Source organism: Calypte anna, chromosome 1 (genome assembly GCF_003957555.1).
Source record: "Calypte anna isolate BGI_N300 chromosome 1, bCalAnn1_v1.p, whole genome shotgun sequence".
NCBI classification, from domain to species: domain Eukaryota; kingdom Metazoa; phylum Chordata; class Aves; order Apodiformes; family Trochilidae; genus Calypte; species Calypte anna.
The window spans coordinates 53424986-53566755 of record NC_044244.1 but is presented as its reverse complement, the minus strand read 5'-3'; the positions used below and the strand labels follow the sequence as shown (position 1 = coordinate 53566755).

The window sequence follows — 141770 nt, the reverse complement described above, 5'->3', positions numbered from 1 at the left end:
CCTGCAGCAATAGGTCACTTTCTGCCTGTCCCCAAGGTGCTGTAGGTGCTGTAATAGCCCTTTCCATCCAGGCAACACCCAGAGCTGAGGGGCTGTATTCCACTTTTAGCACCTAACAGCCAGAAACATGTGCCCAAATTGAACAGAGTTCAGAAGAGAGCAGTAAAACATGATGAAAAGGGCAGAGGAGTTACAAGGGGGAAATGAAGGAGAATATGTTTAGCTGGGCTCAGCAGTGACTGTGAAGAGATAACTGAAGAAAGTTGGAAGGATCTAATCAAGAAAGAGGGGTATGGAGAGGGGGTGTGCAGAGGAAGGTTTGTGGGGAGGGGAAGTAGGAGCAGGTTGAGAATGACCCAGATTGAGAATCTCTACTTGAGAGAGATGTCTATCTGCGAAGCCAGGGAAGGCAACCACTGGTCCTGCCTCACACACAGATGTGCTGCTGTAACCCTCATCAGGCTACAATGCTTTCCTGCCCAAACCACCTCTAAACAAAGATGCCATCTCCCAGCAGGGGTAGAGGGTCATTCCTCCTCTGAACTGACACTATGGGCAATTCCAGGGAAGCTTCTGACTCTGCCAGAACTAGAATTCACTCTACATGTTGAAGGCAGAAACAATGCATCCCTCTTCTGACTTTGTTGATACTGGCAACTTTCCAGTTATCATCCCACTGCAGAAATGGATTTCTAGACTAGAGAGTTCTAGACTCTGAGGAAAGTTGCCCAGAACATGTTTCAGGAGGCACCTGGGGCATGTCAGCTAGCCCCAGTGCAATGTACCACAGCTCATGTGGTGTGTCTACAAACATATGAGAAAACAGTTTGCCCAGGGGTAAGAACAACGACACAAAAGCTAGTCTGTGGATTGGGTTGTTCAACTGCTGCATATTCAACTGTTTTATGTGCCAGAGGACATGGAGATGTATTGCATTTTTTCCCAGTCCTCTCTACTGCCGCTCCTACTTACTGGCAATGAGCACCTATTCAAACTGAGGATACCGCTTGTTTGTTGGCAAGAGCAAGCAGGCAAATGTGTGCTGGATACCACTTCCCACAGGTGCTTCCCCATAAGCTGAGTCCCAAAGGGGTGTGGAAGGCATTTCTGTGACATCTCGACCCTCCTCTGCTTGACAATGCTCCCAGATTTCAGACCGTCTTAACAGCAAACAAAAACATAACAGCAGGAGAGGGCTGTGGTACTTCATACATGTTTTCCAGTCACATCACAGCTCTCAATGAAACAGCAGTTGTATTTGTGACTTTGCCATTGAATTATATATATCCCCTCTCCTTTTGAAAACACTCTTTTGAGTATTTGAGAACACTGAGCTGAAACACAGTATTATGGATACTGGGACCAACACATAGTAGATAGAGAGCTCTGGTTATCCCTCACCCATAGCAGGCACCCAGCACCCTAATCCACTTTCTGCCACTGCAGAAATCCACCTGGGGATGCAGGAGGACCTTTTCAAAGAACTCTTCTATTTCACACACAGACATCTCTAGACTGCTGTAGCTGGTATTGCTACGAGCCCAAGCATTGTGGCACCATTCACTCCAAGAGAAGTAGAGAAGATCGGTCAGCAGTCCTTCAACATACCAAGACCAAGTGCTGCTCAGGGTCTGGGAAATCTGAAATCTGAAGCAAATCTGATTCTCAGTCCATTTCTGGATATGTTGCCTATTTTAGCATACCCTGTGTTGATAATAGCAGGCAGTTAAAAAATTTTGCTGAACTTCCTACTCTTTCTCCCACAAGCAGGAGAAAATCATTCCTGAACTTCCATTTGGAGGCATGGATTTGGCAGAGCATCTCCTCCTCCCAGGCTGAGCTCCAGCCAGAGCCCCTGGAGAGCCAAGGACAGGCACTGTTGGCTTCCTGGCCCTGTGGAGCTCAGCACAAGCAAATCCCCGCACCAGGAGAGAAGAATGCAGCTACTCAGAAGATCCCGAAAACAGCAGGACTTTGCCTATCATCCAGAGGACAAAGCTCAGCACGAGGCAACAAGGTTTTAAAATCATAAAAAGGCCATCTGCCTGCCAGTGTAATCAGTAAGCCTAAGCAGCCCTCCCTCACCCCAGGCCCTTCATCTCTCTCCCAGTTCTAAGCAAAGGTTTGTCTTAAAACCCAAGCCCCTGCTCCATGGATCCTTAGCCTCTGCACTTTGAAATGATGTCCAAAATCCCTAGGTGGACACTGCAGAGGAGCTGAAGCCAGATGTCAAAATACTGCCATCCCATGAGTGCACCTCCCTCTGTTTTGCCTCACCTCTCCAGGTAGTGCTGGATCTGGATTATCTTGGCATGGTAAACCAGCCCCATAACCAGGTCAACTCACAGGAGACACTAAAAACCACTTGCAGCTCCAAAAACCCATCCCACACAGCTCCCTACCACCTGTCAGTACTGAGCAACCAGAATTAACATTTTAATCTGATCTGGGACTCAGAGCACTGCAGGGAGAGGGAGCCCTCAGATGGTGTCTCCCAGGGGCAGGAGATGTGAGAGGACTGGGCTGCACTGCTGTGGTTCTGTGGTTCTGTCTGGAGCAGTGAGCAGGGGAGAGATGGGCTGCAGAGCACCACAGGGAGCAGATTCTTCCCTGTTGCTTGATGGGGATCTCGCAGTACCCAAAGCAAAGACAGTGAGGTGACCCACAGCCTCCACCCTTCAATGTCTGCACCAAGTTCCTGGTGCCCAGGTATGAGGAAACTCAGCAGCATCTGAGTCCCAGGGCAACCAAGTGGCAAGTAAGCCTTTGGCAAGCTCCCCTCCTCCACCACCCCAGGATCTCCCTGGGGAAGAGCTGAGCCACGTTGCCAGAAAGGTTGTGTTTCTCTTCCCATACTGCACCTACTCATTGGGAACAAAACAAAGAAACAATAAAGGTCAAAATAGAGAAAAGAGGGATCCCATAGCACCAGCCAGATGGGAGGGGGAGAGCTGCTCCCTAAAGCCTGACAGAAGTGAGGAAATTCGCTCTTCCAATTTTAGCAGAAGAGGAGCAGCTGTCTCCCCACCTGTTCCTCTTAAGAATAACTCCTGGATTTCAGTGTCTGAAGCTGTCAGCCTGCTATCAGTTTAAAATGTATTCTCATCTCCTCAGCACAGAACACCCAACACTGGAAGTCAGCACTGAGTAAAGGGAGTCATTTTAGCTACATCATACATTCATACTTGGAAGGAAAGCAGCCCCCTTTGAAAACTCACATTTCATTGGAAGTCAGGCTTTGTTAAGAAGGGAAATTAAGCAGATGCCGACTCATGGAGACTGCTGCACTAAGAGGGGTCAGATAAGTTTTATCACCTGTGAAACCAGCACACCAGATTCTTTTTGCATTAATTTTTTCATGATTATTCCAGCATTTGCCAATTACTGGTAAAAAAGCATCATGTGTTCAAACAAACTCACATCTTCCAAGCCCTTCTTTGCATCTTATTAAATCTGGCAGTGACGTCATCATGCTAAATTTGTGCCTTCCTGTTTATTTCCACAGCTCCAGATTGCAAGGAGCTGTAGACTGTATGCTCCTTATAAATAATGATAGCACTTTGCATTTATATAACCTTCCATCTGTGGATCAAAGAACTACAACAAAACAAGGTTTGATGTTCACATGTTATTACCAGGGGGAGAAAAGAAAAGGAGCATGAAAGGCCCCCTTTTACAAGCTAGCTTTGTTGGCTAAGGAGCAGCTCCTCTTGAGTCCCAGATTCTATAAGCCCAGGATGTTTTTCAAACCCCTAAGGCCCCACCTAATATGAGGCAAAGGTACCCAGGACCCTCTTGACTCCAGACTTACTGAAAGGCCAACACATTGCTGAGTATCTGGGTTATCCTATCTGGAGAAGATGAGGGAGAGTCTACATGACATCTGTGGGCACAGAATGGGTCATCTCCAGCACATCAGGAGCAAAGTAACTGTGCTAGCCAGGATGCTGGCCTCAGTGTATTTGCTGCCTCTCAGAGGGGCTTGGTGAAGTGGATAACTGCTCAGTTTTGGTCCACCCAGGGTGTGAAGCCAGAGATATTTTTTTGTGAGGGAAAGGAACAAAGCAGACAAGGCAAAGGCTCATTAAATGGCTTGACTCCAGGAAGACTTTCAGTAGGTGTAAGCAGTGTATGAGGCTCTATAGAATTAGGTGCTTGGAAATAGGAATGAGGACAGTCGGACAAACAGACACAGAAAAAACACTCAAAAGCAGGCCTGAAGTGACCACTCAACCAAGTCTGTGGTCTGTATAGCATTTCTGGCTGTCACTTCAGTCTCTGCATACACAAAATCATTTCTGAGTCAGCAATCTCACCCCCTATTCCAGTCCTTTTCATCACTGCCTCATTGCTTCCTCCCTCCAGTACACACAATTTAAAGTCATGCTGTCAGGGTACACCACCTCGAGTGCCTGGAAACTGCTCAAGGTGCTATTTTTTTTGTGACAGTTTAATGCTTACATGTCCTAATGCACAAGGGAGGGCCAGGGTGGGAGAGAAGGGGCGTTGAGATGTCCTGAGAAAGAGCAGCAGCAACTTTTAAATCTCTGCACAGAATTTCAAGGAGAAAAGAGCAAGCCAGCTGGCAGAAGAAACTGCTTTTGGTCCAAGTACTTGCTTTCAAGCAGATTCTTTTAGGTCTCCTTTAAAGAAATCTTGCCTTGTTCTCTCTCCCTGCACTTTTAGACATTGCTTTTCCCTTTGAAAACCTTCACCACAGTGATTCTAAGCAGCTCTTCCTTTATCTACTGGTTGGAGATACCCACCAAATAAATACTTTGAATCCCCTGATGAGCTCTTACCCATCCAAGAACAAACATGGCTTTAGCCATCATGCAAAGGATTCTGGATTCTGTATTGTTTCCTCCTCCTGCTCTTCTTACTGCCTGGCCCCTGAGCAGCCCCACTCTCACACACATGCACAGTGAGGCACAAACTTTGTCTTTGTGGAATGGAGTCACCTCATAAGAGTCAGAGTTTAAATAATGACTGAGGGAAATGCAGAGATCAAGGGCCTGCAGGCAGCATGGAAGCTCAATGCAAAATCCTGAAACAAGAAGAACAGCTCTTCTGAGCAATGGCTGTTCTAAGTTAAGAATACATTTTAAATTAACTCTCCCAGAATATGTAAAACCACCAGGTATGTTACATAAGTTCCAGCATATTGATCCATATTGTCCCCATATCACCCAGTATCCCACACTCCATAGCTGGGATGCAAAATCCTATACACTCCTAAGCCAGCCAACTCTATTCAGGGGTTTCAAAGGATATGCCTAGTTACTAATTTCCCAGAAAACTTTGATCCAGACATTTGATATGTGTTATGAATTTTTTTTAATCAAATATCCTTGCTGTTCAATAAAAACATTAATTAATCCTCTTTTACCCAACTAACTCAAAATGCATTTGTGATTGTGTTCTAGTATTCTCCACTTGATAAACACCTGTCCTTTTGTGATCTTTTCTGAAAGTATTGAATTATTATTCCTTTAAAACTGAGGAAATTCACTTTCTGTTACCAAGGTCCAGCACTAGACACAAATGCAGGGATCTCTCATCTCTCTCTGCAGCTCTGTATCACTTCAGCCTTTCGATATCTTTCACATCTGCCATATCCCAAAGCACCCTGATGCCAAGCACATTGACCTCAGCAGGCCAGCAAAGGTCTGAGGACACCAAGTCAGCACAGGGCAATCTTCTCTCTCTCCTCTCCTCAGAGGCTTGAAAAGGCTTCAATTCCTCCCAGGAAGGATGGAAAAAATGGAGTAACAGAGAATACACATCTAGCCCACGTGACAGACCTTAGAATAGTTTGACATCACAAACCCTTCTTATTACCCATTACTTTTGTTATTGATTTTTTCTTACAAACCAAAACCTTGGCTGGGGAAATGCAGGTATTAGGTACCATAATAAATAAAACAAGAAGTATCCTAAAGGCTGTAGCTACATCATTCTTCAAGAACAGTCATGGGGCTGGCCAGAAGCCACCCACTCAGGAGGACCTCATAAGTAACACTGGATGGCTATGCAGGATGCCTTTCCTTCCCCTTCTGTGCACCATCATCAGTCCGAGGACAAACTTCCTGCTCAGGAAATGTTAAGTGGAAAGTCCAAACCCAAGGCTGCAGCAGGGCCAGGATGCAATGCCAATGGTGATGAAGGCTGGGCACCTCTGTCCCACTCTGGACCAGCCAAGCCCACCAATGGAGCAAGGCAGCAGCACATCACACCCCAGGCAGCCCAGACCCTGATCCCACAGGCCTTGCCAGATACACCACAGAGAAGGCAACAAAACAGTTATGAAGAACAACAAATAAAAGCCAAACATACTGAAAGAGGGAGGGAGCAGAGGTGGCAAGCATCTCCCTGAGGACAATGTGATTCTGTAAGTCTCAACAAAACCAATCAAGCACCACGGATTTTAATCTTTGCTGTAATTAACTTTATCCAAATGAGCAGCAGGCTGACTGGCTTTGTTTGGGAGTCTTCTGGCAATTTAATGTGTCTTTAAAACGACTTGGCACTCCTAGAGGGAGAGGAGGGGGAGAAGATTGATGCAGTGCCAAGCATTTACTCCCACTAATGAAAAGGGATTGCTAAGGCTGTTTGATCATATATTGTACCCAATTCACTAGGTGCTACTCAAATGGGAGCACTGGTGTAACCTCAGTGTTTCACAAAACTGCCAGCAAAATAACCTCCTTCCCTACACGTGCGTAGCAGGCAGCACAAAGTAAACAGCACAGGTAGCTGAAATAACATCTGCAGCATGTGAAAAAAAAGGTAATGTGGTATGAAATCAGTCTCACTCAGGATGAGGCAGTGGAAATGACACTCCCTGAGTTTCTGGGCAGGCTTTGGCTCTGAGGTTTGCACGATGCCTTGTTGAGTCACACGTGTTGACCCACAGAGTCCTGTGCAAGGAATCATAGAATCATAGAATAATTTGGGTTGGAAAGGACTTCTAAAGGTGCAAACTTTACCTCGTGCAACCCCCCTGCAGTAAGCAGGGGGTTAGGGTTGAAGGGTGGGCAGTAGTTAGTAAGTTCCTAGGGTGTTAAGGAAGGGCTCTCTGTTCATTTAGACTTTTTTTCTTGAGAAGGGGATGTGTTGTATCCCTTGCTAAATGACTTGCTGTGAGTGCCTTGGCCATCTCAGAGGCCACATTAGAGCTTGGGGTGGAGGTGAGAGATCTGGAACAGGGTATGGATTGGTGGCTAGAAGATACTTTACAGCAACATTTGGTCGCAGTCAGATGGCTTAAATGTTACATACTGTCCTACAATCAGTGCTTCATGTTTGATGGCTCTGACTACAATCTCAGTCCATGATCAAGCCCACAGAATAATCTCATAGAGGTGTTCAGAGGTATCTAACTCTCCCCCGTGAGTAGCACAGAAACTTTGATGAAATTTAGACCAACTAAATGTGATCAGTTTTCTAAAGTTATTTGTAAAAACTCCTTTCTTTATTTACATATTTCCTTACTGCCATAGGAGACTTCTAGGGTTCCTGAGAAAAAAGTCATCATGAATACCTGGAGGCAGCCACCTCTCTTTATGCTCTGCAGGTGGCCAGCAGGACAAGGTTAGGTTTGCCCTTCTATCTGCTGTTTAGGTGCTACCACCACGATGTCATGGCCCATCTCAGAAGGGACATGAGGTGTCAACACCTCATTCCCAGCATTATGACCATGCACCAGCTGCCTACGCTCTTCTTGCTGTTTCTGTTGAACCTAGAATTAACTCCTCTAATGCTGGTCTTCAGGCCAGTCCTTGTGGCATTTGAGCCCAGGCAAGCTCAGACAAACACACTGTTAGTGCATGACCTGAGTATGGCAAGCCATGCCCTCAGGAAGAAGTGCTGTGTTGGAAACATATGCTGCTTTTCTTTCAGGGCTGGAATAAGACTTTCCACAAACATGGTGCCTTTCATACAATGGTCCAAACAGAAGGGGACAGGGTTACCAGGAGAGTGAAGGGGCCACTGGATAAGGTGCTACCTATGGTAGCAAATCAGGGTTTGGGAATACCCCTATGCCAAGCACCATGGAGCAGCCTACAGGTGTTTAACACTTTGTCAGCATCCAGCACAGGACAGTCGTGTGTGCAAGTTGCCTCTGGGGAATAGTCTGTGAAACAATCCAGTCCTAAAAACATACCAGTAATCCCAGAGACAAATATGAGCTGGTTCAAGTCAATAGTGTGCCTGACAAGTTTCTAATAGGATAGCAAATAATATTTTCATACCCAGGAGTGTTCCTGAGCACTGTATGGATTGCTATGATATATGTAGCCTCTCTGTCCCACCCTGCTAAAATCATATTTCCTCACAAATATCTTTACCAATAATTCCAGCTTCTGCCAAAGCTTAGGCAAAAAACAAGCCATTTCACCACATGAAGGAGGACTGCTAGATCTGCAAGGATTAACATTTTAAAAAGACATTAATGGAGTGTGGCTGAGATTAAATAATGCATGATCAAATACACAACAAAAGCCAGAAGTGAGGAGGACAAAAAAGTTACCATCATATTAAACTGTCCAGGTAGTAGGCATTGAAATATAACTCATGATAGGGCTGTATGGGGTGTGCTACATTTCCCTTTCAATGCAAACTGTCCCATAGCACAGGTGATGCTGAGCACCAGGAGGGAAGGAGAAATCTCAGTCCCCTGGAGGTCAGTAGCAAACTTCTGTGCTTTGCATTGGGTGTCCCTGCATGCCCCATTTGTCTCCTTCCTTCCAGCCAGCTGCCTATAAAATGACTCTCAGCACCTGCACTGGGTAGCTTCACCCACTGGGAGAGAGTTTTTAGGATGCTTGAATTGCTTAGCCCTTATAATCTTCGAAGCTAGTAAGATTCAGAGGGCTTCAGGTTTAAAAGGAGAATATACCTTAGGATGGACCAACATACCACTCACTCTCCCCAAATCCACATTCCTCATTCCTTCAGGGACACATATGCTCATCTGCACAGAGAGGTTCATGGTGGAAAATCAGGTCTCTTTATTGCTCAATAACATCTTATTTAGCAGCAAGCTCTTCTGAGTTCAGGGGCTTTATCCCAGGGTAAATCACTAATTAAAAGCAACATGAATATAGGGAAATCTAGCCCCGTTGCTCCACTCTATTTTACAGTTTATTAACTTAGCTTTGTTTTGTACTCAAATCTAAGGATTAACTTTTTGTTTGTCTGCTTTGGGGCTTTTTTGTTTAAAATGTGAGCATTTATTGAGAAATCATTGACTGAACATTGCCTTGTGCTTCTTTTGAGATTCTGATAACAAGATGAATGCCTGGACTTCTTTGAAATGGACAGATCAATATTACAATATGAAAGTGAGAAAATGATTTAGAGGTTAGAGGTGGCATGGTTGGTTCTGATCTCACACAGGACATAAATCAGGTATTATATCACTGGAATCAATGCCACTGCCCTGGGGTAAATCTATTAACACAATCCTGAATCAAACCAAATAATTTTCAGGGTGGTGGAAAGTGAGGAATGATGGTTAAATGGGACAAAATAGAAAATGAAATAATATATAGGTCTATTATAGCCTGTTGAAAGAAAAAGTCCAGCTTCCACTTGCTTAAGATGGAGATGCTCCGGATTTCTGCTGGGGGGAGGAGAGAGAGTCATGGAATGGATTTGTGCATTTATTCCTGAAATGAGCTGGAGTGCAACACCACCATAAGTGCATGCAATATAACCAAAGATCCACGGGGTAAAAAATGTGTTCCACTTCAGCAGAAAACTTCTGATTCATCCCAGTGGCAGAAGGAGCAGTTTTCAAAGAGCATCTAGCCTAAAGAAGTACTTTCAATGCAGCCTAACTTTGGCCTCAGGATATAATTCATACATGGCAGACTGTCTTGGGCAGCAACTTCTATGAGCTCTAAATATCTCTTTCCATAAAATTTTTAATTGTTCCTTCCAGAAAGAAATGATTGACACCCCCAACGTTAACCAGAACCGCAGTTGCTCCCAGCTTGAGCTTGTCCACCTTGGCACAAGTATCTTACTCCATGATTTATTTCCAAGGCAGTTATCCAGTCCATCCTACTTACAACAGGACTATTTTTTTATGTCCCTTGCAGCACATTTTTATCTAGCATCACTGCCCTCCATTGCTTATTATCTTTTTACCCTCTACCATGCAACATGCACTTCAGTGCTGCAGCATCTGGAAGCTGCCTGTAAAGACAATCCCCTTCCTTCCACAGACAAGCAACAGCCCTGCCACGATTAAACTGTTCATTTAAGAGCGATTCAGTTTACATGTGTTGTGGTTTTTTTTATTTTACTAAAGGAAACACATGAGTGAGTGATTAAAGCAGACACTTGGGTCACTGCAATTCACTGAGATTGCTGTTTGCTTTGATGAGATTCCAGTCTGCAGCAAATTTCCTCCCTATGATTAACCTGGTGTGGAATACACAATGTTTGCTTCACCAGAATAAGACTGGCGAGAGTGCAGGCAGCATATTTATGCACTGATGTACTCGATTATTTATTGCAGTATCATCTCAGTGGGATAGCATGGGTTAACAGAGGGTTGCAGTTAATCCACAAGCGAGCCGCTATCATGTCTGTCATTAGGCATTACAGGATGATCCTAAGTGAGGAAACATTGCTGGTCTTAACTGAATTTATTTCCCCTCTTCACCCCACAAAGAGCTTGTGGCCATTTTTAACCCTATTTGATAGCCACAAACTCTCACTAGGGAAAAAATACAGGCAGCCACAGTGATAGTATGTGTCTACCTACTCTATTTCTTTCCCTCAGTCAGGTCTTTCTATCAGCTGTCAAAATTTCTTAACCATGAAGACCTTTTTTGGGGGAGGGGGACCCAGGGAGACAGCCCAAGTAAGAGACAGGACATAGCCCTCTTCTTTGTGTACCTGCACCTAAAGATCTAGGAGGCATCTTTTCTCCATATAAATATTATTTCCCCATTCTTTCAGAGCAACAAAAGAAAGTCACCTCCTGACAAGACTTTAGTATGAACTGTTGTGCTTGCACTACAACATTAAGGATGTGCTCAGATCATCTTAAATGCAGCAAGTTCATTACTTGCCTGAACCACAGACTACTTCTCCAGCTGTGCCTACAGTACATCAAGAGGACCACCTCCAGGTCACTGTTGCATGCAGATTAAGTGCTCACACACAGCCTGCAAGCACAGCCTCACACATAGCTGGAGGATGCCTGACATCAAACATTCTCCCTGGCACACTGTGCAGGTTAATGGGGAGCCACACAAGGATGCCAGCAGAGTGCCTGGAGGCACATGTGTGGTGGCTGAGCAGGCAGGAGACCAGAGCTGCACAGCATAGGAGCAGAGCACCCAGTCTGTGCATGGGAAGGGCTGAGCACAGATCTCTGCAGCTGGGCTGGATGGCAGCAAGCACAGACTTACCCTTACCTGGCCTGTCAGGACAGTGGTGTGAGCTCAGGGACTGCTACAGGGCCAAGTGGCTTCAGCTGTCCTCTCCATGGCACCCAGATGAGTCCCAGTTAAACAGTTCAAGTGAACAACATGGCCAGCAGCTCCCACAGAGTGGCTTATGGAAGGCAGAAGGTGTCATTGCAATAGTGGTTGGAACTAGATGATCTTTAAGGTCTTTTCCAACCCAAACCATTCTATGATTATATGAAAGGCTATAAAAAAGGTGTTTAAAGTGTCTTGAAATGTGCCCAGTGCACGCCTCCTCCTGAAAAAGTCCTACCACAGGGTTTGTGCTGGTGCCTGGGCTGTTCACCAGTCCATGAGAAGCAAGAGCAGAAATGCCCTTATTAATAGCATCCCCTCAGCCCACTGTGCCAGGGACAATGTCTGACATGCCTGGCAGGGCAGGGGCAGAGACACAGCTGAGCAATAATGTGGCAGTACTGTCCAGCCCTGTAAGCTGCAGAAACAGCCATCAGAGCAGCACTAGCAGCCTGTTCTAGAAGAGAGGGACACTTTCCCAGTTACAGCACCGTGGTCCAGCAGGGCTTAAAAACTGGCAGAAAGAGGCCTTGCTCTTTCAGTTGCCTCCTGGCCAGCTGGACCTTGCTTTAAGGCTGTCTGATGACCTCCACCTAAGAGAAGTACACAGAGCAAGGCCACCATGAGTCATGGTGACTGTCCCTGCTGGGCAGTCCTCTTACAACAGCATCAGGGCCCCAGGATGGACCCAGAGGAGAAGAGTGGGGGCAGAGGCAGCCCCTACATAAAAGGAAGAGGACAACCATCCAGTTGGCATCTGTGTCAGCTTCACAGGATCCATTCAGCCCTCCTGAGAGACCATGAATAAAACCAAAAGATGCTTAAATGTCCCTTTGCCAGCTAGAAGCCAGTACTTTAGAAACTGAAGCCTGAAGAACAAGAGGGGAGAAGGGGCCCAGAGAAGCTGGTTAAGCAGATTACTAGCCAGCACCAGACTTCTGGAGAAGTGCAACACCTCTCTCTTTATCCTTTTCTCCATCATACTTTCAGAAGAGCTATGGAGGACTCTGAGCATGACCCAGCCTTTTAAACTCTCCTGGTTACCAGTCAGATTTGTTCAGGATTGATGTATTCCCCAGGGATGCATACACTTCACCTGATGAAGCAGCTCAGTGATCCCTTGCCCAGAGCAAGATATTTTATTATTTATGCATATAATCTGTTTCAAAAAGCCAGGTTAAGAGCCTGCCTGAACTCACAGGGCACAAGCTGCAGCTGCTCCCCCTGGCAGCCTCAGACAGCTTCCTCTCTGCTGTCACCTTTGATGCAGAGGCATCACTTGCTGAGGGGCACCCTTGTGTCCCTTATGACCACACCACCTCCTAATAAGCAACAGGAGCAACTCCAGTGCCCCAGGAATGTGGGAGATTTGCATTTGGCTAGCAGGTCACAAAAAAGCCAACTCAGATATAGATGTTTAAATGAAAATTTAAAAAAACAAACAAACAGACTCCCTGGGATAACAACAGCTTTGCCAGCACTAATCCACTGCAGAACAGGCATGCTAAAATGCTGAGTGTTTTATAGAGTTTGGTCCTAGGTAAAGGGAGAGAAATTTTGATTCATCCAAGCACCTCCACCTTTTTCTACATCTCCCAGGAGCACTGCCACCGTGTCTTCATTAGCATAGCAGGAAACCTAAACCAGCCTAAGGCACGTGGGGACACTCAAGCCCTGAACAGGGCTTGGTCTGCTCCTAGCTGTTTTATGGCTCCTCTCTGAGCTTCTCACACTTTCTACAGAGGTGTTGCTGTGATGCAGCTGGACCTCTTCCAGTTTTGGACCTGATCCACTGGGCAATGTCTGCTGCTACCTGCACCAGCCATACCTGGAGTGTCCCAGGAAACCCAGGCTGGCTATGCTCACCACAGCTGTCTTCACACCCTTTTGGGCCCCCTGTCCAGAGATTGTCTGCTGCTTCCCCTGTTTGCTACTTATCACCTGTTTCTCAGTGAAATCTTAGACTGGGTTTTGCATGAGCAAATTTTGGGGTCAATTCCTCATCGCTTTGTCACTTCTACTCCTGTTTGATCACCCTCAGCATTCTCTTTGTCTTCCATCACGGATCTTTTCCTCTAAAAACATTCCTGTCATAGACCAAATTATTCTTGTTGCCCTTCTACAGAAACCTGTGTCCTTTTTTCACCTTTCTGGCTAACATCATGTACCATGTGCCTGATTTCCTTCTGTACCTTTTGCTCACCACAAGACTGCTGCAAACAGAGTTCCATAGGTTACCAAAAGCTCTGCCAAGTGGAATCCACACCACCCCTTAGCATCCCAGAAACCCTGGGAGCACTGAATATTTGGAGCATGGCAGAGCAGCTTTCTGGCTCTCCAGATGTTGAACAGGAGCCAGGTATTCCCTTCCTCATGTCCTGTGCTGAGCAGAGGCCTCATGAGGCTGTTTTATGTGCAAGGAGCCCCTGGGTTTGCTGTCCTGGTGAAATGAGCTTTCAGTCCATCCCTGTATTTCAAATGCAGGGCACCTGAGAGCAAATACTCTGCAACAGCAATTTGCTCCATGTGTTCTGTGCCAACAGAGCAATTCTCATGTCCTGTGTGGAGCTTCAAAAGAGCTTTATCCCTGGAAAACAAGGCAGGAGCGATAAGGGAGGAAGGTATTCCCTCTGGAAAGCAGTTCCATATAAATAACCCCTCAGAATCCAGTGTTGGCTGCTCGGAGGCCAAGGACTGCAGGAGCCACAAGGCCAGGTCCTATGGAGTTGCATAGCCCATGGCAGATCCTGGATGAAGAGCAGTTAGCTCTCTGATGCATAGAGATGTGAACAGAGAGCCAAGAAGGCTGCATGTTGGGATGGATCTGTGCTTTCCTTGGTATTACTCAGGAAGCCCCTATCCTCAGGGGACAATATCAGGGGAAGGAGTACCATTTGCTGTCTGCATTTAGGTGTGGCTCCTTCAGAAAGCAATGGGAGAGCCAGGCTGTACTGGGCCAAGACTGGTGTTTATATGTTTCAGGCACAAGGGAAAAGGTCAGCATTGAAAAGACCCTCTCAAAAAATAGACCATCACAGGGGTTTGGTTCTGCTCATCTTCTGAACTAATTTGCTCTCAAATTCCAGCCTTCAGAAAACTGTAGTGTATTCTCCAGACATCTTGGATATATGGAAGAGGGGAAAAAGAGACCATAAAGCTGTCAAACGTTCTCACTCTTAGATCTATTGTTTAATTTACTTGGCTTTTTTTTCCTATCTTTGTAATTACAATATTGTGCAAAGTGTAAGATAACATTCAATCACTGTAAAATAAGATTTAATTATGTCATGATGAGATTCATTAGTTAATATTTGTATAGCACACTGAACATCTAAAATGGTTAGCAAGTACTAAGTATTAAAATCTTGCTATTTCAGAAAACAAGGGAATTCACTTTGGGGGAGCAGAAAAAGCACACTAAACACATGCATTTGAGGTGGGTCTTCAGATGGAATAAATCAGTGCTAGCACCTCTCTGGGCCACATTGGCACCTTTAGCTGGAGCCTTGATCTTCTTTTGAGCCATAGTTAGACCCAAGGACCCTCAGTGATAAGGCTCTGATGAATCCATCACAGTGGAAGGGCAGTTTTCCTATCATAAGGGTCTGTTGTATTATTTATTATGTTGAGTGCTGGGATCTTTAACCTCTGTACCTTCCACCCTTCAGGATTTCCATGGCTTCAAAGATACCATGTGCCTCTATTGGCTCAAACTCTAGCCCATTGCAGACCACTGATGCTGATGCACCAGCCACTTTCTTACCAGGCATTCTAAGACATACAGAGGGAGAAATACACAAGATTCTTTTCTCTGCCATCATGAACTGGACCATCACAACAGCAGGACCAACATCTTGCATTGTGCAAGGGAAGCAGTAAGTCTGGTATCTGACTCTTTTCCTTCAACAGTCCATCTATAGAGAAGCACAGAAGATAGTGTGAAGAGACAGGCGTTTCTTTAGTTTTCCCTCCAGCAACATCCCTTTGTCTCCTAAGTGTGGCCCCTGGGAAGTAATGAATGTTCATTACTTATGAACAATAAGCCATATTGTTCATCAAGGACTGTGCTAAGAAAATTTAAGGAGCATGGGGCAATAAATTTTGGGGGACATGCTAATTTGTAATCATGGCTGCCTCTTCATACATACACTGAAAGGGCTGAGTGAAGGTTGCACAGAAAAAGGACTAATCCAAAATGCTACATGGCTGTGTCACTATTCACTCTCTAGCTGAAAGCCAACCTGTCACCTCTCTGTTGTATGAAATAGCACACTTCATCTGCTCTGAGAAGCAGCCTGGAGGCTGCAATCTCTGAAAACTGGCTGCCCTGACCTCCTGGCTTAGCTTTAGTGCCTGGGAGGTTGGGACATTGAAGTGACATGGCCAGCCAGTCCCCCAAAAGGCTCTGTTTGAGAGAGCTACCTGAAAGAAAGCAACCCTTAAGGCAATAAACACGGTGGGGTTGTCCCTGTTTGCCACTGGGGAACCTGGTAAGCTCCTGTTTGCATAAATCCTCCTAAGGTCTATATGGTTGAGTCTGCATAGTCTGTCTCCTTAACTCACAGTTCCTCCTTACAGCTACAAGAAGAGTTCTATAAAAAGGCATTTGCTTATTTTCATCATCCCCATCTCCTTTCAGGCATGCAGTAAGGTGTTCTTGCGAGAAAGCCAATGTTTAACTGAGCGCCCACTCCTCCTCCTTAGCTGGGTCACACAGAAGGATTAAGAGAGCTATAGCACTGCAGTATCCAGACCTGTGTACACTGAGATGTGACACCTTCTCCAAATTAATCCACCACCCTTTTGAGATTTCTGTTTGCCCTCTTTTAGGTCCAAGCTCCTCACACTTGGGTGGACAGAAAAGGCAGTGAAGAGGAGCAGTGGGTACAGGGCAGCAACAGAAACGCAGCAGCCCTGAGAACCCTGCGATGTAAGGCAGCCAATGAGCAGAAGCACCCAATATTTATTGTTGCTGGAGAGCTTTAATTAAGTGTGAATTGTCTGGAGAGCATATACAGAAGTAAAGCAGCAGCTTCCCACGCAGGAACACCTCCCACCACTGAAACCTGCTCTCTCTGCCCTCCTCCTTCACGGTTTAAGACAAGCGAGAAGCCTCAGCCATCCCCAGAGCCATCCTGGAAGAAGAAATTTTAACAAGATGCAAACTTAGCAGCACTCAATGGTGTCTGACAGGGAATCAGTCAAGCTGCCCCATTGCCTGCCCTTGTCTGTGCCTGTGACAAGCCCCCATCACTCACAGGAGATGGGCAGGCTGTGGTTGGGGTGCTCAGCCTCTCTGTGGGATCAACCTTCCTCACACCACTGGGTGCCATCCCCTGGGTCACCCCCTTTATCTCCATGAGGCCACTGTATCAGGGCAGGCACCGCTTTACTCCAGCTCTTCTGATTGCTAGATCAGCCGTTCCCCAGCCCAAAACTGTCTGATCATCTGATAAAAGCTCATTTTCCCCAGAATTTTCAACATGGAGCAAAACAAGTTACAAGGAGGACCAGGACAGTGTGGCAGACAGGATTGCACCCGCTGGTCTCTGAAGCCAAGAGGGTTGGATTGGTTGTTTTTTATATTTTTAAGGTTCTTGAAGGAATAGCTGTATTTTTCAGAACTGCTGAGCTCAGCAGGAACTCTGTGATTGCCAGCGTTTCCTGGAATAGGCTTCCTTGTTATGGAGCTGCCTCAATGAGGTATTTACCCACATCAATTTAAGATGCAGTCTCTCTATTTATTTTAGTCAGCAGCAAGCCGTAGAACAGTGGACCAGCAAAATGACAGAGTGCCTTCTTCAGTGGTGCCTTCCCCAACCAGACCGAGTCTGAGTCCGAACAGCACAGATATTTCTGAAGAGAGAGAAACTCAGGGACTTCTTCCTCTCTTAGTGTCATCTCCTGAGCTTGCTCAGCCAACAGTTCCACCTAGTGGCCTGCTCCACACACGCTGGGATGATGGGCACCGGGGTATCAGAATTTTCTGCAGAGGAAAAAAGATAATCTTATGGAATAATCAGATTATTTCTCGTTCTTAAGGGGGTCTGGACTGTGGTGGGTTCCCCTCCGAAGTGAAGGGGTGATTATCATGTGCAGCTGCATACGACTTTCATGCACATTAGAAAAGTAATCAGTAGTAAATTACTTTTGAGAGAACACTTGGTTGCATGTAAATGATTACTTTGGGTAGTCATTTGGAATAGATGAGTTTTGCAAAGTAAGTTTAAACAATCCTAGTGGGGGATTCTGCTCTCCTCAGGGCAATAAAGTGCAGTGGTGAGCAGCGGGTGCAGGGGAGGGCATGCACAGACATCCATCTGAGCACTGCTTCTGCCCTGTTCCTGGACCAGATGTTTTCTGGGATAAATTGCTTAAGCTCTTTGCCTTGCTTTCCCTACCTGAACCATGCAGATAACATTCTGGGGGTAGCTCATGGATTAGCTACCATGTCAGTTGTTTGGATTATTATTTATACCAGCATGGAGTTCCCTTAAGGAAAATGTTTGTGCTTGCTCTTTGATGCTTCACCTGGATCTTGGCATTACAGGACTTGCAGAGGGAAGTGAGGGAGAAGGCTGTCATCAGATACTCTCTCTCAGGACATACCTGAGCAGGTCTGAGACCATAGTTTAGAAACATTGTTTTTTTACTTTTAGACTTAGGGCTTTATTTTTACGACAGCATTGGGACACTGTCTTAGAGAGGTGGTGACAGCCAGCATCACCTGAAAAATGGGTAGAAAAATCCAGTTAATGCAGTTAAATCTGTTTCTCAGACCCAGGTTTAATCAGCATCGATGCTCCCTACACTACTGTATGTATTTCAACAGCAGCTAAATTCCCCCATGTGATGCCAATCCCCTGGACCACTGCCTACTCTGCAGAGTAAGAAACAAGAGAATTAAAGCTTCAAAAGGGAGTACAAGCCAGAGAAATACATCTTGTTCTGCACCATAGTCAGGTGGTGAGGGAGAAGAGGGAACAGTGGACACTCATGGCACAGTCAAGGACAGAAGGGAGGCTCCTGAAGTCTCAATCAAAAAGCTTATTTGTTAAGTTACTCTTTCTCCTTCAAACATGTTGCTGACAGATAAAGCCTCCAGGCAGCTACAAGACAAAGCTTTACTATTTTTCTTTCTTTCAGGGCTAGAACAGCTCTGCCTAATACATTTTTAAATACTATATTCATCTAGGAAGGCTATTAATAATTAAGAGGAGAAAACAATATTATTGTGGAAATTAAGGCAGGTCTTCAGGTCTATGAGAATACGGTATTTTCTGATAACTTGCTGGCATCCCTTCCAGCTCCTGGACAAACAACACAGAGAGCAAGAGACATTAATAGTCCAGAGGGACCACCCTATTCAGTTCAGGTCGATACACAGGGCTGATGCTCTGTAATTAAAGACAAGCTGTCAAAGGGTTTTCCACAGTTTTTCACTTTTTCTTTCCTGTTTGCATTATAGCAGTGAAAAATCATCCTCCCTCCTTGATCTGTCAACACCAGGTAACTCAGGAGGCACCAGCTGATCAGAAGCCACTCTTGCTCTCCCAAAGTGGAGCAACAAACATGTCAGGACCTTGCACACCTCAACATGCAGGGCTACACTGCCAGATGTGGTGGTAGAACTGCATATCATGATGAATTTCATGTTTTCAACACACTGTAAGTGTTAAATGACCTATGCTTGACTTAAGAAATGGAGGACTGGCCCTTGTCTGTGCATTTTACAAGAAACACTTGTACTTTTAGGGTCACACACAGTCATGCTGTAGCATATGAAGATACTGCAGCATATGAAACTATTACTTTAACAGGCATTAACCCTGACCTAAAGAAGTCCCTGCCGTAAAATTGCTGTGGGCAAGATGAGCTCTGTCCTTCTGCCAATGTCTGTGCTGCAGGCACCACTGCCTAGCAGACAGATTTTGGCTATTTTGGACACCAATAGCTGTGTAGCCTTGGCAACATGCGAGTTTCCTGAGGCCTGCCTGGCGTGTACGAAGAGTAGATTTCACTTTCTTCAGTGCCAAAGAAGCCCTTGGACATGCTGAAATGTGCTAGTGACAAAGGTCATTCCTGTTTTGATGTTCCTAAGTGGAGGTTAACTATAGGGAATGGAGCAATGCCATAAAAGAAAATGCCTGGCTTCCCTGAATTTGCTAAAATCAGATAATCTTTCAACTGAGCAGTACTCATGTCAGCTGAGAAGGAAGAATTTGCTCCCTTTCCCAGTGAAAAAACAAGGATGAGTTAGCAACCCACTGCCTGCAGGGATTGTGGGTGCCAACAAATCCTTTTTTTTTTCTTCTTTCACACATCCAATTCCCTCACCTTTAAAGCAGTGCTGGGATGAGCAGTATATCTGCAGTACTTCTGTGGCAGAGCAACCACCAGAAATGGAATTACCGCTCATCAGCTGAGCTGCAGTAATCGATTGAGCTCAGGTGTTCCTGGCTCAGTCTAGAAAGGAAATAAAATTTCTTGTATCAGGTGACCTACATAAAACCACTAAGCTACATGAACTCACTTGCCTGTGACCCTGTAGTCTGCATGGATAAAGGATTTCAGCCTCTTCATACCAGCTCTGCATCTAAAGAAACTTTTCCTGGAGTCTGCTCTGTGTTGGGAGCTACAAATGAGTTTGGCAAGTTTTTGGTTGAGCTTTAAATGTATCTCCTTCCACTATAAAGTGCTGGTAAGGACAGGCGGGTCACTTCTTAGGACTTTGCTCCCTTACAGTACCTACGCTAAATATGAGCGCCCTCAGCTCAGTCTGGGATGTAAGTCACTACGTGGCTCCATTTTCAGCACAGGCTTATTTTCCTATGGGCAAGCAAGAGTTAATGCTATAATGTCACCTTCCCTGAGGTGCACTGCATCATTATCCCAATGTTCTCCACTGTATGCTAGGGTGGGTCCTTTATGGTCTATGAGTGGCTTCAGTGCTCCTCTCAGCGTCGCTCCATTTATTTGCTATCAGGAAGACAGAAAAAAATTGTGTGTCAGTGCCTACCTATTCTTTGGGATTCATCCCAGAGAAGGAAATCAATGACTCAGTCTCTTCCTGGAGCACCTACATTAAGACACAGGGAGTGTAATATGACTTTCTCTGTGTCTCTGTGTGGATGCGGATGCTTCAGCATTGCCGTTCATCTTCACTCTCCAAATCAACAATTATCTGGAGTCCCCCAGGAGGGAAATGTGCTCCTCTCGTAAGCTTGGAGTAATGACTTGGAAGCAGTGGTGTGTAACAGTATCCCCAGTGCTAAGCTTTGCGTGATAACCACATACACTAATAAAATAACCCTGAGTTGGTTCCAGTCCTTAATGTTCCCTTATTACTATTCTGTGGTGCCTGTGCTGGAAAGAGAAACATCCCTTGCCTGCAAACTAATATCCAAATGCAAACCATAGTTACCATCCTCCATGGGCCTTCATAAGTTTGAGTGAGTTTGCTGTGTCTCGTCCATCTCATTGACCTGACCGAACAACCACTGCCCACTCCTGTGATGTCTCTGTCCTTTGTCAATAGTTCATGAGGAAAACTTCTACACTGACATATCTCCTTCCTAATTTCTTGGTCTGTAACTTTTTTTTACCCTTTCTCACAGCCTAGCTCAGTCCATCTTTGGAAGCAAAGACCAGTAACCCTTGAGGATCTGTCTCCAAACACCAGATCTCTTTTCTCAGAAGGCCAAAGAAAAAGTTGAAGGAGGTGAGCACAAAAGGTTCATGAAGAAGCTTGCAATAAAAATTTCTTGGTTTTGGTATGAGAGGGCACAGCACACTCAAAGATGTAGATCAAAAGAAGATGCTGAAATAAGCTATTAAACCATGGGTTACCTCTAACCTGGCTCTTCATGTTCTGTGCATATGTGCTGACTCTTGTCTGTGCTTACATGAATGGGGAGAGCAGAAGATTGCATATTTGCTCCGTGATGTTATTGATATTATTGATTATGAACTCCTTCCTGTACCTAAGTCTGCTTGTATCCTTACAGAAGTTATAGCTATTCATGCCAATTTTTAGTTATATATCAAAATTACTGTCTCTCACCCAGGGGAGCTTGACATAGGTTAAAATCACAGCCTACACATCTGAGAGTAGCTTCAGAGCACGAAAGCCACAGGACTCCTCTTGTGCCCCAACACGCTGTGGATTCTTATGCCTTCAAGCATATGCATTTGTCTCAATCAGCCCCTGCCTGGACATGATAACAGCAGCAGAAGCCCAGACAAATACAAGAGTTAAGAAGCAAACAGAAGCAGAGCAAAGATCATGACGAATGTGGAGGAAAAGAAAAGTGTGTGTATGTGTTTAAAAATAAGACAAAGTATTATTTGGTTGCCAGGCAGGTGATAGCACTGCCAGACACACCATCACCTCTTGGGTCTCAGCAGCCTTGTGCTCCAGCAGCCATCCTCCACAATGGGAAAACCCTTAGCTTCTGCCATCCCCAGCTATGATGTGCTCCCAAGGGACATGGCTCTGCCAGAGACCACAGCTCTGGTCCCAGAAGAACACTCTGTGGAAGCCAGGACATGGTACGGAGCAAAATAAAGTCATCACGTAGTGGTGCTGGGAGGAAATAGGGACCTGTGTTTATGGAAGCAGGACAAGTGGCCAAAGCTCAGCTTTCCCAACTGTGTGACAATATCAGGGATGGCAGGTGACAGGGAGCAAGAGAAGTCAGCCTTGACTTGCTCTATGATGCTTTGGCTACAGATTTCTGTACTATGAAGGTTAATTTTCCATAACTCATGGAGCAGCAGGGAATTTCCACAAGACTGGCAGAAAGCTTGTGTTGAGCTAATACTTTAGAAGGGTAAAGGAAACGACCCAGGTAATGATAGGCCTGTCAGGCTGATATTGGTCCCAGGCAAAATAATGGAGCAACTAATAAGGGGAATATAATTCATGCCCATCAGCAGGGGTTTATGGAAAACAGACCCTGTCAAATGAACTTAATATCCTTCTTTGCCTTGATGGCAAGCTTAGTTGATGAAGTCAATGTTAAATGCTAAGATATTCCAAAGCATTCAACTTGGTACCACACACCAGCTGGATCTAAATGCTATAACGGAGTATGTCATAAATGGACTAAAGTGACTGATGATTCTGAAAATATGAGTGCACACAGAAAGCTGTCATCCCACAGTTGTCTTAGGGGCTGGGTACCACGAGGCTAGGTGGGTGGCATGATGGTATTATACACTCAAACCTGTGATCTACTAAAACTGACTGCTAAAATCTGTCATAGTAAGATTGGAAGGATGGAAAAGTTTAAAGCAAGGTCCCTGATACAAACAGGTTTGTTATTTCTTGGTGAACTCAGCAGAAACAAGTATGGCAGAACTATATGTAATTCATTTCAGTCATATGTGAAGTAAACATAACTAGAAATAGAAAACCTAGGTGGTACCTTCAGGACAGAAAACATCTTCAGAAATTAGTTATGCACCCCAATTAGTCAAGAATAAACACCCAGTGTGACACTGTCACCAAAACATCTGATAAAACACCTGGTGGGGACCACCTCTAAGGGTAGTAAGGAGGTAATTTCATCTTTCCTTTGGAACTAGTGCAAGCACACAAGAAACTTCTTGCTCAGCTCAAGAAACTGATGAGTTGGAGATGCTCCAGAGAAGATCTGGGACAATCCATCCAGGATTTGCAAACCTGCTTCTGAGGCATGACTCCATGAGCCATGATGGCTGCAGAGGTGATCTGACCACCATCTTTTGGCATCCAGAAGAAAGGAAGGCATAAGTAGCGAAAGTGCCAGTGACTTCAGTGGAGCATCAGCTTGCTGAGTGATATCTTCATCTGAAGATGGCCTTCAGTGCATAACTGGGCTTCCAGTATATATCTCCAGTGTCTGTTGGAGAGGAACATTTACATGTCTCCTATGTCAGAACATTGCAACAACAACTAAGATAATAGTTGAAAAGTGCTGCATCAACTGCCAACTCACTATATAGTTATATATTTTATTATTGCAACCACTCAGCCCTGAGCAAAGTTTGTTGCAAAGCTGTAAAGCTTTTTTTTCCCCCAAATAGCTTCTTTTGACTCAGAGACAGACACCAGGAAGGGCTCAAGATAGCTGGAGACCCTCACAAAACCTTCCTGCTGGGAATACTAATGTGCACCATGCACTGCGTAAGTGCATGCAGTTTGCTACGGTTCAAAACATACCAAGCTGAGCTAGCACAGATGGCTGTGCAATATTAGTTGATTGCTATAGTAATAAATGGCTCCATAATGTGGACATGTAAATAAATAAATTTATAATATAGTGTGTGCATATATATATCAACTATATATAATATATAATATAAATAAAGTCCCTGGCATCTGCATTGATGGTAGGCAGCATGTGGAAAAGTTCTGTGGAGAGCTCCCAGCCCCTGCGGAATGCAGGATGCCACCCTGCGTCTTAGCTGACCAACTATTCCTTTTGTATTTCAATTAGCAAAGAGCTCATCAAATCCTCTGAGGGGAAAAAAAATTACAAATAAAGCTGACCTCTAAGCCCACTCTGAGGGCTGGATTTTCTTATTTGCTTAAAATTTCCCAGGTCCAGAAATAGAAAGTGTGGGTGACTAATAGACTTAGGATCTCTGAGGTGAAATGATGCTAGTGTCTGAAGAATATGCATTAGCTGGCATCAGCACAGCCAGAAAAAGGAGAAATCCACTTAGAGCTGCTTCTCCAGTAAGATAAGCCCCAGGTTCACAGAGTGAGATGCCTCCTCCCTGCTGCAGCACTGAATTAAGTTTGTCATTTGTTATTGTGTCTTGCCAGCGTGCAAAATAGCAGCCCTGGGCTGTAATCTCCACTCATCTGAGTCTGCACAGTAATTGCTGGCAGCCATGGAAACCAAACTTCCCAGAGTAATTTATGAACTTGACCCTCCTTGCTTCCTTATTGCTGTATTCAGCCAAACCTTTGATGGGGGTAAGTGAAGAAAGAGGAAATTGTAAACTGCATTTGCAAACTAACGTTTGGCGGCAGAGCACAGAGAACTGGCCAAAAGCCCATCGTGTGAGTAAGAACTTTTCCAACGGCATCACCCGGCTTTGCAGCAGGCTTTGAAGAAGATGGAGCAGTGCCATCAGCTGTGATAAGCCCCACTTAATGGCTAACAGGCCTTTATCTGCACCGCATGGGGTATGAGGATGGCTTCCTTGCCTCCACATCCCACCATGAGCTTCCCAGGGACCTTGGGCTCTGCCACCTGACTTGCCTTCTGCCTGAGATCCCCCAGTTATAAGCTGGAGGTAATCTATTTCACAGCATCATGATGAAGGTGAAGTCATGCGGGCGTCTGAGCAGCTCCAAGATTTTGTCCATATAAAGCCAAAGAACCCATGTTACTATTTCTCCTCACGAGTACAATAAAAATTCTAAAATATTTCCAACCCAACTGAGGGTGGCAGACAATGTCTGGTTGACATCACTTGTAGAACTCAGTCACTCTGCTGACTCCTAAGAAGAGATCCAGGAAAAGCAGTGTCCAAAGAAACCCTTCCACTGTGCCTGCTCTTGATTTTTGGGTATATCCTGGAGCTGTTTCTAGCAGTGAGACTGGGTGTTTTGTCCCCATCTTGCCACAGTCCACTATGAGAAGTACAGGAGCAATGCAGAGCTTTGCAGGCAGTGGAAGCAGCACAGGTAACTTCCAAGCTTGCTCACTGCCAGCTCAGGCAGATATGCTCCCAAAATCTTGATACTGGACACTCCAAATTCGGTGCTGCTCCAAATCTCCATTGCTCTGCTGTGGACACTGAGCAACCACTCTGGCTTGGACTGAGACTGAAACCTGATCCACATCAACCACCAAATACTCACCACATGAATAACCAGCTAAGGCTGGGTGACACCTCTGTCACGATGGCTAATTCCACAACTTCAAGGCCATCCAAAACCACGACCTTTTTATAATCACTATGAAAAACCTACTGCACTACCACAAAGAAAAAATCAGTTGTGGGGCGTTTTGAAAGTCATTTGTTTTTTTCTAGCTTAATTATTCAAGCATCCTACTGTCTCACACTTGAGGGACAGCAACAACAGAAGACTGGCAGGATTTTAACCACTACTGAAAAACCCATCATTAACCACTGAGAATGTCAGATTACACCACCTGACAAATAGCTCATCTAATGTATGTCATTCCTACAATGCCCTTGTATTTTTTTCCATATCAATACTATTGGATCTAAAGCCCAGACCAAAAGGATGACTATTTCTTCTTAACATGCTGTGCCAGGTTATTATATCCTGTCAAGATGTGTTAAGCCAGGTTGAGTTATGCTAAAAAGTGACACATCTATAACAGGTCAGGCATTCAAAGATGGTCCTTTCTCACAAGGTGAATTAAGGAGCATACCACCACATTCAATTCTTTTCCTTGGGAAAGATGGAAGCTAATTAAGATATGCTAAGCTTGGTGAATTTTTCTCCAAGACAGACCTTCATAATTATTTGGACCTTATGTAAAAGGAAAAGAATATGCATTGGTATCATTATTTACCTAAGAGCTGTGTGCTAGCCATAATGTTTGGCCCTAGTGATTAAATTCTCTGGTGCTCAGATTTTTTTTGCGCCAAGTAGTTCAGCTTGAGCCTAATGAAAACTCTGACACCTCAGGGAAGGATTAGGTCTCTTTCTTCCTCTTTAAGTACTGCCTGATGCAACCCAAAACTCCTACTCATAGGAAAGAACAGCAAGTCACTCTCTTTTCTTTCCCCAGATTGATGTAGCCATTTCATCTACCTTTCCCCACAACCTCCTTATTTACATTTCCCATATCTCTCCACCATTAAAAGGAATCCAAGGGGACTGAAGGAGCTTTTGCTCTTCTGTGTTGTACATCACAGACTGGCAATGTTCCAAGAGGGGAATTCAAGTGGCAGCATTTGTTGTGCCCAATTATGTCAGCTCAGATCTGGCCTATTAAAACAGGTTGACCTTTCCTATCTGTGTTTTCCTCTGTAAAACTTGCTAGCAGCTGGTTACTAACCTTAGTCATGAGAAATGATGTATGAGTCCATCCAGGACAAGTAGCCTGGGATCACATAAATAAAAAGTACACCACAAAAACCTAATAAAGTTCAACATGGCCAAGTACAAAGTTCTGTACCTGGGCCAGAGCAACCCCAAGCACAAATACAGGCTAGGGGGAGAACAGATAGAAAGCAGCCCTGAGGAAAAGGACCTGGAGGTGGCAATAGATGAGAAATTTTAGTGGTCTTTCCACCACCCCACAACTCCCTTCCCCCCGAATGCTAGCCATGGCAGAATCCTTGCGCACTTGATTTAGCACAATATTTGCTAGCTTTACTGCAGCTCCAGAGGGTTAGATATTTTACAGCCAGTCTTCATGTTGTCAGCTGCTCTGCCTGTAAGCAGTGCCTGGGATTTGATTTTTAAAAGCTGTTTCTGGGGGTGCACAGTGCTCTGGTGGCAATGCCTCCATGTGGGTTTGCACATGTGCTGCTTCTGAACCCCATCTGTTCTCCTCAGTGTAGCGTGGCTGGGCTGGGCTCCACTGCTGTTCACCCTAAAGGACCAAGAGAAATGAGGGAAGATGCAGTGACTCATCTGGACCTGTTCTTCAGCAGAGGTAGGAAAGATGCAAGTGGGAAACTCCTAAGGATACTTTCTCCAAAATTCAGCTGCGCATAGGAAAATGGGCAGGCAGAACACAGACAGCTACATCTTGTAGGACTAATAGAATGATGCTAGCCAAAGACAGAATTGTAAGAAATAGGGCCAGAGGGGATCAAACAACATATTGTCCACCCCATTGCCACCATCTACTGTTGGTCTACTCAGCTCTTCAATGCCTCCCATGATGGAGACACCACTGCCTTCCCAGGCAATCATAGAATCATAGAATGTCCTAGGTGTGCAGGGACCCTAGAGATTATGTACTCCAACCTCCCTGCCATGGGCAGGGATGGCTCTTATCTAGACAAGGCTGCTCATCAAGCCTGGCCTTGAATATTTCCGGGGAGGGGGCACCCACAAGTTCTCTGGACAATCTGTTCCAGAGTCTCATAACCCTCATACAAAAAAACTTTTTTCCTAATATCTAGTCTAAACCTAGTCTAGACTTATTTTCTTTCAGTTTAAATCCATTTCCCCTTGTCCTATCACTGGCCACTCTTACAAAAGTCTCCATCCAGCCTTCCTGTTGGTTTCTTTAAGATATTAGAAAGCACCTATAAGTTTCTCCTGGTCTTTTCTTCTTTAGGCTGAAAAATCCCAGCTCAGCCTCTCCTCATAGCAGCAGCAATCTACTCCACTGTTTTATCTTTTGCCTTTGCTTTTAGGATGTTTTGTCCTAATGTCAAACCTGAATGTCTCTTTCTACAAAGTAAGGCCATTATTTCTTTCCTTCAATACAGCAGACAGGGAAAAAAAATAGTGTATTCCTACTCTCCTTCCTGTGGCCTTCTTTGTGTTTTGAGATCACTGTAATTTCTGTTTTCAGTCACCTCTTCTCTAGGTTAAGCCCAGTTCTTTTGCTCATTCCTAACCCATTATGTTTTACACCTTCTCTGCTCTCTATCTCACTGTCACCATTTTGCTCAGCTCTCTCCTGAAGTGTGGCAATACCATGTCCAAAAGAGGACAGGTGGTTGTCCATATACAGTCTCCAGGACCACTTTTCCCATTAGTCATTTCAAATCCTGCCTTCTAGATGCATGTAGAGTTCCTTCCAAATTGTCTTCATCTCTAGATTTTATAATTCCCTAGCCAGTCCACCAGGCTAGTAATGAAAACATGGTATTATAGGAGACCCTGAGTACCCACTCAATAAATCTTTACAGTCTGACAGCAAATCATTAAAAACTTATCTAAAGATCTGTTTATCCCTTTTCAGATAGATTATTTTTCACTTTGCATAGCCAGATGGCTACAGTAGTTGGACATCCTGCTGTTACCACAGTCTGTACAGTTGAGGCAGCAGCAACAAGCAGCGTGAGAGTGACCTTTCCCAAGGGGATTACACCAGGCGAACCCTTGGAAGAGGTGGATTTTTCCATTGCAGGAGCTCTTAGAATGGGAACACCACTAGAGGTGGCTAAGCTCCATTTCTGGTAATGGCAATAAAGGAAAGACCAGATTCCATGGTGTATTAAGAAGGGTAAGCTTTCTGGAGACATTAAGTTACTAACATCCATGAACGCAGACCTGAAAGAAAGGTGCTGGATTGATGGATGTACTTGTCATATTTATGGTTTGTAGCAGAGTGATGAATGTGCTTTGTGGTTTATAATGTGATGCTCATTTAACTTTCTTTTTTAAGATCAGATTGATTTATAGAAGCAAGCATCACTATTGCGTTTCAATGGGGCGACAGGGATAATATTGTATCACAGAGGTTTGTCAATTAGTCTTGTGTGACAAAGCCAGCCTCCAAACAGGGGTCCCTGATTGAGAAGATTTAATCCTGGTAAAAATGGATTCTTTTTAAACACATCTCTGGTCCTGATTTGAATTCTTACCCAGCATTTTGTTTAAACCCTGATTTACAAGGCTAAAGCTTCAGCTGCCTTGGTGCATCAACCCACAAAGGTGTACCCCAGCACACAGTGCACCTCTGGCTCTTCCCGACTGGTGTAAAAGATGTCAAGTATTGCAACCCAGTTGTAAACAGCACACCCAAGCACTGTCCCTGCCCTACTTTTACAAAGATGGTTAATGGTTAGGAGTACATTTAGTTTTATTACCCATGGAAAAGAACTTTAACTGCACCAGAAAGGGAGGGATGCTAAATCTTTAATCAAGTAAGTCAGTGCAGGCATACAGTACTAATGAGAGCTTTGATTTGCCACGCTTAGCACACAGCAACATCCATGGTTTCAACCTGTGTGGAGCCATAGACTTTATTCTGAATGTTTTTAGCATGTCTCTTCCTCCATCTTCCCTCTTTTTTTAAAGCTAATCAAGTATTTCCTTCACACAAGTAATTAGTAATTGGATGGCACTTCAAAACCACCATGCACATATGTGGTTTAAGATTTCTCATCCCAGAAGGGAAAACACCAGGCAAAATAATCCTACATGTAATGCAAACTAACATTATGCTACTTCTGATAGGATCTTGCATATTAATTTAGTTCCAAAAAAGTGAAAAGTGAAAGTATGTTCAGACAGAGAAACCAAGATGGCAGTTTCAGTCAGCCAACACACCGAGATATTCTTCATTTGCTTTCCCAGACTCTTTGGAATAGGTTTACTGCTGCAGCTTTTACAACAGCTTCCCCTTGGGAGACCATTACACACTCAATCTGGTCCCTGGGACAGAGGCATTTTAAGCATCTGGACTGCATGGGAGACAAAAATTTGGGTACAGAGCTGCTTGGTGCTGGACAGGCACCCAGGGGTCAGGCTGCAGGAACATGAAATGGGACAGTTTTTTTCACAATGGGAGGGAGCAGACATCACTGGAGATGCTGTCAGGTATAAGGTCAGAGAAGTAGAGACACCCCTGGTAGAGAGGTCCTAGGGGAAGAGTTGGTACAGAGTTGGTGGCACAAATATGGTGCTCAGGTTTGGGAAGAAACCTCATCTGTTGGCTCAAACAAAACCAAACCCTCATGATTTGGGATGCTTTTGAAGGCTGGTAAGAACACCCTGAAGCAGACCCAGAAAAATGCCTCCCTATCAGTGGAAAACGCTAACAATAAACCATCTGTGAAGTGGCAGTCAGGATCTGTCACAAGAAAAGCCACAGCCAGCCTATATATTGCTCTGATGTGGGTCTCCTGCTGGCTAGTTCTCACTGCTATTTTTAGGCTGAGGCACTTTATGTCTTCAACTTTCCCCTTTTTCTTTTCCTTTTTTTTTTTTTTCCTCATCAAATGGCCGTGAACTCTCTTGCAGTCAGCAGAGATTTGTATCCTTCAGCAGTAATAGATCCATCAAGGATAGACTGAGGTAACTGAATGCAGAAATGCATATTTGAGATGCTGTTCATTTTAATAAACTACACTGCATGAATGGAATACATATTGAATTTAACACACACTGGCATGAAATAATTCTCACTAAGTGGTGTCTGGAGTCAGTTTCCAATCTCATTTCCCCTTTGCAGATTTTGTTATGAATAGATTTTATAAAGATCAGCAAATTAATTTTTTTAGCATGTAGCAGGTTTTCCCTCTGATGAAGGGGACAAGACCAATTATGTATCCACCTGTACACTTAAGGGACTGCAATTGTTGGCCCCAATAAGCTGAATCTCATCTGAATTCACCTCATCAGAGAAAAAAATGGATTTTTCAGAGGTCCAGAAGGCTTTTGCAAAGCTAAGTCTTGTGTCAAGGTTAATTAGGAGATAACTTTGGAAAAGCACCAAGGTAGCTGGCCCAACAAGAAAGACAGAGCTGTCAGGTTGGCCCTCACCCAGCCCTGATGATGCCCTGTGAGGCTGGATGCAGGCCTGCAGCCAGGGAAGCTCTTTCCTGTGCCTTGGGATGATGTGGTGGGAGGGATGGCTTTGCTAAGGTGAAGGGCAGATCTACACATTGGCCCCCTCACTGCTTCTACCCTTTCTCCCCATTGCACCTTTCAAAACAGGGGTCCAGCAGGAGTGTAAGAACTCCACACAGACACTGTTTCTTTCTCCAGATCTTATTAGTATTATCATTATCCAAGCCATGAAGTGTGCAGTTAGAAAGCCAAGAGGAGCATCATGGTTACCTAGCCTGTGTGTGATGGACAGTGGGAGCAGAGGTGGTGTTCATCCTATTCATCAGCCTTCAGAGAGGACAGGAGAGATGCACCAAGGGATTTGTTACAGAGCACAAAGTAGCTTGCACCTTATGCCACATGGCCATCATCCAGAACACTGCCATCTGAATCCCTTGCAGCAGGAGAGGTCTATTTGCGTAAAACCTCTTTCCTGGTTGCTGGCTTCATGGTGAAATCTGTCAGCCTTTTCCTCCATGACAATGTGCTGCATCCAGCCTCGCTTCTTAGCAGCGAGAGCTGTTGCCACCTGATAGGTGGTCAGGCTCAGTCTAGTTATTTGCTGGGAAAACAAAACCGGACACCACCTCACCCAGCTTTAGGGAGAGCCCCCAAGATAGGGCAACATGAGGAGCACTCCATCATCCCCTGAAGATGTACCTCTAGGTCCAGCCTGCTGCAGGGATGCCATAGGAGTCAAATTGGTAAAATAACCAAGGTGGAAGCCCAACGCACAAGAATGCTATAACCCCCTCATCATATTTTCAGAAAAGAGGAAAAACGTTCCTTGACAGTTCCAACTCATCCCCATGGAGAGGGCCAAGCACAATGCAGACACCTCCAGTTGACTCTGCCCGTGGGCTTAACTCACAGGTCATGGGACTTGGAGCACATTTAACCTTTCAGTTTAGGCACAGCTGTGAGAGGTCTGAGCAGACTTGAGTGGGAAAAGCTCTGTCTGCTGCTCCAAAGTCTTGTGGCTCCAGAGCAATCACAGCTGTAGTGAGCAGTAGAGTGCAAGCTCAAGACATGTTATCAGATAGCTGATGTACAGGCTGTTTATCGTCCACTTGATGCCAGTCTCTGTCAGCATCAGTATTTCAATTTCTCTTGCAAAAAACAAAGGTTAAGTGAGTCCAATTACTCTAGTAAGGTAATATCAATAATGCTACTAATTACAGCAATTGCATTATGGATCATTAGTTAGCGATTATGACTTTGTCAAGTGCTTGGCAATTTTGTGCAAGAATCACTCATGATGTGTCATGGAAAAGAAATGTCTTCTTGGTTTTGCTAATAAACGATGTTAAAAGTCTGAGTAAAGACTGCCAGAAGCTTCTCAGAAAAAAAAAGATATCTGACTAATATTTGCAATTTTACAGCACCACAGACCAAGAAGTTGGTAGCAATAGAGGGCTGCAGGGCTCCTACCATACACAAATGAAAACTCTTTCTTTTGAGTCCTAAAGAAAACAAGATCCTGTCAGAGTAAAATGGCCCAAATTTGTGTGGCATTGACATGTTTTTCTATCAAGAGGTATTATTATTACAGCCTCCCTGGATAGTCTTGGAATGCCTTATTTTATTTGAATAAATGATTAAATTAATTTAATTTAAAACATCATACAGCCCGGAAACAGTTTTTTCTAACTCAAGATTAATTATGGGGTTTAAGTAAATAGATGGTAATGACAAAGACTGTTTTTTTTTTCTTTAAATTAAATTGGAGGTCACTGAAAGCTTGTTCTGTCCTGTAAATTGTCCTCTGTCCTTAAATCTATTGTCAGAGAAGTGGTGACCAAAGACTCTACATCCCAAAAGAAAAGCCATGGGGACCCTCCCTGTGACCACTTTATTGGTCACAAACAAGTGAGCTCCAGGTGTCTAGATTGCATTGAGGAACTTTTTTGTTGATTTAACAGATTTTCCATGGCTTTTCTTAAGACCCTCTCCACCTGATCATAATCCATATTTTCAACCCCTTACTTAGGTGAGTACAAAAGTCATTCCAACACAACTTTTGTGAAAAATAAAAGGAAAATTGAATTCAAAGCCAGAAAAAAAGACTATTAGATCCACTAATCTCTCACACATGATAGACCATAAATTTTGCCCTCCACTTCTTGCACCAATACGTAGTAGGATTAAAATGCCTCTTCTAGAATAAAAGTCCTTGTCTGGAAGATGATGAGCTTCCTCAGCTCATCATCCCATTAATAACTTCAAGGGCTCTTTAGCAATTTGAAGGATCATGTGAAGGTCTGTAAACCTTACGAAGTTAGAGCAAACAGCTGGAAACTAAATTTATTCACAGACAGCCTTAGGGAACTGAAATATAACTGGAAGATGTAGGCATCTTGTCTACACAAGTCTTGACCTCTATACTATAGTGGCCTTCACTGGCCTTCTGTACCTGCTGTAGGAGTCAAATTAGTAAAATAACCAAGGTGGAAGCCCAATGCACAAGAATGCTATAACCTCTTCATCATATTTTCAGAAAAGAGGAAAAACCTTCCTTGACAGTTCCAGCCATACCAGCGAGACTCATGGCTGAATATTTTCCAAGCTGCATGGCTGAGCAAGTGGTAAAAAAAAGCAAGTAAATCTGAGGGACCTCAAAGAGCACAAGGTGGTAAATCTGAGATTAACACGACTGTAGAAAAGTGGAACACAGAAAATACAACCTCCCAGACCAATTTCTGTCACTTTCTGTCAAAACAAATCTTAATAGACACCAACACTGTTTTGGCCATAAAGCTGTAATACAAGCAATGATATATTTGCACTGCTTCTGTCAGGGTTAGAGCAAGCCAAAGCAGCAGGAGGGAAATCCAGCTCCTCACACATGTATATACCACAACAAAAATGGAGAAAACAAGAGCTTGACTTCATTTACTGCCCTGAAACCCCTCAGAATTAGGAAGATGGTTCAGACAGAGATGAAAGCAATGTTTGATTCATAGTTATGTGATATTCAACAGCCAAAGCAGATGCTCAGTAAGATTTTAAATGACTTATTGAAGGAAACCTTAAGTAAGAGACAATATACACAAACACATTAAACAGGACATGGCTTATCCTATTCCCCCTTTAATTTACAAGTAAATAACCAAAGAGAAAAAAAATCCTTAAAACCATTGTAATAATGCAGCTTCTATCCACATCATAGGAATACCATTGGAAAAAGACAGATAATTAACCCACATTTTCATTTGACAAGATCAGATTAATTGTGACAGTATGCAGCTTTGGGTCACAAGAGTAATATCTGCACTGTTTGTTTTCTCAGGTCAGCATTGATTTACCCTCATGTAAACCCAGGGGTCATTTAAGTGGTAATTTCAGCTTCCTGCAACTCAGAAGCAGTAAATAGATTCTCTCATACATTTGAGACATTTTTACTAGGCACTTTCATGGTTAGACAACTCTTGATTATACTCCGTGTCTGAAATAATTATGATAACAAAATGTCACAAGAAAAGCATGCCTTCCAACAGGTTTCCAGCAAACCCACCACTTGTTTCTCTTTTACCTCCCTGATGCACTCATCAACATCCATCTTCTTCTTCCTTCTTAGGGCTCCAGGCAGAGAAGTGTCAGGGTAGGGAGAAAGGAGTGAGAGACACACAGCGCGGACATTTGTGACATCCCTGATGACTGAGGCAACCAGCTCTTGCAATACATTGCTACGTGTTGAGTATCTTCGTGGCAATGGGAAGTGTGTTGTACCAAAGCATTGTGAGTTCATTCCTTTTTCCCCATGGAACCATTTGGTCTGTTCTGAAGACCCTGTGTGTCCAGTACATTGCTCTGGATGAAAAGATATTGCTTAATTGTGCTTCAAGTGGGCCAAGAAGCCCAGTCCAGATTTGAAGTCACTGTCATCCCCTGACTTCAAGGGTACAGCAGGGACCACAGCCTAGTCCTATGTTCAATGAGCCCAAGTTCATGATGGTTAGCTAAAGACCACTGTTACCCTGCCAGTGGTTTTGTGGTTCATGGAACCTGGTTGCTGCCAGTCCCGCTGCCAGTCCCACTGCCAGGGAACACAGAAGGATTCATCTACATGGTCCATGAGAGCTCAACAAGGAGACATCAGCAACAATTCCCATCCAAGTAATAGGGAGATGGTTTACAGGTGGGCTTGGTAGTGATGAGGTTGGACTCAATGATCTTAAGACTCTTCTCCAACCTAAATGATTCTATGATTCTGCAATATAGCCTGATGCACAAGAAGCAGACCCTTGTTAGCTGGGCTGCACCTCTTCCATGACCTAACACCCTGGAGACACTTTGTGCTACACAGATGTAGGGAGGTCAAATAAACTATGGCTCTTGAGAGAAAAAACCAGACTCTTCATTCCCTGGCACACTGTATCCACACTCCATTACCACCATCATGGCACAGGAAAAGAGAGTCAGATCACTGCACGAGTGTAGGATGCCCTTCCATCATCCACTTCCTCTAGTCCAAAAATTATGCCTTTCACAAGAAAAGTCAAAATGTGCCTCATGTAGCTGAGGAAGGGCTTTGAAGATTCACAGTGCTGCCACTCAGTCCTCAGCACTGAAACTATGCACCACGCTGCTAATGGAGAAGCTGCATCTGACTGATGCCTGCTTTCTCAGTGCATCCATTCCTGAGCAAAGCATCCCTTGCTCATACTGTGCTAGGACTAGTTCCCTGGCTGAATAAAAACACTACAGGCTGCAGAGCCATCATTTTGGCACTGCTTGCCAGCACTAAATTCAATTTTGAAAAGGAGAAAATAAAAAGGAAGAACATATCTGTTGGTTCTTGGCATTTATCAGTGAAAATTACTTCAATTCACTGGCACAAATGAACATAATTTAAATGTGATGGCCAGCAGGCTGACCACCTCAAACTCAATAGCAGTAGTCTTTGTGCCAATTTATGAACTATTTGGATTCTTCTCAGAGGTTTTTCATATGTATAATTACATTTGCATATAGGACCCCCCATAATATGCCAAGCCAACAACTGAAGACTGCAGTCCTTTGTTTTTAAACTAAACAGATTCAACCCAGGGAACAGATGCTGCCCTTTCAGGGAGTCTCAGCATGTTCATCAGAGATACAGCTACCGTAGATTGTTGTATAGTTACTGACCAGCACTTGTAGCAGTGCCAGCGTAGTCTGAGCAAAGATGTTTATCCCCATACCTGTATTTTACCACCTCCGACCTTTAATCAGGAGCTACCAGGCTGTAACTCTTGAGCCAAGATTTCCAAGCAATTCAAGTACAGCTCAAATGTAGGATCTATTCCACAACAAAGCATGGCAGTGCAGGAGCTGCAGGTAATCCATATCCCCAGCTGTGATGGGAAGTGGATCAAATCACCATAGCTCCATCCTCATGTCTGAATTGGATGGGTCCCCTCTCACTGTGGAGAAATGGGATTCCTGGCCAGGCTTTGTCAAACCCTGCCTATTATCTTATCCTACCATTTCTCTCCGACTTGGATCTAGGAACTACATGTTGTCTGCTGACTCTTGACCAGAGAAAGACGTTGACATGATTTTGTAGGGCCAAGAAAACTGGACACATCTATCTCACAGGTGGTATTAAGTGGTCAGAAGTATTGCTAAAGAGGAAATGTGAATGGCATTTGGTCACCTCCAGTCTCCTCTGAATCTGAGCCTGGAAATCCAGTCTATCTTGAAGTGAACTTTTGGGATTTTTTGTTTGGTAGAATGAGAAAATTGCCTTGTTAAAATGTCCATACATTGAGGGCTAACTGCACAGAAGCATCTCCTCTATCTGTAATTCAGGTACAGAACAGAGGGCATAACTGCAATCCACAGCAGAGAACACTGAGTATTCTGTCAGAAACAAAACTGGCAAGTTTTAAACTCTCCTAATCATTAAATGCCTGAAAACACATTAAGATTTTAGCCCTCGCTATCATTATTCAGAATTATTTGATAAACATCTTGTGCAAACATGTTAAACTGCATGTGGATCCACAAGTCATGTGGTGTGACCTTCATTCAGAAGTTCAACATTTGCAGACTGCCACACCACTCTTATCAGCCTCGATTTCTTCAGACTGAAAAAGGGGAACCGTTCCTAGGATGAAGGATCAAAGGAGATGACAAGCGTAAAAGATCACAGGACATTTTGCTTTTCTATGAAATTAATTGTGCCCTCAGACTGTGAAGTCAGGGTTCAAATTTAGAAATATTTTCATCCCTTCCTGACTCAGGAATCAAGAAAGTCGTACACCTGATCAATAGGCCATTTGGAAAACTTTGCCTCCCATTTTCTCCTCATAGTCTCAAGAAGTAATTGCACTCACATACATGAGGGCAAACCTCTTTTCAGTCAAATGTCTTTCTCCCTGCCTTTCACACCTATTAATTGTTTAGCATTGAGGTCTGGATAGAGCTATTAAATAGCCTGAAGTGTCATGCAGTCTTCTTTACAAGACAGCTCCCACAGCTGCACCCACTCTCCTCCTCTCTATTTGCCAGTTTTAATTTTGCTCTCTTTCTCCTAGAGCCAGAAAAAGTGGAAAGAGAAAGGAACCGCCTGTGACAGACACTAGTGATGTTGCTCAATAAAAGGTGCTCCTATACCACAGAGATGGATGAGATGAACCTAGAGAAAACCAAATCTGACTCACGGCATCAGTGCTGGATCTCTCGCCTGGGGTATTGGCATTATAATGCTAAAGGTCCTATCTCTAACACAATAATATTTCATATACCTGCCAAGCATGCTGATTTGAATATATTCACCTCCCGCTTTCTGTCACCAACTATCATGGTTCATCACAGTCACTGTTACATTATTAATAATCCTTCCTCTCTATGCATGTGTATGTGTGTAGCTCAGATAGAAAAGAGCTCCATCTGAACAACAGGAATCTCAGTGGAGGGCACCATATGGGGATTGGTGAAAAAATCACAAGTCTGCCCTGCAGATTATGTTAGGCTGACAAACAGTCCACCTCTAGTTAAAGCATCTTCTCCAGCTGGCCATGCACAAAACAGGTGAAGGGTGAGGTGACAGGGAAGAAAATAAGGGTCTACCCATTCAAATGACACTTAATCAGGAAGCTATTCTGGTAAAATTAGTATGTGAAGAGCATGCAGCTGAATGAGGATTTTACCCAAAAACTCTGCAGGAAATTAGATGGATAACAGCTTTGACTGGCCAAAGTGGTCATTGGAAGGACATCATGCAACATTTAAGAAACTGATGGCATTGTCAATAGGATGGTATTGTGCCATGATTTCTGGCTGGTGAGGTTAGAAAGTTGTGTCCAGAGGGAGAACAGAGGAATAAAGAACCCCAGCTTTAAGCCAGCCACATTTTCCATCACCATTTTCCTCTGAAGAAAGAAATGCAAAAAAAAAAAAACAACCCTAAAAACCACCAAAGTGAAAGCGCAGACCACATTCTACTGTGTATGAGGTATCTATGGTACACTAGAAGGCTGTAATTTTATCTTTAGGGCCCAGCTGTCAAAATGGCAAGTTCTTCACCCTTGGCAAAATCACCCTGGGACTCACATCACAGCAGATTTGCTGCTTTACCTGTCTTTTGTTCACTATTTTCTCAAGCAGATGGAGTTTCATGGTCAATGAATAATGAAACCACTTCTTTCCGAAGAACAAAACATCATGGTTGCTACCCTGCTTAAAAAAAGACAAGGCCAAGATAAATGTGAGAGCTGAGTCCATGCTTCAGCCCTGAGCCCAGATCCCAGTTACTCTTGAGAGCACTGGATAGCCATGTGTTGGACTTGACATGTATTGATTTCTTCGACAGATTGTTCATCTTGTCGGTCTGACAGCAATGTTGGATTCTCATGAACACTTTGCAAGCCAGCTTGTCCATCATTAACATCTCTCATGACCAATGCCTTGCTGTATTCCCACACTGTGCCTACCCTTCCACCTGAAAGGACTCCTTGGCTGCAGAAATGATGCTCCATTGCCTCTGCATCTATCCTCCACTCCAGCAGCACACTGCAGCACGAGGCTGGTGGTGGTGGTGGAACTAAGCACTGGTGTCCCTAGTGTTGTTGCAACACCCTGTCCCAGCTCCATCAGAGGAAAGGCGAGAGAAGAGTCACTGGATAAATAATAGTGCCCAATCTAACTGTGGAATCTGAGACTGAAGTTCTGCCTAGTAGAGTTGTATCAGGTCAAAGACAGACTGTCCATTGCCATTCCCTTCACCCCTCTGCTGGAGGTGACAAAACTGAGGCACAGGGTGCACCAATTCATGGCTTGGGGCTGACATGAAGGTGCATTTTTAAGATGTCACTCTGGAATAAGAGAAACTGAGTTGAGGCTCATGCTCCCTTCAAATGCCTCTACAGTGAGACAGAAGAGTGGTGCACTGGGATGGACATGTTTTAAACTCACTCACTGACAAGCTCTGACAAGGAGATGTCCAGCCTGTCTTATCAGCAGGATTTTTGAGGTTTTGCCCCACAGCATGTGATTCAATATCTGCCCTTCTTGCCCTGCCTCAGGTTGTAAAGAGTTATGAAATTGATCCGGCCTCTTTAAAATCCACCCACAGCCTTTACCTCCATGACATCAGGGAGAGGGACAATACATTCCATCAATAGACTACGTGCAGCATTTTTAAAAGAAAAATATTTCTTTTTATCAGCTTTAGAGCTGCTGCCCTTTAATTTCAGTGAGTGACCCCTTGTTCTCATGTTGCAGGACAGAGGGGCTTTCAGAAAAAAAAAAAAAAAAAAGAAAAGGAAGGAAGGAGCAATCAATTTCACTTTCCATCTTTAATCATTGTGAATGTCTCAGACAAGTCTCATTTCTGGCTAAAGAGTCTCTGTGATCTTTCATCATCTATAAATTCAATGACACTTTTATCTTCATTGACCTTCTCTGGTCCTTTCAATATCTCCTATATTTTTCTTCATCTGACAAACAACCATTTCTGACCTGCCATCAGCACTACCCCTCCTGTTCTCCCCTGGAACGGAGGTTTCTGCCTTATTCATCCAGTCCCTGGCTGTTGCTTCCTTTCTGCCCAATGAAAAGTAGATATGGAAGTCTCTGTTTTCAAAGCAAAGTCCTTTGTTTTAGGCAGATTATCTGTACAAGAACAAGAAAATTTTCAAAGTGAGTTATCCCCTCTACTACTAACATTCATGCAGAGCTGGAATGTGATATTGCTGTTGACAAGCCTAGAGAGAACAACAGGAGCAGTTTTCATTGCTGTGGCATCAACTTGTTTTTGAAGCTGCACAGAGTTTAGCTCTTTTGAACTCATTTGCCCTTAAAGAAAGCTTCAGTTTATGGGTTGGATGTATCTGTTTCTAGCAGAGATTGTGAGCACATTGCTCTGCGTGTTCAAATGCCTCATTGTCCCTCTCTATAAAACAATCAATGATGCTGTTGACTTGCTTTAAAATGGTTGCTAATGAAGAGCTCTAGGAAAGAGCTGGCTGATGTCTTACTGTCTCTCCCTCAGCTTTGGACTGAGGGGCATATGGAAGAGCCACATTTCCAGAATTTCTCCCCATCCTCATGGGACACGAAACCAAGGACATACTTTCCCCCCCGTAGTACCCACTGATGTCCTAGAGCATTTATGCCAAAGTGTTGCCCAAGGCAGTGGTCTGCCTGAGAAGAACACGTGAACCTTTATGAGTCCGGCCTTCTCTCTCTTCTCCCCAGGCTTCATTCAGTAACAAAACATTTCATGTTGAAGACACCAGAAGTGTCAGCCCTGGCTGTGGAGATGGCACCAACCGAAACATATTGGTGTCATTCGGATACCACAGCTGCTTTTCTAGGTTGTCTGCAAACTTGCTCAGTGCTGCAACACCAGACTCGCTCTTTCTTTTAAAATTTGCTGCAGATTCCTGGCACCAAGACATTTATTTTTGTTTTTTCCATGGCACTTGAGATGCTGGAAAGCAGCTATAGGCTTCTGAGAATCCATTCCTTTCACCTCCTTGCTGAGGGCTTCGTGCCTGCCACAATACTACCGCAGTAATGTGCAAACTACCCCAGCTTAACAAGTTTTTGCTGCCAGACCTCTGCAAGACAGGTCTCTGATAGTGCAGGGATAGAATAAGAAATTTTCCTTGCCGTGCTTGACACCTGGAAAAGTAACTGCAAGTGATGATTATGAGGTCCTGTGCTGGAAAAAGCCAGGAACAGTGATCTCCAGGAAATCTAGTGCCATAGTCTTCATTCTGCTAAGCACTGACCTTGAGGAGGAAAAAATCTGCTATTGAGCAACATTATGATGGAGTACATGAAACATGGGCACCTCTGGTGATATTTTCCTGTCTTTGTTTTACTATTTATATCTGTAATCATCCTGGAGAGAGAAATTAATTACAACCTGTCTCCCTGTCCAGAGATACTGTTCATATTACAACCCCCTGAAAGCGCAACTCAAGCAGTTTCTGATTATCAGTGAAAGCTTCAAACTGGAATACAAGCTTTTTAATTAATCTCTCCTTCTTTTCAAGTGATGATTTCATGATGTCTATTAAAAAAAAAAAAAAAAAAAAAAAAAAAAAGTAGATCAGGAGGAAGGCAGCAACAAGAAATTAGGAGCAGAAAACTATTTTCTCCCATTTAAAAGAAAATTGCAGGGGAGAAGCTGGAGGTAAATGCTGGTGGGAGGTCTTAGGCATCATGTGTGGCATTTCTCCTTCTCTAGAACAACGATGAAACTTGGGCAATAAAAATTAAGCATCCTATTTTTGAGGTCCTTCACTTTCCTGAGGTTCTCCGAGTGTTTTAGTCAGTCTTCCACTTGCTGAAAAATCAGACATTTTGATGCAGGTTTTTTTAAGGAAACAGGAATTCACACAACTATGTTCTTTGTGCAGAGATGTTGATGCAAGTACATGTCCATTCAGTTGCCTCTTTCCTTTCTTCACTTCCCTGAGCCCACTGTACAATTTTAGCTGAATTTCACTGGTGTGGCAGGCATAAGTGAAAGATTTTCACAAAAAAAACCAAGGAGTTTGTCTAGGTATAGGACAGAGTCCCCAATTCAACCAACTGCAAGACAAAAATATATTTAAAACAGGCCTCATTAGTTCCACTCTTTATAGACTATTCACTTCTTTCTTCCTGTGCCCCTTGCAGACTCAGAACAGGTTTTCACCATCTCTTGAGTCCATCAGCACTGGCTCCTCTCCAACTTTTCTGTTCTTCCTCATCTGGGGAAGGGATGAATTACCACTTCTGCCCCTCACCACATCCACTTGCTTCTCTGGCTGCTTAGAAAGAGCAGAGGCTCTGTTTTCCCTGCTTCTCTTGTAATTATATAAAGAAGGAAATTATCCTCTGCTCCCACTTTCCTCTAAAATGGCCTTAAGGGTTGCTTATTTTCTTAACTTTCAGATAATAATTTCCTTTGTAACTGCTACCCCACAGATGACTTCCTTCTTAGTAGGTTACTACTAATCTATTAATCCACTGTTATTAAAAAGGACAGAACTTGTCAAAGCCCAAAGACAGAGATGGAGATCACCAAAAGTCACTTAAAGACTGAACAGCCAGCATGGGAGCAAGGAAGCATCACCATCAAAGCTCAAATTGAGCCATCTGGAGATGCTGGCAAAGGCAGCAGTCCATGAAACCCACCTGACCACCAAGGTTGTAGATGGGAGGCAACAGCAAGGGCAATGACTCCCTGTGTCAGAGCAGTGCCAATAGCCAGGGGAACTTGCTTAAGGATGCTAGGGTGGCTAAGTAGCTTAGTTTAAGGTTTATCACTGCCTCTTGCTGTGGGCAAGGGTTCACCACCTGACTGCTTGCTTTGGGGAGGATGGAGGGACTCTAAAGGAGTTCCTCTACAAAGCTCTTGCTCAGCACTGAGATAAGCAGCATGTATCTGAAGGCAGTGTTTACTTCTGAGTTAATTCCTCTCCCTTACGGGTTATGGAGGAATAAGAGAAGTTTATTCTCAGAAGAAAGTGACTATTCTCTCCCCGTGGTAATACACTTGGGAACTCTAAAGGAGGCTGGGTGCACCTGGCTCATCTCTAAGTCAGTGAGAACTGTGCAGCTACAACTAAGGGAAATTCATCCTCCAGGTTTGGAAGGAAGGGCTGAGATCAGTGTTAATTAAAGCAAGAAGGGTAATTGTTTCCATTAAGATATTGCAGATAGGACCCCACGAGATCACGGCTTTATGGCAAGGTGAACTAAGAAATAAACATGCACATTGGAAAGACCACTTGGGAAAAGCAGAGATTGCTCACTATCACCATTTCCTAGCAGACTGTCTATGGAATAGATTGAGAGATCCACAGGCATGTCAGAAGAAAACAACTGCGTTAGTATTATAAGCTATCTCCTTAATATGTGGCCAACGCATTAGATCTGCACTTGTTACTTTGCTTTCCCATGGAAACTAGGCTAGTAAAGCCATCAAGTTTCAGTCCCCCTACATTCATACAAAGTGACTTCTGAACAGGCTGATTGTTACATCAGCCAGGCTGGACGAAAAAGGTCAGAGACTGTTATGACCAAGTTATAGTGAACAAAAGCTGTCTAAGTGGTGGAGAGAGACTCTAGTATAACCCAGCTGAAAAACAGCTTTCAGGAGTGAGCTCAGACCTCAGAGATTTGGAGATCCAGAAGGAAGAGACAACTGACCACGCACAGAAGAAGACCTTGAGGTGGAACTCACATCCCCCCCAAAGTAAAACCCCCAAGGACATCTCACTTTCCTTCTGCCCAGACCCTTCCACTTCCTCACTCTCTTTTGAGCACAGAGCCAAAACCTCAAGTCTGGTCAGACCGTGCTTCCTTGCTGAAACAGGGGAAAAACTGTTTACATATAAGAAGAGCAAAAGGAGGAGAAGAGTAAGAGTAAGAGGCAGCTACTCAGGAAAACCAGATAAGACAGGGAAGGCCCAGCTGGCAGCTCCTGAAAGGAAGGAGCATTGCATTTGACCACAGTGGAACTGTACTCTGCTTTTCTCACCAACATTTCTAGCAGATGAGTTCAATACCCCGTGTCTCACATCATTTGGCTCCCATCTCATTTGTTACCAAGGGATTTTGATTCATGAAAGCACAAGCAGACAAGCACCCTTTGGTGTCTGATGGTGTTTTTCACCCAGCTCCAGGCGACTGAGGCTTGGACAGACCTTTGAGAACAGACATCAAAAGAAGGAGGACATACCATAGAATCTTAGCTGACCAACTGATCTGTGAGCTGCCTCACCTTGAAACGTAGTTTACAGCTCTGCAGCCATTCCTTACAAGACTAATTGTATTAACCTAAAATAACACCAGAAAGGCAAAGCTGGCTTCTATAAAAAGCAAATACAGTGGTGAATGCTCCAGCAGCAGTGTTCCTGGGTGAGACAACGAAGGCTGCCCAAACATAATGGAATGAAATCATTTATCCTCTTTGAGCTGAAATGGAAGAACAATCCATCTTTCTCTTCTGATCCCACCCTGAGCTGGCAAATAGCAGGAAGAAAATATCTTCTTTTAAGCAGTGTGATCTGAAAAGGACCAGAGCAATGCAGTCAACATGGAGCCACAAAGTGAATTTTTCAGAGCTAGCTTTTCAGAACAGAATGGTACTTGAAGGCAAAGCTCATGGAGTTCCACAGACCTAACAGTGCAGTTATGTGAGTGCCATGGGTGATGTCTGTAACCTGCAGTGTCTCTGACTGGTGTGGTCTGTGCCATGCTCATTACGTTGCACTGTTAATTAACTCTTAATTTCTAGGCCTCTGATGGGTGGTCAAACAAAATCAAGTCCAGCTTTATATATGATTACTATCAAAATCCTTTCATGAGCTATTTTTCTATACATTAAGTAAGTTAGGCTGAGGTGGACACAAATCAGACTTATGATCAAAGCTTTTGGAGCACAGAACTTTCTTTAATTATGTTTCCTAGCAAACTCTTTCACATCAATAATACACGGCTAAACTGAGGCCCTCAAGGAGCAGCAATTAGGCTTGAAATTATAGACAAGTATTTTTTTTCTTTTTGGTATGTATTGTACACTAAGTCTTTGCCTTGCCATGCATGTTGTTCCTTCACGTTTCAATGCTCACAGCTTCAGTGTCACCCCTCACACCCTGTCTAGTCTTGTGGGTTTTTTTCCCCACAGCCAACTTGGCATCCTGCTTCATAAGGCACTGTAGCTGAGACCTGTCATTTCTTAGTATGCACAATGGATCTCCTTTCCTTTATGCAAAGTTGTTACACATGCCAGTGTTGTCTGGTTGACTGTGTGAATTTGGAAAGACTGTCACTGGAGCTGAAGTACACAGAATCTCAGAAAATTTAACTGTGCTCTCTTATGCCATTTGGACATTTTAACTGATGCACAAGGTGACAGACCCTTAAAGTTATAAATCATCCGAAACCACTGAAATGGGTGGTACTTAAGCATCTAAAAACCAACAAGGACCAGAAACATTATCTTTTTGCTCTCTTATAAAGCCTTTTGTATGCTTAGTCATGATGTTATGGTTCAAATCGATGATCTTAAATGTGCTTTCCAACCAAAACAATTTGATGATACTATGTAGGCTACCAAAGCCAGAAGTACACTCTGACCTATTATAAATCAATGCCCTGCTGGTTTGCAGAATCCAAGACCTGTACCAATGAAATCAATAGTTTGTTTTTCTTAATCTGAGCTCTCAGTTAGAATAAGGAGTCTACCCAGACCCCTGCCTACATCTTTTGTAAAGCTTTGAAATATTAAATCAAAAATCCTTCTAAAATCAACGCTTCCCTTGCCTCCTATTGTCTCCCTTTGGAAGAAGCAGGAACGTCACTCAGCACAGTCCCACAGCAGGAAGAGTTTGTGGCTAACAGCTGGAGCAGCCTCCAGTAGCAGCACATTAAGGAACTCAGGGCCTGAAGCAGAGAGAATTAGTTTGGCTGCTAAACATGGTCTGACTTTGTTTTATCAACAACTATTTTTACTGAGCTCACAGCTGAAGCAGCACGGGCATCAACAGAGTATTCAGCCGCTGGTTTGATCCCAAGGCAGTGACACAGGCAAAACTGGTGATGAATCTATGTTGAGGTTTAACCTGGCAGGCAGCTAACCACCACGTGGCTGTTTGCTCACTCCTTTCCCCTCAGTTGGTGAGGGGGGAGAATTGGAAAAATAAGGTAAAACTCGTGGGCTGAGATACGAACAGTTTAATAGGACAGAAAAGGAAGGGGAAAGTAATAATAATGATAAAAGAATATACAAAATGATGCACCATGCAATTGCTCACCACCCACTGACTGATGCTCAGAATGCCCCCGAGCAGCCACCACCACCCCCTGGCCAACCCCTACCAGTTTTATTTTCGGCATGACATCATATGGTGTGGAAGATCAACTTGGTCACTTCGGGTCAGCTGTCCCAGCTGTGTCTCCTACCAGATTCTTGTGCACCCCCAGCTTACTTCCTGGCAAGGCAGTACAAAAAGCTGAAAAGTCCTTGACTTAGTGTAAGCACTGCTCAGCAACAACTAAAATATCAGTGTGTTATTAATATTGTTCCCATCCTAAATCCAAAATACAGCATTGTACCAGCTACTAGAAAGAAAAATAACTCTATGTCAGCTGAAGCCAGGGCAACCTCAGACATAAGAGCCTGCAAATATATGCTTGGGACTGGCGTTTCCTACCATCCCCATTGGGAACCTTCATGTGGGACTTATAGGGATGGCCTATGTATGCCAGGTGAATTACCATGAAGCAGGAGAAGGTGCAGAGGCTGTTGGTTGGGCTGAGGGCCTCAGCAATTTACACAGCCGTGGGAGGTTAGGATATGATGCCAACCTGCAGCTGCTCAGAGGAAAGCTTATTAGAGGCCTTTAAGTGCCAGGAAACATGGACAAAGATGAGGTGAGAAGTGTGGGTTGTCACAGGAGTCCTGCCAAAGCAACAGACCACACGAATGCAACCTCACCTGTTAACCCTGGCAACACTGGGGATACCACAGAGACAGTGGGATCAAAGTGATGCAAAATGTGATAGGGGCTTCTCTTTGCTGATTGCATTGTCATGAGACGGGAGATTTTTCAGGACCAGCACTTTGTGGAGCCAGAAAGCTGTCATACAGGTATCATGTAAACTTCTCATGCTTCTCTCCACCCAGAGTCACCACCATAATGCGGCAGACCTTGCTGTTTCTGCATTAAACTTCTTCTTCCATGGCTTGGTCCGTGCAGCTCAGTTCTGGACTACCCGATTCCCTGTTTTATTGAAACCTATTGGTATCTGCACAACAGTGACAGTAGCCCTAATTTTGCTCTGCTCACAGGTATTTTTATCCTGAGCAGAAATTGCCACAAACTATTGCCAGTCATTTCCTCCTTTTCCTCTCCCTTGCAAACAAGTTATGTTGCAATAGAAAAGGTTCCACCTCAATTTGAAGATCCCTTTCTTGTCATAAAGGGAATAACTGTGGTCACAAGGCAGCTCCCAAGGCCCCAGTTCAGCCGTCCATCTCTGATCAGCAAAGCATTTAAGCATATGTTTACCTGCAGGCTGATTATTGTATCACTTAGCCTTTCCAGAGCCATGCTTTTTGGCCTCTGGTTTATGGACCCCTAGAGGCTCATGAACTATTTCTAAGGGGGCTTGAAAGGTACTTAAGAAGAGGAAGCTTCTTGCCAAGAGGATTGTTTGCTATGGAGAAAGTCCAGACTTGTGCTAAGGGAATGGAGAGACCGAAGACTCCTGCCTGAGAGCAGAACCGGGCTTGATTTTTTTTAGTGCTGCAATATTATGCAAAGGTCTGAGATCCCAACAGCCCTAGGTGTGTCTTTGTGGTATCTTATAAACCAGTGCTAACCTTTTCTGGAGCCAATCTGACAGACCACAGTCAGGTCCAGACTGAACACAGAGCACGAGGTGGTTGGTGGTGAGCACAAGGCTGAATCCAAGCTCAGACACCATGCTGAGGGATGGGCAATAGCACAAGCCTCCAGTTTGGGGCTTGTGTCAGCTGGATCACAACAGAAGCATTATGCACTGATATATGCCTGCAAAATACCATCAAGACACCTACTTTCACAGAAAGCTGTGGACAGCCTGGAATTTCTCATCTCTTACACCATCCAGAGAGAAAGGACACAAGATGCTCATTTTGCTGGGACAAAGCTGTATCAGGTTTTTTCTCACAATGCTGATTATGAAAAGCTACCTTATATCAGCCTTGAGGCTATTGTGCCTGCTTTTGCCCTCTCTTTCTCCCCTCAGGCAACACCAGCAAAACAAAGAAGCCTGGGAGCTGTGAGCTAACTTGGGCCCATCCAATCATACTAAGTAGATGTCCCATGTCTGCCCTTTATCGATCCATCTACAAATGTTCATAAGAATGTAGGTAATTTGTGCTTAGATTTACTAAAAATATGTCTAACTCACCTTGTGTTTTAACTGGCTATTCAAATTACTTTCAGAAATCTATTATGTGCATTATCATTTTTATTTTCAGCACAAATGGGATTTTTTTTTCCCAGCCAGTCAAGCTGCTGTCTACTTTTATAGAATAAATTGCTATAAATTAAGTTAGCAGCAGTATAAACAGAGGTAATAGATCCCTGTCTCTGTAGTGGCAGCTGACAGCATTATGGAAATGTAGAATGTCTATTTCTGAGTTTATTCTGATGCTGATGAGTTTGCATTGATGTTCGTCTCTTTCATTTCTCATTTTATCACTTCTAATGCAGTGATTTCTCCCCTGAAAGCTTCTCCTTCCTGAGGTTTGATTTAGTCAAGTAAATCCTAAATGCTAGTTAAAAATGAGCTGTAGGAAAATGCTTCGTGGCATAGTGGGTAGCACTTACCCTTTGTTTGAATACCAAAACTTTGTCTTGAAATAATAAAACTTGAATGTATTCAGTCCAATAAAAGTGCAACCCATTTTCCCTTTGAAATATGCCCATAATAAAAGAGAACATGTACTTTAAATCCATTTCAAGCTTCCAGTTCCTGCTAGAGCACAGCATGGAGAAAGTTAAGAGAATGGGGAAAGGAAAGTTTGAAGCCCTAAGTGCTTGAGAGTCTGGGTGTGCAAATACATAAAATGTTCTTCAGTTCTTTTCCACTCACTATCTTTCCACAACTCTGGCCATGTAAAGAAGGCTTTAAAAATAGCACAAGTTTGGGGGACTCCTTCCACCACCAAATTGTAATAGGGACATCTGTGGAACTAAGAATTAAACTGTAAATCTTATGGGTTCACAGATGCACCAAGCCCTGGTATAAGTAAAACAAAGTATTTCAGTAGTTTTATAGGTTACTTGAGAGAGAACCTGGGAGGTAACCTCTCTATCCAGGAACATGTTTGATGACCCTGAGTTTGGAAGCCTCCACCTGCATTTGCTGAGCACAGCAGCATTTTTTGATTTTGTGAGAGTTTGGTAAAAGTGGCTTTGAAATAAATGACAAGACCCTTGTCCTTTCCAGTAGGTTTTGACAGAGTTGCCTTGATATATTCCCAAACACAAAACTGAATTGAAAAGAGCTCTTTTCTGATGAATAAATGTGTAGGTTGTTTTAGGGTGGTTTGGTTTGTTTTTCTGTTAAAAGAAGCAACCAAAAGAAATTTGATTGAGAGAGATTTGATTGAGAGATCACTACGGAGAGGGTGATCAGGCATTGGAATGGGCTGCCCAGGGAAGTAGTGGATTCTCCATCCCTGGAGATATTTCAAAAGAGACTGGATGTGGCACTCAGTGCCATAGTCTAGCAACCGCAACGGTGGTAAAAGGGTTGGACTCGATGATCTCTGAGGTCCCTTCCAACCCAGCCAATTCTATGATTCTATGATTCTATGATTCTATGAAGTACCTTTCCCTCTCCCCCCTGCTCTAGGGCTCAGCTTGTCATTGCAGCAGGAGGAGCTACTGGACCCATAGAGACTGGATCCAGAATAACAGAGGAAACTTCCTTCTGTTTTTGGCACTGACATCTGAATGGTTCCTGGAGATTGCTCAAGTTCAGGGAGGTTTCTTGAGGAAGCAAGCAAAGCAAGACCGACATCACCAGCCTGGCTGCTTTCCTGCCTGCACACCCATCCATCAGGCTGCTACAGAGCTTCAGTGTCTGATGGTTGTAGCTGGGAAACTGCTTGGGAGTCATGTCCTTAAAAAAGGGGAAATTTGTGGACTATTCCAGACTAAAATTATTCTGAATTTTGTAATCCTTTGAGGTATTTATCTTTCCTCGGCATTTTGCTTTTAGCACCTTATTGAGCAAAACTGAGTGTGGTGGAACATTAACAAGATTCCTGTAGGTCAGTTTCATCCCTGAGCCACAGAGCCAACCTCTGCTGGTTCCTGCTCTTAGTCAAACTCAAACATCACGTTGGCAACATATAACATACTATAACAACACTGCCATTACTGTGTGCACATGCCAGTGTCTGCAAGCTGCAAACTGGGGCTATTCTGGAGAAAAACAAGGAATATGGAGAAAAAATAGAGAATCACATCTTAAAACCCAGCCTTGGTGGAGACAGCAAACAGAGAATATACATCTCTTGCTGAGGAAGAGGTAAGTACTTTCTTAGTAGGTATGGCTGGCTTTGCATACACTGGGAACTGTAGCTACAAGGAGCACTCCAGAGCATGCAGCCATCAGCAGGGGCGATAAGCAAGAGGAGACCAGAAATGACTCTGCTGCCATCTGGTGATTTTTGTAGCTATTCGAGGTTAAGGAAAAATGCTGGAAGTAATGACAGCACTAGCTTAGCAGCACAGGATAATACATACATAAACTTGATTTTGCTGTGGTAAACTCGATTTTGCTGTGGTAAAGAGGAATACAGTGGAAAGTTTGGTGCTGGATGTCTTCAGAACATAATGAAAACATAATGTTCTGTAGAGCCATATTCAGCCCAAAATACGTCACTGAGACATTACTGCTGGCAATGACTGGAGCAGCAACATTTAAGAAATGTTGCAGTTGACATTTATGTGATCATTTGTTTCCCAGGAGCCTTTCTTGACAAGTTCTCAGAATCCAAATTTGACTTCTGTTCTGGAACATGGAGGGGTTCTGCTTTCCAGAATGGCAGTGTTTAAATAAAAATACATTTGCAACTACAATAATTATGCTAGTGTTAAATTAGAAATTGCCACCCTTGTTTAGAGCTGTGCACTTTGACTCCCAGAAATATGAAAGCAGAGATTTCCAGTGCCTTGTTTTGTAATATGGGAGAAAGCTTCCTTTTACCAGCCTTTTTCCTCTTCACTAAGATCTTTTTTCTTGTTTCATAAAAACCAGCAATTGGTGGTCACGTCTTTTCCTGCACTGTACTTTATATGGTGTACATTTCCCACCGCTTCTTTTCTTCACCTCTACTAAAACTGATGTTTCTTTACATGTGGATTTTTCCATGCACAGACCCATCCTGGTGGTCTGATCTATATGTCCTCTCCTTTTTCCAGGGTGATCTAAATTGAACTGATAACTCCTGCTGAAGGCACGGCATCAACTTGTATAATGGCATTGCAATAATCAACACCCCATACTGGGTGCATTTTGCTTCTCTTTAACCACTAACTTTGTCCATCCACAGAAAGTATTCATTTGCTGAATGTGCTGAAAATATGCAAACACACTTAATAGAAAAGGGAGAATGTCTGTTGCTTTTCTATTTGTTTGATCTTAGATGCTGTCCTCATCCTCCCACCTATCAAAGCTTATAATTTACCAGTGCTATTTCCAGGACAAATGTATCTAAAGAGTCCTAAATTTCAGCTTGGTAATAGGATTGCTAAATTCAAATATAGAATGATCCAAATAAATATATAGAGGTCTTTAGCCCAGCCTCACTCATTTTACCAGAACATTGCTTTTGGGGGTGTTTTGAGCTGAGCTAATTTGCAAATTTCTTGGTAATAATCATCTTTTCTTCAGGTTCCTTCAACTGGAAACTAATGCATTTCAAGGAGGAAAATGTGAAGAAAACAGGAACAACTGAAATAGACTCAGTGGGGGAGGTTTTCAGATTTGCTTTTTATTTGGTCATTTATTTCTTCAGAAAAAGCGAGCAGCTCAACTAAATAAAAAAGAAAACTTCTTGCTTATGAAATCTAGCAGACAATACAATGGTCTTTCAAGTGATGTGGTAAAAGCTTCCATTACCTGAAACATTTAACAGTGAATTGAATTTAGGACCATAAAGCACCCCATTCTTTCTGTGCTCCAAGTGCAGCACCAATGCACAATAGCCTTACCAGGCTGGTACTGTTAAAAGAGAAATGAGTTATGACTGGGATGTACACTGATACAATCTCTCTACTTCTCTCTACATAAGCACACAAAGTGTTGCATCCTTCATAGAAATGAACAACAGCTCTTTTTTCTTGTTTGGGACTCCCCCAGCCTGAAATCTTAAGTAAAAAACATCAAATTCTTCCCCAGGTCACTCAGCAAAATAAAAGGGGGTCACGTAGACCTATGTACCTCATTTTGGACCAGCACTTCTTGGGAAAACAATCTATCTTCTCTAGTGTAAAACTCATCAGTACACAGCTAGTGCACATGGTGAAGATTTGAGGATCATCGTTTGAGGGCAAAACTGCTTCTCAGATTGTCAGAACTTTAGCACTCCCAGACAATGTTGAAAACCCTTTCATCTGGGCAGCAATTAAAAAAGAAAGAAAAAAAAAGAATTCAAAATATGGTTGCATGGTTGCAGTGAGCTATGAGCTGAAGGAGCTGCCACTGATTCATCTCAGAGCACCTCAACTTCTGTACGTTTCTGGTGCTGGCTGCACAGAAGTCATATTTTTACTTAGACTTCAAACCGATAGTGACCTCATACACAAAAAAAAAAAATAAGCTCAGCTTTATGACTACTTTGTTTGGTGCAAAGTATAATTAAAATGCATTTTATAGAAGCCTTACACTCCTGCATTTCCCCCAGCATTTTCCCTGCAGTCCATACAGATTTCCCAGTTAGATAGTTCTCTTGTACCATGCCATCTGTCCATGGTTTTAGGTTCTCCTGTAAGCCAGAAAAGTGAGTTTGAGTTAACATTTATTTCATCTTGTGGCACAGTGAGAGATGAGGCTTGTTCAAACAAGTTTGTTAACAAACAGTAATGCAACTAAACAAAAAAAAGTCACTGTATCCCAGATAGGCTATACTTACCCAAGGCAAAGGATGAGTTGCTTTAAGATAGCTTGGGAAAGGTGGGTTGATGGCTCTTTGGATGGCCCCATGTAATACAGTTTTTCTTGAGTGATGATTCCTAGAAAGTCACAGCACTCCAAGGTCTATCCACCATGATGTGTGCCCCTGCATACATAAGCCAAATGACCAGGATAAATATACTCTCTAAATAACTGTTACAACCATCTCCCATGTTCCTACTTCTTTAATTTCATTTTGTATGCCATTTGCATATGCTATAAATCTTGTGATCTGTCAAACACAATACAGCAAACATTTAATTTTAAATTAAGAGAGTTAAAGCTGGCACCCACAAAAATATAAACTCAGTACCCTCTCAGACAGATGTGTGTCTAAAAGGCAGCCACTCAAGGAGAGTAGTAAAAGGATTACCTGCAATTTAGCACCAAAGGGAACAAAACTGCATGTTCAGCACCCAGTGGCACCTTGACGATAAGGAGAAAAAGTGGTGTAGGGAGGAAAACAGAGAGGAAAGAGAGTGCAGCCCTGCAGTAGATAGAGCATGTTGGAGAAATGAAGCAAAAGGAAGATGAATTCCAGGCCTCAGATGATCAGCACTCCAAAGCCTCCAGCAGGGTGTCAGTGGCCTGTACTACAAGGCAATGTCACAGAGTGCTACCTACCTTAGACAGCAATCCCTCCTTCACCTTACATCCTCTGCAGTCACAGAGTAAACTTAGGAGCTGAGCAGACTGTCCCAGTCCCCAGAAGGCTAGGAATAAGCCTTTAAGTATATGTTCTCTTTTTGCCATATCCTCCTGTGACTGCAGGAGAAATTGCAATGCAGACTGATTCTCACTGTGTTTTTAACATCTTATCTAAAAGTTGTATCCAAATGTTTTAAGAAAGTACTCAGCCCTTCTTCAGTCTCCTCAGCACAGGAGGAAGAAGGAGGCCACCAGCTAAGAGGAACTAGGAAAGCATGCTTCTTTTAGCCTAGCAAAATGAGAGCTGACAGGAGAGATGTCGGCTTTCTATAAATACATCAGAGCAAAAACAGCAGCAAGAGACAACAGTTGTTATTAGCTAAAAGAAAATGTTGCCACAGGAACAAATGGATGCAACCTAACCATGAGTACATTTAGGCCAGGAATCAGGGAAAGGTTTCTAATCATCAAAGGATGTTCTGAAACAGCCTCCCGGTGAGCTTTGTGGGGAGATGAGACTTGACTGCCTTTAAGATAAAGATTGATTGTTTTTCAATTAAGATTGCATGACAGTGGGCCCACAATAGCAGGGGAGAGAAGTTGATGACCCAGATCATCTTGCCTAGTCCCCTGACTCTGAAAGCATTGCAAATTACCTGCTGTATAAATAGGTGCAACATACAAAGTGTCCTGCAACATCATCAGTTTCCCCCAACACACACCACTCTGCAATGCATACGAGCCAGTTTTTGTTATTCCTCACCCAGTCCCAAAACCAGTAAAAGATATTTTATTGCCCTTGCCATGCCTCCAAACGTGGGGATTCTGGAGCCCTTTCCACATGTCACCTCTTGCTCATATTTTTTCAGCAGCTCCATAGATCATGGCACACCACAGCTGTGAGGTTGGCATTAGTCTGCCTGTCATCCCAAGAGTTTTGCAGGCAGCACTGTCCTGGTGCAAGCATCTGCAAACTCCACTGCCACTTTGCAGCTGTTCAGGGAACAGTGAAAACTTCTGCTCTTCCCAAAAGCTCTGATCTCCATCCACAACATCTGTAACCAGAGGCAGAAGCAATACACAGGCTTGGTCTGCAGAAACAGCCATTAACTCACATGATTTGAAGTTTTAGCAATACCATAATTTCTGCTACCCATTGCAGAGCAGATGCTGAAGCTGCAGCTCTGTCAGAAACAGAAAACTGCAGAACAAAGCAGCCCAGCGTTACTGCCTTTTATGTACAGGTGAAGGATCATGCTATTCTGACTAGAAAGAAAGGAGAAGGTCAGCCTGTCCTATACAGAAGAAGGTTGTAATGGACAGAGTCAAGGTGTGAGAGGAGGAAATGAAATAAATCACCAGATACAGGGTAAAAGAGGAAAATGTCAAACAAGAATACAGGTAGTGCTGAATGCCTGATGTTTTATGGGACCAGGGCTGTGAGGGTGTATGGTCATCAGAGACCAGGGAGCAAGGCATGGAGGGAGAGCTGCTCACTGAAAGCACTGCCATAGGACTTGTACAGCTCTGTAAAACTCATATTAAACCACTTCTACCTGTGCCTCCCCCTGGAAGGTGCTGAGGTGGAGACCAAAAACAGTGAAAAGAGGCAAATGCAAGGCTGACTGGTTCTCTGCATTTAGCCTTTCCTCTCTAGACATATGTCCCTGGTTCTGTCCCTTTCCCTTTGCCTAACCACACCCAGGAGCACACACTTTCTCTCCAGATCCCTCTCATCCTGCTCTTAACACACAATATTGTTTCCTCACCAGGTGTTCAAGGGTATTGCCCTCCACCTCACCTTACTTCTCTCAGCATGTGCATATAGAGGGTGCATGGGGAGGTGCAGGGGGAGAAGTTGTGTCCCCACGCCCTGACTGATGCTGCTGCTCTGGGAAGCAAGCACGCAGGCTGTTCTACAGACCTTTCAAATGAATTCACACACCCCCTTGTGGCTTTGTTAATGACTATGTTCCCAGATGAAGAGGCAAGAAATGAATGCATCCTGCAGGAAAATGAAGACAAATGGGAAGTAATTTAAGTAAATCCCCAGCACCGAGACAATGCATGTAACAAATCTTTTGAAGCTTTGCTTCTCTAAGGAAGCAAGTCCTTGTGTTCAAACAGGACTTGACAGCCTTGTTTATAAATAAGACTAAAGAAATCATATGGCTGAGGTAATTGGCATGCAAAGTGCACTACCTCTGAATTTATACCCATAAGACTTTTAAAATTTATTTATTTTTCATAGGACCTATCCAAATGTAACAAGCCACACTTCCTTTTTAAGGGCAGTTTGGTAGCTAGTAAGGCACAAGTGTTGCAGTGTGCACAGTAGCACTGCCAGTGAAAAACAAATAAGGATTTTCATGGAGAGAGGTGCTAAACTAGGTCCCATTACAGCTATTGCCAAATCATCTTGGAAAGGTCCCTTCCAACCCAACCTATTCTATGATTCTATTATAATCTAGGAAAGAATTATGGGAAAATGGAGCAGGAGTGAAGAGAGATTTATGAGCTGCAAACTATGACAAGAAGAATTGCTAATTGTTCATACAGCCCTGAGTGCTGTATTTAATTCTACATATAACTTAGTATTTATTCCCTTTATCCTCATTGCACTTGAGAGCCCACTGAGCTAAGTCCTGAAAAACAATGAAACAAACAGAGGGCTACTAGATCTAGAAATCTGCACCTTGGTGCAGGCAGGGGAAAATAGGCAGACAAGGATAGAAACCAGATACAATCTGGGGAAAGGGAGACCATATTGGATCGTGTCATAGGCAGTAATCTTGAGCACACAACTAATCCTGCATTAAGCATAAGAAAGTCTACACAAGTGCTAAAATGTTCTGCACGGGCAAGAGCATTTCATACAATATGTATCTTGCTGCCAAAAAGACACCTGAGGGAACATACCATGTACCCTTTTGCAATTTCTCTCTTTGCATGTTGGCAAGAGAGTGCAGGATGCTCTCAACAAAAGGAATAAGCAATATTCTCACAGTAGTCAAAGGCTGACTGACTGAAGCTGCACTTCAAGTCTTAAAAACTACAGGGCCAGTATGATTTTCTGATTCCCTCACTACAACCTCCTGTATTCAAGAGTACAAAGAAACAATTACGTCAGGCATTAAGGATTTGAAGGGGTTGTGAATCTCTTTAAGTTTGCTATCAGCATCCTTACATTTTCTCCACTTGACCTGCATAATTTAGGTGTACTCTCTAAATGGATCCCTGCATTTTCTAGAAAAGGGAAAGGCTAAGCTGTTCAAAATCACCCAGTAAATGCCAGGTTTTTGTGCTGGCTGGTTCCCTTTATTAGCTCTGAACAATGGAAAGGATTGAAATTCATTTTTCTGAGCATTTCTGCACTGATGAAAAGTGCAGTAGGAGGGACTGCATGTTGTTGTTGTTACTATAACAATTATTATGATGATGATGATTGGTCTGTGGGAGGAAAGGAGCACGGATAGATCTCACCAGGGGAAGTCTGAATGATTGGCGCTTCAGTGGCTTTATGTGCAAGCATCCTGCTATATGCTCATTTTCACAAATTCACTGGTAAATTCATTCTGTCTCCTCCCACACGCAGTCACTGACACAACCTAATACCTATGAACCATCCAGCACTAAAAACATTAAACTGCAGGGGAGCTAGACTCTTTTCTCATTCTAGGGTGCAGAATATGAAACATTCCATCCCTATACATTTACTAGCTACTGTTATCATCTAATAGCAGGTTAATTTAGTTAGACTTTCAGTTTTCAAAGAAATCTGTATCCCTGTGCCTTTAGGCTGCATCCAGTCTCTCCCTGCCATACTAATGGCTCGTTCTGACTTGTTCCCATTCTGCCTCCACCTGACCCATAGGTCAAGTGCTCCCAAGAGTTAACTGATATTTCTGTAACATAAGCAAAAAAGCTGAAAACTGTAAAATCCTAGTGATAGGAATCATGTTTTGTTATACTGTGTACTGCCAAATGGGGTACAGATACACCACCAGGACCCCTAGAAACATCCTCAGTAATCAGGGGTAAGGGTCAGGTCTTGGCAAGTTCAACTCTGGCAAGGTCTTGGTCATAAATCTGCAGAGGCACCTATCCACCTTGGTAACTCCTCCCTGGGTTAAGAATATGGGGAGCAAAGAGTGATTTTAGAGAGTTTTGCCAGCCACAAGCATACATATGTATATGCATGAGAATATCTGAAGAGGCATTGTGCTCAGCCTAAAGGCCTGGTAGGTTTTAGTCTTATACCTCTTGTAGAGCTGCTGCATTTGCAGACATTGCTCTTTGTATAGGCTGTACCTCTCACCTTGGATCAAACTACACTTTCACAGAGTGTAGCAGGCATAGGCCTCTATCTCTTCTAATTCCTCTAGGCCCCACTGTACCACAAATAATTATGTACCTCCTAGGACACAAAAGGACCATTAGAACCAGAAGGAGGATCTGTAAGGTCTGGGGAACGAGCATGTCTGGCATGGGTCAAATTTAACCCGAGGCATAGCTGGGAACTGTGATCTGCAAACATGCAACTGTGAATATCCTCTGACACAGAGTCGTATTAGTGTTTGCCAGCATCTAAATAAAAAGACTCCTGCATCACTGGAGATGATGGGATTTAAGGCAAGAGTTCCATGAGACTGTTGACCTCCCAAGCTGTCAAGAGTGAAGTAAGGCTAAACCAGCAGGAAAAAGACTTGTCCTTTCTGACCAGGCCATTCCCTGAGGAATGTCCTGGATCCTTTGTGGTAACAAATGTGCCCTTTAGAAGATGCTGGGGATAATTTGCCGTTCTCTTGCCTGCCACCTTTGGACTGTTGATTAGAAGGGTGTGATGGCTGAGCAAAGCCTGCTCAGGCAGTCTGCTCTTCAGACATCCTTATCTCAGCTTTGCCTGATCCATCCACTCAATTCCTCTGGGGATCAGACAGGTTTACAGGAGACATACCCATTAATATGCATCCATGAACAACCCCATGAAAGCAGTGACTCTGTAATTGCTTGTAATTCATAGAATCATAGAATTGGCTGGGTTGGAAGGGACCTCAGAGATCATCGAGTCCAACCCTTGTAATCTTATGGAAGATTATCTCTCTTTTTTAGGTGAGGTTGGCCATGACAGGATTATTCTTAAGGCACAGCATTTGCTGTGTTTGGGAGACTCAGGTTGTGAGGATCCACAGCTTGTGATTAATAACAGGAATTCACCCCATCCCATTGACCCAACGTGCATCCCTAAGCATCCAACAACCAACCAAGACAGCTCAGAGACCTCTCTCTTGAAGCAAGGATGAGAGAGGGGGAGTAGAGGAAGCTGTGCAGAAGATGGGAGGAAGGCAGGCGCATCCCCCACAGGAGGTGCCCGGGGCAGAGCAGCGGCCAAGCGCAGGCACCCAGCCTGAGGTCTGCTCCTGGCACCCACACCAGGCTCAGCCCCTCAGGGGGCACCCGCGGAGCCTCGCTGGGGTGCCTGGGGACACTGTGAGTGGCCAGCACCCTGTGCTCTCACCACTCCCCTGCGGCCACCTCTGAGGCCCCAGTGATTGCCCCATAGCGGAGCGGGGCGGAAGAGAATCATAGAATCATAGAATCATAGGGGTTGGAAGGGACCTCGAAAGATCATCTAATCCACCACCCCCTGCCAGAGCAGGGCCACCTAAAGTACCTCGCATAGGAACGTGTCCAGGCGGGTTTTGAATGTCTCCAGTGAAGGAGACTCCACGACCCCCCTGGGTAGCCTGTTCCAGGGCTCTGTCACCCTTACAGTAAACAAATTTTTCCGGATATTCAACTTGAACCTCCTGTGCTCCAATTTACACCCATTACCCCTTGTCCTATCACTGGTCACCACTGAGAAAAGCCTAACTCCATCTCCCTGACACTCACCCCTTACATATTTGAAAACATTGATGAGGTCACCCCTCAGTCTCCTTTTCTCCAAACTAAAGAGACCCAGCTCCCTCAGCCTTTCCTCATAAGGGAGATGTTCCACCCCCTTAATCATCTTAGTAGCTCTGCGCTGGACTCTTTCAAGCACTTCCCTGTCCTTCTTGAACTGAGGGGCCCAGAACTGGACACAATACTCCAGGTGCGGCCTCACCAATGCAGAATAGAGGGGGAGGAGAACCTCTCTTGACCTACTAACCACACCCTTTCTAATGCACCCCAGGATGCCATTGGCCTTCTTGGCCACAAGGGCACATTGCTGGCTCATGGTCATCCTCTTGTCTACCAGGACCCCCAGGTCTCTTTCACCTACACTGCTCTCCAGCAGGTCAGCCCCCAACCTATACTGGGACATTGTGTTGTTCTTCCCCAAATGCAAAACTCTACACTTCCCCTTGTTGAACTTCATCATGTTTCTCTCTGCCCAACTCTCCAGCCTGTCTAAGTCTCTCTGAATGGCAGCACAGCCTTCTGGTGTGTCAGCCACTCCTCCCAGCTTAGTGTCATCAGCAAACTCTGGCCAGGCGGCGGGACGGGCCCCCGCGGACGGTGCGCCGAACCCGCAGCGAGGAACGCTCAACGCTTTCGGCTGCCGCCCCAAGGCCGTGCCCGGTGCGGGGCTGCAGGAGCCCCGGGCCCCGCTCCGGGACACAGGGGACGGCGCTGCCCGCCCGCGCCATCGATGCGCTCGGCAATCCCGCACGCCGCCTTCTCCCCCGCCCCTCCCCCGGGTGCCGCGTTAGATGCGCTCGGCGCTCGTCTGGCCGGCCCTGGCCCCGGCGCCAGGCGGGTGTCCCTTGTCTGCCTCGCCAAGATGGCGGCCGCGGGCGGCGCGGCGGGAAGCGGCGGCGCGGAGTGAGGCGGCCGCGGTACCTCCCCACCCTGCGGCTTCAGCTCGGCACCGGCCGGCCGGCCGGCCGGCAGTCCCCGGCACCGCTGGGCAGCCCCGCCACCGAGGCACGCTCGGGCCTTCTGTAAGGGCGGAGCCGTGGAGCGAGGCCGGAGCCCGCTGGGGTGAGAGGCCGCACGGGCAGGAGCGGAGCGACCGATCCCGCTTCGCACGGCGGTGGCGGGAGGGGCGCGGGCGGCGGAGGCGGTGGCGGGGACGCGTCCTGAGGGCGTTGGTGCGCATGCGCGGGACTGGGCCGCGGCCCCGTGTCAGCGGAGGGGTCGGGTCCGGGGTTCGGTCCTCGTCGCTGTCGGGATTCCCCGGGGGTCCCGCCCGGCACGGTCCGTGCCGGTGGTTGTGCAGCTCCCGTGCGGGAGCGAGGTGCGGAGGGCCGAGTGGAGCCGGAGGCTGGAGGACAGCAATGCGCGGCCTTGTTCCCGTGTGTTCAGGAAGGGGAGAGGGGTGAAGGGAGAGCCGCTGCACCGGAGCTGTGCGGTTCCTGCTGAAACCGAGGAGCCTGAAACAGGGGCACCTGGTTAGGAGTTATAGAAGAAGATGAGTTTGTGATAGGTTTTGTGTTTGGAGGGTTAGAGGTCTCGGTTGTGATCCCCTTTGGGCAGTAGCTGCCAACCTTTATAGCTGCCCATCCTTAAAGATTTTAAAACAGTAAAATGTGCCTGTGTGACTATAAACAAGTATTTAGCCTCTCCAAGCCATCTGTTCGTTAATGACAGTCTTCAGCTTTGTTTTACTAAAGAATACCCAGATCAGGACCTTGCCCTCTTGAGCATGGTACTTCAGTGTCATGTGTGTTCCCACTGAAGCCCATATGACAGCTGAAATGTTGGCAAGATGTGGTTCCAGATGGTGAGCCCACAGGTGGCAAGGTGCTCTTTTTCCTTGCAGTGTGTTTCTGTAGTGTGTCCCTTATGCAGTGCTCCTATACATAAATGTGTTACACGTAAATTCAGCATACAAATCGCTGTGCTTGCTACCAACAATGTGTAGTAGTTGTCAGAATGCTAACTTAAGAAACAGTTTGTGGCGGATCGTTTCCCAAAACCTGGAGAAATAACTTGTATTCCTATTAATTTAAATAGAAACGTCTCCTGTGTACCTGCAAGCTTGAGTTAGTTGGGACTTTGTTTAGTAACAAAGGAAGGTTATGTTATACGTTCTCAGCTTCAGACAGTTATTTATAAAATAGAGATAGGTGCAGGGAAGTACAAGCACAAGTTCCCCACTCTCAAGGTAATTAAAATGTAACTTCACAGCAAGATGATTGTGACAGAATGAAGAAGCTGTATGGTCGTTGAGGTTGAACCCTTACACGTGTGCACACACACACACAAGCACACAGAATCAGTGAGGTTTAATAGCTTATGAGCAGGAGGGATCTTTCCATGTTAAGCTAGTCCCTGACTGAAGAACAAAAGCTATTTACTCTGGGAGAGCCAGAGTGCAGCTATAAGGGCACGGGCCTGCTATATACCAGCAACTGTGGAACAGAATTACTCAGCGAGAAGAAGCCTGAAAACTTGGAGCTGGCAGGGGTTAGTGTGCTGCATAAGTGTGCTTTCTTCTGTTCCCTCTCCCAGGCTGGCATTCAGAATGGCTGCAGTGGTAGTGTTGGGAAATACATCAGAAGGATGCACACCTTCACTACAAAGTGTGAAGTCCTTTAGTTTAAAAGACTTGCAGTGATTCTTTTTTAGGACAGTGGTTCCTGTCCACTTCCTTCTTTTCTTTCACTTCATCTGAGATTCAAGGGTTTGGAATCTCTCCTTAAACATTCCACTTTCTGCTACAGTAGCTCCTTGTGTGTTGGGAAAATCAAACTCGGCTGTCTTCACACCCTCTTTCTATTTTTGTAAAACAGTTCACTGATTTAGAGATTTTACAAGAAAGAGGTGGTCTTTTATGTCTTTAAAATAACAGAAGAACAATCTCCAACTTAATTAAAAAAAAATAAATTCTGTCAAGCCTGAAGGGTGAGCATGAACTGACCAGAAAGTAGACTCCTTTCCTTTCCCACTACCTTCCAGAGAATCTTTACTTGGTTCAGAGGAAGTTTCCTGTTTCACATCATGATTCTTCTTTATGGGAGGGTTATTTTCATTCTCTGTTTCTCAGACCTTTTCCTGTAGATGGGAACGGGGGAAGGAGCCCAGACGTGGCAACACATTCTAAGGCTCCTGCAGGACCACCATGGCTTATGATGACTCCAAGAAAAAAGAAGGTATGACTGCTTCATAATCTCAGAGGGAGTTGCCAAAAAAAAAAAAAAAAAACCAACAAAAAAAGGGTACCCTCTGCAGTCCTTGCTGGGCTGTGCAGTCAGAGTGGGAAAGGAAGCTAGTGGAGCCCTTAAATTAAATCTGTCTGAGCTGCTGGAGGATTCCAAGCCCTTGATTTCCAGGTTTACAGTACTGGGGTTAAACTTGAGAGAAGTGGGTGGTATTTCCTAATACAGACACTTTGGTTAGAAACTCTGCCACTGCAGCCTTTCTTCTCCCTGCCAGATCAATGGAACAGGAGACCAGGGACAGGGATACGTTTAGTCATGATAACATTTCTAGGTCCTGTTGTCCTTAGGAAGAAATACATAAGGGTTAGAAACAAAATCTTGAGTGATTGTGTTATAGCATTAGAGCACTGATTCCCATCCCTATAGAGATTAGAGAGAGTAGATACTGTTATTTTTCAGGCCCCTGTGCCTCTTGGGTGTTGTGCATCACGTGGTGCCAACATCTGCTGTCATCTTATTTTCTGCATAGTCCACATGTCTACCATTCCTTAATGGGGTGTTTAATTTCTTTTTTTCTCATTTCACATAAATCTTAAGAGTTCCTAGAGGGTGGCCGAAGTGTTGATGACGTGGGGCTGGCAACTGTCAGGATACAACGAGAGAAAAAACGCTCTTACAAGGATCTGCTGCAAGAGGAAGAGGAGGTAGCAACACAGGTCAGGAAACCCTCAGAGAAAAGGTTGAAGCTGTAAGGATATGTGAAAAGCTAGTGATGGAGGGAGGTGGGTGGGTTTATTGCTCTTTTTTATACAGAAATGGCTATAGCAGACAGCAAGAGCAGCCAGACATGTCATGTATTACTCAGTAACTTTCCTGGGAAAAGGAGGGGATCAGTCCCAATTACAACTGATTGTGATTTTTCTGGCCTCAGAAAACAGGGCAGTAGGGGGAATGGACAACTGAATGCCACTAACTGGACACTGAGAAATAAAGGCAAATCAGTCAAACATGAGATATTTTCTAAATGTAATGTTAAATTAATGCACGTACTAAACATTAAAAAAAAATTTAAGTGGTATTAAATGAATGCAATTATAAAAAATCCAAAAACATTTTATAAAATTGAAGTTAAACAAATGCACTTAAAAAACATCAAAACACAATTTTTAAGTGATGTTTGAGACCACGACCTGAAACAAGCTGTTTGCAATGTTTAACTGAGTTGCCTTTGTCTCATCGATCAATTTTCAATTCTTACATTTGACTGAGTTGCCTTTATCTCACCATTAATATTTCATGTTACAAATTGTGTAACTTATACACTCCTCTATGTAAACAGTTTCCTTGCTAAAAGCAGAGCACCGTGAGCAGAGCTGCTGCCTGCTCCCCGAGGTTCTGTTCACAGTGTTGAATGAGCACTCCTTGATGGTTGGTGTCCAGTTGTCCTGGTGGTGAGTTGGTCTAGTAGGGTCTGGCAGCCAGTTGTCCTGAGACTAAGATGCTGTCCTAGTTTTGAGGTAGAGCCTTGCAAGTCATAAGATAGCGTGAATAACTTTTTACACATACACACCCCAAAAAAAAGTTTAGAATTTACAGTTGAATAAATAGTCAGCAGGGCATTAATACAATGTTAACTGATGTGTTGTTGTCTTCCTGATTCTGCAGACAGCCTGAAACGATAGCTCTTGAGAGGTACGAACTTGCCCTATTCACTTCTTTGGGGCCTTAACTTTGAAATCACTTAGTGACAACTTAAGTCTCTTGAAAACTTTCCTCTTTGAGCTAAAATGTTTGCTGCTAGCTCAAAGGTGACTATTTTGCGATTGTTTTAATTTTTATTTTTAATCTGAAAAATGAGTTCTAGTTTCAAATTAAAATCATCTACGACACAGATGAAATTTTGTAGAGGAGCCTCATTTTCAGACCATAGATTGGTCATAATCCAAATAACAGTTGGGTGACATGGCATATTAAGGTCAAGTCCTTGGTCTGTCATTTTAATTGTCACCTCTCTGTACCTACTTTCACTTCTTTTATATTTTTCAGGATATTAAACATGAACAATTCACTTTCATTTTCAAGGCTTGACAGCCTATGCATGTTTAGTTATTTCTTAGCTTTATTAAGAGGGAGATGTTTGTCTTCTATCAACTCATCAGCTGATCTCCAAGTGCTAGCTTTCACTGCCCATTTCTTAACACTTTCAAATGTGTTTTTTGAAGTTTTCTTGTGTATTGCTCCTCTCACTTGGGGAGATCTCCCTATAAAAATCTGTCTTTCCGTTTCCCTTTACAGCCCTGTTGTGCTGCAATGCCTACAGAAAGCTTGATGCTGGTTAGGTGGCTGATGTGCTGAAACCAATCCTGACTAATACTATTTTTTGTATTCTCCCACGTATCTGTACTATGCTTTTTGTCTCTCACCTTAAACATACACTGAGGGCTCTTGGCAACAGAATATGTTTCCTTTGCTTGTTTGAGCACCTAGAATAATGATCCTGGTTCATATCTAGGATTCCTTCGAGTTATCATAGTACAAATAACTCTTTGATATCTCCTACAAATTATAATCTATATCAGTAGTCCATGTGAATCTCATTATTTCCCTCTTGTTTGTCAGCAACTTTTTTTCTTCTTATTCTAGGACTGTGAGCTTTTTGCGGGGACAGAACCTCACAAAAAGAAGAGAAAGCACTCCTCCGATGAGTTCTGCTACAGAGGTAAGATAGTAATCAGGCAGGGGAAGGGGTTAACAGATTATGATTTTGAGGAAAGGATGCTCTTAAAGCTGCTGACATCAAGCTTTGTGCTTGGTACTTTATGGGGGAAAAGGTACATCAGCCTGTCTCAGGAGAAACCTGAATCAGAAACCTGATGCTGGTCAGCACCAGATGGCAAGATTAAGGAATTATATTCTCAGGGTTTATTTTAACAGGTTGCTGTTGTGGGGAGTAGAGATCTTCCACCCATGTTTTCATTGACAAGTTGTGGTTTTCTAACCCATGCCTTCCTTTTTGGGACTTGCTTTTCTTTTTTCCCTGTTGTGGGGCAGACTTCAATTTCACTTGCAGATAGTATTACTTTCTCTGAACTCATAAAAACAGGATGCATCAGGATGAAAAATAGATGCTACTAGGGTCAGTATAATTTAGAAACATTATTGTCACAATTAATAAACTGACCAGAAAATTACAATTCTGTTCTGGTTTTGGCACAATGAAAAGAGAAAGCCAAGCTGAAATCATGTCAGCATATGCTTTCAAAATGAAATGGCTGGGATTTTCGATCCATTGGTGTCACCTTGGATAAAAGTGGCACCAAAATGTTGCACCTGAGATACAGTTTCAGGCTCAGTAAGACACATTCTCATTAGAATATATTATTTTATAACAGAATAAAATGTTTGACAAAGCTTCAGGAAGTTTCCTACTCTGTCTTCCAGCTTTGAATTATTTGACCAGCCTTGGCATTACAGCTCCTGAACTGCATCAGTAAGGCCACACTTAGATGGCTCCAAGTTTCAGAGATCTTCTGTTTAAGCCAGGATGCAAATCTGTTAGGTGTAACTCTAAGTCTTGCAGTATTCCCCCTTCACTTCTCTGGGCTACTGTGATGCTGTCTTTAAGGAAATCATCTTGATGTGTATTTCTCTTGATCTTTTTCAGGTGTTTCGCCTTTGGATCTACCATCAAAGAAGAAGAAAAAAGCAGTTTCTAGCCCATCCTCAGCTGATACAACCATGGATTTACTCAAGGCTGTTACTTCACCCTTGGCCACAGCCTCAAAGTCTTCCAAGAAGACCTCTGAAAAATCACCTTATTCGTCCTCTAGCCATTCCGAAAGCAAAAAGGAGCACCACAAGAAGAAGCTGAGTAGTAGCAGTGGGGAGCACTCAGCGGATGATGGGAGCTTTCACAAATCTAAAAAAATGAAACCTCTCTACGTAAACACAGAGACACTTACACTTCGTGAACCTGATGGTTTGAAGATGAAGCTCATCCTTTCACCAAAAGAGAAAAGCAGCGCAGCAGATGATGATGCTTTCTCCTACTCTTCATCAGGTGCAAAGAAATCTTCAAAGAAACCATCTCGGGATGAACAAGGCTCATTCCTGCTGGGCCATGACCTGCAGAGCTTCCTGAAGTCATCCCGAAAGAAGCATAAACTACCTCCAGACCCACATCCACCTTCTGAGAGTTTTGGTGCTGACACCTCCCTTTTTTCAGAGGGCCATGGGAGTGAGTATGAAATTTCAGGTGTGGAGGCACCACCAGAATCTGGTTCCTCTTCTGGTGGGGAGTTGGAGGCTGGAGAACTAGTGATAGATGACTCCTACCGGGAAATCAAGAAGAAGAAGAAGTCAAAAAAAAGTAAGAAAAAAAAGGACAAGGAGAAACACAGGGAGAAGAAGCACTCTAAGTCTAAAAAGAGTTCTGGGCATGCTCCGGTGGCAGAAGGAACAGTATCACCACAGCATCTTTCCAGTACCCACTATGGTATTCCTCCACCTCCTTCTTCTGGTTTTCACTCAGATGGTCAAGGTGAGAAGAGGAGGAAAAAGGAAGACAAGGATAAAGACAAGGCTGAGAAATGGGAAAAGGAGAAGGAAAGAGAAAAAGAAAAGGAAAAGGAAAGAGAAAAGGAAAAGGAAAGAGAAAAGGAAAAGGAACGAGAAAAGGAGAAGGAACGAGAAAAAGAGAAGGAAAGAGAAAAGGAAAAGGAAAGAGAAAAGGAAAAGGAACGAGAAAAGGAGAAGGAAAGAGAAAAAGAAAAGGAAAGAGAAAGAGAAAAGGAAAGAGAAAGAGAAAGAGAAAAAGTAAGGAAAAAGTGGAGAGAAAATACACATTGGGTGATGGGTCATGGTGAATTGGAGACTCCATTACAAAGGCATGTTAAATTGAAACAAAAGGATAACTAATACTGGGATCAGTGGTTTCATTGAGATTTGTTTGCAAAAATGTGTCAGCCACCATGATTTCTGTTTGTAGCAAAAGGAATATACATTATTCTGGTGTTGTGGCGGCAGCAGCTTTTAGCCAGTTGGTGTTCTTTGAAAAGTTTGTAGTTTGCACAACTGCATAATTTTCTGAAGTAACCAGTTATGAAGTAGGTAGATTTTTGGACTAGTGATCTAGTGCGTCATCACAGTTCCTGTAAAAAGCAATTGAGTTTTACCCTGAAAAGCGAATACATTTACCCATTTAGTCTGATACTCAAATAAAATTCTTAATTCTTGTAGGCTGGCACATTCCCACTTTTGTCCTATACACATAAATCCAGTTTTCCACAGTTAGTGTAAAAAAATAAGAGAAATGGTATCAAGCATATGAATGAGTTTACAGGTGATATAACTGTAGTTGCATAAGTATAGAAATGGGGAAAAGCAGTTCCTGTATGTTCCCACAGATGAGAGTTGCTTTGTGTCAGGAAATGGTCAGACATAGCCCAAATTGGTTCAGCCATTTATTGCTATTTTGTAAGTTTTCTCTGATCATAGTTTGGCAATGGTGTATGCCTCTGCTGTCAGTATACTGATACTGTCTATTTTCCTGACAATTTGAAGTGTTTTGTAAGGCTTTAAAAAATGGAACAAAACATTACGATGAGGACTGAACTGTTTTGACAGATCTATGATATGTTCTATGAGTAGTATGACATATTCTTTATTATTTTAAGTTTTGAAACTGAAATACATTAATGGAGTTGCATGTTGACCCTGGATTTATAATAGCAAGTTGTTGTAACTTACAAATGAAATGCATTGATGCAATATAAGCCTTGTATGAAGACAAGTTCCTGTGCTTTCGCAAACACTAGATTCAGCCAGAAAATTTAAGACTGTTTTTTTAAGTTCCTGATCTAAACACTACATCTTTAAGACTTTGATAAATGCCAAATTCTTACTACATTTCTGTTGGTCTCACTATAATAAAAAATACTTTGTTTTCTTTTCTTCTTGTCACTAGCCAAAGAAGAAAAACATGTCTGCCTATCAAGTGTTCTGTAAGGAGTATCGTACAACTATTGTGTCTGAGCACCCTGGAATAGGTGGGAGAATAACCTCCTCTTCTCTTGATTATACACCAGCCAGATTAATTAGCAGAACCTATCATCTGGTTTTCATACCAGCCTCTTAATTTTGAAGAGTATGCAAATAATCTGCCAATTTTCTTTGAATAAGAGGTAGCAAAGAGGACAGGAGTGGATTTCATTATTTTATTTCATTGCATTTGAACCAGGCTGTGAGCGTGGATAAAGAAATTGCTTGCTCACTCTTTCACTTAAAGAGTTATCTTCATTGTGTCACTTTCTTGTCTTGTATATACACATGTGGCTCTGTTTCCAGTATCAGCTGCTTTTTTCATTTTGAACAGTACTGGGCATGCATGCTGGGAATCATTTTCAGGACAGTGTTGAGAGCTTCAGTTGTGGAATGTGTTTGTTCCTAAATGTGTATGCGTGGGCCAGTAAATATCCCAATTTGATGATTTAATTTGTTTTAAAGGTTTGTATTTAATGTTTTTCTTCTTTGCTTCTGCCAGATTTTGGAGAGCTAAGTAAAAAACTGGCAGAAGTGTGGAAGCAGCTGCCCGAGAAGGATAAATTGGTGAGTGTGTGTAAGGTGTTTTTGTAAAATGATTTCTGCAAACTCGGTACTTGGGTCAGAACATACTGGCAGCATTGCCATCAAACCTCAGAAAATGTTACCTGTTCTCCCCAAAGTATGTAAATGTGGAAATTAACAATCAACCTTGCCCTTGTGATGATAAAGTATCCATTTTATTCTCATGGTATTGCTTCACCAGTTAGCTACATAACATCATACTGCCTCCAGGTCCTGGCATCAGATAACAGAATTACCTAATGTTACAAATCTCTCTTTTTATACCATGGTAACTGCAGATCTGGAAACAGAAAGCTCAGTATCTCCAACACAAGCAGAATAAAGCGGAGGCCACCACTGTGAAGAGAAAGGCATCGTCTTCAGATGGTGCACCAAAAATAAAAGGTAATTGTTGGACTTTATTTTCTCCAGTTTTCTTTCGTGGAGATGGAAATTAGTGTTGCCTGTGGAGTCAGGAGCAAAAATCCTACCTCTTTTTCCCAAATCTTGATGTTTAATTTACCATATTACTCAAAAATAGTGTTTCTGCAAGAGTGACATGAGAATTTTTAAAAAATATTTATTTTTCTAGTTTGTAGAATGGTGTTGGCTTTAGCAGTTTAGGGATTGAAATGTAAAATAAAAAGAAGCAGCAACAAAGTTCTAGTGGATTAGTTTTCTGCTAGAGGAGAAAGAGTTGTTCTTGGCTTGGCACCTCTACTTAGCAGTCTCCCAAACAGATCTCCCAAATTCCATTTGGCTAAGTTAGATGGTAAATAGTGAATTTCTATAGTAAATATAGAAGGAAAGTTTTGACTCCAAAGACCACAGGGACCAGGTCCACAGAACTATTTAAGCTTCTCATGCCTTTGAGACTTGAACTTTACTAAATAAATAGGCTTGTAAGTAAAAGAAGGAAAGAAGATGATATGGAATTTTAATCTGTGTGTTTTCAGCTTCTCCAACAGGAGCAGTTTCCCCTCATAAGAAATCCCCCACCAGCACCATGGTGGTTTCTTCCTCACCATCCAAACTCCCTGATACAGACCCTATTGACGTAGCTGCACATTTACAGCTGCTGGGTGAATCTCTGAGCCTCATTGGACACAGACTGCAGGAAACAGAGGTGAGACTGTAACGAGCAGTGTCACAGTGATGTCATGTAATCTACACACAGGATTGGGGAGGATTATATTTTATTTTACTTAAAACCTTAGAAAATGTTCTTCTGTTAGGAAAAAAATTAGAGATGGCATCTTCTATTTCTTTGATGCATTGCTGTTTGCTTTCAGTGAACAGTAGGTATCATGTCCTTTGCAGCTCAAGGTCCCTGAAGGCAATTTTTAGCTCAATAAACCCTTTAGTCTTTTCTTACTATATATTCCCCTTGAGTTTGGTATTTCCTTGCTGTCTTTGCCAATTGCTGGTCCAGTTTGTGTTACTCTCTCAAGCCTTTTTTGAAAACCATCAGAGAAGGCCTTTACTAGGATGTCTTTTGCATGTCCTGTTTTCTAAGAGTATCATATTGCCAGTGCCTTGGATAGGGGCTACTTTTGTTTCAACCTACCTGGTATTGAGTCCACAATTAGCAAATTCACAGACAACACTAAGATGGGGGGGAGTGTTAATCAGCTGGAAGGCAGGAGGGCTCTGCAGAGGGACCTGGACAGACTGGAGAGTTGGGCTGATTCCAATGGGATGAGGTTCAACACGGCCAAGTGCCGGGTCCTGCACTTTGGCCACAACAACCCCCTGGGGAGCTCCAGGCTGGGCACAAAGTGGCTGAGAGCAGCCAGGCAGAGAGGGACCTGGGAGTCTGGATTGACAGGAAGCTGAACATGAGCCAGCAGTGTGCCCAGGTGGCCAAGAAGGCCAATGGCATCCTGGCCTGTATCAGGAACAGCGTGGCCAGCAGGTCCAGGGAAGGGATTCTGCCCCTGTACTCAGCGCTGGTGAGGCCACACCTCGAGTACTGTGTCCAGTTCTGGGCTCCTCAGTTCAGGAAGGAGATTGAGGTGCTGGAGCAGGTCCAGAGAAGAACAAGGAGGCTGTGAAGGGATCCAGCACAAGTCCGATGAGGAAGGGCTGAGGGAGCTGGGGGTGTTCAGTCTGGAGAAGAGGAGGCTCAGGGGAGACCTCATCACTCTCTACAACTCCCTGAAAGGAGAGGGTAGCCAGGGAGGAGTCGATCTCTTCTCCAAGGCAGCTCCAAGTAAGATAAGTCATGGAATTAAGTTCTGCCAGGGCAGGTTTAGGTTGGATATTAGGAAGAAATTCTTTACAGAGGGTGATCAGACATTGGAATGGGCTGCCCCGGGAAGTAGTGGATTCTCCATCCCTGGAGATATTTAAAAAGAGACTGGATGTGGCACTCAGTGCCATGGTCTGGTAACTGCAGCCGTAGTGGATCAAGGGTTGGACTTGATGATCTCAGAGGTCCCTTCCAACCCGGATGATTCTGTGATTCTGTGGTAATGTAGAAGAGGTCATATTTTAGAATCATAGAATCATTTAGGTTGGACTGGAACTTTAAGATCAAGACGAACCATTAATCTGACACCACTGCGTCCAGCACTAAATCATGTCCCTTGGCTTCACATCTATTTAAATCATTTTAATTGTTTCCTTCTGTTAGATGACAGTGATTCTATGCATGCACACACAGACAGTTTCACAACTCAGCCCAGCCTATAAGGAGAATACATACTTGACTCAAGCAGAGTCACTAATGTTATTGCTGATGTGATATCATCCCATTGTGCTTGCTTGTTCTATAAGCCGTAAAAGAAACTTTCCTACATTTTGTTTCTGGTGTGACCAAATTAGGTTATTTTTCAGAGGAATAACCCGAGTAAAATCTCCCCCTTAAGAAAAAGGTACACAAACAAGTTCCCTTTCCTGAAAGCATATCAAAGACTAAAGTATTTGTTAGATTTAGCAATTCTTTGGACTTCAATAGTAAAACAACTGTTATCTTTAGGACTCATGTAGTTAATGTAGAAATTACAAAGAATTACATTAGAAAGAAAACATGGAACTGATTTATACAACTGACAACTTTCTGACCTTTTCTTTTGTTTCCTGCTTTTTTTTTAATACATGAATTCTTAATTCTTAAATTTTCGAAAGCATTTTTTCTCTGATGCACATGGCCCAGTTTTGTTACTGTACAGTAATGGAAGTGGACTAGAGGAGCTCAAGAGTGAAAATACTGTACCTGCACGAGAATCAATACCGTTGTGAAAGAACTGTAATTTCCACTATTAATTCATACCCTTTTTTTTTCTTTCTTTAATTCCAGGGAATGGTGGCTGTTTCAGGAAGTTTGTCAGTGCTTCTGGATTCAATCATTTGTGCTTTGGGCCCGTTAGCATGTCTGACCACACAACTACCTGAGCTGAATGGCTGCCCAAAGCACGTTTTGGTAAGTTCCTTGTGGTTATTTCCATTCTAGTACTGTTAATTTCAGTAAGGTCCAGAAATTTTTTGATTAATCAGTCATATGATGTGTAATTATAATTACATTTCAGTAAGAAAATTACCTTGATCGTTTTATAGAGAAATAGTTCTTCAAATTCTTTAAGATGTTACTGTTGCATGGTATTGTGCAAATGTTTTCTCCCAGTATAAATGGACCAGATACTTATAGCGTTGATAGCAGTGTGTGTAGATGCTTTTTTAGTGACTGAATCAGTCTATCTGAATCAAGTAAAAGCTCCTATACATAGTGTTTTTTAAAAAGTTCTAATATCCAGTAAAAATAAAAAGCACATTCTCTTCAACATACAGTCTGATAAAAAAATAACTTTAGTAGCATAAAAAATAACTTGTAGTCTCAGGATTCCTAATGTGATCCTTATCCATCAGGATTCCTTTTATGTGTGGCTGCAGCATTCTCCAAGGAAAAAAAGATAGTTTGTGTTTTACAGAACTGCATTTACTACAGATTCTTTTCCACTTCAAACTACACTTAATATTAAACCTTAAATTAGCAACAGCTTACAGCAGGTTTGTGGTGGGATGTGGATGTAGAGTAAGATGGCAGCAACATAAAAGGAGTCAGGAGTCAGACCTCCAAGAGAAGACATGAATGAGGCAGAGGAGAGGAGCAGAAATGAAAAATAAATCTTCAAACTAAGCCTTCAGAAGTTAAGAGATCAACAACAAATCTGGCAGAGAAAACAACAAAAATGGGATATGAATTTACATGCTATAACAGGGCAGCCCAAATGTTGATTCATTCCGAGAAAGGGGGATTAACAACAGCAAAGTTGACAGCTAAGGCTTTGAGCTCCCACAAACTGGCTTTCTGCACAAAAGCTGAGTCAGTGGGGTGTTCCCATCCTAAGACCTTGAAAAACATCCTCTGTTTTTTTCCTTCATGCTTGCCAAGTGCCACATGACTAATAGTAGGTATATTGTAAACTTGATCAACTTATTGTTGTAAGGAGCAGTGGAGCTCTAGGTGGATTAAGGCACTGACCTTTCACTTCCAAAAAAATGGTATTTGAACTTGCTAATAAACTATTCTGATTTTTACCATCAGAATAGTAAGGAAAGAGGCATTGTAAGCCGTGGATAAAATTGTCAGTGGTCTTGCTGCATGTAGAGTGCAACTTATTATTTCAGTCAGTAGGTGGCATTGTTAAATTCTTCAATCACAGCTGGTGTAGGTCCAGCTCCTCTGTCTGTAAGCAATTACAAGAATTATTGAAGAACAAATTAATTTGAAGCACATAAAGATAATATACTGCTGGTTCTTGTTTTCTGGTGTGCCTAAGAAGGACTCTTACTCTCAGAATTCTATACAGAATTTTTAAGGAAAACTGCAGGGCACTTACATTTTCCTATCTGACACCCTCTTAGTGGGCGTGTTTGAAGTTTTTTGTCTTTGCCTTTTACACTACAGAATTTCATAAAGGTCCTTTCTCTAGTCCTTCATCACTGCTCTTTCCCATGGTTGATATGATATGCTTGATGTGGCTTGTTTCAGATTATCTTTCAGAGACAAGAGTATCAGTTCATAAGGAGCAGGTCACTTGAACATTTTCATCATTTCCAGGTGCTTACAAATATTGAGGCTACACTTATGTTTAGTTAACTTACCTTTCCAAAAATATGAAAATAAGCCTAGCTGTGGTGGTGATGACCAGGCAGATTTGGTTGTCTTATCATATGGTAACTTGTAGGACAGGTGAACAGGCTTAGTTGTGTTATTTTTTTAAGGATTTTGAGTCATTACCTGACACTAAAAAATACTGAACTTGTTTTCCCAGTCAAACACACTAGACAACATCGCCTACATCATGCCTGGACTTTGATGGGAAAGGATCCTGGGATGTACTCAACCTCTGCATAACTGACTTGTGTGCTACACCGGCACTCCCGAAGGGCTCCGTGTGTAGGGTTTTAAACTTTTATATCTGTACAGCGTATACATAGGATTGTAATTATTTGACTTCTATTTTATGACAAGTCATGCAGTTAAGGTGAGAAAACCCTTTCGTGTTGGTGAGTGAAATGTCCTCAAATCTGAAAGTATTTTGTGTGCAGAATTCAGAAAGCTTTTGAGATACTTGCCTTAAATTCCACCCCCACCCTCCCTGTAGTGGGGGAAGCAGCCAGAGGATGGACTTCTTGATATAGAGGAAAGCCATCACTATGAGAGGGATCACTGAAATAGGTATCCCACAGAGGCTGTTGACTCCATCCAGTACAGGTATTAATAACATCCTTGATGTTATTAAAAAATATAGAGCAGCCTGCTCTAATTGGACTTCCTTTAAGCAGGGGGATGGACCAGATGACCTGATAGACGTTCCAACCTAAAGTGTTCTGATATTCTCTGGGCAGGTAGAGATGAGAATCTGTTTTGAACCAAGAAATATAACTGATCCAGTCCTATTTCTGACTTTTTCACTTTGAAATCTACTGCTTGAGGGGAAAGCTAAATCAGCTGATCAGAGATACAGAGGTCACTGCCTCTTGATTGCCTCTTGTTCCAACCTCCCCTCTTCCGTCAGTAATAACTGAGAATCATCAGCTGGCTGGTATGGCAGCTGGCATTTGAAGTAAAGTGGAAGATGACAGTGAAATTAATCTTTTATTGTGGACTTTCACCCACATTGTCATTAGCACGATATATCAACCACTGCATTGGCCTGAGAGAAATGAACCTCCTGCTGAGTTTTTCAGGGTGTGGTCAGCCTGCTTTGATGGGAGAGGAGCTTGCAAGCAGATGGGAGAAACTTTAATTGCTTCTGCCCATCATGCACCTGCATCACTGATCCTCCACCCCTTTCACCAGCACTATTGAAAGAGCCATGGTGCTGCTGTGGGGCAGGGACTGATGACCAGTTTGAAGCTTTTGCAGCTGAGCAAGGTACATGTGGGTTGATTGGACCAATTCCTCTTCCTTCCAGCTGCATACTTGGTGTTTGGTTTTCTGCTTCTCTAGAAGAGGAGCTGCAGGAGAGCACTTGATTCTCATATAGGCTTTTGTGTGTCTGTATGTACGTGTATGTGGTGTTCATATCGTGTATTTAACTTCTACCAATATCTGTAACAGATTTTAATTTATCCTGTATATTCTGTGTGTGTGTATGTGTATATATATATATATATATACATAATTTAAAAGCAAAAATCCCTCCCTTCACCAACAGTGTTTGGAAAATCTGTATCAAGTTTGCCTCACCCCACTTCCTGCAGGAATCAGCTATGTGTGTGGCAGCTGGCATTGGCATTGTATGGGGAAACACCAGAAAGATTTTAAGTGTTTGTAGAAACAGGCTACCTTGTGAAGGTAGGTGGAACAACCAAAATAGACTAGCCTTTACTCCAGCCTTACAACATTAAAGTTTTAAAATTACAGAAGAGCACTTTTTTTACTTCCAGTCTGAAGCCTATCTTCTGTTCTTCAGGGCAGTTGAAAGTGAGCTGTCCCTCATTGTGGCTGGACGAATCACATCTAAAATTAATCAGGTGTGCAAGAGGGGTTTTACTCCCCATTCCCCTTGACCATGTATTGCCCAGCTATGCCAGCACAAAACTGTTTGTTTGTTACGAAGCTTTTCTCAGTGTGGTGTGAGGTTTTCTTAGTCAGTCAGTGGAGGAGGCAGAAGGTTCTGAGACCACCATACAAGGTCTGAACCCAAGCCTCAGACCACAGCATACATATTTTTAAAGTACATGACTAATCCCAGTGAGAACTGGGAAGGGCCCAGGAGAGAGGCAGTCCCATCCTACTTTGGATCCTGGCCTCTGCTAAAGCATCTGATGCTGGGAGTGGTGAAAAATCCCTGGCTCTTCCCAGCCCTGAGAGTGTCGTGCTGAAGGGGTAGATCTGCTCTGTAAGACAGAAGGGGATCAGCTTTAGCTTTGTCATCTGTACAATGGGAAACTCTTGAAGAGTCTGAAAAACACACACAACCCTGGTGTATTGTATTTTTATTTAAAATTTGTACACTTTGTATAATCTGTATCTTGTGGTATTTGGTACTAGAGGGAAAACTTGGGCAACGCCTAGCAGTTTTTATATTTTGTTATTTCCTTGCCATTTGATCCAGATTACATTACAATTATACAAAAAAGACCCAAACCTTTCTTTTGTACTGTACTTACAATACAATTTTTTTTAACATTTGTCGTATTGTCATTCATTCCTGGCACGCACTGTGCGTTCTGCAGCTCTTACTACTACTCATATTTAGTGTTTTTCAGCAAAATACACCCAATTCCAAGCTCGTTAAACACTGTACCATCTCCAGTAGCCCAGGTCACCCTAAAGATGGCATGGGGTGACCTTTCTGCAGGAGGACACCCTCTACCACTGCAGGTACCACCCGGGGTGTTCCTTGTCCCTCCTGCCTCGCCTCAATGCGAGTTGGTGGCGTTGAGGTGTGAACAAGCACGAGGCATCAGGATAGGAGGTTTAGGTTGGATATCAGGAAGACTTTCTTTCCTGAAGGAGTAGGTAGGTGTTGGAACAGACTGCCCAGGGAAGTAGTGGAACCACCATCCCTGGAAGTATTAAGAACCGTGTAGATGGGGCACTGTCGGACATGCTCTTGTGGGCATAGAACAGGTATTAATGCTTTACGGGGCGTGGGGGGATGTTGACTGTTGGACACAGTGATCTTACAGGTCTTTTTACAACCTTTTCCAACAACTCTGATACGATCGTGATATCCAACACTTATCAACACGTCCCCGTTCCCAGCGCCCGAGCGTTGGTCGCTGGCACCCGCAGCTTGGGCCGGGCGACAGCCCAGGCCGGGAGGATGCTGCGGGACGCAGAACCGCACCGACCAGCCCACGTCCCTGGTCGAGGTACGGTCCCGTACACGCCTACGGAACACTAAAGCCTGTCGCCACCGGCCCGGTGTATTTGGGCACAAGTGGAGATCGTGGCTTCCCCGCACAGCGCGGCACGGGGAGCCTCTCGATTCCTGCGGAGCTAAGGCGGCTCTGCCCCGCCCCGGGTATCTGCCGCCCTCCAGATCGCTCTTTGCTCTGTAGGGGCTGCCGGGCCCGGCACCGCTCGGAGCCTCCATCCCGCGGCGGGACCGGGCGGCGGCCGCTGGCGTCACGGCGGGGCCCGCGCGGGGACCCGCCCCGGCCTGGCGCGCGGGTCACGTGAGCGGCGGCGGCGGCAGCGGCATCAGCTGATCGCGGCACGGCGGCGATGGACTTTCTCCTGGGGAACCCCTTCAGCTCCCCCGTGGGGCAGCGCATCGGTGAGCCCCGCGGCCGCGCACCCCCGCGCCCCTCGCTACCTCCCTTCCTCCCCGCCCGCTCTCCCCTGCGCCCCTGGGGGCTCTGGCCCGCCGGACCCCTTCCTCAGAGGGAAGCGGTGGTCCCCGCCCCCGTGGCGGGACATGAGAGGGGCTGAGCCAATCAGGAGAGAGATTCTCCCTGATTGACAGGCACTGCCGACCAATAGCGGACGCGCTGCTCGAGGCGGCTCCGCCGGCAGCCCCCGGCAGCCAATCCGGGTGCGAGGGGGTCTCGAGGTGGCGAGGCGAAGTTTCCTCGCTTAAAGGGGCCGCGGGCCGGTGGTCCGAGCCACGCCCCCTTCGGCAGAGCCGAGGTCCCTGATTGGCTCGGAGCCCTTCCCGCCCGCACCTTTGTGAGGGGTGGGCGGCAGGGGCGGGGGTCGCCGCTGGGCACGGTGATTGGCTGCGCTCCCCCCGCAGCAGCCAATCACACGCAAGGGCGGGAAGGGGCCTTGCGTCCCCTGAGGTGAGCAGGTGGACGGCGCCGCCATGGCACAGGGGGGGCTCCCAGGAGAGGCGGGCGCACGGCTGGCCTGGGTTTGGGGCGCCCTGGTTCACCTCAGTGTTCCCCACCTGAAGGGCAAGCACCCTGGGCACACTGGGGGTGAGTGGCTGCCCAACCACCCACCTTGGACTTCCCAGCACAGAGCTCTGGCTCTGAGCAGAGTGGCTCCCCTTGTGCTCTCTTGGGGCTGAGGACCAGCTCCAGGAGCACGGTGCCCACGCTGTGACCTTGCAGGCCGCAGGCATGCAGGTTTTTTCCTAAGTCCCGGCGCGCAGGTCAACCAGATGGAAGGCGGGAGAAGGACGTAGTCTCAGAAAGTAGAGCAAAGAGGTGCTATAGTTAGAAAGAACGAGACTGTCAACAGCTATGCTGGTCCCAAAAGAGATGTGTGGTTCTTAAAATACTCAGAATGAAGATTCTCTTCTTCCCATGTTGTGTTGTCTGAGTGCTTTCACGTTGTGCTTGAAGGCTGGTTTTGCTTGTGTAAACTCTCCAGCTTGTGCAATAGCCATTTGTAAGTTTATGCACTTGCTTAGTCTTGCTTTTTGTCACTTGTGCAGGCTTTTGTTCTGCAAGGTGAACGTCTGGTCCCTGGTTCAGTAATTTTCAATGTGCTTTCATGGGCGAATAGGCTCCTGTGGCTGGGGTGGGAAAGGGAGCAAGTAGCTGCTTTAAGTAATTCAGTTTATCAGCAACACAGTGAATGATGTGGGCAGGGGGCACTACAATACAGCACTCTCTGGTGTTGGGCAAGATAGGTGAGAGGCAACAGCAAGGTAGAGTAAGGATCACCAGGGAAGGTTTTTTCTCCAACAAAAGCGTCCGGATTATTCTTGACATCTCCCCAGATGAATGTCACATGTTTTATCACACTTCCCACGAGAAGCCGTCTCCTGCCCTTTCCAGAATGAATGCTCTTTGATTCCCTCAGTGAGTGCATCAGATACGTTTTTTGTGTTTGGCTAAAGGCAGTCTGAAGTTATCTTTAGATGTCACAAATCACTTCTTTCCCTCCAGATTTTCTGGTCAGTATAGTAGCCAGATTGTAAGCGGGTTCCCTCTGGGTGTTGCTTCAAGTAAAGAGGGATTTTCAAACAACAAACAGCAAAGAAGAGGAAAAAAGTATTTTAAGAGTGCTGTCAAACAGGAGTGTAGAGTCCTTAATACCAGAGTTGTGACAGGATAGAGATCTTAATGACTGGGGTTGATTTGGGTTATAGGAGTCCAAGGGGGTGGAGAAATTGCAGTGTGTGAGAAAGGAACTCAGTATGTGAGGACTTGAAAGGGCTGGTGCTGAAAAATTAATGTTTTCTCCTTTTGAACATTGCCTATCAACATCCTGGGGACATGGTTAAATGCTATCTTCCCTGTTTAATTTGAGACGCGAACATGAAAAACCCAAACTTGTTGGGTAGGTCTGTTGCATCTGCATGTCAAACCCATGAGCCTGATAACCAAACCTGCACAGCACTGCTGCTTTGGGCTGTCTGCAGAAAGCTGGTACTGTGTCCTTGTAAATGACGTGGGCTAAGTCATGTATGCCTGATACAGCTTATGAAGTCTAAAATCATTTTAGATTAAGGCTGTGGAATAATAATAATAAACCTTCTGTGGAAGACTGCGGTGATGTTCTCACGTTCCTTCCTTAATGTTAATCTAGTAAATCCCATTTATTTTGATGAAAAAGAAACTGAAGCTCAAATAATCTCAGTAATCTGTCACCAAATGAGTGAGTGGCAGAGGACCAGGTTTTCTAGCTTCATGTTCCCAGTCCTGAGACTTGGTCACAAAAGTAGCCTCCATCCTGATTTTGGACCATTATGTCTTTTCCCAAATAAGATTAATACAGACTTGTTGGTTTGGAGGTTTTGGTATTTGTTGTTGTTGTGTGGTGTTTTGTGTTCGGGTTTTGTTTTGTTTTTTTAAATATAGTACTTCTGACCAATGGGGAAATTTCCAAAGAGTGCTGAAGCATTGTAGGTTGGATTCCCCTCTGTGCCTCCATTTAGGAGATGAAGGAAATGGAAAATCTAATTTCAAGGAAGTGCTCTGAGTGAGGGAATGGAGGGAATGAAACCACCAGTGCTCTCTCCTGACCCTGAAAGCCTGGAATAACTAGTAATTATAGCAATCCTGAAGGAACAGAGCAGGGTTCTTTCAATGAGTGAAGGCAGGCAAGGGAGAGATGTAACGGTGTAGCACAGAGAGGAAGAGAATTTTTCTATAGCAAGGGTTGGGTAGAACCAGGAAAGTTGAGACTGTAAAGCAGGAGCAGGTAAGAGAGAGCAGATTGCCTCAGCTCCTGGGTGAGGAAGACTGGCAGGTACAAAGCAGGAGGCCAGTAAAATCCCCACAGCCATTTGGATCTCACCTTGCAGGTGTCCTGGCACCCCTCTGTGAGCTGAGACCTTGGGAGCTGTTGGGAAGCAGGTATCAGCTCTGCTCAGTAACACTCTCCCTTCAGAGCCAGATGGTTCCAGGCAAGGTGGTGCTTGTCAAAAAGGCATCACCTTGTCTTCTGCACCATCTGGATGACAAGGGGCAACAGCAGCAGCTGAAATGTGCTTTGATCCCTAAGAGTTTGAGCTTGGTTGGTGGGGGAAAAAAAAAACAGGAGTAGGAGTTCAGAAACCCAAGTACCCACAGCACTGTGTCAGCACAAGTCTTTGTCCATCACCATCCTTGAATGAGGCTTAGAGATGCACCTCTGTTCTCTCTTGAAAGCAAGCTGTCCCCTCCATCTTCAGAGGAGCAATACAGCTGGATGGTGGGGTCCTGCCTGAGCTGGGGCTGAGGTTTCCTCAAAGGGACAGAAATCATGAGACTTAGCAAGGAGAGTGTTCAAAGTGCTGATTTTGGCCTGGAAGGTTATGAATTGAAGTTGGAGAAAGGCCTCTTGTGTTGCTTTCTGCTGAGCCTACACTGTCTGGTGTAACAAAATGCCCTCAAACACCTGTTGAAATGGGTGAGAAAACGATGCTTTGCTGAGGAACGATTCAGTCCACAGGGCCGAGCACTGTAGAGGACGCTGGTTAAAGGCTTAGAGGAGGGGCAGAGCGTGTCACGGGCGAAGGGTTTCTGAATGCCACCTGGTCAGCCATGGGTGCTTCAGCTCCGTGACGAGGAAAGGGGACAGGAGCCTGCGCAGTGTGTTCTGTCCCCAGCTCCTGCACTTCCCTGCACTGTTGTCTGCACCCACAGGGATGGCTGTGCAGGGTCACCAGTGGGCTGTCCCCTGCCACCAGGGCAGAGGCAATAACCTGAAAAGAAGCAAAGCTGTGAAATTGACTCCTGTCACCTAGCAGTGTGCAGCTCTGTTGTGTCAGTCTTGCTGAGCTTGGGGCTGTTTCTTATCTGGTTAATTCCAGGTAACTTCTGTAAGCTACTTGCAGCACACCAAACGCCATGCAGGAAAATAGTGGAGGCTCCGGTTTAACCCGTACCACGATCGTCAGCCTTTCTGGGGTGATACGAGCAATTGGTGAGGCAGCAGACTGGAATGAGACAATCCCCAACCCTGTCACACCCGGGGAGCCGGGGTGGCTGCCGAAACAATGTGGCTTTGAAGCAGCCTTGTAAAAGGCCTCGGGTACATTTATCAGCCAGTTGGGTTCAGGCTGGAAGGAAGATGGCATTCGAATGCTCATCGATAACCTGTGCCGGGGGGGGGGGACGGGGAAGGTCTCTGGCAGGTCAGACTTAGGTTATTAGCACACAGAAGCAGGAGCTGCCTGATGAGCTCCACCAGGCAGAGTGCTGGGTGGGCAGCCGAGTGCCCTGCCTCATGTGCTGGCTGTTTTTAGGGGCTTGTCGCTGTCCTCCAGCCATCCCGGTCTCAGATTTCATGAGGGGCAGACAGCTCATGTGCTAATTACGGCTGGTGAAACGGGGCCAGCCACCCTGATCCTTCATGTGACTAATGAATAGACTTTGTTTTCTTCCCTTCTGCAGAATTCAGGAAAAGGGTAAAGTTCGGGATTTCAGAGAAACCTCCAACATCTCCAAGCTAGGCTTGGACAGTCCCTTAGTGCTTGGAACCAAGCAAGAAGGATTAAAAGGGCATTAGCTCCAGCTCTCCAAATGCTGGCTAGGCCAGGCCTTAATCTGTACTGAGTAAATTCAAGTGCTTTGTCCTTGGAAATGCCTTCTGGTCACATTCCTGTTTTCCATATGCCCTAGTACTGTCCTTCCAGCTTTGTATTTTTTTTTTAACCTATGTGGCATTTACAGCAGGTTTGCTGCTTTCATTCAGCCATTAATTGACCAGCAGGAGAACAGGGGTGTCGGTAGCAGGATGACCACAGCACTGTGGGGTAAGAGTGGGGTGGTGTGTGTCACTTCTGAGGAAGCCCGATTTTCATGTAAGTGGACAGCCAGGTGAAGGAGCACACACGGATCATTTGCATTCCTGTCTGAATAGCAAACTTGCTGCCCGACCTCAGCAGGACAAGTGTGTTTGGAGTAAAAGGGTGGTGAGGAGCAGCTTGCAGAGTGCCACCAAACATAAGGAAGCGAGGGACGGGTGTTTGCAGACCTAATTCATACTGGTGTACAGAGAAAATGGGGATAGCTGGGGAGACTTGAATAGTAAGGACTTGATAGTTAAAGGCACTTTTTGTTTCATCCTTGGTTTCTTCAGTAGCTGAGAGCTTCCAAGCAAGCTGAGCCCTGCTCCTGAGTTGTGAGGTTTTTCTTTCCATGTGCAGCATTTTATTTCAGGAGTGAGAAGATTGGATGCAGACTTCTTTCAGTAAAGCAACCCTTGTGTGACTGATTTGTGTGCTTCGTTGCCAGAGGCAGCAAATGGTACAAAGAAACTTCTGGCTAGGCTGGGGTTCAAACCAAGGTGTGCCATGAGCAGGGGATGCTGGAGGAGAGCACAAGTGAAGGGTGGCTTTGTGGCCATGTGTGCCAAACCCTTCACACTGACCTGAGCTGCAGTCTGCCTTCCAGCAAGGCTGACTGTGTGGTGTCCCAGAGCAAGTGCCCTGGAGCTCTGCTACTGTACTTGATCCCAAAGGACCCCTGACAGTAAATACTAACCCTCCTCCCCCCCCATCCCCCTACCTATTGCCACAGTTTCACCCATTCATTGGTATATGCCCTGGAGCACCAGACATGCTCCGCTGTAGGCCACTGCTCTGGATATATTTTACACCACACTACCCAATGTGATGCTACCTCCTGTGCCTCACTGAGGAAGTTTAGATCTGCAAGAGACCATGATTCCTATTTAAAATTAATACTAAAAGTGACAGAAGTTCACTTGAATCAGGGCCTTCATGGTATTAGAGTAGTAGCCTGACCATCAGAATGGTGGAAGTGCATCAAGAACATTCCGCCGCTTTCCTTCCCTTGTTTTGCCCTCTTCCATTTGGCTGTGGCCACAATGTCATCAGCATAATCACAATGTAATCAATACATTATGAAGTCAACAGAAAAGGTGGTGGCTGGATCATGATAAGACACAGATAGGTAGCTTCACACTGTGGTGTGTCATCTGTGGGAGGGGCACGTATGTATTTAAGAGGCTGCATCGTAGTGCTTGTGAATAGCTCTCGGCCTGACCCTTAAAAACAGGATATCCCAAACCATGATGGACGTGCTTACCCAGGCAGGAGTTTAAAAAAAAAGTCTTCTTTTTCCTGTGTTTGTGGCCTTATCTCATTACTGTGTGAGTGGGCATTTCATTTCATTCCCACAGAGAGATCATTAGCTGCTGTATGAAAACCAGAAAAAGGCAGCTCTGCAGACCAAGGGCCTCACCAAAGGGGGAGAGGACTCAGATTTTGCAGGGGCAGCAGTTTTGAAAATGCAGAAACTAATCTGAGTACCTTGCTGGGTCTGAGCCCTCCTGAAGAGCACCTGGTAGGAGCTAAACCGGTCTGGCTAGTTCATTCTCCTACCCCAGTGCTCCATCCGGCATTCTATAAAATAGGAGAGCTGGGGAGAACAATTCCTGCCCTCTGCTTGCCATCTGTTGCATTTCCCTCTTTTCCTGTGGTCTTCAGAATGCCTGGGTCCTGCCTGTCCCGCTGGCGGTTCTCTTTCCCCCAGCTGCTGGTGGTGTCCCTGAAGGCATCAGGCAGGCAGGCGTGGCTAGGACCAAGATGTGGCTGATTATAGGGTGGGGACACTAGTGCTCTCAGTAATAGCTGCTTGTTTCCCAAATCTCTGCCTTGAATAACACCACAGCTGACTGAGGAATTCCTAATTGAAGGGGACACAAGCAAAGCTGAAGCAATGTGGCTTTGACTTCAGCCTGCAGTCCACTCCTGTCCATACTCCCTCCAGGCCAGAATTTCAGGGGAAAGATCTGAATGTTAACCAAGAGAGAGTGCTATTTTGGATGTTTATGTTTGCTTGTTTGTTTTTTTGTAGGGCCCATGTAAAATGAAGGGGGTTGATTCTTTTGTCTCCTTAATTAGATGCAAACTAAGAGCAATGCCACTGACAATAGATCCATGTCAGTGCGGCCAGACCAAACTCACCGGTTTTGGCCCTGCAGAAACAAAGCAGATAAGCACCCTTTTCTTCATCCGTGGAGCTGAAGTCCTGTTGAGCCCCCTCCCTGCTTATGCAGGACACCAGAGATGACGCAGTATGGTTTTTGTGTGTTGGTAGTGTAGGTGGCAAAGTGGAGCAATCACCCTTCCCAGCCTCGGCCATCCATATGCTTTATGGTGGTGACACCTAGTGGGGAGCACTTCGTGGCCTGGGCTTCGCAGAGAGATTCATCTCCTCACGTTCTCTAGTGGGAACCAGGAAGAAGAAGGTGGCCGGGTTCTGGGGTGTCCTGGCAGCACCCATGAGAGTGCTAGGGCCTTGCCACATCTTGGTTTCTGTTTTCCAGAGAGAGCTACTGATGGGTCCCTGCGGAGCGAGGACTGGGCTCTCAACATGGAGATCTGCGACATCATTAACGAGACTGAAGAAGGGTAAGGGAGCTGGCAAGGGTACACATCCAATGGTGGGTCCCACTGCACCCTGTAGCTCAATCCCTAGACTGCAAATGTATGCACTGGTGTAGGTAATAATAAGCTAAGCTTCCCAGCAGTCCCTTAAATAAACTCCGCTAGGAGGCCTAGAGACACAGGAAAGCTGAGATGCCATGTGTTAGAAACTTCCCCATAATCTTCTGAGTGCTGTGAGCTTTCCAACAGGCCCTCAGGGTCCTCAGAGAAACCTCAATTCAAGCCAGATTGCCTCCTATCTCCCAAAGTCATATTTGCGATTCTCCTGCTTCGGTTTATTCTTCCTTCATCACCCCTCTCTCTCTCCTTTGGGAATTTAAAAATCTGCAGGCTGGTGACTGGGAAGTGTGGAGAGCCTCAGGCAGCTATTTGGTCCTTTGACTGTGCAAGTCCTGCTGGGGTTCACTTCTCAGGTATTTTCAGATCCAGTCAGTCAGACATACGCAAAGTGGGTGGGGGAGCCCTTGTCTCTCTTTCCCTCTGAGAAGATGTTCAGAAATCTGCCAGCCTTGTTAACTCTGGACATGGGAATTTGCCAGCAAATTCAAGGGGGACTGCTCTTTCTCACAGTGGAGATTTCAAGAGCAGCATGTAAAAAAGAAGGTGCTATGTGGAATGAAAAATGCAGGTTTCACTCCTGCTGTCCTACCCGACAGTGATCCTGACAGATGATTAGCAAGCCCAGTTTCCAGCTTCACAGTTGTCTGAAAACAAAGTCAAACATCTCTACTCACAGATCTCTCACCACTTCTTTTCCATGCTATCCCCATGGTACAAATATGCCTGTCTCTGCCCACAGCTCTCAGTCGTGAAATATGGTCACTTTGTTGGTGTTTCTGAGCTCTTGATAAGACAGCTGTACCCTTTGGGCATGGTGGGCTCTCCCATTGCCTTGCAGATGCCAAGCCATTGCAGCCAGGCTGCCCCACAGACCAATCCACTCCTGCCCTCCTCATTGCCTCAGTGTATCCACCTCACTCTTCTCCTCCAGCACTGCTGCTCTGCCAGCCTCGCCTCCGTTCCTGTGCTCTGTCAGAGCACGTTTTTTCATTTGTGCCCTCTCACAAGACTACAGTGGCCTGAGAGGGTGGTGCTTCGCCCTCCTGAGTGGTTAAGGAGATCACTCTAAGCTGCTGCTCTTGCACACATGCAAGATAGGCAAGACTTTGTCACTGCGTCTCCTCTGCTGCTTTTTAGACCTGTTTTCTCCATGGAAATGTTAAATTTATTCTTCCTCAGCATCGCAGAGGTTGCTGCACCTCACCCTCTCCGTCTTCCTAACCCATGCCAAGCTTTCTTGTGATCTCCTCTTAAGTCCCTCTGCTGTGGGATTTCGCTCTATACCCAAGCAGTGCATTTCTAGCATTGCTTTGCTCTGTGTTGTATCCTTTACGTCTTGAGTTGCTGCAGACATTAACGCAGAGGCCTCCAGTTTCATTAACAGCACTCATTAGCAGGACCCCCTGCTCCTCCTTCAGGGCCAGAGACAGAAGCTTCTTTACCAGTCATTGCTTCAGGCTGCCCTGAAAACATGGTGGGGAAGTTCACCTGCTGAGTATGAGCCATCCAGAGCCAATGGCTCTTTTGCTTTGCCACTCTGTAGGTGGGTCTCAGCCTGCTGATGATCTTTCTTAATCTGATTTCTCCGGCAGGCCAAAAGATGCTTTCCGAGCCATTAAGAAGAGAATTGTAGGGAATAAGAACTTCCATGAAGTTATGCTGGCTTTGACGGTGAGTGGTCAGGGCTCTTTCTCAGCTCTGTGATACCCTGCTGTAAAGCTGAGTCTTTAGGTGAGAAGACAGAGGTGCCTACAGCCAGCAAGACAAACACAGATAGGCTGAGAAGGTTATAGCTAATGCTTCACTGTCTTTGAAGGTCCTGGAGACATGTGTCAAAAACTGTGGCCATCGTTTCCATGTCCTTGTGTCCAGCCAGGACTTTGTTGAAGGCGTCCTGGTGAGAACAATCCTGCCAAAGAACAATCCACCTACCATAGTGCACGACAAGGTGCTGACCCTCATCCAGGTGAGCGAAGAAGCCTGAGCATCTGCATTTCAGAGAGCGTTTGTATCTAGGTCTTTGTACAGAAGACAGTGGTAAATGATGATGGGCTGTGCTGTCTCCTTCTCCCCAGTCCTGGGCAGATGCCTTCCGCAGCTCACCAGACTTGACCGGTGTCGTTGCTGTCTATGAAGACCTGAGACGGAAGGGCCTGGAGTTCCCCATGACTGATCTGGATATGCTGTCACCCATCCACACACCACAGAGGGTATGGGAGCATTTCTGAAGGGAAGCATGTTGGGCAGCTGCCTTTCTGGAACTATGGGGGCACTTGAGGAATTCTAGCTTGCATTTAGAGGGTTTTTGGAAAATGAGAAGCTTCAGGACAGCCTGTTTGCTGGAAGAGCTATTGAAAGCAGACAGGGAGTTGCCATAAACATTTCTCTCTGAATTGCACTGCCCTGTCAGCTGTGTTTAACATCTCCTTCTCTCTGTCACTTTCCTACTTCTGTCTGTAGACTGTGTTCAGCTCCAACTCCCCATCTGGGCAGAACTCACCTGCAGCCAACTCCCCTCAGCAGATGGAGTCCATCCTCCACCCTGTCACCCTGCCCACTGGGAGAGGCGACGGACCCATCACACCCACACCAGAGCAGGTGAGTTGGACATGAGCCCCACGCTGCTGCTGGCTCTCTGTGTGTCTGCAGGCTACTTCACAAACACTGCTGTGGGACTGTTGTCCTGTCCTTACGCAGCCTCTGTCCTCAAGGAGCCATTCCTTTGAATCATAGTCCCTCAAGAGCTCCCCAGAGCTCCATTATGGTCACAGTGATGAGCTGGGATACCACAAACATAGAGTGGTTATGTTTTTCCTAAGACAGGGCTGTTTGCAAGTACAAGGAAGAACTCCTGGCTATAGGGAAGTGGGGTACTGAGGAAAAAAGGTATTGAGCAAGGTCTTTGTAGGGCACTACAGCAAAAGCTCACTCAGTTGATGCCTCTCTATCACCTTTGTTTATCTTGCCTCACTGATGACTTTATGTGAATCAACGCTATGTCTGGCTATGTGGTTTCCAAAGACCAGGGCTTTCTCACTTGTTTCCCCATCCTCTTTTCTCCTTCCTCACCCTGACTTCATATAGCTCCATGTTCAACACCAAACCTCCAGCTGTCAGTAGGTTGCATCCCCTTGCAGAACAGAGAAACTGTTTTCAAGAGGCTTATTAGCAACTTGTGAAACAAGAGAGATAGAGCTTCAACTGCACACTTAGCCAAGGCTTGCCGTTTGAATCTGAATTCTTTTTTTCCCTCTCTTACACTGCTTTGGAAATGAAAAAAGATTTGAGTGTCTGCAACACAGCAGCTGCTAGCTGGAGAGAGATTTGAATTGTAACAGCTGCATCTGCTGGCTATTAAAAATGAAGGCTAGGCTAGTGGCCAAAGATCCCAGGTGAGGGCCTGGCATCTGTTAGCAGGAAATTAATTTGATGGTAAGTAATGGAGCTTCCTTCTTCTGGGCACTTCCCAGAGATAAACTGAGTGGTGACAAATAAGCTCCCTGGTGGCTGCTCCCTTTAGTTCTATGAACACACACACACGTGCAGGGAACTGCCTTTGAGAGCTACCTCAAGCTGCCTCCCCAGTTTTTCCAGGTGGAGCAGTGACTTCTCCTTCCTTTTGCAGATCGGGAAGCTGCGCAGTGAGCTGGAAGTGGTGAATGGGAACATGAAGGTCATGTCAGAGATGTTGACAGAGCTGGTGCCATCCCAGGCTGAGCCTTCTGATCTGGAGCTGCTGCAGGTAAGGAACACGGGCACGGCAGAGGGCTGGTGCACGCACCTTGATTTAGCAATGACTTGATGGGCTGAGGTGTGATAGATGCCAGGCATGGGGAACAACTGGACAGTTTAATGTAGGGCTTTTCATGGGATAAGGAATACACAGGGAAGGTAGGATTTTAACAGCCAAGGGAAGTTGCATATCATCTTAAATGGGGAATTGTATTCACCATTTCTAGGTGATGTGTTACACAAGAGGCATACAATTATTGTCTGTAAAGCTCAGACTCAGTTTACCTCACACACCAGTATCTATTGCCCATAGGTCCTTGCTGATAGACCCCAGTAGCATCTGGATTCTGTCTGTTCCAGTCAGACTTCCAAAGCTGTGAGTGCTCAGCCTTAGGCCTGATCTTTGTGATAACTCCCCCTTGTTATGAGCAGGAGCTGAATCGGACATGCAGAGCCATGCAGCTGCGTGTGCTGGAGCTGATTCCCCGTGTCCTTCATGAGCAACTCACCGAGGAGCTGCTCCTTGTCAATGACAACCTCAACAACGTGTTTCTGCGCTATGAAAGGTACCTCTGTCTTTCCTTCTCTGCTCTGCTCTTCCACAGGAGTTTGCTGCCCCTTGAAGGTTTTCTATCCCACCCTTTTTAATGGCTGTGAGTATGGCCATGGATCAAGATGTATCAGCCTGTGTCATCCATCTGTGAAAACAAAAGGCAGTTCTCAAGTTTTTTCTGATCTATGCCTGTCCCTTCTAAACTGCTGCGTAAGATAAGGATGGAATATAAAGATATCCCTGTGGCATAATCCAGAAGAAGAAGGAGGGAATTGCATGAAAAGAGCTGGTTTTCTAGCTCTGAGGCAGATGGGAAAGGAAAGGACTTGCTCAGGTGGGATCACCACCTATCTCTTTTTAATTCTCTTTCATCAAACCCGTCCCTTAAGCTAGGATGATGTCTGGAGAATTTAGTCCTTTTGTCTGTATAGAGAGCTGAGTTTGAACCATTTTTTTGTTAGAAGTAGCTCTTGAGGAATACAAGAAGCTTCGTCACACCCACCTCTCAGGAGGCATCAGCTCTATGGGCTTTGTTATAATGTTTTCAGTCTTAAAGGTGCATTGGGCCATCAGCCGTGATGCCCCTTTCCCTGGTACGTAGGAAAGGGCAGACTGTGCCTTATCAGAAATCTCTTGAGCTGTGAGTGAATAAACACATGCTACTGAAATGCATCCTCTCATCTTTCTTGCAGGTTTGAGCGTCTTCGGACAGGACAGCCTGTTAAGGTAACTCAGAGCAACTGCCTGCCCATGCAGCTTGGTTTGCATCCTGCAGGTCTGGCAGTGTCCTGTTGAACTGGAGAGGTGTTCAGTCTGCTCCATTTGCAAGCTGTTGGCTTTGGCCTCCCAGCTCAGCTGCACCAGGCTATGCTGGTGTGCAGGGCACTCCAGTTCCCACTGCTGACCTCTCCGTCCCTGCCAGGGTGAACCTTCCTCTTACCCAAAGACCAAGAGCAGACCAGCAGCACATGTGGTTTTCTAGTATTGAACACTGAGAGGACCAATTCCCATATAAGCCACCCTTTGTCCTCTGAGTACTGCCCCGTCCTCTGAACCAGCACCTACTTACAGCCAGCAGAGCTGAGAGCTGGTTACCAAGGCACACTCTGCCTTGGGTCACAATTCCAAGCCAGTCCTCTAATCACTGTCCCCCTTCTCACAAGGAGAGGTTTCACAGATGATATCTTAAGATGGGACAGAAGGGCCTCTGTCTCCAGTGTTCATGAGCTAGGATTGTAGGTCACAGTGTCCTAGCTTCAGCAACTCTCAGCCATTTTCCTTTTTTGTCTCCAAAGGCACCAAATGAGGCAGAGAACAACTTGGTTGACCTGGGACCCAGTACTCCTGCAGTGAAACAGCCTGAAGTCACCAACAACCTTTCCTCTCAGCTGGCTGGAATGAGTATGTTGCCATGCAGTTATCCCTTCAGTCCTACTCAGGTGCTGCTGTGGGAATCCTTTCATGCCCTTGAATCAGCTCTCAAAATTATTTAGTCACATTCTTAAAGTAACCTAGAGAAATAGGTTGTATTATCAGCTAATAAACTCATGGAGAAACTTGCCTAAGCCCCAAGGCACATGAGCATATGAATCCCTGTCCACACGTGGACATGACTTGAGCAAGACCTGAGGCTAAGGACTGGGCCTTCCAGTGGAGTAGGGGAGAAATTTCCTCCCCCTTCAATGCCTAGCAGCAGTGCATTTGCCTTTCTTGCTCTGTGGTGTCATGCTGACCACTGAGATTTGGAAGAAGAAAAGCAACTGAGCTGTGCTGCAAAGGCAGCTATGAGTATCTTGGGCTCAGGACCCAGGACTTGAGAGATTGTTTACTCAAAAAGCCTCAGAGATCCTGAAGGTTTTCTAAGATATACCAACAGTCTACATAGCACTGCCTGAAGCTCTTGCAGGCTTTGAGCACACTCAGTACAGCTTGGATGCAGCTCCTGAAAACTGTGAAGACTGTTTTTACAGACAAACTAGTTGAGATATTTTTCAAGTTGTAGTTTTTCAGATGATGCCTGAGTCACAAACATCCACTCGTCTGTTTCAGAGGTGCTTGCTGAGAAGCATAGGTCATCCTCTCTGCAGGTTACGGAGCAATTCCCTCTGTGTTGTCTTAAACAGTCAGGAACATCTAGCTTTCAGCATAAAGACGTAGTGAAATGAGGCCACCAGGTGCCACTAATTGCCAGGTAGTGGGCATGAGCTTGTGCTAAGCCCACCTGTGCCTGATTAGGGTGGGCCCCAACTGCACATGAGCAGGATTAGGGGGCCAATAAAAGGTGAGGCTTGAAGCACAGGCTCAGCTCACTCCTGAGCAAGCGAGCAGAGAGGTCAGTTGAATCTGGAGCAGTAGCACCGAGCCAGGCTGACCAGTCCTGAGGGCAACAGACTCAGAGCACTATTTGTGTGCTTCTGCTGGGAACACCTGTTGGACCTCAGAGCGCCCTAAGAGAGGTTTGTCTTGCAGCATCAACACAGTAAACTGATGCTGATGTTGCTGCCTGAGGCTGAGCTAAAAATATCTGCTAAGCAGATTTAGAAACTGCTTCTCTTACTTCATCCATGACACTGCACACATGCATAGACTGTGCTGCAGCTGAAGAGCAGGATAGAGGAGTGGGCCTAGGGCAGTTGAGCCTGTCCTAACACTAGCTTTCCCCCTAGAATCCTCCAACCCACGACCCTCTGTGTACTGCTCTGTGCTGCCAGCTCACCCTGCTCTCTCTCCCACAGACCTGGGCTCAAGCAGCGTAAGCACAGGCCTGCACTCCCTCGACACCTCTGGCAAGCTGGAAGAAGAGTTTGATATGTTTGCCCTGACTCGTGGCAGCTCGCTGGCTGAGCAGCGCAGAGAGTGAGTGTGGCAGCCCATTCTGCCCTCTCCTGCCTTCTTGCAAAGGGGGAGGGCTAAGGGCAGCTGGGGCTGTGACCCTGACCAGCATCAGCTCCTGGGAGACAGCAGGACGCAGTAGAAATGCACTCTTCTGACGCACAGTGTTTGTAGGGTGACCTCTGTGTTCCCAGTTGTTCTTCTTGCTGCCGTAATTTCCTCCTCACAGTGTCACCCTGGGCATGGGAAGAAGGAAGTGGCCTCTACATGCACATGTGCATGGTACACAAAATGTCCCTCATTGCTGTGTCAGTGGACTGTGGTGCCACATGTGCTGGGGAGCTTTAGCATCTGGAGGTGAAGATGTGCAGTGGGACTGGCTGAGTTTTCTTGTCTGACTCAATGCAGCCTAATGGCAGAGTATTAAACAGGAGCACAGGGAGTATGCAGACAGTTGTGGTTTGCAAGGCAGGGGCACTGCTCTGTGCCTCACCTTCCCTGTTGGTATGTGAGACTGATGTTTCTTCCTCTGTAGTGTGTTTGAGAGACCTCCTGGTGTAAAGTGCCACGAATTGTGCCTCCATAGTACTGGCTGAGCTGAAGAGGTCTTTTTATTTCTGCAAAGAGTGGATTCCTGAATCCTTACTCTGGAAAGAGCTGACAAGAGCTGTGCTGACCAGATTCCTTTGGCTTGAGAGACTGTGGCTGATCTCATTCGGTTTTGCCTGTCAGGGTCATCCACTGCTCTCCATCATTTACCAAGCAGTAGTGCCCACAGACACATGGCTGCACCCAGCCCTCAAAGATGTGTGCTCCTGATCTCCATCCACTGGACTGCCTTAGGCACGGGGCAGTAGCAAGTTAAGGTCTCTTTCCTCTGCCTCAGACTGCTTCTGGTGAAAGCTGAGGGGGAAACCCGTGTCCTACACATGACTTAATGTGCTTTGACCATGGGTTTCCCCACTGCTTTTACTGTAAGGTGTGCTGCCTTAGCACAGAGGCAGTCCAGGACAAAAACAGTAGAGCCAACAGAACCCAATCTGGGGCTGAAATCCAAGCCACTGGTATGTGCCAGTGCTGGAGGCTGAGGGAGATCTGGGCAGGAGTGGAATTGTATCCTCTCCACTGTGGCGCAATCCTTAACGAACTGAGGCTTATGGTCTTTGCACAAATAATGAGACATCTTCTATTTATTCCTCACTGCCCTCCATCTGCCTGCACTTGCACTGTTGCCAGGTAGCCTCTACTCTTACTGGCTCAGGCTTCCTATTCCAGTCAGCAGCCTCTGCTCTCAGTGACTCTCTCCCTCTGAACAGACTCATTCCCCTGCTGCTCCTGGGCAGGACGTGCAGACATATGCAGAGCCACTGGGATTTGTTCCTGACCCCCCATGCTTCATGTGTGTCTCAGTGAAGCAGCAACTGAAACACCTCAAGCCTTTCCTACCGTTCTTCCTCATCAGTGGCATGATAGCAGCGTTGTACTTCTTTCTTGATGCCATTGTCCACAGCGGCCCCTTCAGTGATGAACACTTCTTTGAGAAGTTTGAGTGCCGGTGGCCCAAGCCTCAGACCCCCAACAAAAACTGCTCCACTTGATGGTCAGCTGGATCTTTGCAAAAGGGGCCTGGTAGCAGCTGCAGAGGAGGCTTGTGGAGAGTTTCTAGGAGAGGCTTCATCTCCCCCAGCTAGGATGGACTGTTTTCTCCACTCTGCATGGACCAAATGGTGATGTGTGCCATTAGAATGTGTGGTAGCAGCCTAGAGGGGACACAGAAATGGGATGAGGGTGATTACAGGTGAGATGTGCCTGTGTGTGAAAAGGGGTTGCTGTAATGGTGCATCTGGAGACCTTAAAGCAATACGAGGCTCTTCTGATAATCTGGTCTCACCTCTGTAGCACAGACCAGTAAGTCTCTGCTCCCATCAGTTCTTGAGTGGTTTTGGTTAAGATGGTTTTGAGCTTGTTTGTGTCTGTGAAGGTAGGTGAGTATGTAGGAGCATGTTACTGAGATTATTTCTAAAGTACCTTTAATCTTCTGGTCAGTCTTTGTTAGTTATCTTTCTTCTGTAGTCAGCCCCAGGGGAGATGAGTCTCATGGTTGATGTAACTAATTCTGGAAGTCTGTGTTTTAGTCTGGTGGGTGGTTGTTTTCATATGATTGCATTGTCATCCTCACGAAATGTTCCAGTTACATGCTGTCCTGTGGTGTCCCACAGTGATGTTACAGTGGGTAGATTAGCCTGTTTTGTGGTGGGCTACACCTTTAGTAAAGGTTTTGCACACATTTCTTGAAGCCAGGTAACAAGAGATAAAAAGCTGTGCAGTCAGAAGCCCTGAATATATGTTTAGGCATTCCTGCTCTTCAATCTCAGGCATTTTACCAGCCTGTGTGTTATCTAATTTAATTCAGGGTAAAGTATGAAGATCCCCAAGCCTCCAAAGGACTTGCTGGTGCCCTGGATGCCCGGCAGCAGAACACAGGAGCGGTAAGTGGCCACAAGAGCTTCTAGTGCCTCACCAACAATGACAGCATCCTCCTTGCTCACCAATGCAATAAACGTGCTGTCTGTGTGGAAACAATTCAGTGTTTAACATGACTGATGATAACACCCAATCTCCACCAACCTGCGTTTCTTACCTGGGCTCTATACCTCATTCCTTAAACCCCAGAGGTGGGGGACTATGGAAAATCTTGTGTTAACAGGATGGCCACCTTATATCCTTAGGAGAATTTCTACCTGGAAATGTATGTTTTATTCCTCTTCAGCAGGTTTCCAAGTCCAGTTGCCTTCTCTATGCAAGCAAAGAAGTAGGCCAGCAGTGCTAGTGTGTTCTTTCCCCCACCTAAACCCACTGCCTCCCCTCTCCCTCACCCTCTGTGACAGCAGCTTTCAGTGTAGGCTTTCTCTCTACCAGGGCGAGTCTGGTAGAGATGATGGAGCCCAGCTGGCCAAGTGGATGATGCGGCAAGGAATGGTGAGATCTTGGATTGCCAGCAGGGAGGAAGGAGGCTGGGGCTGCTCAACTAGAAGTGGCACTGGCACATGCACTAGCACTGAGCATGCACAGCAGACATCAGCAGAGACTGCAAAATGACACAAAGTTACACTGGTCTGGTCCAGTACTGGAGACCAAGGCTGGGAAGGAAGCAGGCAGTGTCAGTCCTTCCCAAAGTAAACATGTCGGTAGGAAAAAATCATTGGAGCTCTGAGGCCAAGAGGGCATGTGCCACCCTTTGAGGCAGAGGATGGCCTGTTTGGAGGTGAAAGTCTTGAGCAGAGACTAGCTGCTGGCATGATGAAGAAGGCTGCTGCCATACATTCTCCCTTCAGCCTCTCCTGCTCAGGAGGAGCTGCCCCATTTGGAGAAAAACACATTTTGGTTTTTATCCTGCTCAAGGCCTCCTCCTCTAGCTAAAGTGTTTGAACCTTCAGGCTGCTAAATTTGATCTTTTGGCAGCAGAAATTCCTGCAGTTAATTCCTCTCAGGCATGCTGAGGCTTTGACACTGCTCCCGAGTTTGTAGCTTGTTAGCCTGCCTTCCTGAAGTGGGCACTGCCCAGACTGATGTCTGCTGTAGAAAGTTTCCCCACATGCTGGTAGACAAAGCCAGTTCACTGCGAAGCTTCCCTGATCTCACGTGCGCTCTTCCATCCCCATTCATCCATCTGCCAGCTGTGATAACTGTCTGCACTTGCTCTCTGGTTCTGGGGAGATCTGCCTGTCCTTGGTAAGAAGGCCTTGCTCTTTTTCTTGGTCTTTCTGTGTCTCAGAGAGCAAGGGAGCTGTGCATACGAGGAGAATAATAATTCCTCATCGATGCTCTCGCACGCTTCTGCTTGTGGAGCCTTTAGCAAGGGCTGATCCTTGATCAGCTTTGTTCAGGAGCTCATGACTGGAGAAAAGGATCTGGGGTTTTGAATCAGACTTGGTTTCTTTCAAGGTCATCTCTGTCCACTAGGAAGGTGTTTCTTTGCTGCTTAAATTGTCCAGGGATGTGGATTATTCTGAGTAGCCTTGTCCCTACTGGAAATAAAATTTGCTTCAACTGTAGAGAACTTGATCTTTGATAGGTTCATTTCTGTAGTTTGGTGTGATGTCAAATCCTACTGTGCTCCATGATCCTACAAGGGAATCATTTCTTGATAGGTGTCTGTCCCCCTTAATGTGGTGCAAAAGCTGGCACATCCAATATCTTCGGCTTCACAGGCATTGACATCAGCCTGTCACTGATTTATAGAAGAGAGGGCACGTGGAGAAAAGCACATCTCTTGTGCTCTGGCTGCCTAACACAAGTAGACAACTTCCACCTAGTGAGTCCACACCAAAACGGGAAGCCTGACCCAGGCCTAATACCCTAAAGCCAATGACCAAACCCCAGATGCTTTAATGTCATGTACCCTGGAAACTATGTGTGCGTGGGTGGGGATGGTGCAGAGGAAGCAGGTGAATGGTGGCACTGGTAGCTGGGAGAGCTTTGTAGTGGCACTGCCTGGATTTGGAAAGGCCTGAGGTGACTGAACAATAGAGCAAGAGCTTTTGGGTCAGGCTTTCTTTTTCTAGAGTGGGTTTTCTTGTACATCCTCTCTTTACTTGGCCATGTTATTCTTTTTTCTTCTCTCCTAGGTGCCGGTTCCCCAAGCCAATTTCATGGAAGACATAGAAAAGTGGCTCTCCACTGATGTGGTAAGTGAGGGGCTGCTTTCCTGGAGCCAGTAGTCCTGCCAGAGTTGTCTGCAGGGCTGGATTTGAGGCACTGTACAACAGCGCTGGCACTGCTGAATGTGTGACACAGGCTGCTCAGAGGGAACAGAGGAGGAAATCCAAGGACAAAGGGTCTGGAACACCACACCAGTATAATTACCCTTCTGGGAGGCATAGCTGATCAACTAAGGCTCAGAGCCACTCTAACATGCCTGTACTGAGGAAGGAGGGGGAACCACTATCCTCGTTCTCTCTGTGCAGACAGTCACATCTCTGGAGATGCCTTTGCCTACCTTGCTTCTAACCGTGCCCTTCTCCTCCTTCCCTAGGGAGAGTCAGAGGATGCAAAAGGTGTCACCAGCGAAGGTAGGACTTGCCAGCCAGCCCCTTTCTCTAGCTGTTCCTGGCAGCACCTTGGCTTTTCCACAAACCTCCCTCATCACCAATGCTCTGCTCTTCTCTTGCCCCAGAGTTTGACAAGTTTCTGGAAGAGCGAGCAAAAGTTGCGGACCAGCTACCAACTTTGTCCAGCTCCTCAGCAGGGACACCTGTCTCCCCTCCTGCTGCCAGCCATCATCGGAAGCAAACAAAGGAAGATGATGCTATGTTTGCCTTGTGAATGCTATGGACTGGTGTGCTGTGGAGCAAGAGGCTGTGTGTGCTGTTTTGCTTGCCTCCAGCCAGGGGCTGGCAAGGGAAGGATTCTGTCCCCTTCCTCCACTCTCTTCCTGTTTTCCCTTTGAGTTGTTTTTATTTTTAAGCCGCTTTCAGGTTTCAGATACTCTTTGTTGTGTCTAGGGGTGTCACACAATAGATTTGTGAAGGGGGTTTTCAAAGCTGCTAGAGAATGTGGGAGTTCAGTGGGCTTTTTTGTTTTGGTACAGTGTGGGCAAAGTGGAAGAAGCTCCCCACCCTCCTCTCCAGTGAGGTAGCTGGGAGATCTTGCCCAAGGAACAGGAGAGGATACAGTCTGCTGCTGAAATCATTCCTGCCTGCCTCTTTTCCTTACCCCATCCCTAGGATGGATCTCTAGTCCTTTGCCTGACAGCATTAGACTTGAAAGCACAGAAAGCACTTGAAAGCAAAGTGTTACAGGTGGCAGAGGAGGGACACTAATGGTATAGGGGCCCTGTTGCTCTAATCTACTCTTGCACAAGTGCTCGTGGTATGCAACACCTTCCTACTCACAGCCCCCTCTTCCTCTTCCTTTCCTCCCCCTCCCCATCAGCTTATCCAGAATATTACCCCCAGCCCAAATGTTACCATTGCATGACAGCCAGTTACCAAAGCCCTTGGCTGCACACAGGGCTTGAGCTGTAAGCGGTACCCCAAGGTTCAAAGGGGCTGTCTGAGATCAGGTAGGATGTGCCTTTCACAGACTCTTTGCAGTTAATTTAATTTTACCATTTAATTTTCCCATTCTCTCCCTTATTATACTCTTCTCCCCTCTCTCCCCGATGCCATCCCACCTCCCTCTCTCTTCTGATGCCTTTCACCACATCGTGCCGTGGTGTAAGGAGTCTTCTCAGCTTCTGATGAGGCCAGTGCTGCAGACTCCTCAGGGTGGCTGTGTGTGCTGGGGCTGAAGAGCAGTGTTCCCTAAAGCAGGAGGCCCTTACATCCACAGTCACACCAGTGGGAACATGCTGTTGCTGGGGCAGCTTGTCCAGCTGGCGAGCACAAAGTGAGACATCAGTCATCTCACGCCAGCAAAGCAGCCCTGCAGCAGCCAGGAGCTCCTTTGAACATGGCAAGAAAAACCCTTCTGAGCAAACCACACATGCTGCCCATCTGTAAAAAGCTGCCAGGGTGGGGGGTGCCAAGCACGGGGCTCCTGCTCGTGGGATTTCTTGTTGAGCGTGGGAGAGTTGCCTTTTTTATTGCACATTAAAAGAGCAAAGTCTTGAGTCTCCCTTGAAGGTATGTGTGTGCTGTCAGTGCTGGCGTGGGGAGGGGACAGTCCTGTGGAAGAGAAGAGGGGTGCAACCATGCAGCCACGTTTGGGGTGGGGACAGTCCTGTGGAAGAGGGGTGCAACCATGTCGAAGACGGCGGGAGACAAACGACACATACACGTGTTTGAGGATATGTCTCTGACTTTATTTTCCAGACGTGATCTTTTATATGCTCCATAATTAGCTGATGCATATTCCAGAGCCTGAGCTCATCATTGGTTAGCTGTTACTTCATCTTGAAAACAATGGTGGACATCCTCTTATCTTTTACCTTGCTATATTCTTGTCTATGCTTATGATCTGCTAAACTCTCATCTATGCTTATGACCTGCTAAACTCTCATCTATGCTTATAACCTGCTAAACTCTCATCTATGCTTAGTCAGACTCTTTGTCTGCAAAGATCATGGTATTACTGGGTTCTGTTAGATATACTGAGTTCTTACCAGTCTCTGCTCATCTGTCGCATGGCCACGTTCTGTGAGCCATGCCTCCATACTAAATCTCTCCACACAACCATGCAGCCACGTTTGGGGAGGGGACAGTCCTGTGGAAGAGAAGAGGGGTGCAACCATGCAGCCACGTTTGCTCTCCATGAAAAGGCAATGGCCCTGCAGTGCTGAGCTGAGGCACCACTGAGTGTGCTGCCAGCCAAGGCAGATGCTTGCTGCTTTTTAGCACAATCTCCTGAAGAGATGACTACAGCCTGCCTCAAAATAGCAAGGGGGAAAGCTACCTCCTCTCCTTTCCCTCTTTGCCCTGTGACCAGATCCTAATACTCACCTTGCTGCCCATAAATTACATAAAGACTTACAAGAAGTACAGTTGCTATGTAAGGACTCTGGTTACAGGGTGTCCTGAGATGCCCCCATACCTTCCCCTGGTGTCCAGCTCAGTGGATTCTGGGGTAGGATTGTTAAAAGGAAGTCGAACAGGTTGAAAATGTCATCTGAGCCCCAGACTTTTAGGAAGGAGTTAAATTAGCTGAAGTTGTCCAGACCTCAACACTTCCCTCTCCCCCTGCCTGCACTACAGTCTCAGCTCTAACCAAGTTCAGGCAGAAGCTTGAGGATGAGATTTTTTAGCAAAGCTGGAAAAAGGGAGTTGCTGGGTTTCCTGTCTGTAAGCAGCTGTGGGACAGGAGAAAGCTTTATGTCTTCAGCTTTCCAAGAAGGACAGCACATACTATCCTTGAATAATTCGTCCCTTGGAAAAATGAATCCCTGTTTCCAATTCCATTGCATTCCCTCTGCCCAGTGCAGAGCTTTTTGGAGCAGGTGGTACTATATATTCAATATAGCTCTCTTTGAGCAGCACACCTCAAACCAGGGTGTTTGTGCTATCTTCTGGAGGTGGTGGGTAAAACCCAGCCTAAAAGCTGCCTGTCCTGCCTCATCCTGCTGGTGACTCCAGGCACTGTTCTGCTGGAAGTTGCCTGAAGCTAAGCAGTCATGGATTCATCCCTGAGCTGCCTCCCCTCCTGCAGACACTTCAGCAGCTGGATTTTACCATGCCACGGGACCCCCACTGAAGGTTCTAGATCTAACAAGGCATGCAAAGTACTTTGTCTCTGAAAAGTGCAGCTTAAGAGACACGGATTTCTGCCTCATCAACTGCACAAGGGTTTCGTGTGGGACAAACAGGAGTACATGCTGGGGAGCAGCAAAGCTGGAAACCTGTATGGCTAGTCCATTTCTACCACATTCACAGCTTCCTGAAATATCCTAATATCCTTCTGGGGGTTTTTTTGTTGTTGTTGTTGTTTTGGGTTTTTTTGTTTGTTTTTTGTTTTGTTTTGTTGTTGTGTTGTTTTTCTTTTTTTCCATTTTTGACCTTCTAATCTCCAAAGCATCGTTATCCCAGCAGATGGTAGAAGTGAAACCTGGGTGGAGAGGCTGGATTTGCCCATGCAGCTCTGGCTCTGGCCTCTGCTCTCACCCCTGCAGCCTGTCCATAAGCTGAACTTAGCTCCCTGGAGAGCACCTTCTACAGGGCAGTGCAACATCCCCCAGTGAGCTGAGGCAACTGAGTCTGAGGGCCCCCTCACATCTTCCCTCCTATGAGTCTCAACAGAAAAACAGTGAATAAGGAAGAAAGGCAAAAGGGACAAATGCCAAGCATCCCCTATTGGAGCACCTGCTGGAGAGGAAGCAAGAGCAGAGGCACAATACAGCCCCGGCTTGTGGGTTTTGCAATTGTGGGGCCAGAAGGGCATCTGGAGCAAAGGACCCCATGCCCAAATCCTCTTGCTGGTGCCTGAACTTGGGCTGCCTGGGTCTGCTAGGGAGGGAGGGCTCCTTCTGCCCAGCCAGCACTTGTGAAGGACACCAGGCTGTTCACACCAGTGATGTTTTGAACATGGGATGGTGCCTCAACGAGCTGTTAAAGGTCTCAAGTGCCTCCAGTTCCTTCAGTGCATTTCCTGCAGCTTCCCCTGAAAGAGAAATTAAGACATCCTCAAATATATGTCCTGAGCATGGGAAGTTTGAATTCCTCCTTGCTGCCGCTGAGATGCCCTAAGCCATCTTGGAATGAGGGCTCCTCCTCCATCCTCATCTTCTTTTCTCCCTCCTCAGACAGCTGGCACAGGACCCTTGCAAACCCAAGAGGGGACTGCTCCCGAGGAAGGGGAATTTGCTCACCGCTATTTTCATCACAGAAGCAAACAGGTGGGAAAGTTTTTTTGGTGGCTGTCAAGTGAGGTCAGTCTGAAGCAATGACCAGCAGGTGAAGATCCAGAGTGCTACTGGAGGCTCTCGGGGTGAGCCTGTCTCCTCCCCACCATGCATCCAACCATAGTTGCCCTGCTCTTCCCTGCAGGTCACCCAATGCTTATCCTACAGGGCTGACATCTCATTTTTTCAAGCAACTGAAGATATGAAGAATGGGGACAAGGGCATGGAGTCTTTCCATGCTCAAATTAGCACTGTCATATTTGTTATAGAGTATACCACTCATAGCCTGAATAATTTTGCAAGGTTTCTTTTGAGAAGAATCTTGGGGGGGAAAAAAAAACCTGCCAGGTCTGCAAGGGATTATTTTAAGCAGAGGTGTTTTGCATTGGCAAAAACTGCTGTATGGTGGCAGAAAAATCAAATGACACCACTATAACTATTTTCTTTAAATACTTTTCCCTTTTAAAAAGTGTCTTCCAATACGGCTACTTTAAAAAGAAATAACAGTGCCTGCTCGCTTCTGACCACCAGATGGCTGTGGTCCCTCGCACACTCAGCCTGAACTCCACCAACTGCAAAGAACAACCTCTCTCTTCACAGTGACCTGCTTAGCAGGGTATGCAACCACTGGAAAAAAATAAAACGAAACAAAGTTTTTCCTTATTCTAAGCGTTATGCTACAGTCATTAGCCCCGCGTGGATGCACACAGCAATGGTATAGAGCAAGCATTCAGTCTTTGCCACTGCACAGATGTAAGGAAGGAGACCACTTGCAGTGTGTCTAAACATCCATTAATAACCATGCTGGGAACAAAATCTTGACCTAGAGAAATGTTTTGCGTGACCCAGAACAGTTGTTTCTACGTAAGCTGAAGAAAGGAAAAACTTCCTTGTGTTGGGTCAGAGTTACTCCATATCTCTAAAAAATCAAATATGTGCTAAGAGCTAATGAGAATTTCCTTGATGTCTGGGTTGTGTGGTTCTTGGCATACCAGGCAAAAAAAAATACATATGCCTCCTTTACCCAGTGCTAACCTCCAAAAAATATATGAATTTATTTTTTTAAAGAGTAGTTAAGAAAATATCTCCTCATTTCCCACGTCATCTCACAAATCAGTACAGCAGGGTCCTGTGCTAGTACACTGGGAAGACTGTTCTCCATCCCACAGGACCTTCATGTTGCTCCGCCATGTCAAAACTTCCCCAAAGCTTATTTTGTGTAACAAAATTCCCCCTTCCTTCACAAAATGAGAATAAAGCTTCTTCCTCTTCCCTTCAGCGCACCGTTCGTGGTGCTGCTTGGGGCAGATGGAGATGCTGGGAAGGAATGTAGCATGGGGACCCAGTGGGCAGCAGATAGGGGGGTTTGAGGAAGGAAAATCTTTCTGTAGGTAGCTCATTTTTATCTGTGTGAGGATATAAGCAAATGAAAGCACAAGAAGAGAGGAAGGAGGAGGAAAAAAAAAAAAAAAGGAAGGAGGATAGGAAAATGTGTGAACACTTAAGAGGAAAAATAGGTATCACAGAAGCAAGGAGATGGAGGTGGCCCAGTGGCCACTGGTGCAATACAATGAGTTGTACTGGCAGCCAGTTTGTGGGGGTTTTTTTCTGTTTGTCCTGAAGAAGATATTTCACAAACCACACAGACAGAGGTGACATCCTGCACCAGGGTAATGCCAAGGTGCTTGGCAGCCCTGAGGAGATTTCTCTTTCATTGACTTTCCTGCTCTCCCCTGGCTTTTAGGGCACTCAGAGCATCCTGCACAGCACCCAGCAGCACTGATGCATCTCGGGTGACCAAGTGTGCCTGTTGCTTTGTGTCAGCAACCACCAAAACCTGAGCAAGTGAACAGGGACTCAGGGGCATGGGTTCACAGGCAGAAGCTTCCTCTTCCCCCTCTGCCATTGTCCTTGCAAAATCCTGTGTGTGTGAGGGGGCAGAGATGAACAGCAGGTTCAGATTGCAGGAGCGGGCAGATTCGCTTCCCCCTCCCGGCAGGGTTGCCAGTGGCCAGAGGATGGAGATGGGTGAGGGGGGACAGGATAGCTACCCATGGGTAGAAGTTGGGTGCTGTCTCCAGCAGTGTTCCTGTTCCAGGGCTGGACCTTGGTCCTTGCTGGAAGTCCCAAGCCAGGGGGTCACAGGAGTGCTTTCTCAGCAGAATTGAGGCTGGGGGCTTACTCCTGGCAAGGAGACCCCATGGGAGACAGGCTCTACAGCAAGGCCTTTCTTGAGGGGATCATTAATTCCCTCCCAGCACTAAAAAGCCACATGTGCTGGTCCTCAGGCACTGGGTTTTCCTGGCCAATCTTGGCAGAAAAGCCTGGCTCAAGCACAAGGTGAATTTAACGTCAGGGTGAGGCGAGGACACGGCTTTCCTGCAGCTTTAGGGGAGGCTCCCTCTCCACCACAGAGCAACAGGAAAATCTGTGTTTAGAAGAATTTCTGCAAGGCTTTCAGTGGTATTTTTAGCTCCTTGACCAAAGAAAAAAAAAAAAAGAAAAATAAAGGTCTTAAATACAGGGCCAGTCTCAGTAGGAGATAGGTGCCAATTTCTCTGAGATTCTTTGTACACTTTCAGTGCAAATAGATTTTAAAAAAAACACCAAAAACCAACCAAACAAAAACAAAAAACCAATCAAACAAAAAAAGAAGAAAAAAAAACAAAAACAAAAAAAACAGGGTATTGGTGATCGACTGCCAGCAGTGCCCCTCTGCTTGTCCCCACTGTCACCAGGCAGGGACACATTTCATATAGCAATTCACATCATCAACCACCAGCTCTGGCAGAATGATAAGGGGGTGGCTCACACAGTGCCAAGCACCTTTGGTCTCTCTCACCCCTCAGAGCCAAACACTTTAATTCAAACCCTACGTTGCTCAGGTGTTCTTGTTAATGATTATTTAGCTTAAGAGCCAAGGCCATAGTCCTGAGGTCCTTCTGTGCCTGGTGCTGCACAGAGAAAGGGGGTCTCAGCCAGGCAGGAAGGGGGATGCTAGGGAAGACTTCTCCAAAAAGGGAGATGTTCTTGCTTTTTTACACTCAGAGCTGTGGTCTGGAAGCATGTAGCATCACACATTTAGAACAGAGCTTTTCCAAACAGCCACCTGGGCAGTCAGGGAAATTCAATCTTTCTCAGAGTCAGCCCCAGAGTGATCTTTTGTAGGAAGTGAGGAAAAAAGGAGAGGAGGAACAGAGGCTGTGCCACAGATATCTGTATGGCCTTGGGTAAGTCACTTAAATTCGGCAGTCCCCACACTGCAGCCTCTAAAATAAACCCATTCCCACACGCTGTATCTCCTGGGTTTGGTGTTTTCCACCACCACAGGTGAAGCCAGGTGCTCATCCCCATGGAGCAGTGTTCCTGTGCCTTGATTCCCCCATATGGAGCAGGGACTGTCCCAGCCCCAGGGCAGAAGGCCCCAGCACCCTCCATGTCAACGGGTCAGCAAGGTGGGCAGCTTTCCTGGCATGGGACTTCAGCTTTTCTGACCTTTCCTGGCCCTGCACAGCTGGAAGGGGAGCATTTTGCTGCTGCCACTGCTGCCCTATGTCTCACTGGGGCTCCCCACTCTTGCATGAGCCTAAAAAACCTGCAGCCTGCCCCCCACTAAAGTTGACTCACCCTCTTTCCCTAGCGTGGGCACCTTGCTGAGTCAGGGTCATACCAGGACACCCCATATTGCTGAGTAAAGGTTTCGGGTGGAGGTGGTGGGGCTCTTTTGCTGAGTCACAGTGCAGCAGGGTCCACGTGAGGCTGTTCTCTACTAAGAGGCAGTTTCCTGCTCTCTGCACTGAGATTGCAGCTGCTGCTCTTGGCCCCGGTCCCGCTTCTCGGGACAACTGGAGAAATCTCCAGAAGCAGCCCCGGCTGGGTGGCCCCATACAGGAGGAGGAGGAGGAGACGCATCTCCCACATTCCAGGGGCAAGGAATTGGGCAGGCGTGGTTTGGAGACATTGGTGGGGTGAGGCTGAGGGTGGAATGGGGGGGGGTCTGGGTCTCAGGCTCTTTGCAGAACTTTGTTTCCAGCTCCTTCTCCTCCCTTTCTCTGTGTAAAGGGCACAGTGAGCTGTGGCACAAGGTTGTCCTTGTTGCATATGTGTGAATTTCAAATCCAGATTTTCTGAGTTTGTCCTACTTCACGTTTCATTTTCACAGTTGTGGCACTGAAACAAAGGAGGCAGCATGCTCTGAAACATTTCCACAAATGGGGAATTTTTTTATTTGCTAACTCTGCCCTGCTCCTTTCCACACCTCTGTTTTGCTCCCGAAGCAAAACCCCAGCACAAGGGCACAAGGTCTGTCCCCACCAGCACCAAGACCTCAGGAGTGTGGTGGGCTCTATGCACCCTCCCCCAAAATTTCAGCCCATGTACCCTTAACCTGAAGACCTGCTGCATACTTTATGTCACTGAGTCTTTGGTCCCAGAGCAGGCATGTGCCTTGCAGGGTGCTTGCTCTGTTCTCCCTCCCTGTCTTGCTCCCAGCCAGCCCTGGCTGGTAGCAGTGTGCCCATGGATCTCTAAAAATATGTATGGTAATCTCCACTTCTTTTGTCATGCTGGTTCAGTTATATCTGAGAAATCTGCCTGCACCTCCATTTCCCCCACATCCAACTGCAGGGTTCCTGTGTGTGGGCTTTGCCCAGCACACCCATGTCTGCCTATAGGGTTGCCCCAAGGATACCAGCAATGCCACTCCTCATGGGGATCTGCAGTGCGTTGCCCTCCCGACCTCCTTTTTTCCACATGTACCTTTGATCCAGACGGCAGTGAGCACAGTCAGTGCTGCCAGGGCCAGCAGGGCCGGGCTATCAACCCTTTGGCACACACAAATTAACACGTAGCACATCCCTCAGCACTCCTGCACTGATTTCTTTCTTTAGCAACTCACTTTAAGTGGCTACCACCACTTTCTTTTCCCAGAACTTCTTTCTTTTCCTCCCCCTTATCATTACACAGCAAATTCTGGCTACTAACTCAGCTTTCCAGGATGCACGCCAGGACAAACTTTTTTTTTTTTTTTTCTTTTTTTCCCTCCCCCTTACCATTACACAGCAAATCCTGGTTACTGACTCAGCTTTCCAGGATCCATGCCAGGCAGCTGTGTTTTGCTGTGTCATGGTGCATTCTGCTGTGTCATGGTCTGAGAAAACCCATTAACCCCTGGGAGCAGGGACCGCTGATTTATTTTTTTTTGTCCTGGTGGTGCCTTCCCGGCTGAGTAAGCTGCCAGGAACTGCTGTGTAAAAGAGCACTTCCCACAGGGGTTCAGGAGAGCTGACTTGGCACTCCGTGCTGCCTGTGTCACTAGACATTTCTGGCCATAAATCTACTGGCATAACATGCTGTAAAGTTTATCAAGAGGAGACAATTCCCCACTTACCTATCCCAGATGAAAACACTGACCCTTTCTGCAGTTGTTAACCATTTATCTACACCATCTGCTGATGAAGCAGTTTCTCAGGAGCTGGGCTGGGCAGATGGAGGCTTTTAAACCAAGCAGGAACCATTACAAATATCTTGCTTGCGGCTACTTGATTTCACCTTTGCTTGAAATCTCCAGGGCAAGTTCACTGGTGCCCCTGCACATCAGTCCACATCATGTGTCCAGTTCTGGGCCCCTCAGTTCAGGAAGGAGATTGAGGTGTTGGAGCAGCTCCAGAGAAGAACAAGGCGGCTGTGAAGGGATCCAGCACAAATGCTGTGAGGAAGGGCTGAGGGAGCTGGGGGTGTTCAGTCTGGAGAAGAGGAGGCTGAGGGGAGACCTCATCACTCTCTACAACTCCCTGAAAGGAGGGGGTAGCCAAGGGGGGGTCGATCTCTTCTCCCAGGCAGCTCCCAGTAAGACAAGAGAGCATGGACTTAAGCTCTGCCAGGGGAGGTTTAGCTTGGATATTAGGAAAATACTCTTTACAAAGAGGGTGATCAGGCACTGGAATGGGCTGCCCAGGGAGGTGGTAGATTCTTCATCCCTGGAGGTTTTTAAGAGACTGATGTGGCACTCAGTGCCATGGTCTGATAACCAATGCAGTAGTGGATCAAGGGTTGGACTTGATGATCTCAGAGGTGCTTTACAACCCGGATGATTCTGTGATTCTGTGATCAACCTCAGAAGCAAACATAGCTTGTTAAAGGGTAGATGACAGGCTTTCTGGCAGGCACAGTGGAGACCAAAAGTCTGACAAGTCAATGAAATCCAAATGAAATTTCTAAGTGGTGTAGATGTGGGCTGGCCTCTGCTTTCCTGTTGCCCACTGTACCCAGAGTGAGTTGCTCCTGGGTCAGTTTGTTCCATGTGCTAAGAGCAGGTACCTCCTTCTCCCTGCATCACTCGAGTGTCAATGTCCCAAGTTGTCTTCTAGGAAGACACAGTCCCTTACAGATCTCTGCCAGCATACCTGCTGTCATTAACCTCCCCGCACCACTTAGAGCAGCACAGCAGATACACAAGTCTTCTCTGCAGAGCACTGGATGGGGCCAGAAACACCCCAGGCCAGTGACTGCAAAGATGCTGACACACCACTTTCAGTTCTCCTTCTATCTTGCTGAGGGGCATTTCGGCCTTTCCGGAGATTGGGGCCCAGCCTCACAGCTGCTCAAGTAATTCTGATCAGCTAGAGACCAATTGGCATAAATTGGTTATGAGATGTGGCTTGATTGCCTACACCTCACAAGGGGGGGAGTTGCAATAAGGACCTTTTTTTTGTGACCTGTCCAGGTGAAGATGAAGCTAAGAGATCCAGAAGGCAGTGCATTGGCTCCATGTCCTGGGACATTGTGGTTCTGAGCCAGGACTTCTTCCTGGGAAGAAGTATCCCACCCAGAATGGCAGTGATGTGACTAGACACTTTCTCTGTCTTGCCTAAAGTCTCACATCCACATCTGCCTCAACCCTGGATGGAAGGAAGGAGAAGGACACTTTGGATACATCCTTTTGAGTGCCTCCAAGAACTAAATCACTTTTACCTTCCGGAAAACAAAGAAATCCAGCAGCAAGTTGTCTGCAATGGCACGGGGCTAAGAGCAGAAATGGGACAGCTTTTGCTAGTGTGCACTGTTGCTTTAAGAGACAAAGAAAGACAGGAAAAGTCTGGCTGAGTCAGCTTGGAAACGCTGAGTAATCTTTCCTGAGAACTGCACCCCATGCCAGATGTCTGCCTAAGTCAAAAAAAAAAAAAAAAAAAAAAAAAAAAAAAAAAAAAAAAAGTATGGGAGCATATTTGCTCCAGGACATCCTTCTAACCTATAGCACCAAACCCTGCTGTGCCCAAGTGTAGATGCAGTGATGGGGAGACATACGCTTGCTTCTCGGATCACAGCACTGGCCAGCAAAACCCCAGAGTGGACCTACTGGTGGGAAAAGGCAGATAGAAGATGCTACAGTCCTTTCTCCTCCTCCTCCTCCACAGGCTCTGCCTCCCTACCATCCTGCACAGGGTGTCAGCCCTGGGCTTTCTCACCCGCAGTGGCAAGGGAATGGTGGCTGTGAGTGCCCTGCTCTGTGGGTTGAGCATAAGATGTGTGTTTTTCCAAAGTAGAGCTGACCAATGCATGCTCCATCCTGACTACTCCTGCTTCCAGCACAGCCATAGTTGGAAAAGAAGGGCCCTGCTTCATCTGCTGGCTGCCTCCGACCACTCCATCAGACTAAAAAAAGCAAAGCAAGCAGCTACTGGAAGGAGCACCTTGTCCACTCCTCTTCACCCAAATGTGCCTTTGAAAGTCTCTGCTGACTTATTTTCCCTCAAGCCTTGTGCCTATCACATCTTTTCAGCCCACCAGCTTTCCCAGCCTTCTGGGCATCTGGGGGGGGGGGGGGGGTGTTGGGAGGGTTGGAGTGCTGCTCTCCTCGATTTCCCTGCACACAGCTGTGACAGCAACAGAGGCCACTTGCCACACAAATCAGACAGTATTTCTTCCATGCACCAGGGAGCACGGAAAGGATTTCTCTGTGCATCAGCACAGGCACACAGAAACAGGGTTTATTTTCCAGTGCCCAGCACTGTGCAAGGACAACTCAGGCACTTGCAGACCACAGCTGGTGCACGAATGTGCCACAGCAGGGCACACACCCCAGGGTCCCTGATGCAAGAGACTCTCTGAAGATGTGCAACTCACGGGAAACAAGGCATTTATACCTTAGCAGTGCTCGGGCAGATGAGGATGGATGTTGCCTTGAGCCCCCCAAGCAGGGTGCAGCTGGGACACAGAACGGGATGTAAGGAAAGAAGGCTGCCCACCCTGCCCCAGGCACCAGCCCTGTAAATCCACCTCTCCTTGTCCAACCCTGCTGCCCCCAGCACCGAAAGGGTTACAGAGCCAGGAAGCCTGGCAGGAGAAGCTGCTGGGCAGCCTCTCGTTTCTGCTTAGCTGTCAAGGCAAATCAGGTGACTTCCTCCGGCCCCTTGGGGCTGCAGGCGAGGAGGGGGTGATAGCCAGCCCGGCGTGGAAGGGAAGTGCAAGTTTGTGTTGCAAGAAGTTTGTGCTCGCACTGAGGTCAGCGCTCCGGCTGCTCACGTGGCGTGGGTGTGTATAAAGCTGGGATGCGGGATCCGGGCTGCCCAGCTCAGACACTTCACTGTCCTGGGAGCAGGAGGGAAGGAGGAAAGCACGAGCCAGAACGAAACAACAACAAAAAAAACCAGCAGGGAAGCTGAGGAGTGAAACCAAGTGGGGAAAAAAAGAAACAAAACAACATGGAAACTTCCCGGACACACAGCTCCGAAAGGTGAGAGTGGGACGGGACGGGATGGGAGAGAGGGGGGAATTCCTTGCCAGAAGGGTACTGTGTTTCTCCCCTTGCTTTTAAGCATGCTGGTCCTGTTTGTGCTCTGCACGCTCCTGCTATCACCTCTGGATCGAGCCTGCCAGTCTTCCTTGCTCGGAACCGCGTTTGGGATGCTGGTTCCCTCATTCCGCACATAGCTCTCGGGAACTCTCTGCTTCTTTTCCTGCCATCCCAGGCTCCCTGTTTTTTTTTCCCTAGTGAACTAAGATCTATTTTGCCAGAGGAGAGCGGCAGCACTGACATCTGTTTTGCTGCTCTTCCCCAGCATGTCCAAGGACCTGTCAGAACTGTTGAAGGAAGCCACCAAGGAGGTGCATGAGCAGGCAGAGAACACGCCGTTCATGAAGAACTTCCAGAAGGGGCAAGTGTCGCTCAACGAGTTTAAGGTAATTCCTATCAGAATTGCTCGGGGATGGGATTTCCTTGCCAGAAAATCAGACGGGCTACCAGGGGACTAACTGAGGGAGGCAGGGGCTGGTGCCGAGGAGGGAGGTGTTTTGCTGGCTGGTATCAGCATCAGCTGTCTGGTAATCTGGTATCAGAATCTCCTGTGCAAAACATGTTCTTCATCAAACTCCAGCTCCCTGAGATCTTATGGGCTCCTTTTGCAGGAGATAGGGCAGGCCTGTGCATATCGAGATGGGCAGCCAAGCCAAAACAGGATAAAAAGACAAAATGTCTGATGGGATTAATGCAATTGTTTCCTCTTCCTTCATAAATGCCTGCATGTTAGTTATTGGCAATGATAGTTAATGGAGATATGGGTATCCAAAAAAAAAAAAAAAAAGGAGAATACTAAATTTACAGTGCTCTAAGCAGTTACAGCTAGAAATAGAGATGAGATTGTGAAAAAAAGTGAAGATGTGGGATTGTCTCTGGCACTGAACTTCACAATGTTTCCATTGTCACTCGGGTTATACCAGAGCTGAGATCATGAACAATAAGAACTCAAAGGCAAACTGAGTTTGAGCAAGCCCTGTCTGCCTTCAACAGGTAGGAGCCTGTTGCTTTTCTTAGGATAAAAGACAATCATTTGCAGATATTAGTTTGCACCTAGCCTGGCTTGATACACGATTCCTGGGATCTATGCCACATAACAAAGTGATGAGCAAAAACAAAGCATGCACCTGGGCCAGAAATTCCTGGGAGGCTATAGGATGTGACGCATGGGCTTGCAAATAACAAGGAGCATTCCAAAGTGTGGGTTAATTACTTTGTTGTTGAGTTGTTCTTTGGCCAATAAATCGACAAGTACAGGAAAAAGACTACTTATTTCTGACAGAATGCATTCAGGATACTTAGCCAAGCATAAATTTAATCTCGGGTGCTGACTTCCTGCTGTTAGAACTGCAGCCTGGGTTAGGCAGTGAACTTTGAGACAGGCTGGCAATAAGGTAAAAAGTTGGACATTAAAGAAAACAACTCAGTTTCTTAGAAGGTATTTACATGCTGTCAGGGAGAGTGAGATGTGACGTGGGTTTTAAAAAGTAACCATAGTTTTAAAAAGCCACGTTTCCCATTAAACCACTCTCTGTCTCTGAGAACAACCAGTCAAGTTACACTGTCTTTATTTGTTAGGCAATGTTCCTGTATTTTATTTCTTTTCCAATAAGCTGGATAACGGGTTACTGTTTAATAACCTCTGTTTATATTTACTCTTTTGGCAAAACTTGATATCTGCCCTGACACATGAATCCCCAGAATCTGACTAGTTGCTTCCCCAACCAAACCACTGCCCCTGTGCTTATCAAAGTCCTCTTTGCTGACACAGTGGGGAAAAGTTGAAACAGCAACTCTTTAACTGCAGAACTGTTTGCTATGTAAACTGCTTTCTCTCCTGCCAGCAGCTTAATTCCTTTCCCCCCACCTCCAAACCTGACTCACCAGGATTGCAATACTTCCATGTTTTACCCTTGGCTGCTGATAAGGGATTGCAGGGTACAGAAGGGGTGGTGTAGGTGTAATATATGTATACAGCCTCTGAAAACAGAAAGCCTGAGGAAGGAGAGAACACAGCTAGATTGTCTTATGCCACGTGGAAAAGCTGGCAGAGAGAAGGAAGTTATCGCGTAAGCTGGGAGAAACAACAATAACAATGGTTTCAAAACAGAAAGGAGCGCACACAGCCTCACAGCACTCCTTCACAAAGGCATCTTTCAGGGGCAGGCTGTACTTCCAGCCCCCTTTTATCTTGTCAGCTCAGGGCAACCAGGGAGGCAACCCCACTTGCAAGTGTGACTGAGGAGAGTGGTGGTGCCTTTGTTCCAAGGATGGAGGGATGCCAACAGGGTGAATATGTTGAAAAATGAATGGGGTGTGTCATCGTCTCCCAAGGCCCCATAAAGGGGGAGCCACATCTGGAAGCATTCAGATTTGAACAATGCACCAGAAAAACATACCTTTGGGAATACCCTTTCTGTTGACAGAGGGAAGAAGAATAGATCAGGGATGATTTAATGGGGCTCCAGTTTCCATTAATAGGGCTCCAGCTGCAAGACCTTTAACTTGGGGGTGAAGGCAGCAGCTTTTAAGGACAGGTGAGATCAGTATCTGCTGGAAAGGGCTTAGGTCTTACCTGATGCTGCCTCAAGCAGACGGGAAAGGGCTAAATGGTGTCTCAGGGCACCTTGCAACTCTGTTTTCCACATGGAAAACCTGCAACAGCACAGATGTGTGTGACTCCTACTGGGTGTGCCCATGAGTAACTTTTTCACTAGTCGAATTTGCCCCCCCAGACTGGAAGAAGATGGACAGATGCACTGGTAGCTCATCCTCTCCCTTCTCTTTCAGCTGGTTACGGCATCTTTGTACTTCATCTACTCAGCTCTGGAGGAAGAGATTGAACGTAACAAAGACAACCCAGTTTATGCCCCTGTGTATTTTCCGGCGGAGCTGCACCGGAAAGCTGCCTTGGAGGCAGACTTGAAGTACTTCTATGGCAGCAACTGGAGGGAAGTGATCCCATGTCCCGAGGCTACTCAGAAATACGTTGAGAGGCTCCATTACGTAGGCAAGAACCATCCAGAGCTCCTGGTGGCCCATGCCTATACTCGGTATTTGGGAGACCTGTCTGGGGGGCAGGTGCTGAAGAAAATTGCCCAAAAGGCCCTCCAGCTGCCCAGCACTGGAGAAGGGCTGGCTTTCTTCACCTTTGATGGAGTGTCCAACGCCACCAAGTTCAAGCAACTCTATCGCTCCCGCATGAACGCCCTCGAGATGGATCTTGCCACTAAGAAAAGGGTTTTGGAGGAGGCCAAGAAAGCATTCCTGCTAAATATACAGGTGAGTAACAACCAGCCAGCCCTGCCTGCCCACACCCTCTCTGAAACAAGGTTATAGCTACAGGGGGAAGGCAAAGCCAGTATTTCTGCTGTGGAGTTCTGGGAAGTTGTGGATTAGGGTGAGCTAGTCAGAGTTGAATGGATGCACTTGTCCAACCTGGGAGCCTATAAAAAGCTGTTCTCTCCAGTACATCTGTAGTACAGCTTCACAGGTCCTCTGTGGATGCTGACTAAATGCACAAGTACCTTGCTTTCCTTCCCACCGGAAGATGGGCAATTAGCCTTCTCCTGAGATGGAAGCTTCAGGGAGAACCTGTAAAGTGAGCAAGGAATTTGAAAGACAAACTTTTGACCCCACAGGTAGATTATGTGCTGTGCAAAAAGTGCCAGGAGACTGGGAGTGTGTCTTCCTTAAGTTTCTAAAGTGTCTAGGGCAGGGCCCAGCGGTCCAGTGAAGAAAGAAGAGGAGGCCACATAATGAGGCAGTGTTTTCTTTCCTCAGGTATTTGAAGCACTTCAGGAGCTGGTGTCTAAGGGCCAGGAGAATGGTCACCCTGTGAAGCCAAAGGCAGAGCTTCGTTCAAGGAACCTTAACAAATCATATGAGCACGGTAAGACACTTCTAAGGGCAGGTGTTTAACATTGCCCCTTGTGGTTTTGTTCTCCTTTCTTCCTCTGTTCTTGTTTGCAAAAGCCACTGAGAAACAAGCATGAGGCACTTGCCCTGTCTCTTCTCCAGCCATGAGTAAGTAGGTAGTGCAGGGAGAGGCACTAGTGGGTGCAAAGCTTCTTCTAGACATGAAACAAGAAGAATGACATGTATGGGCTCTCCAGAAATAGTGTCAATGAGGGAGATTTACAAAGAAAAAGGTTTTAGCTTGTAACAAGGTCCATTCACCACATGAGTTTTCAACCACAGGGGAAACTGACCTTGAGTTCACCAAAGCAAAGGCAGCAATTTTGGGCCCAGCAGATCAGGGTGGTGCTATGATTCTGACAGATGTTCTTCTGTTAGAAGGACACAGTCTTATCGAATGGCCTGTTTTCCTCTGGTCATTTTCCTGATTTCCATAAGTATTTACTGAAAACACTCCTGAAAGTGTGCTGGGTTTACAGTGAACTTTGTTCTGGATGGTGAAATGTGACAAGTTGGGAAGTGGGGAAGTAGAAGGTTGCCCATCAGCTTTGCAAAACTGCAAAATCTCTCCATCCACTGGCAAATACCAATCCTGAGCTGGGCACAACCAGAGCAGTGGCTGCAAGCAAAGCAATCCCTTTTCAGGGGATTGTGACTGAGTGAGGAGCAGGCTCAGATGTTTACAGAGGAGGGTGGTTTCCCTGATAATGTGTGATTCAAATAAAAAAGCCCTTATGACTGACTCATTCCAAAACGAAAAGGCAGATTCTTCGATGCATACTGGATTGAACCACAGTTTTCCCATGACAAAGAATGGAAAGCAGAACCTTTGTCTTGCGTATCTCTAGACAATGAAGCTTAAAGCTACTCCTTTGGGAAGGGCAGTAAAAGTTCTATGGGAAGGTTTGCATCTCCTTTCACAATATACGCATAAAAGTAGGATTTTCAGAAAACTTTGGTTATGGATGAGGAATCCCATCCTAGAGTTCTACTGAGAAAATGATTTGTCTGGATTGCTGAGGACTACTGTTTAAGGCCCCTAGATGCCTAACCAACTAAATTAATGAGATGTAGGAGACAAAATGCCTTTTAAAATTCTTGCTGAAGTAGTTGGCTGTCTTCTGCACACGTCAGGGGGTTAATGGAGCTGGGTGATGCATTTATGAGCCTGTAAGGAGAGAAGGGAAGAGGTTGGTGCTCACATACAGGCAGAGGGTATGTGAGCCTTTGTGTTTCCCAGGTCAAGGCTGCCGCTTCTCTTCTTCACTTATCCAGGAGAGCAGAACCTGCTACTGCTGTTTCTCCTGCTCCTGGTCCAACTGGGCTCTAGGCTTCTGCCTTCTCCCCTTAAGAACTCCAACTGGGTCTGGTCCGGCACTGGGGAGAGCAAGTGTGGCATACTGGCAGCTTCTTGCTTCAACCTCTTCTCACCTAACCTTTTTTTTTTTTTTTTTTTTTTTTTTTCCCTCCTTATTTGATGTAGGTCCAATGCCTGGGAAAGAGAGTGAGAAGTCAAACAGGAAACACTCAGCCATGACTCCCCTGGTGCGGTGGATCCTGGCACTCAGCTTCCTAGCCACAACAGTTGCCGTGGGCTTGTTTGCCATGTGAAAAACCAGGACCTTTACACTCTCCTTGTGCCTTCCCTCACTCTGAACTAATCCACCTACCCCAGTCCTTGTGAGAGAAATTACCTCTGACTGGGTACTGTGATCTTGTCTCTGCCACTAATATTAGGAGACTTTTCTGCCCAGAAATCAGAGAGTGCTGTAAGGGGGTTCAGGTAAAGTCTCTCTCGTGCTTGGTGTGAGCTCTTCTCCGAGACTAACTTTATCACCAAAAACTAAGGGTAGCAAAGGCTAAAAACAATGGCCAGGAATTGTTGTTGCTTTACAGAGTGCCTGCAAAAATCTTACAGGATCAGAAATGCAGCTTTGAAATCTGTCTCTCCTGAGAAATACAAAGCTTTCCAGAGCTCTTGTTTGCTCTGTTTTTTTACTTGTAGATAATACTGTGATCACTTTTTCTGTGGAGCCACAGGGTCCACAGACTGGACCCTGGGACCCTGGGTTACAGACTGTTTTATATGACACTAGTGGGCCTTTGTTAATTCTTTTTCCAATCATTTTTGTTTTTTAAAAAGCAGAAGACTGTTGTTGAAGATACAGTGTCATTCTCTTGTCTGATTTTATAATTTATACACATAATAAACTTCAATGTAAAGTCATCAGGCCTGGCGTTTCCTATTATTCAAACCTTACCTGCAGAGAAAGGAGGTGTCTTTTTTCCCCCCAGTTTCATGTCTCTTGGAGGTACCATTTCCAGCGACATAGCCATAGACAAAAGTGAGAGCTATCATCATAGCCAGATTTTTGCTCCCACTCAGTGCTAACAATAACCTCTTACAAGCTGGGGCAGGCTCCTTCAGCTCCTACCCACGTCTCTGCTTCTAGAAATGGGGCCAAATTCTGTGTGTGTATGAAGTATTTTTAAGGGGCAGAAGCCATATGTAAGAGCTGGCTGCTGTACTATTAAAAGCAAAAGGTGGTGAGACCCTTATCTGGTCAAAACCAGGGCAGCTCTCTCCCTGACTGCTACCAACCAAGGACTCTGTTACCTGCCTGCCTTGGGGAGAACTTCAGTGGGAATCAGAAAATCAGACTATGTTTTCACCACCCAGAAATGAAATGCACACTAGGTTTTCATCCTGAAAGGCAGATAAAGGCAACTGCATGTCCTCACCAACCAACCCAACTTACTGCCCAGACCCAGCACATACGTGGCATGGCCAAAGACATTCCAAACACACAGCACTGCTGGAGCATCCCATGCACACAGCTTGCTCTCCAGCCTTTTTACTGAGGCAGATCTGCCACTGTTAGGACCATGGGCCCTGTCTGCTTTGGAGGGTCTTCTAGCACAGGAGTCACTGCAGGAGAAGCTCCAGTTCAAGGCACAGCAAGGACCGGCAAGGCCATTATTGTCGGAGTCCTCTCCTCTTTTTCCACCAGAAAGCCTCTGTGATCAACCTGCCTCCTTGATGCTGTTTGTTCTGGCTGTGACATTAATCTCAAAGACACACTTTCCCACTGATCTATTTTAACGACCAGCGCTGAACCTGCTCAAAGAGCTCTGAACAAGAATCAAAGGCAGGTCCTGTGGGGAATAAGCAGGAGGGGCTGTCATTATTCTCAGGCTCTTATCTGCCTCATACCCCTTCAAAAATCCCCTTTAATTCCTCTCTATTTGGACACATTTGCTAAACCCTGGTAGCAAAAATAGTCCTTGAAAAAGACAGTCAGATGCCTGAAAATCAGGAATATGAGGCCTAATAGTCCTTCTCTGTTTCAATAGCTAATCCAATACAAGAACTTATTCATTCAAACTTGATATTTAAGGTCTGCCTTTTCAGTCCCTCTAACCTACCCCAACTAAATCACTATGTTTACCCAACCATACTGAATAACTAAACCATCCCAAACATGCAAGTAAATAACCATGAGCACTTTACCACACTCAGCCCCTCTACACTGCCCAAAGAAATCACAACTGTGACGTCAAAGTGAGGAAATCTGGGTTCAGAATGGAGTCATCCCCTCTCTGCTCAGAGCAGAAGAGGTATGGTGCTTGGAGTATCTCAGGGCCATTGTACTGTCATACACCGAAGGACTCCAGATTGAGCCTGAAGAAGTATTCAGAGGGGAAGTCTAAAGCTTTGCTTTGGACTAGATCTATAATCTTTACACATGGCTTCTCTGCCATGCAATGGTCTTTACTTCACAACTGCTGCTTTTAAAACCTCCTTTGCAATGCACTGCACTCCCCAGCTTCGCTTGCGTTTAGGATGCACACCACCACAGTTCTGAAGAGCCAGAATGCTTACACGATGACCCACCAGCCTTTCCCCCACCCTCAGCAAGTTCACTACAGAATCACAGAATCATAGAATCGGCTGGGTTGGAAGTGACCTCTGAGATCATCAAGTCCAAACCTTGATCCACTACTGCATTGGTTACCAGACCATGGCACTGAGTGCCACATCCAGTCTCTTTTTAAATATCTCCAGGGATGGAGAATCCACTACTTCCCGGGGCAGCCCATTCCAATGTCTGATCACCCTCTGTAAAGAATTTCTTCCTAATATCCAACCTAAACCTGCCCTGGCAGAACTTAATTCCATGACTTATCTTACTTGGAGCTGCCTTGGAGAAGAGATCGACTCCTCCCTGGCTACCCTCTCCTTTCAGGGAGTTGTAGAGAGTGATGAGGTCTCCCCTGAGCCTCCTCTTCTCCAGACTGAACACCCCCAGCTCCCTCAGCCCTTCCTCATCGGACTTGTGCTGGATCCCTTCACAGCCTCCTTGTTCTTCTCTGGAGCTGCTCCAACACCTCAATCTCCTTCCTGAACTGAGGGGCCCAGAACTGGACACAGAACTCAAGCTGTGGCCTCACCAGGGCTGAGTACAGGGGCAGAATCACTTCCCTGGACCTGCTGGCCACGCTGTTCCTGATACAGACCAGGATGCCATTGGCCTTCTTGGCCACCTGGGCACACTGCTGGCTCATGTTCAGCTTCCTGTCAATCCAAGGAGAAAAACAGGAGAAAAACATCCTGGAGAACATACATCCTGAGGGAGCAGCATCCCCTTTGCAGGCTGTCAGCCCCACAGCCACTGTGAGACCACCCAACCCTTGTCCCAAAATGGGGTTTGCTCATGCAGTGTGCAAGCCAATAACACACAGAGTGGGGATATGAGAAATTTATTAGTAGTTCCATGCAAAAAGGGGTGCTGGGGGCTACTCCCACAAAGCTGGCACACACTAGGTTGGAAAAGTCATACATTTACTCATTGTAAATTAATGTATTTACAAAATATGTATGGTGTACTATATATATATATATATACACATAATATTAGTGGTGTTTACAATCCCTTAGCTTAAAGTTAATTGGTGCAAGGCATCCTCGCCCTCATTTAAAGGTACAGTGTCTTCTAATTTTACTGTGCAACCTCAGTGGGAGGTTCTACAGGCAGAGGCGGGGATCTTAACTTCTGGAGGTGTGGTTTGCTTATTGTAATTCGCAAAATTCACTCAAGGGACTCTGACCTAAAGAGTTCTATGTGGCTCCTTGGGCTGCTTGCCCAATTTAATCCAAAGCTCCTGTTTCTAATGTCAGGTTGCTCCCTTATCTTACTGGTTAGCCTTAAATTAATTACTCTTAAGCAGTCGAGCAATAAACTATCAATTATTTAAAACTATCTTGTGTCGAGTAGATCCTTTCAAGATTTAGACCACTGCACACCATTTTCCCATGGTACTTCCCACCACATCCAGTGGGTTTCTCCACTGGCCAGGTCCAGTTCCAGCTCCAGCTCCAGACCCTTTCTGCCACGGGGTAGACCCACTCGAGCTCTGCCACCCCCACCCCAAAAAAAAAAACCAAACAGCCCTGCACCGACAGGCTCCAGCTGCCCCAGAGGAAAAACACAACAATAATTTATTTTATTTCCGTAATTAATGCCCCCGACACCCCCCAGGCCTGTGGCACCAGCGCTTCCTCAGGCTGCCCACCTGAGGGCAACCACCACACTCCCCTCGACGCCACACGCAATGCTTTCACCCACGCAACCCGCCCACCCCCCCTCCGCTGACGGCCACAATGGTCTCTCCCGCCGCCATTTCACCGCCCATCGCCCCCAGATTTCGCGCCAAACTGCACCGGGGCAGGCAGGGAGGGGCGGAGCGCCCCGTCTCGTCCAATCGGAGGCAGAGTCGACGTCGCGCGCTTCCTCTTGGGGCGGGGCTTGGGTGGAGGCTGAGCCAATCGGAGTGAGCGGCGGCCCCGCCCCGCCCCTTCCAGCGGTGGGGTTTCCGCGCGCCCGATTTGCCGCGGTAAAGTTGTCGGATTCCCGCGGGGTGCGGAGTGGGACGGGAGGGTGGGAATGGGAATGAACTGGGGATAACGGGGGGGGGAATGGGAATTGGAGATAACGGGGAGCAGTGACGCGTGAGGCCGCGCGGGGTTTTTGCGGTGGAGGGGAGAGCTTGGGGTCGGGGGGTGCAGTGCGGCCATGGGGTGTCAGTGGGGGGGGGGGGGGGGGAGACTGGGGCTGACTCCGTTCTCTCGCCTCTCCGTCGCAGGAGAGCAGCTGTCACTATGTCCGGCTTCGACGACCCCGGTGTTTACTACAGCGACAGTTTTGGGGGGGACGCGTCTGTGGACGATGGTCAGGTTCGGAAGTCGCAGCTGCAGAAGCGGTTCAAAGAGTTCCTGCGACAGTACCGAGTGGGCACGGACCGGACGGGCTTTACCTTCAAATACAGGTACGGCTGCTGTGACCCCTCTTCTGTGCCTTACCTCTTCGCACACCCCATCTGCACATCCATCTCCCTACTCCTGTGCACACCCTGGCTATATGCAGTAGCACCCCATCAGCTCATCTCTGGTATAGACCGTAAAGAGCTCTTTGTAGAGGTAATGTTACTCTTCTATTTATGTTAATGTTACGCTTTTATTTAACCTTATAGGAAAAATGAGGTCTGGTGTTCTCCCAAATATTTTGGGTAGCTGCTAGTGGCAGAGGTAGCAACAGAATTATAGAATCATAGAATTGGCTGGGTTGGAAGGGACCTCTGAGATCATCAAGTCCAACCCTTGACCCACTACCGCTGCGGTTACCAGACCATGGCACTGAGTGCCACATCCAGTCTCTTTTTAAATATCTCCAGGGACAGAGAATCCACCATTTCCCTGGGCAGCCCATTCCAATGTCTGATCACCTTCTCTGTAAAGAAACTTTCTAATATCCAACCTAGATCTGCGCTGCCAGCTTTGCCCCTAGTTTTGAGGTGGTAGTTCTGTCTTCATGTTCTAGTGCTTTGTGGTCTGGAGTTTTGGCTGTGTCTATTAAAATCAGTTCAGCACTGTCCCTGTGTGCCTTCTGGGGCTGTCAGGGTGCCTGGGCTGTGTCTTTTCCTCTAGAGTCTGGAGAAACAACTCTGGGAGGACATACAGATGTATCATGCAATCTTACTGTTCACCTCTGAATTTCATGCAGCCTGTTTTTTTGTTTTGTGTTGTAGTTTGGTTTTGGGATTGCTTGGTTTTTTTTCTTTTTGTTTTTTTTTTAAGGAGAACAATGCTTGCTATGCTACTGCTTCACTTTTCAAATTGTGTTCTAGGTATAACAGATGTAGATGTTTTCTAATTGACTGTTAATGTATTCCTAGTAAACAGTTTTTTACTTTAAATCATCACAGCAAGCATTGGTGTTATATCATCATAGAAAAAATGGATGGTTTGTGTTATAGGGGACCTGAAACATCTACTTCCAATCCCTCTGCCATGGGCAGAGACACTTCTTACTAGAACAGGTTGCTCCAAGCCCATCCATTCTGGACTTGGAACACTTCCAAGAGGAAGGGACATCCACAGCCTCCCTGGACAACCTGTTCCAGTGTCCCACCACTCTCATAGTGAAGAATTTCTTTCTAATGTTCAGTCTGAATCTGTCCTCTTCCAGTTTAAAGCCATTAGTCTTGTATTTTTGCCACATGCCCATGGAAGAACCCCTCCCCATCTTTCTTGTAGGCTCCCTTCAGGTACTGCAATACTGCTGTCCCTGGTCTAGTATCACATTTCGAAGTAGTTCTGGGTGAAAGATTTGCCCGTGTCCTCTTAGGCTTCTCTTGTGGTTTTCCCATTTGCTTTCCAAACCAAAGACTCCCTGCTTTTTCTGCTCCATGCTTGTCAGAAGATTGCTATGGGTGACTGCTGCTTTCTGGTCTGTCTGCAAACCTTTGCTGCTTGACTGCCTTTCAGGGATGAGCTGAAACGGCACTATAACCTTAGTCAGTACTGGGTAGAGGTGGAGATGGAAGACTTGGCCAGCTTTGACGAAGATCTCGCTGATTATCTGTACAAGCAACCAGCAGAGCACCTGCAGCTGGTAAGGATGGAGGAGGTTGGCTACCTGGTGCACTGACATTGCTACAGTGCATTGACACAAGAGCAACCCTGGTGATATGCTGTCATCTACCCATAATAAACTAGTTATTCCCTTTCTAGTTGGAAGAAGCAGCAAAAGAAGTTGCAGATGAAGTGACTCGTCCTCGTCCTTCAGGAGAGGAAGCTCTTCAAGACATTCAGGTCATGCTGAGATCTGATGCCAACGCAGCCAACATCCGCAGCCTGAAGGTGAGGTGAAGTTGCTGCCACACTGAGCAGGGAGTGGAGGGCTTGCTTGTTCATGGCTGTGCTTACAGGGAAGCTTTTGTTACTTGGATCACAAAGTTCAGGGCGTGATATTTGCGCCACTTTACAAGCAGAGATACTCTGCAACTTAAATCTGGCTACAAAAACCTGTTCTTACTGATTACGGATGTGGGGATGTTACTGCTATTAGTGATGTTCTGTATGGAGTGTTTTGTCCTGTTTTGAAATCATCATGACTTGACTCATGCAATCTTCCTCTACTGCCCTTAGAGCAAGGGAATGACATTGTCAAGAAGCACTGGGATTTTTTGTTCTGGTACTTTAGTCCCATGGATGGGGGAAGTGTAGCTAAGAAAGATCTGTATTTCTTTTACATCTTTTTATATTTCCAATCCATCCTCCAGTGGCAGCTTTCTCACCTTCCCTTCGCCCTTTCCTTTTCAGTCTGACCAGATGTCCCACCTTGTGAAGATCCCTGGAATTGTAATTGCAGCAACCCCTGTGAGAGCCAAAGCCACCAAAATAGCCATCCAGTGCCGCAGCTGCCGTAACACCATCAGCAACATCGCGGTGCGCCCAGGCCTGGAGGGTTATGCTCTCCCCAGGAAATGCAACACGTAAGGACTGATGTGGGGATGTGTGCAGTAAGCTTGGGGGTGCTGGGGTGGAAAAAAGGCTGTGTCCTTTCCCCCCCTTTCATCCTATGTGCACTGCAGAGAGTCAGTTACCAGTTGCATGAGGCAGAACATCTGCCCTGCTCTTTGCCTCTTCTCTTCCCCTTGCCCCTGTGCCTACGTGCACACAGAGCCGGCAGGTTTTAGCTCCATCCATCTGTGGTCACGTTGGTCATGACCATGGCTGCATGATCAGTGCTGCAAGCAGTGTTGAGACATCATCTCCAGGGATTTCTTTTCATCTATAGGGTGTTTTACCTGTTCCTGGTGGTTTATTCCTACCCTAAGCTACCCCATAATGCTGCTTTAAGCTGCTGTCCTAACTTCCTATTAAATTCTGATCTTTTTCAAACAAACTTCTTGCTTTTGTGGTCCCCTTTCCCAAGAGGCCGTTTTCCATTGCCTTCTGTAGGGATGCTTTGCTACTAACCTTCAAATCCTGCTTTACATCCTCTTGATGCCTGTGCAAAATGTAAGCCTTTAGGCTGCCACTGTGGCAGCTCTTGTGCTGATAGACCGTGATGGGTGGTGTCTTTGAGCTCGTGCCTGCATGTTTATTTTCTGCTCCTTAGCCCTAATGCATCTTGAGAGGTCTTTGGGATAGGGATTGTTTTTGTGTGTGGTCCTTACAGTGTCTGGCTCTGGGTCTTTGGATGAGGGTGTCTGCACTCTCCAGTTGCCCTCCCTGAAATGCCTGTCCCTGCCTGCATGGAGTCAGGCACTGATACTGCTGCACGCTGAGACGGCATCAGAATGAGGAGGTGCTCCCTGTCACTGAGAGCTCATGCTCTAGCAAGGCAGATCAGTCTCCAGAGACTGGGAGGTTGATGGCAGCCTTGTCACATTGCTAATTGCTTTCTCACCGGGAGCCACTCAACATTTTCTTTGTGTGTGAGGTTATAGAGAAAAATGCCTTGCCATGTTGCTGAGACTGTGCTGCTGCCTTTGGTGTAATTATTGAATTACCTTCCTCCCTGCTTTTAGCTAGCAAGGAGGAGAGGGTAAGGCAGAGCAAGTATTCAGGCAAGGATCACCCTGTCTTTGGCTAGTTCTCCTCCCTGCTTTTGGCAGCTGTTGAGGGCAAGACACAGAGGCCTTGGTGGACCTTTGGTTTGGTGCTGTGTTTCTGCCCTTCTCACCTGTTGGGGGGAACCATTTGGAAGGGTGGCTGCTCCGAGCTTTGTCACTGCTGTGCTCTCTGTAGGGGTGGCTCCTGAGTGCCATCAGCCATCTGTGACTGATTTCTCTGCACAGAGAACAAGCTGGCCGCCCAAAGTGCCCGCTGGACCCGTATTTCATCATGCCAGATAAGTGCAAGTGTGTGGACTTCCAGGTCCTGAAGCTACAGGAGTCCCCAGATGCTGTGCCACACGGGGAGATGCCCCGGCACTTGCAGCTGTACTGTGACAGGTACCAGCATGGTCTCTTCCCCAACACCCTGCAGGGAAAGCAGGTGCCATCCTTTCCTCCGCTACCATCTCTTTCTTTCCCCTTCCTCCTCTTAGGTACTTGTGTGACAAAGTTGTCCCTGGGAACAGAGTCACTATCATGGGCATCTACTCCATCAAGAAGTCTGCCCAGAGCAAAAACAAAAGCCGTGACAATGTGGGCGTGGGCATCCGAAGTGCTTACATCCGTGTGGTGGGCATCCAGGTGGACATGGAGGGCTCAGGTGAGGACTGCTTTTGGTGCCTGTCTGGTCTGCATTGATACTCTGGTGTTTGGAGGAGCCTCTCCCTGAACAAAGTGGTCTTTCAGCAAGGACTGTATGAAATCACAAACTGGGTCCTTCTCTGCTGCTTATATAGCAGCTATGTATTCTATCTGGGTATCTTGTGTGACTTTTTTTTCAGTGATATTAAATGAGGAAGCTTCAGCCCCAGTCCTCCAGGGTATTTAAGTATTGTTATCTTATTGATCTTTGTGGGAATCTGCTATCTTAGTAGGAATCTGCTAACCTATCCCTGAGGATCTGGGCTGAAGTCAATAGTTAAAATTGAGCAATGTTTTTAAATAATGGTCCTGACTGTAATTCTCCCTCTGGTTCCTCCAGAGCTGTTCTACCCAAGATCTTTATATTTTTCCTACCAGCCTTGCTAGGATAGCAACCACCTGCCTTTTCCACCTTCCCACCTGGTGACACTTGGTGTTATCTTCAAGAAAGGAGCCTGGTGGTAGTGAGGGAGGGTGGAGGCAGTAGTGTCATTTACTTTTAAAAATCTCTGATTGGTCTTGCTTCATTCTCCTCTGTGTAGGACACAGCTTTGCTGGCTCAGTGACCCCACAAGAAGAGGAGGAGCTTCGTCGCCTCACTGCCATGCCCAACATCTATGAGACCATTGCCAAGAGCATTGCGCCCTCCATCTATGGCAGCACCGACATCAAGAAGGCCATTGCCTGCCTCCTCTTTGGAGGCTCTCGCAAGAGGTAGGGAAAAGCCATCCAGGTGGAGAGAGGGCAATGGCAGGGGTGTCACTGGCAGCACAGAGCCCTCATGAAGTCTTCTAGTGGTGCCACCAACCACCTGCCATTTGTCAGCAACACCTGGGTGTCAAAACGAAGGCTCCCCATCACTCCTCCCTCTCTTTCTCCCCACTCTGTTGCTCCAGGCTTCCAGATGGACTGACTCGCAGAGGAGACATCAACTTACTGATGCTGGGTGACCCTGGCACGGCCAAATCGCAGCTGCTGAAGTTCGTCGAGAAGTGTTCGCCCATCGGGGTAGGTGGTGTGAGGTGCCCACTTGTGGTGCAGCATTTCTTCCTCCGGTTCCTCACGTAGCGTGGAAGACCAGTCTGTGGTCACAGCCTGGCATCCACAGCTATACCAGCTGTCAGAGCTGTTAGCTGCCATCTCTGGCAGTGCTAGCCTGGAGGAGATGGGCTGCAGGATGAGGAAGGGGAAGCAGGTAACACCTTTCATTAAGTTAGGAGCTGGGCTATTTGAAGATGTCCAAAGATGTGGGTGGTGATGTTAATTGTTGAGACTTGATCAGAGTAGAGACTGGCTGGTCAGGACAAAGTTGACTGCCTCCCAGGCGTGGACCTCCAGGCTGAATCCAGGCATGAAATTATATTTGCAGATGTGGTTTTTTTCGTGGTCTCTATCAAACTCAGCCTCTGACTGCCTTCTTCCCCCCTGGGAGGAAAACAAACCTAATGCAGCAGCCCACCAAACAATAAATTATGCCCTGTTCTGTACTTACTACCTGTATTGGTGTGTCTGCGAGCCCTCTGGTGTATCATAGGTGCTTAGTCCAAGGCCTGAGACTATGCAATAATCCTCCTCTGTACCCAGCAGGTCTGCTTTTAGCACGTGCTGAGTGGTTTTCCTGGAGGGCTTTGCATTTCTTCTGGCAGCTCTGGATTTTGTAGTGTGGGAGGTGCTTTGTCCTCCAGCTGGAGTGGTGGGGTCCTGGGTCCCGTGGTGGCTGACATGCTGTCCCCTTCCTTGTCATGCATGCCTCTAGGTGTACACCTCAGGAAAAGGCAGCAGTGCTGCTGGCTTGACAGCCTCTGTCATCCGTGACCCTTCCTCCAGGAGTTTCTTCATGGAAGGAGGAGCTATGGTGCTGGCAGATGGTGGAGTGGTGTGCATCGATGAGTTTGACAAGGTACCCATGGGGCTGTCTGTGTGGGAATAAGGGAAGAGAGCAGTGGGGGCTGCTGACTGCTCCTGGGAGAGCCCAGAGCTGCAGGAGAAAGGGCAACTCTCCTGAGACTGCCTCACTTTCTTCTGGGGAAGGTCGAGGGATGGGGATGCAGGGAAATTCTTGTTACATCCAGCACTCTTAAGCAGAGGTTGTCACAGAGCTTTACCTTGGGGTTCAGCATCAGTGGGTGTATAGCTGAGGTCCAGTAGAGGTCACTGATGGTGACTTTTTTTTTTTTCTTTCATTCCATTTCATTTCTCCCACCTTGGATGAGAAGATGAGGGAGGATGACCGTGTGGCCATCCATGAGGCCATGGAGCAGCAGACCATCTCCATTGCTAAGGTGAGCTGTGGGTGCATGTTGCCCCAACACATGAGCCTGGCTTGCTGCTGCGTTTCCCCAAAAGCCAGCGATCACACATCTTTTGCCAGAACTACCCATTTAAAGTGGCTTGTTCAGGCAGTGGGTTTGATGGTTACCAGTTTTTCTGATCTGAGATGGGTCAACCTTGCCTGTAGGTTCTGGATTGTCTTCTCTTTGGCAGCTTAAGCTTCAACAGGACTGAAAAGAGCTCCTTCTGCTCTGCCTATCTCTTTTCCTCTAAATTTAGTAGTTCTGCTGATATCCCCATATCATGGCCTGATACCACTTCTTTTTCTTCCTTTTCATTGCTCTCCACACCTTCAGAAGATCTACAAAAATGGCCTGGTGTACTGGTGCCAGGTCTTCTCTCAAATCAGAGTTTCTCTTTGTTTCCACTTCTCAAGCTTTTTTTATACAATTTCTTTCTGCTCTATCCTGGTAGCTCTGGTTCACCCCTTAGTTATTCAATCCCTGGTAACAGAACACCCACCATCATTTTTCTGTGCTGGTTCTCTTGCCCTACTATCTACAAACCCACACTTCACCCCCAAGGTTGCCCAGGGGCACTCAGACACAGCCACCCAGTTTCTTTCTCAGGTAGAAAGTCTGGTGATAGGGTCTTGTGTGTCCTTGCCTTTGACAGGAATTTTTAAATGGAGTAACTCAAGTGTGTGCTCAAGTCTCAGGTGAATCCAGTCCACCTCCAGAAGGACATGTGGGTCCAGCCCCATGTAGCTTCTGTGCTGGCCCCTCTCCAGTGTAAAATGATTACAGAGCAACTGCTCTTAAGTGGTGCTACTTAAGGGGTTTTATTTGAATGTGAACTGCTTTGGACCTTTCACTGGGAGTTAATAGCCTTCTAGCTCCTGCTGTGACGTGGATGTGGCCTTGACTTGCTCTGTTTCTCCTTCCCACCACAGGCAGGAATCACAACCACGCTCAACTCCCGCTGCTCAGTGCTGGCAGCTGCCAACTCTGTCTTTGGGCGCTGGGATGAGACCAAGGGTGAGGAGAACATTGATTTTATGCCCACCATCCTGTCCCGATTTGACATGATCTTCATTGTCAAGGATGAGCACAACGAGCAGCGAGACATGGTGGGTTGAGGCTCATGGGTGCAGCTGGGAGTTAGAGGTACCCCATTTTTGGGGAGGAGGGAGGAAATGGGGTTTCCAGATGCCTGACTGCCCTCTGCTCTCCTAGACTCTGGCCAAGCACGTGATGTCCTTACACGTCAGTGCTTTGACGCAGACCCAGGCCGTGGAGGGAGAGATAGAGCTGAACAAGCTGAAGAAGCTCATCTCCTTCTGTCGAACGTGAGTGGGAAGCAGGACTTCGTGGAAGGGCCCTTTTTACCTCCTGCCTTGAAAAAAGCGAAGCGCAAGCACCTTGCAGTGGTGCCACAGCCTGGCCCAAGGAAGCGAGGGATGCCCTGGGATACCCACCCCTGCTCAGGGGACCCTTTTTAGCAGCACTGCTTCCAGCTCCTGTTCCTTCTTTCAGGAAATGTGGCCCTCGGCTGTCCGCAGCAGCAGCAGAGAAGCTGAAGAACCGCTACATCTTGATGCGGAGCGGCACTCGCCAGCACGAGCAGGAGAGCGACCGCCGCTCCAGCATCCCCATCACTGTCCGGTGAGCAGCTGTACCCTCTTTGCCCCCACCAAAACCCTCAAAGCTTGATTTGCCTCTCTTGGGTGTCACCTTAGGGTTCCCCCCAAGGAAGGGGATTAGTGGTGTGTTGGGATAGCCCTCTTTGAACAGGGTGACACTGGAGATGCCGTGAGCCAGAAGGTGCTTGGAGTGGGGTAGGTGGGGGTGTCAAGGGTTGGATGAGAAGACCTCTGAGCTGCAGAAAAAAGCACAGAAATGTTTCCTTTGACCATAGGCAGCTAGAGGCCATCGTACGCATTGCTGAGTCCCTGGCAAAGATGAAGCTTCAGCCCTTTGCCACCGAGGCTGATGTTGAGGAAGCCTTGAGGCTCTTCCAGGTGTCCACGCTTGATGCGGCCATGTCAGGCAGCCTGTCAGGTGAGGGGGGCACACTGTGCTGGGGGCAGGGGTGACATGCTGGGCTCGGGTGCTCAGGGCAAGGAGAGCCTAGCATCCCTCTTGGGACCCATCTTACAGGGGCAGAGGGTGCTACCAGGCAGCCTCTGGGCAGGTGCTGGACTTGTTTTTTGAACAAAGTGACACCTGTAACAGCAAGGGCCATCATGGCCTTATCACTGTGTCTTACAGGGAAGGCGACAACGAATGACACCAGGGATCTTCACCTGTGCTGGTCACTCTGCTAGGGGCAGAGTCCAGCGCTGGAGGTGTTTCCCTAACCTGTTTGTCTTGCAATCTCTTTCCATGTGGGGGTGGAGACAATATTTCCTTGGGAGACAGTGTAGTATGAAGGGTTTCAAGGAAGCTTCATTAGTCAGATCCACATTCAGCAGTGCCTTTGAAGGTCCACAGCCTTTGATGATGGATTTGTGCACGCATTCCTCAAAGTCTCAAGAGATGTGCAGGCATGGTGGGAGACACTGGAAATGGGCAGTCTGGCTTTGAGTGTGACACCTGGAGCAGAACAAAGAGCTCAGAGCAGCCTCTCATTCCAGGGGCAGAAGGCTTCACGACACAGGAGGACCAAGAGATGCTGTCCCGCATTGAGAAGCAGCTGAAGCGCCGCTTCGCCATCGGCTCTCAGGTGTCAGAGCACAGCATTGTCCAGGACTTCATGCGGCAGGTGGGAGCACTGGGACCTTGCAGTTGGGGAAGATGGTGGGCTGTGAAACCAGGCACCCCAGGCTGCTGGTTGGGGAGTGAAATCCACTCCCCAGGAGGTGGCTGGAGAACCTTTTGGCTGTGTTTGCTTTTGAAGTTGTTTGTAGGGAGTGGTGTGCAATGTGATTGTAGAATTTAAGGGGAGCGGGACAAGCACTGAGATGTAGGGCTGTTAGGATAGTTTGGGGTTCTGTCCTTGAAACCAGGACTGTTTGACTTGTGAAAGTGGCTTCAGTCAGACCCGAAACAGCAAAACAGGAAAGGAGAATGAGTGCCTACTGAGCTGCCTCCATCCAGAGAGGCACGCCCAGGCTTTTAGTGCTGGTTGTTGGTTCCTGCTGGGCTCCAGTGAGCTTTTTCCTGCTGGCTCATCTCCCCTTGCTCTTGCCTTTTCCAGAAATACCCAGAACATGCCATTTACAAAGTGCTGCAGCTGATGATGCGGCGGGGGGAGATCCAGCACCGCATGCAACGCAAGGTCCTCTACCGCATCAAGTGACCTCCCTGTCCTACCCCCAGGAGGAAACTGCTACTGCCTTACACCAGCCTGTGGGGACAGAGAGCTCTGTGGGGTTGGTGCCTGCTCCTGGAAGAAGCTTTTCCTTGGGGAGCCAAACAACCCCCCAGAAACTCTATCTTGAGACCAGGGTTGGGGGTGGTCAGGGTTGCCCTTGGGTACATTGTCACTGTGTCACATCAGTGTTTCTTTAAACTCCTAAAGCTTTTGGTTGGTATTAAAATAAAAAATTATATTGGTAGTCTAGGCTGCCTGGAGGGATAGGGGGCCATGGAGGTGATCAGAGGGCTGGAGCACCTCTCCTGTGAAGACAGAGTTGGGGTTGTTCAGTCTGGAGAAGGCTCCAGAGAGACCTTATAGGGGCCTCCCAGTACCTGAAGGGTACCTACAGGAAAGCTGGGGAAGGACTTTTTACAAGGGCATGTAGTAATTGGACAAGGGGTAACTGTTTCAAAATGGAAGAGGGTAGGTTTAGGTTGAATATTGGGAAGAAATTCTTCACTGTGAGTGTAGTGAGATACTGGAACAGGTTGACCACCAGGGAGATTCTGGCTGCCCTATCCTTAGAATTGTTCACAGCCAGATTGGGTAGGGCTTAGAGCAACTTGGTCTAGTGGGAGGTGTCCCTGTCCACAGCAGAGGGGTTGGAACTAGGTGGTCTTTGAGATCCCTTCCAACCCCAAACATTCTATGATACATCCCCTTGCCCCGTTGGAGGTGATACAGGATTATGGTTGGAAATGTAGCACTGATGCTTGCCCTGTGTTACCCACTGCCCAGCACCCACCCAGGGGGCTTGCCTTGTGCAGAATGCAGCCCCATTGGCAGTTCCAGCACCAGTGGTGCTGAAGGCAGAACCTCCTTTTTCCCTCGGGGTTTGGTCTATCTATCAAGGCCCTAATTGTTGGTGCAAGCTGCTGCACTGGGCTCAGGGGTGTGGGAGGCACCTTACCCACTCCCTATGTGCAAGCTGCTCATCTTGACCTGCCACTGGCAGCAAAGGAAATGAGCTGCCCTTCCCTGCTTCAAAACTACTCTTTGCTTCTCCCCTTTCCAAGGGCTGTGGTAGGTAAACGTTCTACCCTGCCATGAAAAGGGCTTCATGCAAGCCTTGCTGAATATGTGGTCACAGCCCCCTGCTTGCCCCAGCACTGCTAGAGCAGTGCTGAGTGAGGAAGGGGATACAGAAGGGCTCAAGAGCTGTGTATTCTCCCATAGCCTCTACCACTTTGTTGGTATGATGACAACTGTAGGGAGAGATATTCTGCTTTTATGGAGCTTTTAATGGGTTCTGCGTGGGCTGTCCTTGTGCAGCCACTTGCCCCTTCTGCATGACCTTCAATTTGTCAAACTGCAGGGTTTTGTAATTTTTAGCAAAGTAGTAGTATCTCTCCCAGCATCTTCACAAGGATGTAAGGTACAGGTACATCCCTGGCCTTGGCAGCTCCGGGCTGGGGAAGAGCACCAGTGGTGGGGGGCTTGGTGCCCTCCCAAGATGGTTTAGCGTTGGATGCTGCAGGGGAGTGAGGCTGCTGCTGTGTCTGTGAGTGGCCTTCAGGCTGAGCAACACACCCCAGAAGAGTCTTCATTAGGAATAAAAATGTTCAGGGCCAGCAGAGGGTACCAGAGCCTTGAGGATGCTGGGCTGTGGTTCTGCTCACTGTGCTGCCTCCTCCTCCGAGGGGAAACCCAGGGGTCCCTTTGGGCTGGCATAGTGGGGTGCTGGCTGCACTGAGCCCAGCAATTGTCACACAAGGGCTCCACTGCAGCCTTTGAGGGTGTTCAGCAGCATCTTCCCTTGCTTCTGAGTGGGTGTTTTGAGAGGTGCCTTATGTGATTCTGATGTAGCTGGAGCTGGTTATAGGGCTAGAGGTCTGTCTGGAAGGGCCAGGGTGATGAAATGCACTGGATGTACCTTAGCAAAATAACTCCCTACCCTTTATTCTCCAGGTTTTTTTTTTATAGACATGATCTTCGTGGAGGGCTAGAAGGGAGAGGGGGCTGGCCCCCAGGCTCACAGTGGTGCAGGCAGGGATAGGTCTCCAGAAAGCTCACCCCAGTGGCTCTGTTGCACCGTAGTTTTGCAGGTACCAAACACCTTAAGGTACTTCTTGAAGCAAGCAATACTGGAGCAAAAGTGGTTACCTTTTCTCTTTTGAAAGACACCTCTCCACATTGCTTCCCAGCTCAGGACACAGGGCTGGAATAAGAGATGGATGCAGCTGCTCCACGTAGAGGATCATTTCCATGAAGGAGGAATAAATGAATGCGGGAATAACAGGACCGGATCCTCAGCTAGAGGCTGAAGTTCCCAAAACTGCCAGAGTCTGCTTGAAAGCATCCTGCCCTTCTCACGAGCTCCTCAAGCACTTGATATTGCAGCATCAGGGGGTGACTCATTTGAGCAGGGTTAACACAGCCCTGAAGCAGCAGTGTTGGTGTCATGGCTGTTTCCCTCACAGATGGCATAGCCCATGCAGTCCTGTAATAGCAGGTCCTCCAGGTCTCTCAGCCCCTGCCACCCTTCCCCATAACTCTGTTCTTGCTTCAGAGCTGATGGCAGTACCTTGTCTATCCATGGCTCTTCTTCTGGAGGTACAGCAAGAGGAAAGCAAACAAGGAGGTGAGTATGGGACCAGTACCTACCCTGCTGTTAGTGCTGATTCTGGAAGAGGCTGCCAGCCTGGAAGGAGCACCCAGCAATGATGGAGAGGGTCTAGGTGGGGAGAGAGTGTCCTGGGAAAGGGACCGGGGAGGGGCAACACATTGCAAAGGATTCCATTTCCATCAGTCTTCTTACTTGATATCCTTTGCCTGCAGACCTCCTTCTGGATTTTCCCCATGATTTTGTTCTGTGCTGGAACAGAAGTGCATGGCTGGATTTCAGTTGCTGACTGCCAGTGGTGGTCATGATGCTCAGGTTGCAAAAGAGCCAACACCTCAAGGTACATTGAGCTATGGTGGGTGCTGGCAGGTGAGGAGGTTGGAAATTTTTTTTTTTTTTTTTTTTTTGTAGTTGGGAGCAGAGGTATATTTCTGTGATGGGGATCAGAATGATTGATCTCTTCGTGCTATGAGGTGTGTTGATTATATGGTATGAGGTTATGTAAGTGTATGTACGGCTTGAAACAAGATTGTTTAGCAACTAATATATGCAGTTCTATCACAAGAAGCGGAGCTGGGATGTGCGTAACTGGCATTATCCTGGAACTCAAGATTGTTCATTAGTAATGGCTTGTTTTGATCATTGCGTTGCAGATGAAAATTTTGGGAGGAAAAGCAGTTCTCAGTTGAGTAGAGTGTTAGTACTTGGTGGTGTCTGCTTGATAAGGGATTGGTGGTCCTCCTAGTGAAGACAACCAGATTTTTCATCAAATGGTAGGTGCGCGATAAAGGAGTGTTCCTCTTCCTGGTGAAGGTGTCTCTTGGTTGTCCTTAGGTTTTGGCATACTGAGACTGGGGACAGAGTCTCCATGGATGTCCTTAGATGACCAAAAATACTTTTCTCTAAAGTGAAAAGAGAGAGTAAAACCAGACATGCATAGCCACCTCATATCTGCTCAGCATCCTCTCAACTAGCCTACAGCGATGATCTTGTTGCTTCCTTACTGCAGTGCTGTGTCACTGACACAGGAGGTCACTTCCCCACCCTTGTCTTGTCTCCTTGAGAAGTACAATATGGTAAGTGTAACGACCCCAAACCAGGCAGCCACCAGGGATGCTTTCCTGCCTTTGATTCAAAGTTTAGGTGGGGTGCTGAAGCCACTCGCTTCCTGCCATGATGATTTAGCTCCTGAAGAACTTGCAGATTACATGTATGAGGTGTATTAATATCTATTTCTCACTCCAGAGAGATCCAGTACACTGGGGTCTTGACAGTCTTTTTGGTTCTCTATGGGGGAGCCAGGTTGGGATTCATCTGTCAGGAGCTGTGGCTGAGCAAGGTGCTCTGTGTGTCAGTACAGAGAATTGTGCCCTTCCAGACAGTAATTTGTTTTATCCAAAGCAAATGTTTAAAAGAAATCAGAGAAGTTGTAACCAAATAATTGCTTTTATTTCTTCTCCATTAACTATGAAAGGTCAGGACAACTTCATTTGGTGGGTATTCCTACATCACAGACATCTCAAACTGGGGAAATGTGCATGTCCTTACTCCCCGTGGGCTGCACTGCTGTATCAGAGGAGGACTTTGGTGAAGGCTTGCCTTTGGCAGTTCTCCTTCCTCTCACACCAAGCCCACCAGAATATTTCTCCAGAAATATCAGTGGAACTCCACTACTGTAAAATCCAGCAAAGCTGAGTCATCACATCTGCACTGCTCAGATCTCTTCCATCTCTGTGTAGGATGGGAACTGTTGCAACCCAGCAACATAACCCCTGAGCGTGTTGTGCATGTCACTTCCTCCATCAAATACAGTAAACCCACACTGCAGAGTCCTGAGGGCTATTGCTCAAGGATGTGAGATAAACACTGGAAGGCAGAATATGCTGATATGGGCAATGTGAGAAACAATCTGAGCTGGTCCACCATGCACTGACCTATGATGAAGGATGCTGGGGCTCCCTACCCCTTTCTGCTACTGACTTGCTGGGCCTGTTGAGCAAGTGACCTAATGTCCTTGCCTGTCCTGGATAACAAAGTTTTTGGAGTACAGACCACCTCTTACCATGATTCTGTGGTAAGTGCCTGGCACAACATTAGTCTCATTTCAGTGGCACAGCATACTACTGACATAAATAACACTAACTAAGGGCCTCTCCAGCCCTTGCAAGGCTGAGAACTGATCTCTCAGAGGCAGGGAAATCCCTGTGTTTTGCTCTGGATAGTGCTAGAAAAGATGAAGAGACAAAGGGAGAGGTCTCTGGACAGGAAGACAGGGGTGGAGTGATGCCATGCTGCCATGACATTACCCTGTAGAACAGCACACGTGTCATGCATTGCTCAGGGTGCTCATGATGTGTTGTGCTAGGGGGTTGTCTCACATTAAGTTTAGGTCCTTTAGGAGGCTTGACTAACAGCCTGTACCCCTAGTTCTGGGCTAGGTGTCTTCAGAATCCCAAACCACTCATTCTCCCACAGCACTCATATACAAATGCCCACTACTGTTCTTCATCCTATTTTATCCATTCCTTTACAACATCCTTTGCTCCTTCCTGCACACCTCTGCTCCAGGCCTCTCCCCAGTTTGTCCATTTTCTCCTCTTCCACCCCATTGTATGTCTCATGGGTGCTTGCTCTTCTGCTCTGCATGGTCATCCTTTCCTATTCATTGTCTTGGCCATTTTAATCAATCCCTGGTCACTTCACAAAGCCCCTGGGACATGCCTCTCACTTCTGTTTTAAGGCCTGCTTTCTTCACAGGCAGGCAGGACATCAGGGTATAAGAGGCTGGATCAACTTTCAGGGCTACCTGGTAGCAAGAGGACACCAGGGAACACAAGTCAGAGAAAGTTCCCTGGACCACCTCCTGCTTCTTGGCTGTTCCTCTCCTTTCTGCCCTTCACTTTTCATCTAGCCAAGCTGCTCCACCCCTCCCTGTTTTTGATCTTTACCTTATCTCACCACCCATTTCTGTTTCTAATACTTTTGTTTTCCTTTTCTCAAACTCCTGTGTGGGCAATTTGGCCAGAAAGCACACAGATCTCTGGCCAGAAAAGCCAGGCAGTAATAGTTTATATGCCCTTTGTACCACTCACTTGGGGCCCTCAGAATGAAAGCAGAAGCATTATTATCCTGCTTGCCTTGATCAAATCCTTGCCTAGTGGAAAGTAGGTCTGTGCACAGCTGGCCATGCTGTGGGCTCATCACCATCCAGCACCTTTGTGGTGTAAATAAGAATCTATGAATAGATACTTAGGCTTCTTTCTCTTCTGGAAATCCTTCTCTTGATGGAATCTGTCAGGTCTCAAAATGTACCTAGTACTTTGTGGAATCTGTCACAACTAATCATAAAGATTAACTTCAGCATATCACTAGGACTGTGGAGTTAAATGCACACTGATCAAAATATTTATAAGGTTTTTAGAGCAACAGCTGACAGGTCACCTAACATGCAGATCCATCTGTCACCATCCCAGACTCTTGCACTAGAATAAGGTGCACATTCAACATTATCAGTTATCTTCTCCTTGTGCTTTGTAATGAGGAAGTGTTTGGTGGTCTGACCAGGAGTGCAGAGACTGTCACGAGCCTGGGAGGTTCACCATCTATATGGCTTTGGCAGGTGAAGGGTAAAGTCCTGGTCTGGGGAGAACCAAAGGGCACAAAGATGGGAACAGCTTTCCCAGCACCACATGGCTTTCATTATCTGGTCCAGAGCAGAGTCCTATGTACCTGAAGCTAAATTCAGATCTTTCAGCAGCAGTTGCTGCAGTGGGGAAACTATAGTGTCTGATTTCCTGGCTTCTCCTGAGTCAGGCAATTAAAATATCACAGTTTCCACAGCAACATCAGTACTGCCACACTGCACCAGCATCACTTTACAGTACCCTATTCAGGTACAGTTGCAACTTACAGTAATAGAAAAAAGGAGGGTGAAGCTTCCCCAGCCCTGAGCTGAAGTTTGAGTTGTTGAGGTGAGAAGGCTCCTTTTGGCCCAGCTCATCTGATCTCCTGCATGATCTCAAGCATTCCATGTGCAACAGCAAATTCTCACTGTCTGCCTTCATTTGACATAAAGTTGGTTTGCTTTCCAAGATGGTGAAAAAGTAAGGACTTTAAAATGGCCAATAAATATTTATGCCAAAGGGTCTCAAAGTTTTCCCTGATGAACATCACTAACTGGTAGGAAGACAAGGTATAGAACCACATGTGTTCCTGGCTGGGACTACATAAAACGATGACGTGTGATCATTTAGAATCAGACAAGACAGATCCACACCTCTATTTCATGTGACATGTGTTGCTGTTCTGGAGCAACATATTGCTCCAGTGCCTCCCGATGCCATTGCTGTTTGACTGCTTTCCAAAACCCCAGTGGAGAAACCAGGGCTTGTGCTCTTTTGTCTCTTGTACTGGAGAAAAGGGTAACATTAGGTCAGAGAATCAGTTCAGGAGGAGAAGCCCAACATCTGAGTCCCTGCTCTATGAGAAAAAATGGAAGACCTATTTGTTTTTTGGCTCACTTTGCACGACCCAAACCCAGAGACACACAATTTACGGTCATGACCCCTTCACCTTTCTTGCTCCTCAGAGGATAAAATGGTTTCCTGTTTATTCCAATGGGCAGCTGTTGTATCCACAAGGGAGGGCAATGATCATGGTTAATGTGGCTGATGTCCCAGATACGTTTTGCAGACGTTGCTTGTTTGTTTGCTGGGCCCTCCAGCAGCTGCTGAATGTTCTGATGCTCGAGCATGGGAGAGGACTTGCTCCCTTCACACTGGGATCAGCAGGCAGGAGAGAGGTCCTGATAGCTTCTTCAGCCTCTGCCACATGCTCTGCCACATACATCAGGAGCTATAGGGCCTCCTACACATTCTTCATCTGGTTTGTCTATGGCTCAGAGATGTTCTGTGTCACCTGTGGGAGAGAAGAGGCAATGCACTAAGCTGGGGTCTTATAACCTCAGCAAACACTGCTAGACATGAGGTGGGGTTGCCCAAGCTGCGAGACGTGCAGGACTGGTCAGAGAAATTCCCTGCACTAAGTGCCCACACAAGAGAATTCTGAGGATGTGGACAATGCCTGGAAATCACCAGAAAAGTATTATTATCATGGGAGCCACTCCTTGAGCTGCTTTTGTGGTCAGTTGCACAGAACAAAGTGTCCTGGGATGCAGAGGATGTAACCCTCAGGGAGTTCTCTACCAGACATACAATCAGCACAGGCCATTTCCAGTCTCCTGCATCAAAATGGAAGAGGCAGCTAAAATCCAACATTTTTGGGAAGAAAGGATCAAACATTATTGAATGCAGGAGAAAGACAGACCCTGCTGCCTCCTGTGTCTGTATGCTTCTCTTCTGACATCAAGAGCACTTCTCTCATTTGCTTTCACTCTTTGCTTCTTCCTAGCAGGGCTGTGTTGGTTTTTTGTGTTTTTAAATGCCACAGTGACCCAGATTTGGAACAGGCAGGTGGTGACCCAGGCAGTGGGTTTGTATCTGAGACTGTTTATGCAGGCAGCTAGGAATTAGTGAAAATGAAAGATATCAAAGTCTCATCTCCAGTGACCCATACCCAGGTGTCAGGGTAACCATCACTCTGGAGCTGGGGCATGAAGGCACAGGCTACAAAGAGGAGACATGGTGAGCTAGCCTAATGAATCTGGTCAGGCAAGAGCTGATACCAACCCTATACCTACTCATTGGCTTTGGTTTTTAGTAGCACCTACTGTGCATATCTCCAGGCTGAGAAAGTTGCTGGCTCACAGGCGATGCAATAGCTGAGGGCTCTGGAGAACCCCCGTTGAAGTGGTAATTTGTTTTAAGCATGTAAACCAGCTGTTTATTACATAAGAAATGGTATAAATGGTTCTGTTCTGGATCCCACAGTGAGCAGCAGGAGGTGGGTGAAATCCATACAGACCAAATTGCTCTAAATGAGCCGGCTTCGCTGATTTTTTCTGATTACTTTTATGAGCTCCTTCATGCAAAGGTGGCAGCAGAGCAAAAGGCTGTCGGTGTGGTTAAAGGCTGCCCAGACAGTGCATGTAAGAAGACAGAGGGGTGCTGGGGGAGGCAAGGGTAATACAGCTAGCAGGGGTTGCTGAGAGGCAGGAGCGGAGATCTTGTCTATAGCATGCCTGTACAATCTCACTCCTCACTCCTAAACTGCTTCCTAGTCCCAGCAGTGACTTGGCCCCTTGCAGTCAGGAACACATCCATCCTTTCAAACCCATTGGTGATAGAAAAGTCCAGTCATTCTTCCTGCAGAGAAGGGAGCTGGGACACAGGAAAAGGGCATGTCAGCCCAAGGTGCACAAGAGTTAACAGTAAAGGACAGATGAAATCCAGCTGCTTCAATCCCAGGCTCTGCTCCTGGGGATTTGCTTCATCCTATGGATGCTGCATCAACAGTATTTTTTAATCTTCCTAAACTCTCCTCTGCTCTCTAAGAGGAAGAGAAAACTGTGCTTTCTCATAACTTTTCACCTTTGTAATGTCTCCCTGCTTCTGTTTTGTTAGCTTTTTTTTTTCCCTTTCTCCCACCTTTCTTCTACTTCAGGCCTTCCTGTCCTTGTGGGCTGAATCGCAGCCTTCTGTGGGAAACACAAGGCCAGTGACATGGTGAATAAAAACCCTCCAAACAGTTTGCCTGGCTGATCTATATTTACCTCTGCTTCATTTACATTTCCTCAGCAACTTGAATGAGATGAAAGCTGATTTTCCTGCTCATGCCATTCATAAACATTTAAGGCAGGGTTGTCTTCCCACTGCTGATTTCCCAGGTTTCCCTCAGTCCCAGCTTTAGCAAAAGTTGTGTGCCATGCTCACCTCCATCCTGGTGTCCTGTTGCCATCCTATCATGCTCTTGCCGTCCCTTGCTTGTTCTCACCCTGTCTTGTGCTTCTCACCCTGTGCCCAGTCTTGTGATGGATACATGGACTCATCCTGTGCAACCGCTCAGTGCTCACCAAGCCACTTCTCTGGGTTCCCTCCATAACCCACTTGCTTTTTCCCTTGCATGCAGCACACTGCTGCCTCCTAAAGGCACTCTCCGTATTTGTAACTTGCCCAGAATACTGGGTTTGGGTCATTTCTCTGCGTCCATTCAAGAGGAAGGGAGGAATGACCCCAGCTGAAGAGCTGCTCAGGGCTGTTGTGATTGTTGGTGGCAATCGTGTCAACTGCAGTGGGATTTCAGGAAGAGTGCAGATCCTGCTCCCACTGTCTGGAAAGAGAGAAATGCCTGCTTCAGGGTGCTTCAGCCAAATACATTGACAAATAGATGAGATGAGGACTGTAATGTGTTAGCAAGAGAAAAAGTGATTGCAGCGCTTCTCTGCAGAAGGTAAATGGGTTTCTGTTTAAGTGTAAGTTAAATATTGTAGGAATGATGATCTTACAAATGAAACATAATACCCCTAGAGGCTTATTCCTATATCAGCCACTAATTACTGTGTGACCTTTAGTTGTTCATTCAAACTCTCTCTGCTTCGGTCACTTTTTGTGTCAAGGAAGCCCAGTAACAAATTCCTTTCTTGTAGAAGTCTTAGGAGTACTACACATCTCACAGGATACATCGAAGGCAAAGTGCTTCTTTTTAATATCCCCTGTGATGTAACATGGCACATTAGCTTGCTAGTGCTGAGCCTGGAGCCTCCCACTCAAAACCCATCCCACCTGCCTTGTGCAAAGGCGTGTGCCCCCCCTTCACAGCCACTTCTCAGCACAGTTCCTTCCTCTCCCCCTGCTTCCTTAGGTATCTTTTTAGCCTCCTTAACACCTCCTCCCTTGTTCTAGCATGCTGGTCTTCAAAGAAGAGCCCTTGCCTTGGCACAGATGGGCACAGCCAATAGCTTCCCTTCAAAGGGAGGTGTTGCCTCAGCAACCAAAGTTTTGAAGTTGGGCAAAGTTCTGAAAAAAACCCACCAATTGTGATGGGAAATGACACTTGGGAACAAATGTACCATGTTGCCAT

At 46.2% G+C, this 141770-nt stretch overlaps 4 protein-coding genes across 7 annotated transcripts; all 4 read left to right on the top strand.

Moving 5' to 3' along the window:
• The first annotated feature begins 60653 nt into the window (after nt 1–60653).
• Nucleotides 60654–75296, top strand: HMGXB4 (HMG-box containing 4). Of its 3 annotated transcripts, XM_030466870.1 has the most exons (11): nt 60705–60789; nt 62798–62903; nt 63510–63628; nt 65556–65631; nt 66577–67727; nt 68878–68959; nt 69454–69518; nt 69815–69920; nt 70472–70641; nt 72817–72939; nt 74792–75296. In XM_030466870.1, the coding sequence occupies exons 2-11, from the start codon at nt 62873–62875 to the stop codon at nt 74834–74836; spliced, it is 1968 nt and encodes a 655-aa protein (XP_030322730.1). In that variant the 5' UTR covers nt 60705–60789; nt 62798–62872; the 3' UTR covers nt 74837–75296. The 3 variants fall into 3 exon arrangements, with proteins under 3 accessions (XP_030322739.1, XP_030322730.1, XP_030322748.1); XM_030466879.1 differs by lacking the exon at nt 62798–62903 and having other exon boundaries at nt 60654–60789; XM_030466888.1 differs by lacking the exons at nt 60705–60789; nt 62798–62903 and adding an exon at nt 60811–60899.
• Nucleotides 75297–78133: 2837 nt separating this feature from the next.
• Nucleotides 78134–99573, top strand: TOM1 (target of myb1 membrane trafficking protein). 2 transcript variants are annotated; one of them, XM_030452468.1, is made up of 16 exons: nt 78134–78253; nt 85651–85735; nt 87424–87502; nt 87648–87797; nt 87907–88041; nt 88292–88429; nt 89457–89573; nt 89996–90129; nt 90809–90842; nt 91412–91517; nt 92852–92972; nt 95362–95437; nt 95868–95927; nt 97577–97636; nt 97984–98020; nt 98125–99573. In XM_030452468.1, the coding sequence occupies exons 1-16, from the start codon at nt 78202–78204 to the stop codon at nt 98271–98273; spliced, it is 1533 nt and encodes a 510-aa protein (XP_030308328.1). In that variant the 5' UTR covers nt 78134–78201; the 3' UTR covers nt 98274–99573. The 2 variants fall into 2 exon arrangements, with proteins under 2 accessions (XP_030308328.1, XP_030308337.1); XM_030452477.1 differs by lacking the exon at nt 95868–95927.
• Nucleotides 99574–110852: 11279 nt separating this feature from the next.
• HMOX1 (heme oxygenase 1) lies at nt 110853–117221 on the top strand. The gene is made up of 5 exons (XM_030450038.1): nt 110853–111016; nt 111342–111462; nt 113867–114358; nt 114860–114968; nt 116478–117221. Exons 1-5 carry the CDS (start codon nt 110985–110987, stop codon nt 116603–116605), a joined length of 882 nt encoding a protein of 293 aa, XP_030305898.1. The 5' UTR covers nt 110853–110984; the 3' UTR covers nt 116606–117221.
• A 3619-nt stretch (nt 117222–120840) lies between these two features.
• Nucleotides 120841–131385, top strand: MCM5 (minichromosome maintenance complex component 5). The gene is made up of 17 exons (XM_030451797.1): nt 120841–120913; nt 121147–121321; nt 122820–122946; nt 123066–123194; nt 123657–123829; nt 125141–125296; nt 125392–125558; nt 126142–126313; nt 126496–126607; nt 127356–127499; nt 127816–127881; nt 128823–128999; nt 129106–129218; nt 129406–129534; nt 129788–129930; nt 130506–130633; nt 131069–131385. Exons 2-17 carry the CDS (start codon nt 121155–121157, stop codon nt 131168–131170), a joined length of 2205 nt encoding a protein of 734 aa, XP_030307657.1. The 5' UTR covers nt 120841–120913; nt 121147–121154; the 3' UTR covers nt 131171–131385.
• Nucleotides 131386–141770: the final 10385 nt, after the last annotated feature.

Excerpts from the sequence above, each read along its gene's own strand:
- MCM5 (XM_030451797.1), top strand. The coding sequence starts at position 121,155 with ATGTCCGGCTTCGACGACCCCGGTGTTTACTACAGCGACAGTTTTGGG. Across the intron at positions 129,000-129,105 it reads ACAACGAGCAGCGAGACATG|ACTCTGGCCAAGCACGTGAT; the intron begins GTGGGTTGAGGC and ends CTGCTCTCCTAG. Across the intron at positions 129,931-130,505 it reads CATGTCAGGCAGCCTGTCAG|GGGCAGAAGGCTTCACGACA; the intron begins GTGAGGGGGGCA and ends CTCTCATTCCAG.
- TOM1 (XM_030452468.1), top strand. The coding sequence starts at position 78,202 with ATGGACTTTCTCCTGGGGAACCCCTTCAGCTCCCCCGTGGGGCAGCGC. Across the intron at positions 88,042-88,291 it reads CCATCCACACACCACAGAGG|ACTGTGTTCAGCTCCAACTC; the intron begins GTATGGGAGCAT and ends TTCTGTCTGTAG. Across the intron at positions 92,973-95,361 it reads CTGGCTGAGCAGCGCAGAGA|GGTAAAGTATGAAGATCCCC; the intron begins GTGAGTGTGGCA and ends AATTTAATTCAG.
- HMOX1 (XM_030450038.1), top strand. The coding sequence starts at position 110,985 with ATGGAAACTTCCCGGACACACAGCTCCGAAAG. Across the intron at positions 111,463-113,866 it reads TGTCGCTCAACGAGTTTAAG|CTGGTTACGGCATCTTTGTA; the intron begins GTAATTCCTATC and ends CTTCTCTTTCAG. Across the intron at positions 114,969-116,477 it reads TAACAAATCATATGAGCACG|GTCCAATGCCTGGGAAAGAG; the intron begins GTAAGACACTTC and ends TATTTGATGTAG.
- HMGXB4 (XM_030466870.1), top strand. The coding sequence starts at position 62,873 with ATGGCTTATGATGACTCCAAGAAAAAAGAAG. Across the intron at positions 63,629-65,555 it reads AAGAGGAGGTAGCAACACAG|GACTGTGAGCTTTTTGCGGG; the intron begins GTCAGGAAACCC and ends TTCTTATTCTAG. Across the intron at positions 68,960-69,453 it reads GTCTGAGCACCCTGGAATAG|ATTTTGGAGAGCTAAGTAAA; the intron begins GTGGGAGAATAA and ends TGCTTCTGCCAG.